The sequence below is a fragment of the Python bivittatus genome, unplaced genomic scaffold (genome assembly GCF_059951505.1).
Source record: "Python bivittatus isolate LINGU-HERP-01145 unplaced genomic scaffold, Pbiv_v1 ctg000790_np1212, whole genome shotgun sequence".
Taxonomy (NCBI): Eukaryota; Metazoa; Chordata; class Lepidosauria; order Squamata; family Pythonidae; genus Python; species Python bivittatus.
The window spans coordinates 3,607,814-3,751,992 of record NW_028277110.1 but is presented as its reverse complement, the minus strand read 5'-3'; the positions used below and the strand labels follow the sequence as shown (position 1 = coordinate 3,751,992).

The 144,179-nt window shown below is 41.2% G+C and overlaps 3 protein-coding genes across 10 annotated transcripts; 1 reads left to right on the top strand and 2 right to left on the bottom strand.

Moving 5' to 3' along the window:
• Window positions 1-36,709: 36,709 nt before the first annotated feature.
• Window positions 36,710-48,411, bottom strand: ZC4H2 (zinc finger C4H2-type containing). 2 transcript variants are annotated; one of them, XR_015793607.1, is made up of 6 exons: window positions 48,201-48,411; window positions 43,780-43,951; window positions 43,114-43,286; window positions 41,841-42,003; window positions 39,394-39,584; window positions 36,710-37,283 (listed from the first exon to the last, which is right to left on the bottom strand). XR_015793607.1 is itself a non-coding variant. In XM_007435094.4 (5 exons), the coding sequence occupies exons 1-5, from the start codon at window positions 48,251-48,253 to the stop codon at window positions 39,471-39,473; spliced, it is 675 nt and encodes a 224-aa protein (XP_007435156.1). In that variant the 5' UTR covers window positions 48,254-48,410; the 3' UTR covers window positions 36,710-39,470. The 2 variants fall into 2 exon arrangements, 1 of the variants encoding a protein (XP_007435156.1); XM_007435094.4 differs by having other exon boundaries at window positions 36,710-39,584; window positions 48,201-48,410.
• A 6,135-nt stretch (window positions 48,412-54,546) lies between these two features.
• On the top strand, window positions 54,547-95,364 carry ZC3H12B (zinc finger CCCH-type containing 12B). 5 transcript variants are annotated; one of them, XM_088129212.1, is made up of 8 exons: window positions 54,547-54,840; window positions 64,003-64,085; window positions 75,664-75,727; window positions 77,401-78,115; window positions 79,495-79,634; window positions 86,928-87,162; window positions 87,886-87,992; window positions 88,962-95,364. In XM_088129212.1, the coding sequence occupies exons 4-8, from the start codon at window positions 77,511-77,513 to the stop codon at window positions 90,386-90,388; spliced, it is 2,514 nt and encodes an 837-aa protein (XP_087985338.1). In that variant the 5' UTR covers window positions 54,547-54,840; window positions 64,003-64,085; window positions 75,664-75,727; window positions 77,401-77,510; the 3' UTR covers window positions 90,389-95,364. The 5 variants fall into 5 exon arrangements, with proteins under 5 accessions (XP_087985338.1, XP_087985339.1, XP_087985341.1 ...); XM_088129213.1 differs by having other exon boundaries at window positions 75,664-75,777; XM_088129215.1 differs by lacking the exon at window positions 64,003-64,085.
• A 234-nt stretch (window positions 95,365-95,598) lies between these two features.
• On the bottom strand, window positions 95,599-130,158 carry LAS1L (LAS1 like ribosome biogenesis factor). Of its 3 annotated transcripts, none has more exons than XM_007435096.4 (14): window positions 130,021-130,158; window positions 128,753-128,995; window positions 127,650-127,775; window positions 126,306-126,375; window positions 126,077-126,158; window positions 123,864-124,049; window positions 123,732-123,778; window positions 122,154-122,263; window positions 115,369-115,454; window positions 114,293-114,499; window positions 110,664-110,805; window positions 109,011-109,384; window positions 105,566-105,710; window positions 95,599-95,947 (listed from the first exon to the last, which is right to left on the bottom strand). In XM_007435096.4, exons 2-14 carry the CDS (start codon window positions 128,941-128,943, stop codon window positions 95,857-95,859), a joined length of 1,857 nt encoding a protein of 618 aa, XP_007435158.1. In that variant the 5' UTR covers window positions 128,944-128,995; window positions 130,021-130,158; the 3' UTR covers window positions 95,599-95,856. The 3 variants fall into 3 exon arrangements, with proteins under 3 accessions (XP_007435158.1, XP_087985290.1, XP_007435159.1); XM_088129164.1 differs by lacking the exon at window positions 130,021-130,158 and adding an exon at window positions 129,794-130,009; XM_007435097.4 differs by lacking the exon at window positions 130,021-130,158 and adding an exon at window positions 129,824-130,009.
• Window positions 130,159-144,179: the final 14,021 nt, after the last annotated feature.

Below are 144,179 nucleotides of genomic sequence, written 5' to 3'. Positions count from 1 at the left end.
GTTAGGAGGAGAAGAGAAATGCCTTCTTGCTCTGTTCCTTAACATTCTTTGTGGCTTTGATTAGTCTGCCCTTTTGAGACAGATCCGACCCACTAGAACTCATATAGCCATTCAACCCTGGCAACTGTTGCAGAATCAGCACTGGTCTGCCTTGAAGGGCTGACAGATTGTTGTCTTCATGGGTTGGACAGCCGCTCTGGTGAGTTTAGAAGAGGGTCTCAGGCAGAGTGTCGTGGAGCAGTGGAGGCTGATTCTGCTCTGGATCTTGCATCTGAGTCTGCTTTTCATTTGGAGAGGACCTGGGGTGATTATTCTCTTTCTTCTCTTTGGAGTCTTCCTCCAATGAGCTCAAGGCAGCCCACCATCAACCCCCCAATCCCTTCGACCTGGAATAAATACCAATTTGATTATGGGACTGCCATATCAATAACATCAAGGCAATACATCTAAAGCAGTGTTGTCCAAACTTGGCCACTTTAAGATGAGTGGATGCTGGCTGGGGAATTCTGGGAGTTGAAGTCCACTCATCTTAAAGTGGCCAAGTTTGGACAACACTGATCTAAAGTATTTGAAATGCTAGCGTCAAAGACTGTTCTGGATCCTATAATTTATGTCTTCCATTCTCTGAACCAAGGGGCACTTATTTAACCAAATTCAAGGTATTGCAAAATGGAGTCTGATTTGCCAGCAACTTTTTCCAAAAGCTCCTTGTTGTAGGAGCACTGAATCTGAATTCTACCCACACAAGGTCATGGATAGCAACTTCACCTGAACATCAAGCACCAAAGACATCCAGGCAGTGCACCAGAAGGTAAGCAAAGAGCTCATTGATACATTGCATAAGGGTTTCATATCAAGGGGGAGAAATGCCACAACAATGGTTGATACTCATCCACACAGGCAGTATCCAACTTCCCAATCTGCATGTTTTATGTACTAGAAATCAATGCTTAACTGTTTTGGAGCTGTTTTGCTTCTCTGAAAATGGAATGATAAAGGGAGGGAGCTATCTTTCCCCCCACAGAGGGAAGAACATGTGAGATGTGTTGATTGTCTTCTCTTTCTGGCAGAGAAAAAAGAAGTTAGGAATGAAAAAGGCTGATGGGGTTCAGCTCCCGGGTCCTGATGCCCCGGTGAAGGCTTCAGGCAGGATATGCCTAACTACGACTACCTTGTCTGTGTTTTGCAACAACTAGTATTAAGAGGAATATTATCCCCAGTGCTTGAGTTAATAGATAGAAGAAGAGTGAAGTATTTCAGGTGGCTTCATGTACAGGTACATGTAATTTTCTTGGCAGTAATGCAGAAGCAATTCGCCATTGGCTTCTTTTGATTTCCCAGTGGTCTTCCATCCAAGCCCTAACTAGGCCTGGCCTGCGTAACCTCTGAATTCAGACAAGCTCTGCCAATAATCAATAACAGACATGGGCAAAGCTTTGAAGAGCTTCGATAAAGGTTTGTGCAAAGCACCTGCCAGGTCCTTTGGCAGCTGTCTAAAGCTTGAAGTGATCCATTTCCAAGTACAATTTTCTTCTCTTAAATCATTTTGCGCCTTCGAGTCAGCCTTGACTCCTGATGACTGCCTGGATAAGTCGGTGCAATTTTCTTGGCAAGTTTTATTTTTTTTGGAGGTGGTTTGCCCTTGCCTCCTTCCTAAAGGTGTGAGACAGTAACTGGCCCAAAGTCGCCCAGCTGGCTTTGTGCCTAAGGCAGGACTAGAACTCAGGTTTCTAGCCTGGTGCCTTTAACAATATTTATCGAGAAAAATGGGGTTACAAGAATTCCAGCAACTAAACCACTTTTAATTTAGAACCAAGATACTTCTGTATACAATAGGGTAAAGGCTTTCTGATTTTCCTTCTAAAAGCTTTCCTATGATCTGATAAGGAGATATTGTAGATCTCTTCAATAGAAGAGAATATGTGTAGCTCAGGGTTGAACTGTGGAGTCCTTGGGGTTCTCTGAGCTTGGTTGTTTTGTTGCAAATGTTTCATTACTTGGCTAGGTAACATCTGAAGATGTTTGCAAGAAAACGAGATGTAACGAAACGTTTGCAAGAAAACAACCAAGCTCAGAGAACCCCAAGGACTCCATAGATCTCTTCACTGATAATTCAGCTGGTTGTATATCTAATGGTCTCCTGAATCATTATCCGCTTGGGAACCATCTGACTATCATCTATGAGAGCTAGTTCTCAGATATCCTCCTATGCAAACAGCCTGAAACCAGGCTAGTTCATCACCAAAAAAAGAGACAAAGGACACATGTACAACAAAAACAACCTAGAAGATTACAAATAACATAAAATACAATTGCAGAATTACTAAGAGATGAGGAAAATCATGTTAACCTGATAATATAGTATGAAGAAATTAATTTGGGCTATATGAGTTTTCTCCTCTGGGCTGTGGACCTCAAATCAGCACATGGTTGGTATCATCATCTTCCTCCTCATCATCATAGGTTTGCAGTAACAGCATAATTAGCAATTTGAACAGTTTTAAATGTTTGGTGGGTTCTCCATTATTTCAGATAGTACCTGAATATGTATGCTCAAAATTTGGCCACAGAACATATATAATTAGTCTGACAATTAGAGAAAGGAATTATATACATTGTCCACTATAAATTGAATTCTTTCATAATGGCTTCATAGCTTTTCTACAATAAATCTCTTTATCAGAGCATGTGTCCCTGGAGGTCTGTTCATGCCAGTTTCATGCCAGTATTTTACCTAATTGGTCAAAAGAAGCCTGACCACATCTCCATGAACCTGCTTTGTAAGCAATCTTGCCTCCCTGTTTTTGAAAGCCAAGTAGGCATGCTCTTTTATTTCACCTTATTTCTAAGGACTTTTGAAGCTGTCCAATAGATGGAAGATGCTTCACCATGCGTGTGGAAGCCTTTTCTGGAATTTCCAGTTGGCCATTGCACACCAGCCTCATAAGTGCCTCTTCTCAGACTGTTGGATGAGCCCTCAAGGTGACACAAAGCAACGTGACACAAAATAATCATTAGATTTCCAAGATAAAACATCTCATCAAGATGAATAGTGGCCAACTCAAACACTCCTAGTCTTAACTATCGTGATTAGGAACCATTGATAGCCATATCTTCTATTAATATGCCTAATCCTGTTGTAACCCAGTCAATTTGGTGGCCATCCCTAACACTTGGAGGATGGATTCAATCATTTTTATCTGCTCCCAATCTCCCACTATTCAGTTTTATTAGAACAGCCCAAGCTGTGAGAAGGACCAGATCAATTTACCTCATAATTGTTGTATTTCCTCACTTACTTGCCTTTTTGTCTATTTATTTATTTATTTAGGAAAGAATTGGGGGGAAAAAGAAAAGTACGTAAAATTTATAAAATACAAATATTGCCTGGAAAAGAATAATGTAAGGTAAGATGGAAAGAAATAGAAAACTATTCCACTGGAAGAAAATCTTACTTTCGTTCTTATACATCAGCTTGGATTAAAACAAAGATGGTTTTGTGGGAGTTTACCACTTTCAAAACTCTTTACTTCTACGCCCTGTTTTCTGTCCTTCAGCCACCATCTCTGTTCCTGATTGCAGGCTCTGGCATCTCTTTTTCAGTTTAAAGAAAGTCAGGAAAATCACATGGATCTTCATATACAGGTTGTCCTCATTTAGTGACCACAATTGGGACCAGCAACTCGGTTGTTAAGCGAAGCAGTCGCTATGTGAAACCATGACTTTGCTTATGATCTTACTTCAGCTTTCCTTTGCTTTACAGACCAGTGAAGGTCATAAATGTGAAGACTGCTTGCAAAGTTATTTTTTCATAATTGTTGTAACTGTGAACGGTCGCTCTATGAGGCAGTCACTAAACAAGGACGACTTGTAATCTGTGAGAGCCCTCACTTGGTTAGAATAAGTGGAAAGAGGTCTTAGGCCCAGAAAAGAAGGGCATGGTTTGACAAGGCCATCTTCACCCCCTCTGTCCAAACACCTGGCTGTATCTCCTAATTTAGTGGCCTGCAGCACCAGCAAGTGATGCTGAAGGTTATCTCTCTCTTCAGCTGCTTCTGATTGGACACATTTGTCTTTCCAATGACAGCCCATCAAACATTAAGCACTTCCTGATGGAAGAAGAGTTGGCTTTGACAACTACCACATTGGAGAAGCAAATAAAATAAATCAATCATGATATCGTTCTCTGTTAGATTTCAGTACGGATGGCCATGAAAGAAGGAGGAAAACAAGACAAAAAAAACCCCTCAACCTTTTCTTTTCTTTTGCAATTCTCAAGAAAAATCTAGTTTTTAAAGATGAATAATTCCAAGAGATGGCCTAACTTTTTCACATTCACTTTCTAGCTTGCCTTAATGAAACCATCATAATTTGGAAACTGGCTTGTTGGCTCGCTTGTCATGCCGAAAAACTTAAGGAAGGACTGAATAAATAAAAATGCAAACCAATCTCTAGCAGATAAATAAAAAGCGGCTGGCTCTTTTCCTTCTGCAAGATGCGTGTGTTGTCTCCTCCAGGCTCAATCAAATAATGCTCCCCCCCAAAATTAATGAGCCCATTTATATATGTATCAGTTTTTCTAAGGCTGTTGACTCCATAACAACTCTGGGTAGCATGCAATAATAAGAACAGTTAAAAACGGTTAGAAACAATATTATTATTATTGTTGTTGTTGTTGTTGTTGTTGTTGTTATATTTCACATTTATATAATATATCTTATATACTTGTGAAATATATTATTTCACAAATATATAATATATATTATATAATATAGCAAACATGATACCATCCGGTAAGAACAATAAAAAAAAAAAACTTAAAAGCCAGGTTTTTAGGGTTCATTGAAATGAAATCGAGGAAGGAGCCATACAAATCTCTGGGGGATGCTGTTCCAGAAGCTTTCTCTTTGCAACTACTGAGATAATTGGCTGGTCACTGATACAAAAGGGGTGGGCATAGAGCCAATGGCTTAATCCAGAGGGGCCAAACAGAAAGGAAGGTGCCTTGCAAATGTTCCTTTGGGGTCTCAGATCCCCCTTGAGTGGGTATGCCCAAAAGTTGGAGCTTGGATTTTTTTAAGAGTGGGCGAGTTAAGCCTTGCAGATACTTATGGCCCTGGTTTATGTTTATGGCTCTCATTTCACCCATTAAAACTTCCCAGACCCCTCCTCAGCCTTTTTCTTAAAGCTGGAGATCTCTTGCCTGTCTGTGTAGATTTCTTAATCTCTAGAGCAGTGTTTCTCATGGCTGGCTGGGGAATTCTGGGAGTTGAAGTCCACTCATCTTAAAGTTGCCAAGGTTGAGAAATACTGCTCTAGACTAACCCTTTTAACCTTGATGTTAGATGTGGATGGTTTGATGTAATCTGGAGACTTGGACCCAGACCAAACATGATGGTAAATTACTTGATTTATGACTACTTGGTTTATGCCCTGCTGGAGGCTGTGAAACATATGAGTACATATGATTATATTTGGTTAGCAATTATACCTTGCTTTTTTGTTGATTGATGTGTAAGCATTTTTAATTCTTAAACACACATACAAACAATACAGTTTAAAAGGTACATAGGGTGATGATAATAATATTATTACCAGATTTATGCAGAAATCCACCAATTCACTGTAAAGGCTGCACTGTTGAGTGCAGCCAAGAACCAGTATGAGAATTAGAATTATGCCAAGAGGTTAACAGGTTAAAGCAGAATATTAGAATGGAAAAAAAATATTGGTTGTATTTTGAAGCCCTTCCAGTTGAGAAGAGTTGATAACCAGTGTGGGTAAGTTAGGCTAAAAATTAGGAATGGTTTGTTGTGACTAACACACGCCCTCTTTGTCCTGGTGTCATCATTGAATCGAAGAGATCTCATAAGTTTCTTATGCTGTAGAAGACATTTGTGTGACCTGGAAACAGACCATATGGGGAGGATTTAGTACTCTAGTAAGTGGCTTGATCATATCATCTTCAGTTCTGTAAGAAAAGCAAACATCTCTCAGCTGCTCCTGGAATCACTCTTAAAAAGCAGTGTAGGAAATGTTCTGTTAATGCTCTGTGAGGTTGTAGGCAACCAAACCTAGATATTGCCTGCATTGCGTTCTTCACTCTCCCTCCACCCCAAAAGAGGTGAAAGCTTCTTCCAGATTGGATTTGCTTCCCTTGAATGGATGACTATATTGCCTACGTTTAAGTACTGTCTTTTATTTCCCCAGGCATCTGTCTGTCTCTCTACCAAGATACAACACTTGAGGCCACTTGATTGGCAGAACTTTAGCTCCAGCTGGAAACAATCTTTTGTGAAGCATTTAATGAGCCTCACTGTGACCCTCATTTGAGCCCAGCACATTTTCCAAACACTTGGACGGTGAAGATAGGAGATCAAAGAACATCGTTGATGAAAAGAGAACTGAGGAAGGAAGGAAGGAAGGAAGGAAGGAAGGAAGGAAGGAAGGAAGGAAGGAAGGAAGGAAGGAAGGAAGAAAGAAAGAAAGAAAGAAAGAAAGAAAGAAAGAAAGAAAGAAAGAAAGAAAGAAAGAAAGAAAGAAAGAAAGAAAGAAAGAAAGAAAGAAAGAACAGCATGTCTCTCTCTGCCAGCAGTCTTGAGCTCCCTGACTTGATTTTTTTTCCCTTCTCTCCCTCCTTTCATCTCTACAAAATGCTCTGGATGGGTTTGGCTCACTCTTGATCATTTCTAGATAATATTCCTGTTTCTTTTGCTCTTTGACACAGGCTTTGCAAGAAGCTTCTCCTACTCCTAGCGAGCTCTGCTTTAAGATCCCTTTCCGTTTGCTACTTAGAGGAAACACAGAGCCTTTTGTGTTGCAATACCGGAGGAAGCTGTAAAACGAAAAGAATCGTGGGGTAGCTTCCATTGCGAAAAGCAACTGTGTAAAAAGCCATCATCATCCTCAGCCCTACCATTGGGTAGGTCCGAACAGCTGATCCTGGATGTCCCGAAAGGAGAACTCATTAATAGGATAAATTATGATGAACATTGCGGTAACACTATTAAGGACATTCTTAAAAAGTTGTTTATCATTCTACCAACACTGGCCACTTACGTATTAAAATTGGGCCCCATAAAGCCATGTATGACCTCCAGCACTCCACCTGCAGTCCCCAGCACTTCCCCGAAGAAAAGCAAAATGTTCAGCCCACAAAGAGACATTTCTAAAATTCTTTGAACTATAACATTTCCATTGCATTACAGCTGCTTAGCTCTGCATGGATGCAGGATCTTTTCTCATCGCTTTGTAAGCTCGGAAATGGAAGATGGTTTCTTTTCTTTTTTTCTTTAAAGAACTGAATTTTAAACCAATTCAAATGGCAATCAAGATCATAATGATTGCAAACAAAACTATACAATTCCATGTTACTTGATCTACTCTCACAAGAAGTATACAGCAAAAACTGAAGAAACAAGACAGTGAAAACTGAAAAGAAAAAACACGAAAGAAAGAGAAAAAAGAGAAATGACTTTTTTCACAGTTTTTTCTTTTTTCTTTATATTTATTAACAATTTTACATACAGTAAAAGTCAAATCTAAAGAGGAAGGAAGGAAGGAAGGAAGGAAGGAAGGAAGGAAGGAAGGAAGGAAGGAAGGAAGGAAGGAAGTTGCAGAAAAAGAAAAAAAGGAAAGAAAGAAACTAAAGTTATGAAATATAATCGCTTTGGACTTTCTCTTCAACAGTTATTAACAAATCCATCATCTCCCCTCCCTCTTAACTATTCCAGAGATCCCTTCAACCCCTTATTTAATTCTCATCTTTTCAATCATTAAATCCGTAAATCGTCGTTTCACTTTTTTCTTCTTTTAGCAAAAAGCCCATAAAAGGTTTCCAGTCCTTTAAAAAAGTACATACAGTATTGTTTTCTCCCTGACCAGACTTTTTTCACAGTTTCAAAGGAATCACAATGTAGTTACACTATTCAGTTTTTAAACCTACACCTTATGGAATCATATTGTCCAATCTCTTTGCTGATACAAAACCATCTCAGATGTTGAGAACTAATTTTACTGAACCAAACATTGGTTCAGTAAAAAATTTCTGGTGCACATAAAGCTTTTCAAGAACATAAAATCATTTTTCCATGTCCACTTAGGCTTGGTATATCCAAAGCTGTTCACACATAGATAAAAAATCCAGATTTGAGAATATAATCTAACATTACATTTTCACCTTTAAACCTTAACTTCCTTCCATGAACTTGGTCCACTACAGTATTAATTTCTAACTAATATGAAACTAGTAGTGGATGTGCCCAAAGTTCTTTCAAATGTATTACATCTTCAGCATAAAAATGGTGACCGCTAACCTTTCTAGAAAATCTGTTGAGGAATCCAATCTACCCCTCAACGTTTTGGATATTGTTGCTGTTGGATTAACCAGTCACAAGACACTTTGGTCACATTTCTGAAAACTTGAAGCCATTGGTTTTCCAACATAAGATACCCAGATTACGTATTCCAAATTGTGATGTTGTCCATTTTAGTAATATTTCCTAGTTTTTGATAGCAATGAATTGTTGATTCAGCCTCTGAAAAACCCTTCTCCAATGCAAATAGAGGTTTTGGAGTTTCAAGGCTCTAATCAGAGCCAAACAAGGAATATAACAGATGTTCCAACTGAATACATTGTCCTTCAGCTGCTTTTAGTAAACTCTATATTCATTTGTAGTGCTTCCCAAGTTTTTCAAATATTATATATTAACTGATTAAGAAGAAGAAGAATTCTCTTTTCAGCCCATAATTCCATCAAATTTAAATAGGAATGATTACAAAATGTCATTTTCTCATGAGGTCTAATAGAGCATCTCAATTTCTTTCCCAAGACAGCCAAAATACATCAAGCTATCTTAAGTGCTGGACTGATTGATTATGTGCTATCAAGTCGGTGTTGACTCCTAGTGACCACACAGATAGATTTTCTCCGTGCTGGTCTGCCCCAACCTGGTCTTTCAGGTCTTCCAACATTGCACCCATTGCCACTGTAACTGAATCCATCCACCTTGCTGCTGGTTGTCCTCTTCTTTTCTTCCAACTTTCTCAGCATTAAAACATTCTTCAGAGAGATGAGTCTTTGCATAATGTGTCCAACATAGGATAATTTGAGCCTGGTCATTTGTACCTTGAGTGAAAACTCTAGTTTGATTTGTTCAAAGATCCATCAGTTTGTTTTCTTGGCTGTCCATGGTCTTCTCCAACATCAAAGTTCAAAAGCATCAATACTCTTCTTATCCTGTTTCTTCAAAGTCCAACTTTCACTTCCATAAGGTGTCTCAGGGAATGCCATGGCTTGCACAATTATCTTTGCAAGTATAAACACATCACAGCATTAACTTAATTCAATTCCTACTATGGTTAGAACCAAGAACTTATCAGGACTTCCAAGGTATCATATAACTCTGCAGTTGAGCCAACAATTAACCTTATTTAATATCAGCTTCACTCTAGCACATCACTGAAGTTAATAAATATACCAAATGATGTGCCCTAAAATTAGGAAAATTAAAAACCATTTTTATATGACTTTCTATTAAAAATTAGTCAAACATTTTAAAAACATAAGAATTACTCTCTAAATATGTACCAGTCTAGAGTCCATATTCATTTTAACTGCATTTACTCTTCCCCTTAAACTCAGGGGTATTTTCACCCAGTTCTCATTATCGATTTTAATCAGGGTAATAAAATTTGAGATACGTATTTCTACTAAAAGGAATTTTCTCCTAGGTGTAATTATCCCCAAATATTTAATAAAGATAGCCAGTTTGGTCTAGCAGATTAACGCAATGGCGCAGGTAAATCTGATTTCTAGTTCTGCCTTATGCACAAAAGCCAAATGAATGTTTTGTTGTTGTTTTTTCCAGTCACTCTGTAAGAAGAAGGCAATGGCAAACCATCATTATTCTGAAAATATTACCTAAAATGCTGCATGGACTTGTCCATGTGGTCACCAGGAGTCAAGACTGATTTGAAGGGAAAAAATAAATAGAGTCAGCACAAACACAAAACCTGCGTTTCTCCATATGTTGGTGGGATGATTAAGAAACCAATCACAACATGATTGCAGCAGCCTGTTGGTTTGCAGAGCTGCGATCTCTACAGATCTTTGAAGCAACATCTTGTTTCAGTGATGGTTTGATGGAGTAGCCGTAGGTTCTCTGCATGCCTGGAAAACCTGGATCTGGCCTTTCACGAGGTTCCCCCTCCCACAACCTGGGCTGAGGGAGCAAAGTGAATATGATCCATACATCTCCCTGAGGCTATCTGCCCATCCTACAGGTTAGACCTGTGCTCCAGGTCCCTTCCCTTAAATGCTACCATTTGGTGGGACTTTGGAGATGCACCTTCTCTGTGGCTGCACCTTTGGAACAGCCTCTCCTTGAGATTCGGAGGACCCCCATCCTATTAGCCTTCTGGAGGGCTGTGAAGAGCTGGCTGTTCACCCAGGCTTTGGGCTAGGAGAGCCCAGCAGATGTAAGTGTATGGAGCTTTTATGTGAAGTTGTAATGCCATGGTTGGGATACATGGTGTTGTCATAGTGTTTGGTCTGTTTTATTTATTCTATTTTTGTTGAGTATTATTGTGGGCCAGCTAGGATTATCTTGTATAGGATAGTCCAGTGCTTCTCAACCTTGGCAACTTTCAGATGAGTGGACTTCAACTCCCAGAATTCCCCAGCCAGCATGGCTGGCTGGGGAATTCTGGAAGTTGAAGTCCACACATCTTAAAGTTGCCAAGGTTGAGAAACACTGGGGTAGACGGCCATATAAATCTCTAAATAAATAAAGATGGATATGGGTAAGTATAAATTGATAGAGAGTATGTGGGTGTAAAAGAGGGGTGACTTTCTTAACTGAGATCATCATCACTTTGCCCTTTAAAAATAACAGAGTATCCCACAGTAAATGGATTTCCCATTTGGATTCTGGGGAAAAGGGAAGGAAGAAAAAAAAACTGAACAGGAAATGTACTGACCTCACTCCAGAAGTGACGACTTGTTCCCTTCATGTCAGAAAATGCCAAGGAAACCTTTCTCCAGTTGTTACTATTTTTTTTTAGTCTTCCATCCCCTGCCAGCAGTATGAAGAAGCCTGGAATTGTAATTTTACTGCCACTGACGTTGAAGCAAAAAATTACATAACTCCCATCAATGTCACCCCTTTGTGGGTCTTCACTGAACACTTTGCTGACACAATGACATTTTTTAAAAAAAAATAAAAATGAGTTGCCAATTTGGTTTGTTATAGCGTAAGTGCCACATATATGTCTCAGGAAATTGAATTGGCAGTATTTTATTCAGAAGCTAGGAAAACAACTTTTGAAGAGTTAGGGGAAAAGAAAAAAAAGACATTCAGCAGCAGGAAGGCTGCCTGAAGCCGTTACTAATAATAATTCTTCTTACTGTTTGTTCAGGAGTTTGCCCTATTGGAAAGCGAGCCACGGTTCAGTGGTGTAGCATATACTCTGTATGTGCAAGTTTTCAGGCTGGCATCTCAAATTAAGATGGTAATGAGGAAGAATGTTCTCTGCCAGGGAGACTGGAATGAGAGTGCCAGAGCAGACAAGAGTGGGCAGATGTAAAAATCATCTGACTGGGTGTAAAAAATATTCAAGAGCCTTCAGATCCATCCCCTGAAGTTTCACTGAGGCTGACCCATCTCCTTCTGGTCTTCCCAAGCAGAAGATGTATGCCCTGTATCTTCTTCTAATTCAAAAGATGGATTGTCCACAATATCTCCATTCCCCACCCATGCAGAACTCAATGCTGGCAAAATCTGACAAAGGCCCTTAAATACCAGATGACATCAGCTCTCTGCTGAGACCGCATCTCTCCAAAGTCCATCCTTGAAGCCCTGTGGGAGCTCTCCTGCTTAGAGAATCCTCTCCTGACATTTTGCATGGGCTGAATCTGGTAAAGTAGACTCTTTGAAAGCTGGTGCCACCATAAACATCTTCAGCTTCTGCAGCTTATGCTGCAGTAGACTAACAGACCCCTCCTCTCAAAACGCCAACAAGATGTTGTTTGAACTACTGTTACTGTATTAATATAAATTAAGAAAGGTATCCAATAATGAAGACAGAGGCTCAGCTGCATCAGACTCTGTTTTCCCTATAAACATTGTCAGTGTCATTAGAGAAGAACTCAAACCTCTCTCTGTTTTACAATTTAAAGGTAGAAATCCCTCTTCCTTTGCTTTCTCTACAATAAGCAGCAAAAATACATATTCACATTCAGATATGGTCCACACCTCTATTTCCTACTGTCCTATTCTCTTCTTGCCCCATTCTCTGTAAGATGCTAGGGAAAACGACTTTTCAGATTCTTCCCTTTTAAGGTTTCACGTACATAATACTGTATTCTCTTCCTCTTGCTGAAATGGAATAAATCACAGCACACCCTCTTTTGCATTTTCAAAGCTTGATGCATTGCCGAAGTCAAGGTCATACAATTTTCATCAGCTCGAGGACCACACCAGACTTTGCACTGCATGTCAAGCATTGAAATCTAACGGTGGGTAGGGCCATACCATTTCCAGAGCGTTTCAGGAGTTTTAACAAGGCTTTTGTTTATTTCCCTCTCCCACCCCCTTGCAAAAAAGAGCAGAACTTTTGGTCCTGCCTACTCTGGAGGAGTAGCTCAGGGGCTAGGAAAGGGACCGTGGTGTGCTGACGTTTTGCACTCCTTTGGAACTGCTAATACAATTTACATGAGAAGTTGATGCTTCCCTCTGCCTGCTGGGACTTCAATTGATGTCATCCTTTCTTCATTAGCCTCCAGTTCACCCAAAACATTTTAAAAAGAAGAGAGATTCCAATATTTATGGCTTGAACAAATTAATTCCTAAAAAAGTCTCTGCTTGCCACTAAACCTAAGCGTTTAGCTAGTGCCAGAAACCCCCATTTAGGGTGCCAACTAATTCAGGTTATGGCTATGCTTTACAGTATTTTCTTCTCTGGAGGAGAATATAATAATATTGAAAGCTGGAAAGAGCTGTCTCCTGGTGCACAAATGCTCTCCTGCGAAGATAATACTAACAATAAGCTGTTCACTGAGTCCATAAACCCTTGCCCTAATTACAATGTTCTGTGTCTGCAGCAGAACAATAGCAACTAGTTCTCCAGGGTGGAGAATCTTTTTTGTGGATGAAGAAGAAAGATACAGGGATAGGGCAAGAGCTATGCCAAAGGACTATCTCTCCAGCAACATCTGCTTTGGAAACCTCACAGGCTTACATTCACAAATACATACTCGCAGATATGGAACTGGCTTTTCTACAGCAAGATCCCACCGGGTTTTGCTGCAGGCATGAATAACAAGCGTGCTTTAATGGAGTTAGTCACTCAGCTCTTTCCCAACCAGCTGCTGTTTGGAACAGCCATGGTTAGATGATGGTGATGGTGATGGTGATGGTGATGGTGATGGTGAAGAAGAAGAAGAAGAAGAAGAAGAAGAAGAAGAAGAAGAAGAAGAAGAAGAAGAAGAAGAAGAAGAAGAAGAAGAAGAAGAATTAAATGTATATGCTACCCAACTCCCAATGACTCTTGGCGGTTTCTCCCTTTAGCCCTGATGTTTGGTTGGCCCTAACCCTGCTGGCCTTTAGAAAGGCCTTAAAAGCATGATGGCCTCCAAGTGTTGGGGGCCAGATCACCTATTACTGCTTATTATTGTTGATTGCTGATCGTTGTTTTCATCTGGGTTGTTTCTTGCAAGCTGCCCAGAGTCACACAGTTTGAGTTGGGCAGCTGTACAAATCCTTCAAGTAAGTAAACAAACCCATAGGACTTCCACATGACACAGAAACATAGAGCCATAGAATTATGGAGCTGGAATGGGCTGCAAGGATCATCAGCCCAACCCTTTACAATGTTCAGGAACACCAATTAAACCCTCTTGAAAGTTGGCTGTCCGGTTTGTTCTTAAAATCTCCCAGAGGTGGAGAATCCACAAACTGTATTGGGAGGCTGTTCCACAGTTGAACAGATCTTACTAGTGAAATCTAGATAGCTGCTCGTTGTGCCCATTATTTCTGAGTGTCCATGTTGGCCAGGATAGCCCATGATGTGGCCAGACATTCAGGATGTCTGGAATCATGGGCTGGGTACCTTCTTCCTTTCCATCACTGGAGCAGCCTTGCCAGGCCTTTCCTATGCTACAGTGCCAACCAGTTCAAAGCCAAGGAGGGGCATAGGATGCTGCTGATGCTTCTCATGCCATACAGTGCATTTATGGCTGCAAACCATGATGACAGCATTGCCTTACCCTTTGTCACAAGGCATTAACTCTTCTGGGGTCTTTTGGACATCCTTGGGTCAACAAATTCTTTCTAATAAGCAGCTGATCCCACAAAGTCTCCAAAGCATTGTTTCTATCTCTAGGTTGGTCAAATCCCTGTGACCCAGAGGAGGTCCTCTCCTCCACCTGCTCCTCCTGCTCCTCCTTCAAGAGTTATAAAACATTGCCCATTCTGCATATGCTGGAGGTAACCTGTCAAACAATGGGTTGGCACCAATTCTCTTCAGTGCTGTCCAGATGAGAGGCTGTGTTTGCCATGTTCATTTTACTTGCATGGATAATTCTGAGAAAGAAAGCAAATTAAATGCAGAACAGCAGAAAAAGCAATCAGCAGGGGGGAAAATCCAGTTTCTGATACAGCCAAGCTTTTCAAACACGTTTGGCAGAGTTGACCATGCTTGCCTCCTCTCAGAAAAATTGGAAATGTGATATTGGCTGTGGTTCTTCTACCTCTTTAGAATGTACAGAAAAGGACTGTTCACATAATCCAGATGCTGGCGTGCCAGCTCCATTGGAACAAAGAGACTAGTAACACCTGAGAAAATCAAATCAAATCAAAAAGCATGCCCTTCAGCATTGATTGGCACCTTTTTCCATTGGGGCACTGGCAGAAAGATGAATGTGACGCATATTGCCATTGGTCTTCCCAGTCTGTGCATGGGAATTCAGCCTCTTGCATTCTTCCGGCTGAAGTGTGGTGTGGAATCAAAACGCAGGACTCAGAGGCAGAATAATCAAGGCTTCCCTGCGGCGTTCAGTAGACAGTGCGCACTGGAGAGGGACCTCACCAAGGGTTACAGGGAGACACTCTCTTACAGGCAAAAGAGATGCTCTGATATTTATGCATTTCGAAAAAGGGGAAGGGAAATGGATGCATGCATGCATATTCATACGATGATGCAGGCATTTATAAGGAAACAATAACTCTCAAGTTTCTTTCTGCACCTCTGTTATCTACTATCTTCAAGGAAAGCCATAGCCTGACTAAGAAGAAGAAACGAATCAGGTCAAGGTGCCAAATGCCAGAGAGAACACATCCTCCTTCAAGACGGACACCTTGGGGGCTATTTACCACCAGCCTGGTTTACACCAGCTGTGACAAGGTTTTTACATCCAGCCTCGTTCCCACCAGCTTCAAGGGTGCTGCACGTTCCTTCATATTTCAGTTTTATTAAGGCGATCTCATTCATCTGAAGTCTCTAACAACTTACTTTCTTCACCCCAAAATGCATTTTCCTCACAGTGCCATACGCACACCACACCCTGGTCTACCCTGTCACGCAAACTCAGATGGGGAGGTGAATCTGTTGCTAGCTTTCTCTCCCAGCCGCTGGAGGAAGGACCGTTGCACAAACGCTGGTTCTTACTGGCACAACTGGAGTGGATTGAAGGGGGAGATACAAGGAGGATGAGAGAAGATCTTCCTTTCGTTCCGTCCACAGCAGCTTCACTTTAATGCAGTGTTGTCCAAACTTGGCCACTTTAAGATGAGTGGACTTCAACTCCCAGAATTCAACTCCCAGACCCTTGAAAGGGAATTGAATAATAAAAGTATTAAATGAATTAAAAGAATTTGGTGCACTAACAGGTTTTAAGATTAAGAAGCAGAAGGCAAAGCTGTTGACAGAAAATATGAAAATACAAGATTAAACAGAATTGATGAATAAAACCAGGTTGTAAGATTGAGAAGACGGTTAAATATTTTATTAAATTTAAAGCATAAATATGTTACTATGACCAACATGAACTGATTGTTATTTCAAAACAATTATGTTACGGCATGGAATGAAGTTACTGGCTGGGGAATTCTGGGAGTTGAAGTCCACACATCTTGAAGTTGCTAAGTTTGAAAAGCGTTGCTGTAATCTCCATCCAGGCCAGGGAAGGCTGAGTGTCTGCCTTTTCTCCAGATTGACAAAATCTGGGCTTTGAGAGTCTGTAACATGCTGGGCACGTACTTGCCCAGCCTGCCTGCCAGATGGTGAGCCGTTCACTAATCATACCCCTCTGCCCTCTGTGTCTGGACCCCATGGAACAGCCACGAGCAGTGAAAAATGAGGCAGTTCCATCCACCAAAATACAGTGAAGGGGGTGGGAGAAATGATTCTTGAATGATGTGTTGCTTTATTCTGGGTAGATATGAAATCAGGAGACCACGATACAGCTTTCCCACCCATTCACAGGGTGAGAGAAAGGGGATTTTTTAAAAAGCTCACTGCTTGTTTGGTTTCATCAATTACCTCTTGTCCTGCACTTCAATACTTGCAGGCTACAGAATAAAAAAAAGGACATCTGCCATATTTTTATTTCTTTATATACCCCATTTATACCTGTCGCGATGGCAAGACTCTCATCAGTAATTACAAGCCATGCCAGCATTTAGATGAAATGTCCATGGCAGGAATGGAAATAGATACAGTCCTTTATCTATAAACCATAAACACCTTTTTGTAAAAACCATAAAGACATGAATGTCATCAACACGATCCATCTGGACATCCTATTGCTCACTGTAAGGACTCTGGAATAGCTTAGTTTCCAGGAGTTTCCAGAGGGGCCAGCCTAATTTCTAAGGCAAGGTTGAACCTTGAAACGGGCTGCTGCTGAGCCAAGGTACCCATGGGTGGGTGTCAAAAAAGGCAACATGGAGTTGTCACTGCATGATGGAAGTCCCACCCCTTTTGTCTATGTATGGAAAAGGGGCAGGACCTTGTGCTGTCACAACTGTCCTCTTGCCTTTTCTGACCCACACAAGCCCTCCCCACTCCCTGGTGGAGGCTGCTCCTCCTGAGAAGATGTACTCTGGAGAGGTAGCCTTGAAAACAAATTCTGCTGATCCAGGATGACAACACTGAAGTTTCATAAGCCAAATTTTAGCTGTTCAAAAAAGCTCACATTGAATCTCTTCATCTTTGTTAAAAGACTCATCAAGAACACTTGGATATTCTTATTTAGTGAGGAAGTAGCCCAGGGTTGTGTGTGAATATCCTTCTTCTCATCGTTCAGTCATCATTCTATAGCTCTGTGGCCTGAAGACATTCAATCTGGGACATGTGTGAAGCTAGAGAGGATACAAAGGGATGGAAAGATGTGCCCCATCCAACAACATCAATAGGAGACCCCTCTACTACTTCATACCACAGAGGATGCTAAATCCACTACCACCAACGAGCAAAATTTGAAATAATTCTCGTGAAAGAATGAAGTAAGAAAGACAGAACCTTCTTTCACAGGGGATGGGTTTGCTCACCACCTCCTGGCCCAGCCTTAATCTGTCAGCAAGTGGTTATCCCAAAGGTTCGGATCTCAGCAAACCATCCATATGTCTACACCAATGTTTCTCAACCTTGGCAACTTTAAGATATGTGGGCTTCAATTCCAAGAATTCCCCAGCCAGGTCTCAACTATCTACTAAGCGAATCCTCCTGTTTATCTCTGGTACACTCTCAGGTTTGGATGTCCAGAATAACTTTGTGTCTTCAAAGAAAGTCTGATACAGACTTTCAGTTCAGTTCAAACTGAAAACCATTCCTCAGTGAAAAGTGAATACATGGATTTGTCCCACATCCAGCGTTTGGATTTCTCTATGCATAGAACCTATATTTCAGTTTTACAGGATGTCTAAAATAGAACAGACTCATAGCAACATGGACTGAATTTATTGGACCACATAATCTTACTTGGTGATTTATAATGTGTTGACCATGGCTTTGGATATTCATGTTTATCTTAGAGCTTAACTGCAATTTTTAATCTTTTAAAATGATGTGATATATTTAGTTATTCATAACTAATTAATAACTAACTGGAAGAATGTAATCTTAGTGACATTTTTAGTGCCTTGTTTATTCTTTTATCTATTTGTTTATATTGCTGCTTTACAATGTCTATTTATAAAAGAAATTCTAAAAAAAATCTATCTGCAAGTGATTACTCCAACTGATCAGGTCCCAGTAGACTGTCTTTATGCCCAGGCTATCTACTCAAACATTCATCTTGCTTATCTCTGGGGCCGTTGACAAATGTATTGGGGAGTGGCTAGTGCCATTTTCATTTCCCATAATGCCCTAAGCAAGCATTCTTCCAAGTGCTGGGTATGTGAATGGGAAATCCAGGGCAGATGAATGTAATGAGCATGACCTTAAGAGGATAGCAGGAACAGCTAAGTGGGATTTGTGTCCTATTCAACAAACTGTTACCCTCATAGCTATCTATAGCAGGGTTCCTCAACCTCAGCAACTTTAAGATGGGTGGACTTCAACTCCCAGAATTCTGGGAGTTGAAGTCCACCCATCTTAAAGTTGCTGAGGTTGAGGAACCCTGATCTATAGTATCTATAGCAGTGTTGTCCAAACTTGGCCACTTTAAGATAAGATGGCTGGCTGGGGAATTCTGGGAGTTGAAGTCCACTCATCTTAAAGTGGCCAAGTTTGGACAACACTGATCTATAATATCAATGTGGTTGCTAAGAGCTGACAATGACCTGATGGCACCTAAGCCATCCATCAATCCAAGGCACTTGGATCACGTATAAACCCCCTAATCTTTAGTGAGGCCTCTAGGCCCCTTCTAAAAGTTGCCACTCCTTCCTTCTCAACCCGGCAGAAGGATTAAAGCAAGCACATTCATGTGGAATAATTATAATTCATTGCTTTTATTTGCATTTAAATCAACAACAATGCAGGTTTTGCCCTAGTTCTGCCCAACCGGTGGGTGAGCTCCCCTCTCTTCACATCACTTCAAAGTCAAGTGGATTTTGAAGCAAGGGACCCCCCTGAAAAGTTTTACGAATCCCTGGTTTATCCATATATATACTCTATAAAATATACATTTTCTGCTGATAATTTATTCCACTTTCAGGGGAAGATAAAAGCAGGTACTGACAACTGAGGGAATCTGGTGAGGGTTCAAATTCCCTTTCGGAGTGAATCTTGAAATCTAATCATTGCTGTCAATTCACTCTGAAGATTCCCTGCTTGTTTATGAAAATGCAAATACTTCTCCTTCTGAACTAAATCGCCTTTTCAGATTGGCTCACCTCAAAGCAACCATCCGAGCCAAGAACCTGAACCCAGTTTCGGTGATCTGTACATTTCCAGAAACTCAGCTTAGCAAAAAATCAAATGAATATGTTGACAAGCAGCACTGCTCTTCTGAAGGGACCATGCATGTAAGATGCATAGTCTTTGAACTCCATCTGCTGCTTGAATGCATGAATTGCATCCCTCTTGCATTGCTTTGTAGCAGTGTTTCTCAACCTCAGCAAGATGTGTGGACTTCAACTTCCAGAATTCCCCAGCCAGCATGCATGCTGGCTGGGGAATTCTGGGAGTTGAAGTCCACACATCTTAAAGTTGCTGAGGTTGAGACATTCTTTGTTAAACTGAATTCTGGAACACTTTTTGTAGTATGGTGACACAATTCAAGTCAAGTTGAAAATCTTGAACGATAACAAGTGTCACTTAAAAACAGACAAAGTAAAAATGGTTTTCATCTGATCAATCTGTGAACCTTTCCCCACCGCTGAATTAAAACATTCTTTACCTTTCCTTGAGGGGCAGAAAACTGGTATGAAATTTTGGATTTATTATTTTTGTTCTCCGTCACTGCAGTCCAATTGCCTCCCCTCCAAGGTAAAGGGTGGCCAAGCCCAAGAAATTGTACAGATCTTATTGTTTTGGTGCCAGTCCAAAGATGACTTAAGGCTGTCTTAAGATTTAAGACTCCTCAACTGTGAAGGCAAAGTCATGAGGATGTGAGAGAAAAAGACGTTGCCAGGATACGTTTGGGCCATGGTTAGAAAGAAGTGTTTTCCTATCCGGTGGCTCAGCAGTTGTGTTGGGTCCTCAAAATGTTCAGGAGGTTGGAAATGCTGGGAATTGGAGTGTCAGTATTGATCAATTCTGCCATGGAAGAGCCCAGTTCAGATCTTAACTCAAAGAGCTGATTACACTCATTGGCAAATTAGTGGCAAATTGGATGTGCAGGAAGAATTCTCTAAAAGGCTGATAACGTGTCTTTTAAGGGCTCTTTAGAGCAGGGTTCCCCAAAGTGGTCAAGATCAACCCCAAGGGTTGATGGGGCTATCCAAGGGGTCATTAAATGTCTGGAGGTCCAAAGGGGGTCAGTAAATGTCTGGGGGTCACTAGGTGGTGGATAAATGATGGAAGGTTGATTGGGATTAATTAATCTGTTCAAGTCTCTGTAAAGCTCCACGCCAGTCCCTAGTTCTGAAGGTGAGGTGGCTAGCAGTGAGATAGGGGGACCCAAGGTTGGATGGCCAGCCGTCCATGAAAGTGGTCTTGAGTTGTCTCTATTATTGTGGTGGTGGTGGTGAATATTCATAGCACTATTGAAGTAATATGTATTAAATTATTTTCATATAATAAATGTTTGGGGTTGATGAACAATCATGAAGGGGTCAAGGAGTGTGGGGACCCTTCTCCAGGGACATCATGTGCATAACCAGATCAGTTAAAATCCTGATCCCTGCATTTGCAGGATTTGCAAAATGTGGTTTATTTTAACGCTGTGTGTGTGTGTGTTATATATACCCAGATCATGTTGCAATAGATTATGTCAACAATGCAGAGGGTGTTAATTCAATAAATGAGTTAACTAGTCCTGGTTACATCAACCCAGCCATTGTTATTCTGGTTGCTGCAAATTTTACAAAAAGACAACACTGGGGTTTGAAGGCCCTGGGACTGTGCAGTGAATGAATTAGCCAGAGAAGTATATTCTTCTCTTTGCTCATTTGCATAAGACTATGAACAGATCTTTATGTGCAGGAAGATGAGTACTTTAATTTATTGCAGAAAGATCCAATTAGATGGGGAGCCTTTTTGCTCACGGCTGTTTCTGATGTCCAATCTTAAATGTTTGAACAAAATAAATCAAATCAGTGGAAAGCACTGATAATATAGGCCATTATTTTAGGGGAACATTTTATTTATGTATTTATTTCATTGAGTGTGATATGGCTGCCCACTCCCTTCGAAAATATAGCGTATACATTTTTATGCAAACAAATTTTCTCCAACACCTTGTTACTGAATAGAGTTTAAGGTTGAATTTATTCTAAGGTGAGTGTATTGTGGTCTGTTTGCCGTGACTAGAAATGCAAATGCTGATCTTGTTATGACTTTTGATATTGATATCAGGTGTAGTTTCCTTTTGTATTTATAGTATTCTTATTCTTATTATCTAAGCAATAACACCAAAACAGACTCAGGTGATTGTGCTTGAATTTAGCTGGATGGTTGATGACATGTGATGTATGATATGTGTTAACTTTTCCTAAAAGGGCATTTTCAAATGTAGGCAGCCAAGGAGTTGTAGAGTAGCCTAAAAATGCCACGGCCGCTGTCCTTTCCACCAACCTGAAAAAGCTTCAGCAGCTCAAAATCTGAGAATATCATGAGAAGAGTATTGATGCTTTTGAACCTTGATGTTGGAGAAGACCATGGACAGCCAAGAAAACAAGCAAATGGATCATCAAACAAATCAACCCAGAGTTCTCACTTGAGGCACAAATGACCAGGCTCAAATTATCCCACTTCAGACACATGATGTGAAGACCCAGCTCTCTGGAGAAGGCTCTAATGCTGGGAAAGGTGGAAGGAAGGAGAAGGAGGACCAGCAGCTAGGCTGATAGGCTGAGGTACAGCAGTGATGAGGGCACTGTTGGAAGAACTGAAGGGCCAGATGAGGGACAGATCTTCATGGAGAAAATCTATCTATGTGGTCACGAAGAGTGGATGACGACTTGATGGCGTATAATCAAACAACAATCAAGCTCAAAACCATCATCCAAAGAAATTCTAAAGCAGTTATAAAGCATCCTGAGGATGAAATAGGAATGAGTGGTCTCACTCTGCAGGGGAGAGCTGGGGGAGAGACTGTGAGCACATCTACTGCCACAAACATGAAGATTCCACATGTTGCTAACTCAACCTGCCGGTATCTGAACCATCATCTTTTGTCGCCTATTGGGACAGTGAAAACAATCAGATTTCAATATTAGAAAAGGATGCAGGGTGGTCCCAGTCTGATGTAAAGATGTTTTGTTTTTTTAAAAAAATCAGATGACCCTATCAGCATCTGTTGATACAAAACCTATACGAGAAAAAATGAATTTTGATACAATAAAATACAATTAAAAAAAAAGCAATGGGCAATATTATTCTTTGTTGGAAAGGGGAAATCCTTGGTCTTTCCAATTTCAACGGATTCTTTTGGCCTCTCATTTTTTCATTATTGCCAATGGTTTTATTCATTCATAAACCTCAGCTTTTTATATGTTCCTATAAGCATGTTTTCTTTACCTTGGGCATTGGAATCTGTGCCTTTTAGGGTTAAAACGGCAGTTAGAAAGCCCTCGTGCTAGAATATTTATAGGAAGCACAGCCTGAGCAGATTAAAATGCTGCTAGGCGAAGGTAGTATGGTAATTCAGAATATTTGTTTCTCTGGTGCTGGCACTAAAAATAATAGAGCAGAAAACTGCCATGCACGATCTGGCTTTCAGGAACATTGCTCATTATTTGAGGACATTTTTCTGCTTTGTAGAGCAAAATGGGATGGCAACCCAAAATGATTAGCCGGCGTTTCGTTGAATCCAAGAAAAGCTTTCTCTTATAACAATGTTGGAGGCTTCTTGAAGACAGGGGGATGATGCAGAGGAAAAAAGGGTCACAGAAAACAGTGGCTGACAGTGGCTGACAGTGGCCAACAGCTTGTGATGTCCTCTAGCTGTCTTGGGTGTAGAAGGAATCGTGAACTTCTTGGTGGGGCTTCAAGGGTTCCAAGGAGAAAGGTCTGGCTTCTTGAAGGAGTCGCTGACCTACATTCTCACCAAATCACCCGGGGCGTCTGCAGGGTATGGTCAAAAAAGTTAAGTTAGTGGCCATGAAGGTGGGATTGAATTGCCTCCTGTTTTTTTCTGTGCATCGTACAGACCCATCAAAAATGGTGACACACATAAAAAATAGGCAGAGCTTCATTTTTACCTAAGATAAACCATCTGCTTCAAATGTCTCCAATTCCAGTCTTGGAAACAACTTTACAAGAATGGCAAGAAACTGTTCACAAATGTATATAGAGTGGAAAAAAACTCAGAGTTAAACGCAACATTTTATATGATTCAAAAGTCAGAGGTGGTCTTGCTCTTCCAAAGTTCAACCTGTATTACAGAGGAAGCTGTTTGTCCTGGTTAACAAGGTGGATTCAATCCTCAAACAGAACAGTGACAGTCCTGGAGGGCTCTGGCCTCGCTAATCTGCTCCCTAGATGCTTATGGTAGAGGGACATAAAGACGAGAAAAGCCATCTTGACTTTTTTGACCATACCCTGAAGACATCTCTGGAATTTTCTTTGCTCCTTTGAATCAGCATTGATGCCCACCGCTAGTGGTATTTTGCAGGGGACAAATCCCAAGCGGAGATACGCAGTGTGGGGTTGGTGTGTGGTAATGTGCTTGCAGACCCCTGCCTTGGTGTGTAACAATGACAACTAGTTAAAAGCAAGGCTTCACAAGCCACAAAGTAAAGCACCAGCCTCCACCATGACTATTATTTCCAAGAATGCTTCTGGTCCTCACTGACCGCATTGATCACCTTTCCTACTCAGTGAAAATGCCTACAAGCTGCAGCCCAGTGTGTGAGCTCGCTTAACTATAACAAGATAGGGAAAGCTTGCAGACAGGGCTTCTGAATTCTTTAAAATAGTTCTACTCAAGGATACATGCCTGGGAAGGAAGGAGGAGAAAGACTTAGAACAGAAGAGTCATCCGTCCCCTGAACTCTGTCCAACTACTTCTCCCTTAGGGATACATTGGGGCATTTTCCAGGGTCTTTCTTCCCCTGCAACCTTGGCCAGATGAAGCCCATTTTTTAACCTTCTTTTGCTGGCTTCTCCACACACACCAAGGGGGTATGTATGTCCCCATTCTGCTCAGGTTTGAGACAGCATGTCAGCCCCTCGAGATAGACCAGACTTGAACACCAAAGTTATGAAGACTAAAACCCTTTATTATAGGGTTACAGTAACAGAATCTTGCAAGCCTCAATTTGCTTCCCCCTCCCTGCCTTAATCCTGAAGAACTAGGGAGAGTCCAGTCTGAGACACTTTCTCACATTACATTTCTGCTTTGGACTCCGATTTCTCTTCTCTGACCATTGCCTTGTCTGCAGCTCTTCCTCCTCTTCCTCAAGGTTATTCTCTCAGCCCATTACACAGCATCATGCTGAAAGACAGAGAGGGTCCCTTGACATAACTTCTTTCCAAACGTCCCTTGGATTGGAAAGAAGAGGAAGGTGCTTTGGAGCCCGGGAGAGTTTGCCTTCAAGTAAATGGAAGCATGGGACTTGCCAGGCCAATGGCAGCAGCCATTTTGTGAAAGCACCTTCAACTCCTTCTCAATATTTCAACAGTATCCCCAACCCTCAATGGGTTTCTTGCAAGGAACATGCAGCCTGGGTCTGTCTTATGTCTGGGTCTCAATTCTGTAGACCAGTGTTTCTCAACCTTGGCCACTTGAAGATGGGTGGACTTCAGCTCACAGAATTCTGTGAGCTCAAGTCCACCCATCTTCAAGTGGCCAAGGTTGAGAAACACTGCTATAGTCAATGTATGCACCATAAAGAAGCTCAGAGGGGCAAGATTTTATAATGTTATAATTATTTCCACCTTATAGGAAAAGATGAGCTATTTTTATGAGCCCAGAGGTAGTCAATTTTGGGGTGTGGGGTGTGGGGAGAAGACGTTTCTTGGGTTTATTTTCTTTTACTTCCTCTGTATTTTCTTTAGCTTCTCTGGAATTCCCTGTATATTACAGGAATAATGATGAGGCTATTTGCAACCTCAAGAAGACGATCCAGGAAGGTCTGGAAGATATGGAGGGTTTCCAAAATAATACATATCCTCATATTATTCATTGTAAAATTGGATTATTATCTGGAGAAAGTGCTCTGCTATTCACTGCAAGTTTGTTTGTGAGTTGGAGATTAGCAGCTTGCTGGGACAAAGGGCTGCTGGTGGATAGGAGATGTACTCATCTAGGAGCCATTTCTGACAAAAGAGCTTCTAGCCACTTGTTTCCCTCCTCCTAGTAATTATAATAAAGGGAATGGATGGGAGACCATAAGGAAATCCAAGAAGTATAGGCTAGATTGGCAAGTTAAAAAAAATCCTGGAGGAAATGAATGGGAACCCACCTTCATGCAGCTGCCAAGGATATCATTTGGACTTGTCTATAAGGTCATCAGGGACTAAGCTTGACTCAAAGATGATTTTGCTTTTTCAATCCCTTGCCAGTGCTACAGATCTTAGGGGGGAGCCAAAGGGCCTTGGGCCACATTTGGCAATAATACTTTCCCAGAAGCTGTCAAACCGATGAAACGTTCCAATTTGTTGATTTGTCCCTAAGGGAATCTGAGCACTCAGGAGAACTGAAGACAACAGAAGGAGGTCATTGTGCTGGGCTTAACTTTGATTTTTCTTTATTATATCAGATGAACAAGAGAAAAAGAATACAAACAATAGTATGAACAAGTCATGTAACCTCAAAATACATCGTCATCAGATATATTTTTAAGTAAGAGTTGGGGGAAGGAAGGCCTGAGTAATTAAGCAGTATAACCCCCCAGAATGTCACCATCTTCTTCCTGGCCCTTTGTCAAAAAACAACTCTAATTAAATGTTGGCAATGTATATCAACAATCCAAATGAAATGCGGATTTCATAATTCTTTTAGTCCATTACCCCTCCCTTCCAATTCCATGACTCTTGATAGTACTCAGTGTACAGTGGAGAAAGTAGTCCATTTCACATGTGTCTAGGCTTCACACGGTCCATCTTCAATTAATATTTTGAACACTTCCAAGAAACTAGTGCATTAGAATGTACATGTTTTCCAATAAAAATCTTAATTCAAAAATTTAATTTAGACCATAATCATTTGATAGACCCCAACGTTTATTTGGGCTCCAAGATCATCGCAGATGGAGACTGCAGCCATGAAATTAAAAGACGCTTGCTCCTTGGGAGGAAAGCTATGGCAAACCTAGATAGCATATTAAAAAGCAGAGACAAAGATCTTTCATCTTGCCGACAAAGATCCACATAGTCAAAGCTATGGTTTTTCCAGTAGTAATGTATGGCTGTGAGAGCTGGACCATGAAGAAGGCTGAACGCCGAAGAATTGATGCCTTTGAACTGTGGTGCTGGAGAAGACTCTTAAGAGTCCCCTGGACTGCTAGGAGGTCAAACCAGTCAGTCTTAAAGGAAATCAACCCTGATTGCTCATTGGAAGGATTGATACTGAAGCTCAAGCTCAGATACTTTGGTCACCTAATGCGAAGAGAGGACTCTTTGGAAAAGACCCTGATGCTGGGAAAGATTGAAGGCCAAAGGAGAAGGGGACGGCAGAGGATGAGATGGTTAGAGAGCATCCCTGAAGCAATGAGCATGAAACTGAGTAAACTCAGGGAGGCATTGAAGGACAGGAAGGTCTGGCGCGATGTGGTTCATGGGGTCATGAAGAGTTGGACACGACTTAATGACTGAACAACAACAACAAAGGTCAAGGCTTTGTGAAGTGCTTGAGAATCTGGCACATTGAGAATCCCAGCTGGTTGTGATTATCTCAGCATGATGCAATTTGGTCATGCATTACCAGCTTTTGACATGCTTCTACCAGAAAGTAAATCCTGGGAGATGTAGTCCCAAGATGGAGACATCCATGGTGGACCTAGAAGAGAATAGGAGAATCTGAAAAGAACAGCTTGAGTCAGGACTTGTGATTTGACTTGGAATTTTCTGAATTCTGGTAAATTGAGGACAACTGACTTTATCCTCTCCAAATTTTAGTGTCATCTTTGCCTTTTAATACCACCTGAGAACTTTCATAGATAATAATTAAGATTCCAGGAACTACATCCCAGGAAGTCTTTTGAACGTTGTTGCTAAGTGATATTTCCTGACATTGCTTATAAAAACAATGAGGATACTAACTATATTTTTGGTGAGACAAGATTCCATAAAAATGCAGGACTGTAGACCAGAATATTATCTTCTACCATCAAGCTTAATTTTAAAAAAAACACTAGTTTGCAATATGTACAGAGTTGTTCCCAGCTTTTAACTCTTTCAACTTGGTAAATTTTTAGCAAATTTTTGTGACAAAAGGCTGTTGCTGTTAATTCAGAAAGTTCATCACACTTATGTTATGCAAATGAAGGTGGGCCTATAATTCAAATCTACCACATCTTGGGGGCTTTTTCTATTGAATATTTTTAATTAATTGTTAGGTGCAAGAAATGGCTTCTCTTGCACTGTCTTGCTCCCCACTGCTTTAATCGCACAATATCAGTTCCAATGTAGGTTGAAATTAGCCTACAACTTGATCTTGGTCCTGCCACATTTTTAAGGGTGGGAAAATGATGAGTTTTAACAACATGCCAAGATGGGTTGCTGTTCACCTTGGTTGGTGTATCTTGTAGAGTAGCGTGCTGCGCAGACCCAAACTGTGGTCTTAGTTCATGATTTAATGTATTATGCAAACTGGAAAATGGTGAATTTGGTAGCCAGGTTAATTATGTTGTGTGGATGTAGCCATTTCTGTGCTTTTCTGCTCCCCCCCAAAAGGAATAGCCTGATTAAACTTGAATTGCATGATTGAAGGAAAGGCTGGTGGGTAATCAGCTGGGCAGTAGAAAAAATAGGCACTTTCCCGGGCAGCTGAAACCAGATGTGGCCGCAGATTGCATTAAACACTTGTTTGTTTTTATATATTTTTTTATTAAACGTTTTACAAAGAACGTAAAAACTAACACAAACTAATAAAGAGTAGAAGCAGGAAAGAAGAAAGGAAAGAAGGGGAAGAAAAAGCAAAAGTACAGAAAAAGAAAAAGAAGAAAGAAAAAATCAAAAGAAGCTTCCAGTTTCCTTTGCAGCAAATATAAGTACAATTGCAAAATTATCTTTTCCTCTATGACTACCAGAAAAAGCTCACTTTATTCTATTACCCCTTTTTTCTGCTCATCAAAACCACAAATCATAAGTGCGTTCTTTTCTCGCTTGCATTAAACACTTGTTTGGAAGATGACGATGACTGGTTGTGGTAGAGGATCAGGGAGACATGGAAGGAGAAAGGAGAACTGGATTTGCTTGGGTGGGACTGAGGGGATGGAATTATTTGTGTTAATTCTGTGATACATTTGTGATAAACCAAATCTTTATTTGTATATTTGTGTTAAAAATGGGAATTTTCCTCTATTCACTGCAAGGAAAGGGAGGGATTTGTTCTCTCCTGGAAGACATCTGGGTTAGGTTCATGCAGTGAGCTTAATCTGGGGAATGGACTACTCAACCATTTTTGGGGTTTACTTGGGGGTTCACCGAACCATAAATTAGCCCACTGGGCTGGGTTCGGAGAACATGGTAACCTACCAAAAGCAAATAAGAAAAGCTCATCAAGGTTAAAACTAACCAAGCTTAGCCTGTGTGAAGTGTGTTATGTCAATAATATGAATACCAGGTTTACATCTGCTGCTTCCATCTCTTTATCACACTATTAGGAGATCCTGTAGGCAAAGGGCCCCTGATTGTGCCAACCAAATTGGCACTGTTACACTTTTCATGATTTTTTATGCCTTAGGGAAATCACTACAAAGGTACAATGGGAAGAACAAAGTCCCAAATGCAGAATATTCAGAATATTCCTTGAAAGATTCTGGTCCTTGGCTAGTATTAGTTATAAAGAACAAACTGATTCTAATCCATTCCTTTGGTCTTCTTTAGATCATCAGTTAATACCAAATGATGGCCATCAGACACTCATTTTGCTGTAACTGCAGGCTGAATCCTTAACAACTTTGAAAATGAAGCCATTGATCGCAGAAATGCCCCTTTCCTACTTTGAATGAAGAAGGTGGCTCTGATCAAGCACGATCCACTCAAAGAACACGCCGTTGGAAACAAATTTCTCTGCTTCCTTTATCTTCAAAGTGAAGGATCAGAGTGAGTATAAATCTGGGGAAAAGGGAATTCAAAGGAACCCTTTCTTCTCCCTTGAAGTATCTGAGCAGCACTAACCTCTCCAGACTGAATAACTGACAAAGAATATTCCTCTCTCTCTTTATGACCTTTGACTGCCATATTTCTTCTTTTTATGGATTTTTTCATCCTTTCCAATTCTGCCATTCTTCCAAAGAATGCATCCTTACCTGGGCAAATGAAAGAGGAATGATGGAAATGGGTAAGCAGAACCAGGACGCTGGTTTGCATAAGATCTGCGTAACCTTCATCTCCTCCTCCTCCTCCTCCTCCATTTAACGAAACAGAACAACAACAACAAAACAATACCAAATAGCAAAGAGAAATATAACAACAAATAGGGGCTTCTTATATAGGTCTATACGTAGATTAAATTTTAAATAACAATTTCAGTAAAGAATAACCATATTTTCTTGAAATCATCCATACACAATCTATTTCTATAGGAACACATTGCACGTAACATCAGGTCTTCAGCCCACTGAGTAACTGGGGCCATAATTTTAGCTTTCCAACCTTGAAGGACTTATGTTTTAGCCATAAGAACCAGACAGAGAATCTATTTTTGTTGTCCAACTATCAATTACCAAGTGATGGCTATGCAGTTCAAAAAACATGCGTGTATGAAAATCATAATGAACATCTCATAAAGCAAATAGCAAAGCTACGCAATTAAAGGGTCTCTGGTATGAAGGATTTGGAGTTTCTTTTGGGTATCATCTGAATTCTGCTATCCTCTGAAGTGGATAAAATAGTGGATGAAAAGGAAAGTTTTTATAAGTCAGTAGGACATTCTTCAACATTGGAAAGACAAAGGTATACTGATGTTAACTGTATCCTACGAACAAGTTACTTATAGATATTTATGTATGTTTCTTTATTTATATATCAAATTCGTCACCGCCCATCTTGTTGAAAAGCAACTCTGGGCAGCTTACAGAAGAGGTAAAATCAATTAAAATACAATATAAAACAATCTTAAATAAGTAATAAATAAATTCCAAGGAATGATAACATTGGCGAACAGCTTGGGGAGTGTCATCAGGGCACTGGCCACCCCCAGGATTGATTACACCTCTTGTCATGCAAGCTGACAGATATAGATTATGCATAATAAAATATGATGATGTTTTATTGAATTCATATATATCAATAGATGCTTTAGAACTCAGAGAGAGAGAGAGAAAGAGAGAGTATTTGTACTGGTTTTTTTTCTTTCTCTTTTGGGGTTATTTTTTCTCTCTTGTTTCCTCTCTGTTCTGTTTTAATAATTAAATAAGGCAAAACCACACACAGACACATAAAATAAAATAAAAGTAGTCAGTGGGAACAAGAAAACTGGCCATTTGCCTATACTCCTTCTCTGCCAAGAACTCTTTGAATATAATAATTGGTGATTCATGGCAGACAAGGCTCCTTTATTATATAATATAAATATAGTAGATGGTGTATAATTTCTGACTGCACAGAGAATTTATTCACACTATAGGGAAGGTAAAAAAGGACCAATTTCTCCTAGAACTGATTAGAAATGCTTTTTAAACGACAACAGAGCATGTTAGCTAAACATCTCCGAGTGATGTTGGGGGTGGAACGGGAAGAGTGATTGAGCACATGCACATTTCATGCTCGACTGGATCGCATGGTCACAGAGGAACAACTAGGGCAGTGTTGTCCAAACTTGGCCACTTTCAGATGTGTGGACTTCAACTCCCAGAATTCCCCAGCCAGCCATGCTGGCTGGGGAATTCTGGGAGTTGAAGTCCACTCATCTGAAAGTGGCCAAGTTTGGACAACACTGAACTAGGGTATCATGAAAATATTGTAGCCCACTTAATTAATTCCAACAACTAATTTGGAGGGAAGTAGTTTTAGCTCAGAACAGCCTTGGGCTGATTTGAGTCCCTCTGTTTCTCCCCATCAATGGTGTTGCACAAACGGCTTTACTAGGTGAGTAATTAATTATTCCTTTTCATTTCCAGCTCAGAGCTGAAAACCTGGAGTGGCTTCATGACAATGGGGCTTCTTTAGGAATACCATCTCAGTCTCTTTTTCATGTTCTACTTAACTCCTCAGCTCCCCCAGCAGCTACCTAGGAGGGAGATTAAAAATAGGGGCAGAAAGAAATAGAGTGGAAAAGGCCCCTCAATTTTAGTCATGGTGGCCCTGACCCCAATGGGGTCAGTACACATTATTTTTTAATGCCCTGATAGTTCTTGGTGTTCACGAACAGCTGGTGTTGGTTCCTGGGCCATGGATGACTTGGTCAACCAGTAGGACTTTCTGCATAGAATTGGCAAATCTTTTGATATGCTGTTCAGTTCAGGCCCATATTATATGGCTGGATTTAAGCACGTTGAGGACTTGAGCCCTGAAATAGGTTGAACCCAATCAACACTTTTCCTAACTTTAGCTTTGGATGTGAACTTTCATATGCTTTCCCTGGGCTGGTTGATACAAGATGTTAGACAACTGTATGGTTTGTTTGCTATGGCTTAGTGCAGGGTTCTTCAACCTTGGCAACTTTAAGATGTGTGGACTTCAACTCCCAGAATTCCCCAGCCAGCATGAAGCATGATCAAAGTCCTTTTTTATTAGCATTGCAGCTCACGTAAAGAGAGGAAAGGGCTTTGATCATGTGGTTGCAGCCACTATCCTGGCTTTCTTGATTGCCTCCCCTTCCACCCCCCCCCCCAAAAAAAAGAGGCCCCTAGACAGGGATCATGCTAAGAGATAAAAAGGTTGGCTTGTTCTTGGCTTATTGTATTGTGTGAGACCATTCATTTTAGTTCACAAGCCAGGGTTGATAACCTGATGGCTCATGTATAATGTTGTTGTGGTTTATTAAAAATGGCTAAAATCAGGGGTTAGAACAGTGTACCATCCAGGTCCCTGTGCCACTACAGTGTTTAGCAGAGGTGACTACGATTTCCTGGCCCCTGTTCTGATTTTTTGTTTGATGGTTGCCTATAAAATACTGTCAGACTATCTAGGTTTGCACAACAGTTACAGCAGGCTACAGTAAGGATGGCTTGTTTGTGGATTAGCATACTGTGGGAACCCAGACATTGCCTTAACAGTTTCTGCCATCCAAGCCATCATGTTAAGACTCCCTTGAATGGAGCTCGATCTCTGGAGACCTATGTTTGTGTATGTATGTCTATGTGTAAGACAAAGGAGTGTATTTGGCAATAGCACAGAAGGGATTTGCCACTGCCTTCTTTCAGTTTTTCCCCCCCTGAAATTCCAGTCTATTTACCATTCCTGGTCTCCCATCCAAGTATCAAACCAGATCTAACCCTGTTTAGCTTTTTTCAGCTGAGCCAAAGTTGGCTTCAGTGCTGCTATCTGTTCTAGATCGTCTCCTTTAGCAATACAGGTAGTCCTTGACTTACGACCATTCGTTTAATGACTGTTCAAAGTCATGACGGTGCTGAAAAAGTGACTTATGACCAGTCCTCGCACTTATAACCGTCCCAGCATCCCTGTGATCACATGATCAAAATTCAGGCACTTGGCAACCAGCATGTATTTACGATGGTTGCAGTGTCCCAGGGTCACATGATCATCATTTGCCACCTTCCCAGGAGGCTTCCAACAAACAAAGTCAATGGGGGAAGCCAGATTCGCTTAATGACCATGTGATTTTCTTAACAGCTGCAGTGATCCACTTAATGACTGCAGCAAAAAGGTTGTAAAATTGGACATGACTCTCTTAATGACTGCATCGCTTAGCAACCCAAGTTCCAGTCCCACTTGTGGTCGTAAGTAGAGGACTATGTGTACAACATTAGAGAACTATTTCTGTGTCTGGTAATATAAAAATAGAAAATCTGACTTGACTACAACAGCCCTCACTCCTTGGCAGCACTGCTGTTGGGGGTAGAGGGGATCTATAGCTCAAGTTATCTGGAAAACACAGCTGGCATTAGACCATGAGCAATTTCTACCTGTATTTTAGGGTGTTTTCCCTTCCTTTTACATCAGGGGTGGGGAAACTGTGCCCCTTCAGATATTGCTGCACTCTGCTTTCCAATGGTCTTGCATACCTGAGAACAGTGAGGGATGCTGGGAGTTGTAGTTCAGCAACATCTGGAAGACCATTGACTCTCCAGCCTGTGCCATGATGCTGCTTTGCGTGGATGGAGGTTTCTTGGTTGCACTTGAGACAGAGACTCAGAACTGTAGACATGAAGCTGATTTTATTTTGACTAGAGAAGGAAAAGGAAAAGCTCCAGTCCCTGGGATCCCTGCTCCCTTCAGCAACAGGGCAGATGCCACATTGATTATTCCACCACATAATTGGCCAGTTTGCCAATGGAGGAGGTTCAAATCAGCCCGTTTTTATAAAATAAAGATCGATTGGTTTCCTAATTGCTCTGCCTTCTAAAGGAGGAAAAGAGTTAGCCGGCAAAGCAAGCAGGCTTTCTCGAAGTGAGCACTGCCAGACCGCTGAACAAAAACCCAAGTTTGGAAAGTAGAAGCTTAAATGCGACTTTTGAAAAGGTTTGATTTGATTACAGAGTAGGATAGAATGTGCTTACGGATGAATATGTGGAAGACTGACACAGACCAAGGTTAGGCGCATCGACAAGTGTGTGCATATATTTGATAATGTATTCCAAGCCAATTTTGACCCTTGCCACATGTGCCCACATGAATACTAATAATCCAGTTGAGAGATTGAGCCCATGTTGATTCTGACAACTGAATCCAGTCCAGTTCCACTTTCCCCATGGATTCGAACCAGACTGGATTACTTTCCCAACACGATTCAAATGTTCTACTGGAAACAGATCTGATTCCCATATTCCTACTGATGGAACAAGAAAATGCATTAGCTGAGATGCTATTGTCTCATGCAAAAAGTGCCCATGGTTTGTACCCTGTTCAGTCCTTGTTACCTCCAGTTAAAATAACCAGGTTTATTTTGCTGTTGGCTATGGAGATGATGGAGGCAGCTGCAGTTCAAGTCATCTGGAAGAAAACTGGTCTTCTAAACCTCAGGTGAACAGTAGACCAGTCTCTTAGGTTTTTAAGGTTTCTGTAGAAGAGCAAAATGATACAATTGCTGAAATTAATGTTGTGTGGAACATTTCCTCTGCATTTTTTCCTACCCATTCATCTTGAATTCCATGAAAGAGCATTTGCTTTTGAAATTTCTTGGCAAGAAGGGTATCTCAGTGAAGCTTTGGGTTGGTGATGTTTTACACTTATTGAGTGATGAGAATGACCAAGGCGTATGCATGCAAATGTTCTGTCTTTCGTTGCATCAGAAAAGAACAATATCGATAGTCGTTTCTCCCTCTATCACCAACCGTTGAGCCAGGTCAAAAACACCGCTAAAATCAACCTGAAATTCTCCAGATCCTGAGAACAAGGCTTAAAGAACAAAACCTGTCTCCTTCATAGGGGAAGAAAACCCTTGAGATTTGCTGCAATTCTATCTTCGCCACAAATATTAGACACGCAGATTCCATTCGGTATCCCATCTGAGCTCCCTAAGAGATACCAAGCAATGAAGCAGAAGGTTTACAACTCACAATGGCACAAGAGTTTACACTCAGTGCAGAGTCACAAACCACACAATGGCTCAATGAATCTTGCACTGGAATTCATGGCTGAACAGGATTTGATATACCCCTTGCATGTGTGTGCGGCTGTACTTTTAAGGTTTTTCTTTCTTTTTTTAATAGAAGCCATTCAAATTTGGTCTGGACTATTAGAAATCTGTAATGAATTGTTCCTTGAGCTGGGAAGTTTGCAGTGGAGAAGTCATTATGCCTGACAGTCTTTTTTTTTTTTTACTATTTATAAACAACATTTCAGCGGACTGAAGGCAATTGTGCTTCACTGAATTAAAATAGTCTGATATCGCCAGGGCTGCTTCTGGATTCACTGTGTTAAGTGTAATTGAGTTAAAGAGGGGAGGAATTCATTTAAGATCTATTTTCTGATGGTCTACAGGAAATCTTGGTTTGGCAGCTGGTGTTAATTCTGTTTCCCTTTTTGTCACGTTCTTATTGATGTCAAGCCTCACGCAACTGGGCAAGATCAAGGAAGTAAGAATTGCAGATTTCAGTAAGGTATTTAATGCTAGTTTTGGGATAAATACTCAAACTTGGAACCTTTAAATTTCCTAACCTTGTTCATAGTGAGTTCATTAAGGTGGAGTAATCTGAAACTGATCTGGAATGCTTCTGCCCAGGTTTCTTTTCACCTGGGCTGAGTTGCCATTTGTGAAATCAACAGACAACTGACTCACCCTCTACCTCATCTTTGCTCCTATCCATTCCTTTCCCAGCCTCCCCACATCCCTTACAATTGCAGTAACACCATATTAATGGCAACTGATTTAAATACATTGTTTTGATGAGATATAGTGATGTGTACGAATCTGAAGAAAAGATCCAAGCCCACCTGCAGTGTTGGACTTGAGGTTTTCTTATTTCATTTGAATCACCTTCCACAAGTCAAGGATCCTGTTCACACGATGGAACTAGTCAGCTTTCTACCACGTTGATGTCTTCTACACATGTGGACTTTCACTCTCAGTGGTGGCCATCTGGTTGAGTGATTCTGAAAGATGGTTCACATCTGGAGAACATCTATTTCAGTTTATTTACTTGATGAAATAATTAGAACTTCATGTCAGCCTTCCTTGACTTGGGGCCTTCCAGATGTGTTAGAAGTACAACTCATGCACTTTTCAGCCAGAGAAATCAGTAATATGGTTCAGTTTGGAACAGGAGTGGGCAACTTGGGGCCGCAGAGCCATGTGCAGTCCTCAAATCCTGTTTTTGCAGCTCTTGAAGCCCTTCTGGACCAAAATAGCAAAACAAACAACCAAACAAAAACCAGCTATATATGGTTTCCTGCCATTTTTAGGAGGGCACCACAAAAATACACCATTATTAAAATAGTGCTGAGGTCTTTTTTTAAAAAATGGGAAGAGCTACCATTTCCCTCCCTGGAACCATCCCCACCCCCCAAAAACCACTGGATTTCAAAATCCAGTCTGACATGAGCTGAACACAAGATTGAGGTTCTACCAAACCACTTTTAGAATTGAACCACGTGGTTTCATCTATGATCAGTTAGAGCAAATTGCATCTATCAATGCCATTTAGAGTTTGGCCATTTATCTGTCGCATTTTCAATTTGCCCTTTTTTCCAGGGATTCAAGTAGCCAATTGTGGGCAACACCCCTTTTTATCTTCTCATTATCCCCATATGTTATTAGCAACTGAAAATCATAGTTCTAACTTCAACATTCTTTTACCAATTATTATATTTTGGGTAGAATCTCATCCTTCTAGAAAAGGGTCTACTTAATGAGCACTTGCAACTGAAATTGGTAAGTAAAAGGTGGGTTTTTAATACACTGCCTTTCGAATAGGTTACACTGACATGAGTAACAAGAGACTTCACTTGTGATTGTATAAAAGATGACATGATCCAAGAAAATTAGTGTCTCACTTGCTCTGCTCCAAATTAATTCCATTCAAGTCTGATGCAAATAAAACAGGAAGTCAAGTAGTAATTCCTTGTTCATTCAAGGAGATGTAAAACCTCTATTCACAGAGTCTGAGTCACATTTTAATAATATTATGGCACACATGGAAAGCAGACAGACACTCATAATCCTACTTTTAGGCTATGCTTAGTTTCTGCAAAATTCATGCTGAACAAACCTTAAGACCATGTCCATCAGGCAGAGTGTATTAACAATCATTGACATGGTCCCCTTTTAGGAATTGTCTTCCGGTTGTTGGAATTAACACCATCAATAAATATTATCTTCTTCCCAAGGTTAAAATAAAAATTCCATCTGGGGCTACTCTTTATGACAATAATCTAATTGGTATTGACTCCATTCTCTTGTTGGCTTGAACTTGCAGGACAGAAAAAAGAGTTGGCAGCATGGCCTACAGGAAAAGGTAAGAAAGGGTTCTCATTGAACAGAAGATAAGGATGCTTGGCTTAAAAAGCAAACAAAAAAAAACAGAATTGTATTTGTTATCTCATAGAATTCCAGAATCTTGGACAGGTGACTGTGTCTAGCCCAGTGTTTCCCAATGTCAGCAACTTTGAGATGTGTAACTTCAACTCCCAGAATTCCACAGCCAGCATAGGTCTAGCCACACCTGAACTTATCCCACACTCTCTCTGGGCATGGGTTTCTCTGTTGGGCTGCTCTTCCAGTTGGGATATTGCTATAATTAAGGACAATCATCAAATGTAATGTAGGCTTTGCAAACATTAAACCCTCAAGTTTACTCTGAGCTTCTCCATCTGAAAAGGTTGAAGTAGTAGGCACGTTCCCCCACCCATCAAACCCTGGAAAGCTGGTGGATGTTACCAGCTATCCTCAACTTGGTGCTTTCCAGATGGGGTGAATCACAACTTGCAAAGTTGATGGGCCTCCAGGCTAGGAATGATGGGAGTGGAGTCCAACATTTATTGAAGAGATCTCACTGGGCATGATTGGAATCGAAAGTTCTGGGTGCTGAAGCACAGAGAAGGAAATCCTGCTACTAAGCAAATTTCTTTAGTTTCTGGAAGAGTATACATACTCTTAGTCTTTCCCAAACTTGGCAACTTTAAGACATGTAGACTTCAACTCCCAGAATTCTGGGCGTTGAAGCCCACATGCCTTAAAGTTGCCAAGTTTGAGAAACACTGCTCTATATCATTTAAAAAAAACCCTTGGTTTTCTTCTCCCTTAAAAAAAAAGTTGTTGCCCCTTCAAGTCACAGGGACACATTTCAGAAGTCTGATCGTGTTTATCAGGGTTAGGGGCATCTTGGGAGGGTCGAATATGTCGAGATGGCAGCTGGACCCTCACCATTAAAACTCCGTTGTCTTGACCTTTTTGACATCTTCTCCCCACAGATGCCCCTAAGCAGTGGGGGATGAAGGCCTGTTTTTTTGTGGCTGGTAAGAAAAGCTGCAAATCAGGAAAACCCCCAAAACAAAACACCATTTTGCACACAGATCCCTGCTTTCCACAGGGCAGCATACATGGAGTGGGGTGAGGGGGGAGGAGGGCATCCCTAAATATAACTATACAAGAAACCTGTGAAACAGGGAAAGTGACTGGCCCAAAATCACTGAGGTCCACATTTAAGTGGAGACCTGAACCTGGACCCCAAGTCCAGTTCTACCACCACTAACCCCCCCTGTGAAAACTGCAGCTTTTCTGTGGCAGCTTTCAAAGGGGAAAAAAATCCAAGCAATCTCTCCCTCACCCATAGACAGAGGAAAACATGGAATATCCTAGCTTTGCCCACATGCAGGATGTAACTCTGCTCAATTCCCCTTCCTGCTTCAGCCCTTGCTGTTAAATCTAGTTCTCTGCCCCTGAAAGCTTGTCCAGGAGGGAAGTCAATTCTCTGCAGAGCTCCCTGGTGCTTCTCCCGTGCTGGTGGACTTGGAGTCCATCTTGCTAAATACTAGAAGAATGTAATTTTGCAGGATTTATGCAGGCCCGAGAATGGGTCCATAAGCACAGGTAAGGCAGAACTCCAATTCCTTTAGCACAGGACTTACCAAGAAAAATAAAGACACCCCCCCCCCACTGGTTATACCTAGGAACGAAACCAAGTAAACATTACACATCCTGACACCTGTATGAAAAGACTCTCGAGCGCTGGAGACTGAATGGAAAAGTAGAGTCTCAGTACAAAAATACCGTCATGATAAAAAAATAAACGGGTCATGGAAACAATGGGACTCTGATCAGTTGAATAAAAAAAGGGCTTTAGGTCCATTTGCTAATGAAGGACATGCTGTTAAATAGGAGACAAGCCACCCGTTGTTTTCTCTGTACCCAGTGTCCTTTGCCGTCAGGCTGGTGTAGCACCTGCTCATGTGCAGAGTCCCAAGGTAGCACCGTCTGCTCTTAAAGCAGCCTATTCCAAGACTAGCTGGAAACCAGCGTCACTCAACCGACCGTACAGTTGCGCTGACACGTTAAATGGAATGAAAGCTTAAGTGACACTCAGGGTGGGGCACACGCCAACAAATTTAGATCACCTTGACAGGTCTACTGCAAAAGGAGGAAAAGGTGTCCGGTTTGGGGAGTGGCGGGGCGAGACGGTTCTGCGGCGTTTTCATTCGTCTTGCTTCCTCTTGGGTTTCTTCGGATTGCGAGAACGGCTTTTGGCTTTGCAAAGGGGACAAATGGGGGCGTTCCGGTGGATCTGTTGGTGGCAGGAGAGGCACGCCTGGAGAGGGACAAAGCAGAGATTGGGACCCTCTTCGCCTGGACTGGCCTTCCCTGACAGAAGTATCTATATACTATTAGAACTCTCATTGTGTTTATCTGTTTGTACCTTCAAGTTAGTCCAAACGGGGCATTATATCACAACGATTTTTGAATCAAGGTACCTATAATCTGCTAATTTAAAGAATGCGTAAAAAATCCAGGACCCATGACTCCTGTGGAATTGAAATTTCCACAATGTTGACACAGAGTTTTATTTGCAAAGTTGTGGCCGTTGCAGCATCCCTGTGGTCACGTGATTGTGATTTCCGACGCTCCCTGCCAGTTTCCCACAAGCAAAGTCAATGGGAAAGCCGGCAGGAAGTCGGACGTCACTCCTGCTCCCACTGCTTTTGAGCCTGCCTGTGGTCATTCTGTTTCTCTGTTTAAGTAAGTAAATATTGACTTATTATTAAAGTTCATTTGCCATTACAATTATTTTTCTATTTATGATATATACTCTTCTTAGATGATCATGGGACTGTCCAGCATTGGGGTAAAAAAAAATATGGTAAGCTGAAAATTTAATGGTCATTCTGGTCACATCCGACTGCATGACCTTCCTCTCAAAGGATGACCCAATGGGTCACAGGATTGTGTAGTAGGAACTACAATTCCCAGAAGACGCACAGCCAACAGAATGGCAAAGAAACTCAGCTTGGGAAGACTAACCCAGATCAGGTTCATACAAAGCACTGGGTCACGTTTTGCTTAACCAGACTAAATGGTTAAATCATAATTTAGGTTAGACTAAATTATAATTGTTTGGGTTCAGACCATATACTCTTTATTTATGAAACCTCTCTCCTGCTGCTTCATCATTAAAAGCTGTCCCAAAGTCTGTGTGAACTAGTCCAAATAGCTACTGGGATCTTCACATATGTTACACCTGGAGACAGGTGTGCAAAGCATTTCAAATTCACTGAAATACCAAACATCCTGTTTTGAATTTGAAATGTTTGTTTTGCATTGGCAACTCTTATTTCATCTGCAAAAGGGCTGTTTTGACCCCTTGGGATGTGGGCTGAGCCCAAAACAGCTATTTCAGGAGGAAAACATTTCCAGAATGTCCTCATTTCAGATGGGAAACAATTGCTCTGAACTCCAAACAGGGTATTCTAAATGTTTGCATCAACCCGGTAAAGGAGAATGGTTGCAAAGGAGAAGGTGGCAGTGGGATGAAAGCAGCATCCTTCAGATTCAATGTGTCAATGAAGGAGGACAGAATTTGCATCTCATATTAAGCCATGGTTTGCTAAACCATGTCTGTTGAATATTCATGATGGAGTTTCATACATAATGCTAACCTACAATGTCTGGGCTCAGCCTGTAGGCTAAGCCAAACACAAACCACATGATGGTCTTCATGGGTCTTTGGGTAAGGAGCCAAAGTCTTAGAACCTGCAAGAGACATTTCCCAGCCTTGTTCAGGTGGAGTCTCTGTGAAGGATCTGAAATGTTTCTTCCCAGATCGCTCACCACTGGGCTGAGTCGCTGTTTATGAGATAAAGTGGCAACTGACTTGCCTTCTGTCTCTTCATTGTTTATGGCTTCCTTTCCTCAATCACTCATGGACCCCTTCTCCCCACCATTAGTCTATGAAAAGTTTTCCTATATCGTGGTTCTAGAATTCAGAGGGTATGAGAGTTAGGAAAAGTATGAACCCGTGAAAAATCCAAGAGGACAGAGAAGAACAGAAAAGAATCAAGAAACATTCACGATTCAAGGGGAAGAAACTCATTCTCAGTTGCTCCAGAGCTTGGGATGAAGTCTAAGGAGCTGAAGTTCAAGGACAATAATAGGCCCTCTGGTTGGAATTGCTGGTTGCAATCTCAGATCTGGGGGGCATGGGAAAAAGGAAACACACTTGTTTTACAACCGAACCATCTACACCAGTGTTTTTCAAACCCAGCAACCTGAAGATGTGTGGACTTGTTTTACAACCAAACCATCTTGTTTTACAACCAAACCATCTACCCCAGTTTTTTCATGCTTGTTTTACAACCGAACCATCTACATCAGTGTTTTTCAAACTTGGCAACTTGAAGATGTGTGGACTTCAGCTCCCAGAATTCCCCAGCCAGCCATGCTGGCTGGGGAATTCTGGGAGCTGAAGTCCACACATCTTCAAGTTGTCCACACATCTTCAAGTTGCCAAGTTTGAAAAACACCGACCTATACGTAGCATCCTCCAACAGCTGAAACTGTGGCTGCTTACCTTCATAGGCGGTGGCTGTTGTCTGAAAGTTGCCGTCTGCCTTGTATCCTGTTTCCGAGCCACCTGCAGCTGTTGGGCGGCTGCTGCAGCTGCAGCCAAGGATTCTGGGATTGGAGGTTCCTGCGGCTCCGTCTGCCATTCGGCTTTCTGCTTTTCAAAGTAACTAGACGGATCACAAAGCAAAAAACAATCAGGGCCGAAGGATTCAGAAACGGACCGACTCTTACGTTTCACTTCTATTTGTAGAGAGCAAAATGGAATAAGCTATCTCCAGGACGTTCTAGTTTTGTCCCTGAAGCGTCCTGTCTCCCTCTGTGAAAAATGGGGGGATTTTTTTTGGGGGGGGTATGTAATTACAGAAGTGGATCACCCAGAATAGAAACAGCCAGATGCACTTCCTGGTCTGGATGATCCATTTCTGGAAAGTCACCGACGCTCTTGGAAGGCTTGGATTGCCTCGTTCCAGAAGAAACTAGGACCTTCTGGGAGAAGAATGCAAAGTCCATTTTGCCCCTCTCTGGTTTACATCAGTCTTCCCTACCAAGGCATTGCTAGATGCTGTTGGAGGGTGGTGGCCCTGACCAGGAGAGAACCGGGTTACAAAGGACGAGTCTAAGCAAATCTGCTTGCTATGTTATTGAAGCCAAAAGACAGATCAAGTGGACTGCCAAGTGGAGGGTAAAACAGCTGGCAAACAGGAATGCCCTCCCAGACTCTTCTCTCGGGACCCACCAGGTTCCCTATCCCGCCTGATGTTAAACAGGAAGGTTGCACACTGCCAAGGAAGGAGCATTCTCTAGCACCATATTTATGTGCACTAATCACTGATGTCTAGTAAAAGGCACAATGACATCCTGTGCACCATGATATCATCATGCACTTGATACAATGATGTACTGGCACACAGAACATCACCTGTCCCCTTACCTACCTTGCAGATGGCCATGGTAGCAACATCTCTGGGGTCCACAGACATTTCATTAGTTAAGAGTAGTATAACTGGGCAAAGGTTTAGAACACCTTCCTGTAAATAGGTGTTTCACGTCTGGTGTGCCCGTCATGGCAAGCATGAATAAGTATACAACTCTTCTACCCGTGGCAATGCTTTTGTGTGCCTACCACAAAATTGCAGTTGTATCCCAACCTCAAAAGCTGAGCCACTCCCAATATAGTTTATCGTGCCTCTATGCACCCCTTTACTTTCCCCTCCTTTCTTCCACCAGACCCAGGGGTGGAATTTAAAACATTCAGACCCGTGGTCTTCTCCTCTTACTCAAGGGAAAGTTTCTCTTCCTCTTCACACAAATCAGGCAACCTCTGCAAACCCAGGGTCATCCTCAAAGCATCCACGTGCTCTTTCAGAGGCTTGTATTCCTCATGGAGGCGGCGTGTGGATTCCAGGAGTTTGTTCAGATCGTTCTCAGACTGTTTGATCGTGTTCTCCATCTGGAAGAGAAGCAGGAGATCCATTCCTTGAGCAGGTCCCTCCCTCACTTCTTATTGGCTGCTCCAACCTGATGTCACGGAGGGCTGAAAAAAAAGCTGGCTGGTGGTCCCCTTCTAACGCCAGGTTTTCTTTTCTCATGCGCAAGGCTCCAGAGAGAGCAGAGAAATAGTTGTGCCAGGATACAGAAAAAGAAGGATATGGCAGAAAGACACACCATTTTTTCCCAGCTTAGTGGGCTTTCTACCTGCAGTCTCCAGAATTTTCAGCCAGCCTGGGTAGATGGCCGGGAATCCTGGAAAACACAGCAGGTTGCAGACGAAGGGATCACCCTGAGAACACTACATGAATTAATAGCAACCATTTTGGAAGACATGGCTCTAGATCCCCAAATCTTTCTCCCTTTGCCCATGGATGAAGACCGTCCTCAAGACCCCTGACTGCATCAGCGCATGGAAGGTTTCAACCAGAATCTCTCCCCATCCCTCCACTTACAACATTGATGTCAGCATGGATGAGTCTCAGTTCCTCCACGTGGGCCATCTTTTCTTGCAGCAGGAGATCCATCTCCTGTTTATACTCCTTCAGGTGCCTTTCTTCAGATTCCAGAGCCTCAAATTCTGCCTTCAGGCGGGCTTTGATCTTTTCCATCTGTAGTGTTTTATTTCTGGGGAGTGGGAGGTGGGGGAGAAATGGGGAAGACAGAGAAGCTGGATGACATTTTGGGGTTGCCAAGAGATATTTCCTCTTTCCTCACTGCAGTCAGGAGGGTCAAGCAATGAGAGATAAAGTTAAGCTTAGCTCCCAACAAGGGGGTCTGCAGGGTGTGGTTGAACAGGTCAAGATGGTGGTCATGATCGTATGATTGAAGCTCCACCTGCTTGCAAGCACCATCTTGACTTTTTTGACTACAACTTGCTCCCAGAGTTAATACGTTTTGCTGGCATTTTGCAGTTTAGATACAGGTAGTCCTTGCTTAATGACTGTTCATTTAATGACAGTTCAAAGTTATGACAGCCTCAGAAAAAGTGCTTTATGACCTGTACTCGCACTTACGACTGTTGCAAACCATCACACCCTCCTGCAGTCACGTAATCATGACTTGTGACCTTTTTATGATGGTCGTTAAGTGAATCACATGGTCGTTAAGTTAATTCTGGCAAAAAACATCCATTGGGAAAGTTGGATTCACTTAACGACCACATGATTCACTTAATAACCATGGTGATTCACTTAATGACCATTGTAAAAATGGTTGTAAAATCGGATCTGGTCATGGGATGACTTGCTTAACAACTCCCCACTTAACGACCAGTTTTCCAGTCCCTATTGTGGTCATTAAGTGAGGACTACCGGTATTGTGCAAATCCAGCAAACTGAGGTTTGTCCATTAAGCTACAGTTAAACCAGCTATGGTTTTGACCAATGTGTGAATCCAGTGCATAGGTCATGCTAAGCTATTCATTTAGTTTGCTTGGTTTTGGCTTACAATATAGTGCAAACCCAACCCCTATTGGTCAATCATGGGTTATAATTTGGTGGGATATGCAGATTCTGCCAACAAACCATGTCTTAATATGATGTGTGAGTTCAGAATTCAGGACAAAGGGTGCCTCTGAGACCATGTTAGTCTGGAAGTCAACATTCTTTACTGAACTGGAATCCCATCACTTGAAAATCCATGCTTGGTTTTCCTCTTAAACTTTTTTGGATCTCAGCAGCCCAGTTTAGAAGAATTTATCTGTTGTATCAGAAATCCGAAAATTAGAAAACTTCCTGATCTACCTCAAACTACACAGACATCAGCCAGTAGATCCTAATCCATCCTCTGCCAGTGCAACGCTTGGCCCCACTGCTAAGACACATAAAGGAGGGCACAGGCCATAATTCAGGAATATTTGGTGAATCCCAGGATTCAACCTGTAGCACCAGCCCTAAGATCTTGCATAGCTACAGTGCCCATACATCCTTCGTTATACAAGACAGTCCTCTATTTCAGAAAGCTGTCCTTTAGATTTATTTAATTATTTATTTTCTTGGTTTCGCTCTTGAATGTTCCTTTGTAAAGCAAAGCTATAAACATAAACAATTATTATTATTATTTTTTAATCCTTATGAACCTCTTTCAGGTTTGCTCCTTTTTCAGGTTTGTCCTTTTATTTTTTTTCAAGAAAATAAGGGCCCTGTATGCATAGCAAATGATGCAATTAACAGGCAAGACTGATGGGATTTATTTATTCATTTCACTTCGATGCTGCAGAATCTGCCCAGGATTCCTGGGAGATTTGCAACAATCTGGTGCCCTGTAGATGTATTGTGACAACTTCCACAATTCCTAGCGAGCCATGGCTTTTCTGATATAATTGGGGGCATGAGAAATCTTGAATAGCTTTAGCTACAAGAAATGAGAAAGCTCTAAGCATTTTAACACCTCTATCGTCCTCCATGGATGAAGGCACTATGCATTCCTCTCTAAACGGTATCTCCAAATCGAGGTCACCGTTATCCACTGTTTACTATAGTTATATACATCCTTCAGGCAGAACTTTCCCTAGATAAATTGATCCATACAAGTGAAAAACAACACAAATAAATGTTTAACCGCAACTGAAACAATAAACAGTCCATGGCAACATTTTTAGAGATATAACAAAAAAGTTGGACGGGTCCATTTGAAAGTTAACCAAGTCAGGTCATGCACACTTGTTTGGGGAGAGTTTGAAATGTAGGGTTTCCCCTGAGAAGACCCCCATCGTCAGCCCAGGGCAAGGAAGATTCTGCCCTCCAGATCAAGACTCCTGGCAAATTGGAAGTGGGAGAATTTGGCAGTTGGTGGGTTTCTTGAGAAAACATGCGTCTTGGTTTTTTCTTTGTTTCTTAACAGTCTCAAAGCACTTCATCACTCTGGTTTGACAGTGCAGAGAAAAAAAGGCCCATTCAGGAATCTGTTGTTGAAGGTGACAGATTCCTCCCCAAAAGGACACTCTAAAAAATTGGTGTGTCTGTAAGAATGACCAATCCAAGCCTTTATTTTGGCTTGAATAGCAACTCTCATCCCCACTGACCATTCAGCCTTCTTTCTTTTCCTGTGAATTTCCAACAGCCCTTTCATTCCTTTATGCTGCTCACAGAAAGGAAAGAAAGGGGGAAAATTCCAGGAGCATCATGATATCATGTGGCTTCTACTGGATGCCAAGCTTCCAGGTTGGCCTATTGTTTGGATCCCTACATTAGCAACCCTCTCGCCCCCTGCAAAAAACAAAACCAAATAAAACAGGGGAAGCTTTGTGCTAGGCTATTATTCTGCCCCATGTCCAGATATATTCAGGCTCAAATGATCCTACTTCAGACCCATTATGCAAAGACCCAGCTCTCTGCAGAAGGCTCTAATGCTGGGAAAGGTGGAAGGAAAGAGAAGAAGGAGACGGCCAGCAGCAAGGTGGAGGGACTCAGTTACAGCAGCGATGGGTGCATCATTGGAAGACCTGAAGGACCAGATTAGGGAAGATCATCATGGAGAAAATCTATTTATATGGTTGCTAGGAGTTGAAAATGACTCGATGGCATGTAATCAATCAAGCAATGCCAAAACCCAGCTCCCTTGAGAAGTCCATAATGCTGGGAAAGGTGGAAGGAAAGAGAAGAAGAGGACGACCAGCAGCAAAGTGGATGGACCCAGTTACGGAGACAATAGGGCACCATTGGAAGAGCTGAAGGACCAGATTGGGGCAGATCATCACAGAGAAAATCTGTCTATATGGTTGCTAAGACTTGGCACTGCCTTGATGGCACGTTATCACCATAATCATCCAAAGATGTTGGACTGAAACCCCCTCATCCCTTACCACTGTGGCTGGGATTATTTCATCTGGAACCCATCACCCCCCCAGAAACTATGTGGATGCTGTATAATCAGGTGGTTTCATTAATACAAACTTGTGATGAAGATTGGTCTGGTAGAGCTTTCGATACGGAATTCTCCCATTTCTTAAACCTCCCTTTTTCCCGTTGAAAAAGAATTCTGAATTGGCACACACTCCTTCTTCCACCCCACACACCCCTCAGCGTACATTCAATTTCAAGGGAATATTTTCAAAGTGCATATTTAACTCAGAAGTCAGCCGGCGCGGCTGACTCCGTTCCAGATTCAGTGAATACCGAACTGCAGCTTCAAGGTCACTGGAGGCATCAATTAGCTTTCTGCGACTGTGATCCTATCCTATCCGTTACCCAGAAGTGCACTGGCTGGACACAGTAGGGGTTTCTCTCGAGTAAACCCACGTCTTGTCCATCAGCGCACTGAGAGGTTTCCTCCCAGACCCTGGTGCAAAAAGGACGCATGAAGGCTTCTCTCTCCCTTTGCAAACAGTTCCCATCGAGATCCACGCCTATAAACTTCAACCACAAAGGTGGGCGGGGGGGGGGGGGCACGGCAACCATGCAACTTCCCGATAAAGCCTCAAAGGACCCGCCGTCCCCTGCCAGAATGCCATGTGTTCCCCAGCAACTTCGGAGCGGCTCTGTTTCTCCGAGCAGCTCCTCGCCACCTTCCCCCGCCGCGTCCCCAAAACAGGTGAGCCCGCACCGCGTCCGCTGCGTGTCTCTTGCAAGCCCACCCGTGGCGGTCCGCTCCGTGGGTTGCGGGTCCCCAGAAAGCGGGGTCCTTGCAAGGGGACGAGAAGGAACCCTAAGCCAGCTCGGCCAAATCGGCCTGCGCGTGAATGCATTCCCGGGATGGGGGACGCAGGTGTTTTGCTGGGGGGGGGGAGGGAGGGAGAAGCGGCCCTGGGCTGGCAGGAAGACCCCCCCCACCCGGTGGCCTTGCTCTTGAATAAACACGCCCCCGCGAAAATGGCACCCAAGCAAGGGGGCAAAGCAAGGCAGCCCCATGCAACCCCTCCCTGCCCCGCTCCTACCTGATCTCCTTGATGCTTTCGAGTTTGCACATGATCTCCTGCTCATCGGCCATGCTTCTGCGCTCACAATGCAAGCCCCCCCGTTGGAAGATGCAAAATCCCGCCGGGGAAAAGGGAGGAAGGAGGGAGGGGGAGCCGCCGAGACAATAGACCCCAACGCACCGCCCGCGCCAGGCTCCTGGGCGCGGACTGCAGCAGCGGAGAGCAAAACCTCTCGGGACTTGCAGTTCCAGCCTCGGCAGCGGAGCGGGCGCCCGCGGGCAGCCGAGACTACAAGTCCCGCCATGCCACGCGCGCGGCGCCTGCCAGCTGTCTTCCGGCCACTTTTTTTTTTTTTTTTTAACACCCGTTTTTCAAGTTGGTTCTGTTTCATGTGGCATCTGGGCAGGTGAGCGTTGCAGGAGGGGAAGAGGCTTTCCCCCAAGCTTTATTAGAGGAGGAGTAGGGAGAAAATGTGGGGGTGAGGACCTCCTCTGTTTTTGCAACTCCAGTGGGCAGTCTCAAGTAAGTATTTTGTAGCTCAGTGTATCTCAATCTTGGCCACTTGAAGATGTGTGGACTTCAACTCCCAGAATTCCCCAGCCAGCACGGCTGGCTGGGGAATTCTGGGAGTTGAAGTCCACACATCTCCAAGTGGCCAAGATTGAGATACACTGATGTAGCTGACAGAATAGTCTTTTCATTTTGCCCCCAAGCACTGGCAACTACAGAATAAGTTCTAGCTGACCTGCTTTCAGCAAGGAAGTATTATCTGCAAACCCATAGAATTGTTTTCTTATTAGATGTGGGGGTTCCTGCAACAGGGTGGTTGTCCTGCTACTAGGAATAAGCTGTTAGCCAATTTGATCATCCCTTGGAAAATATTTATTCATTATCGAAGACTGTTCTGTATTGTACTTTAATGGATTTTATCTCTTCTGTACACCGCCCAGAGTCGCTTTTTAACGAGATGGGTGGTGACAAGTTTGATATATATATATATATATAAAAAAAAAAAAGAGGGGAGATGGACACACGATTGTGGGTCGCAGAATGTGGTCGTTTAGATTTTTCACTTGGGAAAGCTGAACAATTTAAAATGCTTCCTGAGAAAAAATGGTGGGGTCTTTATTTTATGTAATAAAATGAGGGGGGATGTTGTGGTTGAATAGATCACAAAAAAGTCCCATATGAGCTGAGATTGTGCCCCTGTGGACAAGGGGCTATTGAAACTATAGCACGTGTCCTGTTATACAGTATTTTCTATAAGGACTCACGAACCCATTTAATAACTCCTCATCTGATGTAGCTGACAGAATAGTCTTTTCATTTTGCCCCCAAGCACAGGCAACTACAGAATAAGGGAATTCTCCAGGGAATTCTGATCTTTTTTTACGTCCAGTTGTTGCTATCTGATCAGAATGATTTAGTTTCCCTCAACGTAGCTAAATTTTGTTATACTGTCTGCAAAATTAGGCAGATTTTGACTAATGTTCCCACCAATCTGTAAATATATTATCATGTTCTGTTCACTTCATTTAATGTATTTTTAATGTAGTTCATGTATTTTAATGTATTTTTATTTGTAATTCTGGTCTGTGACCATAATAAAGATGATGATAGATCACACAAAGAAATCCATGCAATTCATCAGGGTTGATGTTTGATCCTGGGTTGTAGCTCACCCCTCTTCCCCAGCATGGATACTCAGGCATGGCATTGACTTGTAATGCCCAGTTGGCTTCTCAGTACCAACAGAAAATTGGTACCAATAGCTTCTTAGTCTAATATAACCCTCCTCCAACATATCAGACTACCACTTCCATACTCCCCAGCTAGCATGGTCAAACTGTGCCACTCAAGGATGCTATCACGTACCACCCAGGACACTGCAGAATCTAAGAATAGCCAGATCCCCTGGAAAAAAAAAAGTAAAAAAACTTGTTATTAAGTTCACAGAGCAAAACGTTGATGAAGATTCTCAGTCATCCAGGTGGAATTATCTGGAGGTTGAGCCATGGCAACTGGACTTCTTTTCTTCTGGTTTGATACGTTTCTCTGCTTGTCCAAGCAGCTTCTTCAGTCTAGAAAGTTGGTTGGGGGGACCCCATAAATGTCTTCCAGGGTGGCTGCGTTTCTCACTAACATGATGGGCTGGTTGAAGGGACAATAGGAGATGTGATTAGTAGAGTCTTTGGGATGTGGATGTCTTGCTCCTAATCCCTCACTCATCCCCAAGTGGGTCGTTAAGTGTTGCCTCCCTGGTGAACTTGTGAAGCGGTCTTAATCTTCCTGAGGACTGATTGTCCCTTCAAAGAGCCCATCCTGTTAGTGAGAAACGCAGCCACCCTGGAAGACTTTTATGGGGTCCCCCCAACCAACTTTCTAGACTGAAGAAGCTGCTTGGACAAGCAGAGAAACGTATCAAAACAGAAGAAAAGAAGTCCAGTTGCCATGACTCAACCTCCGGATTCACAGAGCAAACCACTTCAGAACTTGTGACACCGTTGAACAGGCAGAGGACAGCTTTCCCTGTCATCAAATGGTAACTGCTGTGCAAATAAGCATCTGTGGAATGACAGGGAATGTGTCACTTAACTAAGTTAGTGAGGCTGCCTGGTTTCTGGTGTTGGTTAAGCAGAAATTGAGTCAGTTTCAACTGTGTGTTTGGCGGAGGTGTATTCTCTGCAAGGATGATTTAATTAGAGAAAATAAATGCGATGGTTTCAGAGGAACTGAGAATCCGGTTGCTAAGGCTTTGGAAGACCGAAAGAGGCAGATTGGAGAACTGAAAAAGATTAGCCAGAATATTTGCAAGGTACAAGTGGCAGAATGAGATGAATTAGGCTTACTTTCCTCAATAATAGGTTTTTATCATTATTTTTGACCAAGGTAACATTCGGGAATAAGATTTATTAGTTTACTCCATGTTGTGGCCTTCATTTCCTGGTCTCAGTGGTGAATGGATGATGGAGGATCAGCTGTTGTTGGCATAAACCTTCATTAGACACCAACTGGTTTAATTCATCAATTCCAGTAAGGACCCTAACCAGCGCGTCTGTTGCTTTCCTGAAGACCAACAATTTGTGATTTAATAATCCAGATTGTTCCTTACTGGAATACAGCAGTTTTTCCTCGGCTACAGCAACTTTCTCCTTGAAAAATCCCAGGGAGTGGAAAATGTTTTAGACTTAGATCTGGTTTAAGAGACTAGTAATGCAGGCTTACACACAACAATAAGACCTCTTATTTGCAGCTGTGCCCTGCACCTCTTGTATGCGTGAAGGACTGATGTCTCAGTTACTTTTAGCATGTTTTGAATTGATTAATTTGATACTATGCTTTGATAGTAAATGTTCCTGGTGCTTGTTCTAGAGCAGTTTTTCTCAACCTTGGCAACTTTAAGACAAGTGGACTTTAATTCCCAGAATTCCCCAGCCAGCCATGCTGGCTGGGGAATTCTGGGAATTGAAGTCCACATGTCTTAAAGTTGCCAAGGTTGAGAAACACTGTTCTTGAGAATTGCTCAATGTGCTTTGACAGAATGCTTATCCCCCCCCCCCAACCTAACCCTGATGGCGGGAGGCAGGAGAAGCAGTTGAGAATATCACTGTAGTTGGGGAAATAAACTTTGAAGAAGGCTAACTTTGTCTGCTTTATGCAAAATAGGCTCTTGGTATTACAGTATTTGGATAACCTAGAGAGCCAGTTTGGTGTAGCGGTTATGGGATCAAGCTAGTAACTGGGAGAACATGAGTTCTAATCCTGCTTTAGGCATGAAGCCAACTGGGTGACCTTGGGCCAGCCCGTCTCTCCCAGCCCTAGGAAGGAGGCAAGGGCAAGCCACTTCCAAAAACCTTGCCAAGAAAACTGCAAGTCAACACTGACTCAAAAGCACAAAACACAGAGACAGAAATGTTTGGATAGAAGAGCACCTGGGAATCCCAGCATTGTAGCTCAGGACAGGGAGGAGGAGGAGGGGGAGGGGGAGGGGGAGGGGAGGGGCGGAGGAGGAGGAGGAGGAGGTAGGAGGAGAAGAGGAGGAGGGGGAGGGGGAGGGGAGGAGAAGGAGGGGGAGGGGGAGGGGGAGGAGAAGGAGGAGGAGGAGAGGAGGAGGAGGAGAAGGAGGAGGGGGAGGAGAGGAGGAGGAGGAGAAGGAGGAGGGGGAGGAGAGGAGGAGGAGGAGAAGGAGGAGGGGGAGGGGAGAAGGAGAAGGAGAAGGAGAAGGAGAGGAAAATAGCAAACTACTTTTGTACTCTTACCAGGAAAAAATATATGGACAAGTCCATAAAGTGACCAGGAGACAAGTCTAATGTGAAAGAGACTTTACTTTTAAAAAGTGGAGCTTGAACATGGATGCTATTTGCTCATGGGGGCAATCAGAACGGTTTTATTGTTCTGGCCATGGACATCCCCAGGGGAAGCAAGTAATGCCTCGCAAGTGATGCCTCGTATCCCAGAATGCCATCACTCCAACATGCAAAATGTCTTGTGTTCAGTGAAGACACGCCACTTGCAAAGTCCTTGTGGCTTCTACCTCCCCTACCCAACCATGCACATTAAAGAACAATGCAAAGTATTAGAGGAGTGATTCCCATAAAGGTTGAAGAAGGATCGTAAAACAGCTGATTCATTTTCTTGTTTAAAAGGCAAATCAATACAGGCCGAGAGAGAAATAAAATGACTTACCATGATATTCCTTTAATAAACGATACAGTCCTATCGGAGTTTACATCCCACCAATAAATCTATCTTGCTCTTCTAGTAATAGGAATCTTTTCCTCTGCCCTTTTTTATTTTCTTGTTCCTCTGCCTCATCTAATGACAGTATAGGTATTTATTTCCCAGTTTTTCTGCACTGTTCAATAGCTGTCCCTTCTGTGCAGTTTGGAAGATACGACAAGGCATATACAACAAATTTAAAGTAGCTAATGATTAACCCTGAATGGATGGTTTGTGACTCTTGATTGGACTTATTAGAATCTGCTTCCCTGGCAATTTTCAGGCAAATAAAACATTTGAATAGATAATCTTATTGTATAGAAATGGGTAGGATAAGAAATGGATTATTAATCTTCATGTATGGCTGGTTCCTATGTTCTGCTGTATCGCCTCGTGGCGACATTCTCCATTAATGCTGATTTTTTTCTGTTCGCATTTCAGTCCCCAAAGGGCTGGTTCTCCCACTTATCCATACGCGGACCTGCTTTTACAGATTTCCAGTGTATTTTGCATTTCAGAGCATTTGTGCATTTATAGTGACAAACAAAACAAATGTTACAAAAAAAAAAAAAAAGACAGAAGCTAGCATGTGTCGAAACCTTTGTTAGGTTAGTCTCTATAATAAATATATATAACAGTTAAAAGACTTGGAGGAAACCTAAATTCAGTTGTTAACCATAGAGCTCCCAGGGTTTTGGGGTCAGCCACTCTCCCCCAGCTCGAACCAAGAGTGATTTTATCTTAATTTGACCCGAGACAATAACCTTGTGAGAAGGTTTGGGCTGAGAGATAGATAAAAATGCAACGGATCAAGGGTATGGTTGGCTGAAGTTTATGGATTTACTGTCCAATGGTTACAAATACAGCATATAAAATACAAGTTTGTATTCAACAAAAAGTGTCAGACGGGCCTGAAACAATGAGCAATGTGAAGTAACGTCAGATAGCTTCTATAAGCCTTCTATAGATAAACATTTTGTAAAAAAAACGCACGCTCTTTGTCTCTGCAATAGAAAGAAATGTACACTCTGTTTGATGTCTGGACTTCAACTCCCAGAATTCCCCAGCCAGCACAGCTGGCTGGGGAATTCTGGGAGTTGAAGTCCAGACATCTTAAAGTTCCCAAGGTCGAGAAACACTGGGTTAAAGTATTGAGCTGGTTCTATATTAACCCTTTATGGATATATTTTTAGTTTCTTCAAATGTCACTCATTTCATCACGATTCTGTAGAGTGTATTCTCTTCTGATTTTATTAGCGCTGTTATATTTTGGTTTGTACTTCATGGTATCTTCTGGTTGTTATATTTCACCAATATATATATATTTTTAAATAAGACACATAGGAAAACAACAATTACCCCCCAAAAGTCCCTGTAAAATCACAAGCATTAAAAGAGAAATGGAAATCAATCCTATGAAACCAGATAAATCACATCCCACCTATCAAGAGGATCTTTCATAGGCTCTTTCCTTCCTTCCCCCTCCACACGCTAGGCCGGCCTCTCCTGCGCCATCATGACCCGGGTAGCCTCTGCCCGCATTCCCACAACCCGCCGACCCACCCGCTCCAGCTGGAGGGCGGAGGAGGAGCCCAGGCTCTTAGCGCGCATGCGCGGGCGCAGCCAGCCTCCTCCGGCCCGGCAGCCTCAGCAGTCCTGTCGGGGCGGGCGGGGCCGCGCGGTTGCCTAGCGACGGCGCCAGGGCGGCCTAGTCCCGAAGCCGCCTCAGTTGGAGCCCGGCGGCGACGGCGGCGGCTCTTCCCGGACTCAGGAGCTGCTTCGCCTTCCGGCTGATAGGCCCCTCCCGCGGCCGCCCTCATGCTGTGGATGCCGCTGGGCGGGAGCGGCCACCACGGGGCCCCCCAAGCGGAGACGCCGCCGCCGCCGCCGCCGCCGCCGGCAGACCCGGAGCGGGCAGCCGCATCGGCGAGGAGGACGGGTGAGGAGGACGGGGGGGCCCGTGGCGTAGGGTGGGGGTGCTGCTGTCCCCCCGAGCCCCCTCCCCTCGGGCAGGGCCGCAGCGGGGGTGGGCCCCGTGGCCCACGGCTAGGAAAGCTTCCCTCTGCAGGCGCACTCTACCCTGCGGAGGTCCAGGACTTTGAAGAAGGGGGGGCGGCCTTTTCCGCGTCTGGCTGGGAGTACTAGGCGCGGGGTTTCTTTCCCGGAGGATGGCGGAGGTGGCGGGGCTTTTTCCTTTCCTTTCCTTTCCTTTCCTTTCCTTTCCTTTCCTTTCCTTTCCTTTCCTTTCCTTTCCTTTCCTTTCCTTTCCTTTCCTTTCCTTTCCTTTCCTTTCCTTCCCCTTCCCCTTCCCCTTCCCCTTCCTTCCTAGAATTCAGTTGATATCCTGTTTTCCCTTGGTGGGAGGCCCGAGGCGGCCAGCAATTTTATATCAGTACTTTGTGTCTGTGGAAGAAACAAAAAAGTGAAAAGCCAGAGAGGGAGCCTCGCGTCAAAAGAAACCCACGTTGGGTTTGAAGTCCGGGCCGTTTGGAGGCAGCGGAAATGGGGCCAGGAAGTGGGTTTAATCCCCGGTGGGGGAACCGAGCAGGAGGAAGTCCAGCTGCTGCTTTTGGAGGCCCCCAAAAGAGATCTGGCCTTGGGCACTGCTTGATTGCATTCATTCATTCACTGATTCCATTGATTGATTGAGATCTGGCCTTTGGTGTGTCTGCCTTGGGCATTGATCAGTTGCATTAATTTATTCATTGATTGCATTGATTGATTGAGATCTGGCCTTTGGTGTGTCTGCCTTGGGCATTGATCAGTTGTATTAATTTATTCATTGATTGCATTGATTGATTGAGATCTGGCCTTTGGTGTGTCTGCCTTGGGCATTGATCAGTTGCATTAATTTATTCATTGATTGCATTGATTTATTGAGATCTGGCCTTTTGCGTGTCTGCCTTGGGCACTGATCGATTGCATTCATTCATTGATTGATTGCATTGATTGATTGAGATCTGGCCTTTTGCATGTCTGCCTTGGGCATTGATTGATTGATTCCATTCATTCATTAATTCAATGGATTGATTGATTGCATTCATTGATTTGACTTCATTTGTATAGCTGACCATCTCATATAAGCGACCCTGGGTGGCTCACAGCAATTAAAAAAAATCAACAAAATCCAGCACAATACAAGTAGAAAACAAACAAAATATATAAGACCATGTTAAAAACCATAAAGCATATTCAGCCTGTGAGTTACAAAAACATTCACAGCATTCTGCAAAACCGTTTAATGGGATCTACATCCATAGGTGTTGGGCAAGGTATTTTAAGTGTCCTCGTTGGCAAGATACTGTTAATATATCATTGGTTTTTGTCTGCTGATTTTTACAGAAGAAAAAAAAATCATGGAAATCTCTGAAGCTTAAATATTGTACTAAAACTAAGATAAACAATGAATAGAAAAATGCTCATCAATGCAACCACACACCCTATTACTCGTTTAGCTTTAAAATGGCAAGAATAGTTCTGTGTCAAGAATCCTGTGATGTATATGACTTATTTGGTGTACTTATCCAACTCCTTAGACATGGGTGATGCAGAGCTTTGTCGCTAGGACGGCATCCAGGTTAAAAGCAGCTGGTGCTATGGAACCTCCATGATCAAGGGTAGTATACTGCTTTGTGTTGCTGGAAGAGAAATGGTTAGGAAGTGCAGAGTAGTAGCAGCAGCAGGCTGACAAGAGAGTGAAACCCCTGGGGTTGGTGGCAGGGTACCTTTTGCAAGCAGATTTTGCCTGGATCTGTAGTATGATTTCTTGGATTTATTTATTTTTCAGTGTGGGGATTTTATATAATTAGTGGAGCCTTTGCTTAGACGCAGTGAATTCTGAAAGCCAGCAGCTTCTTTGGCTGCAAAATGGTTTGGACAGACCAGCAGCTTCTTTGGCTGCAAAATGGTTTGGACAGACTAATATGAAAATAGGTTTATCAACAGGTTATTAATTATGATGATTACATACATAAAACTTTTTTAAAGGTTGCCTTTTAAATCTTTCTAAAGTGGCCTAACTGCCCAGAGTTGCTGGGAGTCAGGCAGCATATGAATTTAATACATTATTATTATTAACATAAATTAATAACCAGCGGAAAAGGAATAATTCCTAGCTGAGTCTGTTTACAATGAAATATAAACCAGTACAATAATTGGCTAAAGTCCAGTGAGGGAACATTATAATCAATGAAAACATCTCAGCTAATATTCAGATTAAGTAGACAAATCTTTAAAACCATTATTGAAAGCAAAAATCATAGACCTGACTTCTTGAGGAAGAGTTTTACTAAGAAGTCTTGTGTTGAGTGCCCTTCATTTTAATGGATCTTAATGGTTGCCCACAGGTTGGGCTTCTGTGTTTACAGTTTGGACAGGTTTTCATGGATGTGGATGATCATCGGAGAATCACTCACTTTATTTCACAGGGACCATTAAGAGGAGGAGGGAAGCAGATGCCATGGACAGGCAGTTCCATTTATGCCTATGGTCTTCCCCAAAACCTACTTTGTTTTGCTCAGACTTGCTGTAAGATGTGGACTGTGAATTAATGAGCATATAGCTTGGTTCGGCAGAATTGCTTTCTTCTGAAGAAATAATATTCTTGCTTATTTACAGTGTCTTGCTTATTTAAAGAATTCACTGCTGCAAGAAATGATGACTAGCCTAGATAGATAGCAAACAGAGGTGTGCCATCGCCTTTGTGTCCTGCTCATGACCATCCCCCAAGTGATACAGTAGCTTTTGTGAGACTGGGTCCATGCAGTATTTCAGTGCTGGTGAGGCTGTGGGCTGTGCAGTACTTTCCATTTTGTTTTCAGTTCAATCATCATGATCATCATGATCCTTTCCTGGTAATTAATTTTCCCTATGTATTTAGTTTTGAGTAAGCTTTTGCTTACAATTTAAAGATCACTATATTTATGATCACAGTATCATGATAGAACAAGGTTGTATTCTCAGTGGTGTAGCTCAATCATTACATATCTTAGGGTTTTCTCAGTCTAATTACCTAAAGGAATTTCTGTTAGGATAAAGTAGGAAGAAGAAGAAATCACAAATGCAGTCTTCAGCAGAAGGAAGGAAGAAAGGAATTATTGGCTGAGCAGCATTTGATGTCCTAAGGCTGCTTGCTTGAAGCAAATTCCACTAAAATCATAGGATAGCTTAGAGGCACTTGCTCAAACTGAGGGAAGAATGCTCAAGACAGTTCAACATCTGAACATCAGATGATCAAAACTTATTAATTTATTGGAAAATAAGATTCTTTGAATTCATTAGACATTACTCTGTAGTAAGAGCATAATCTTTACTGACTATTAAGAAATAGGTTTTGTTTATGTGCCTATTAGTTTGTAACCTAAGTATTGAATTGTACTGTATAGTGAAGTGTTTTTATGGCATCATGGAAGCTAATCCGTACCTTTAGATGGATGGTATTACTGTACAGTATTTGCGGTTTATATATGTATATATATATATAGAGAGAGAGAGAGAGAGCACGCTAGTCATATACAAACTCTTTCATATGCATTAAAATGTTCATATGACTGAGAACGTAGTAAAATCAAAACCTGTACTATGTTCTCATTATATTTACTTTATTTCCATGTAGCTAGCTTCCTTATGTGGAAGAATCCTTATACTTTATGCATAGAAAGTAAGTTACGGTCACATTTTAAGCAGTGAATACTAAGTTTAACAAGAGTTGTTTCAAGTATATTATGTAATTGCAGTTCAAAGCCATTAAAAGGAATGGGAGATTTATGGTTGTGTTCAATGCGAAGTTCATTGTTGCTGAAAATAATAAGTTGGGGTTCAGGAGAGTGATTTGAAATGATAGAGTAGGCTTTTTATAACAGTTACAACAGTTATGATTTTGGGCATTCCCTCTACTTGAAGGTACTCTTCCTTTGTCAGTATTAACCATGGTGATCAGAGTTAGCATTAGCTAAAGTCTGCAGTTGACGTGTTGATATGCAAGCAAAGGTTGAAGATAACCTTGGCTACTGTAGTTAAAATGTAACACTATATCATATTAAGAACAGCAAAAGAAAGATGAGAATTTATATGATAAACTTATGATAAGGCAGTGCATTTATCTATGGCTGCTCCTAATCTCTTTATCAGAGTAGGACATTTGTTCCAGCCAGGTATAGTTAATAAAATCCTTGTCCTGCTGTATTTTAACTTCATTCCAATTAGTTTTATATTAGCATGGAAAATCTGCTCCATATTACAGTACAGGTGTGTACTCTGAAAGATGTCCAGTTGATTTCACTTCTTAGTAAACAAGTTAGGTATACAGCTTTATTCATTTTTAAAATGTAGCAATTATACTTTTGTTTGTTATTTATAATTTTCATCTTGCTTTTCTATTTCAGAGAATACCCCATGCAGCTGTCAGAAAATATGTAAAACAAAGTACAAACTTATAATTAAAGCTTTAAAGCAAATCAATTAAAATGTATCACTTAAAAAAAAAGAAATCAATAGATTAGCACCTACTTTAATAGATTACTTAAAAGCCCAAAGTGTAGCTCCATAGAATGTAGTTGTCTGCCAGTGGAAGGACAAAAAAGCTGGAATTATTTGGGCAACATTGGCAGCAAGTTACCCTTAAGGAAGCTAGGATCAAAATTATGTCTTTAATGGCAGCAGACAGAAAGAATGTTCCCCCAAAGTCTTAAACTTGGCTGGTTCATATGGGAAAACCTGATCTTTGAGATAAGAAGAAATCCAATGATATAATATCGCCCTGTGAGAGCCAGTTGGTGTAGTGGTTAAAGTGCTGGACTAGGAGCAGGGAACACGAGTTCTGGTCCTACCTTGAAGGCAAAGCCAGTTGAGTGACTTTCGGCCAGTCCCTATTTCTCAGGCCTAGGAAGAAGGTAGTGACAAACCATTTCCGAAAACATTGCCAAGAAAATTGCAGGGACTTGTCCATGTAGCTGGCAGGAGTCAAGACTGACTTGAAGGCACAATAAAGAAATAAATCAATAAATCCCTGTATTGTCAGATGCTGCAGACAGCAGTCAGGGAGAGCTTTTGCTTTTGTTCGCTGGTTGTCAAACTCCCTGACACATGAGAATGTGCTGTTGTACTTCATGGACCTTTGGTCAGGTTTTCTGCTGTGTGCATTGTTGTAGAAATTAAAATGTGTGCATTGTGGGAAATTAAAATGGTAACTCTGGTGTGTGTTGCAGGGCTGGGTGCTGCTGAAAAACCCTGCAGATGTATAAACTAATGATGATAAACTTGGAGGGGAAAGAAGCACCTACTCTTTGCCTAACTCAACACTTGATCTAATTACTTTATTTATAGGAGTTTATAATACAGAGCTAACACATTTTCTTTATAAGGTTCATCAGTTGGAATTCTGCATGTTGTGAACTATTTATGGATTGTTTGTTATAAGCAGAAATTGTAATTCTAAACTGCTGAGCCCACATTCAGCAGATTTAGAGTAGCCTCGCTATTATAATTTGTACATGTGATGAAAATTTCATCAACTTGTTCACTGTGTGAATAGCACAGTAGGTTTGATTGTCTTTCTCTTTTGTCCGTTTTCTTTCTTTTATTTAGCCTGGTTGCGTTGTATCTATCTCCTTTGCTCCTCATATTATCAATTATTCCAGAAGCTTGGAATTGTTTATCATTAGGGCTGGCCCAGCCTAAAAATTTGGTAATTGAATTTGATCCTTGGATTTTAGTATATATGAGTAATTACATATTCTGGAGAAGTTTCTGCAAAAGTGAATTCAGAAGCTTCAAGGGAAACTGAAAATTTTAATGGAACATTGATACATTTCATCAAAATTATTTGCCAGTGAGTTTTCAAAGCAGTAACAAATTTTCAATTCTGAACTTCTGCCCCACTTTTTCATCTTTTAGAGACTGCAGTGTTGAGCTGATTCCCTAATAATTCAGTGGACTGAATCTGCTCTATAATATACTTGTAACAATTTTCCATCCTCTGGCTACCAGTTTAATCTTTTAATTGTATATACAGCCTGAGTTGGTGAAGTGTTTCACTGGAACTGTCTTTCATGTGTGGCTTCACTTAGTCCATTAAAAATGTGCATGCATGTATGTTCCTGTATGACAGAATTCCTTGAGAAATATAAATGACAGCTTACAGCAGTCAATAAGCTGTTAGCTGTCATTTATATATGGGTGAATAACACCCGCATAATTAGCGTACATCCAGTGTGGCAGGACCATAGAGTGCTTTGTCTTGGCATTTTGATCGCTGCAGAACTGGCAATGATGGGGCAATGCTAAATACCTAATAATCAGTGGTGATCTCACAAGTAGCATAGCAGGTGCCCTTGCAAGTTATAGATATTGGGGAAGCACAAGGTGATTTCTAAGTTAAGGCAGTTATTAGATAAAATTACTTAATTTTATGATTACATAAAATCATAGAGTATTAATTCTGAAGTCTAACCCTATATGGCTTAGAACCAATTTCCGGTAAATTTAATTGAACTTACTTTTCAGTTTTGCATTGGACTGCGGTCTTAGGAGAAGGTGTAAAAGAAACAGCATACAGTATTTCTAAATAACTGCCTTGAGACTTAATCCTGAATTCATTAAACAACATATTACTCCCTGATAGATTGATCAGTTTTTCCAAGTATTAGATTGTACTTACAAGTGTGTGCTGGGTTATTTTGAAAAATGCAGTTTAGTTGAACTGTCCAGATACCCTGATGAACCTAAGCCCTGTAGGGTTGCAGAAGTCTTTTGTTTTTCAGCAGAGATGTCTCTTATTACATAAGGAAGACTAAAGATACGGTCTCTCTGACAAGAACATTTCTCTCTCTCTGTAATTTGAACAAAATTGCTTCCATTTAACAAGTGACCTATTTAAGACTGCACGGTGTATTTGTCTTCTCCTGCATATCCCTCTTTAAACTTTAAAACATTTTATTTTAGAATGTTTGGGTGCAATTCAATATGAAATTTTAATATACCACCCATATTGGGATGAAGAAGAGTTGTGCAAAAGAATAATCATATGGTTCTTATTTATTTCAGTGAGGCCTATACTAAAAAGTATGCTGGTGCTTTGTTTCCTATTTGTTAAAGAAGAACGTGAAGACAGTCCTTAGACACTGCCGTCTTCTAAGGATGCTGATCAGTTTTCATATAGAAATTGTGAGCAGTGTCATGGTGAAAAAAATGAGTAATATGGCTAGCAGATTGTGGGAAAGTTTATGTTCAGCACGGAATTTTTATTCCAATATTACAGTATTGTGACCTAGCAAAACATAGCAATTGCAATTTAAATTTTAACTGTCAAGTCTACCAGAAGAATTGAATCTAGCCAGTTCTGTAGGGATCAGGGATTGGAAGATCGTCTGAAAGTGTGCTCAGCTTCTCTGTATATGAAATGCTTTTTTCCTTTGCTAAGTTTAAGTATAAGTTTCACAATATAATTAATTTATGTGAGTTAGTGAAGTATTAGCTTACTGAAGCAACAGGCCTAGTGCTGTGAGGGCATGAAATAAATACCCTTTTCTTGCTTGCAGTAGAAAGATAACTGTTGAAAGGCACCTATGTGGAGATCACTCACGTGACAAGTTTTGCATGAGATTGTAATGACTTTAAGCCATGTCATAGCAGTCATTCTAATAAGCAGACTTTCTACATGGAACTGCTTCTGTGCAATTGACTCCATCTCTTGATGCATTTTATGTAACCCTCTAACAACACCTGAGTCATTCTCTATGCTGAAGTTCTAGCCAGCATTAAGTTACATATTTTTATTGTTCTGCTGTGGAGGTGGAGGTAGGAGAGTAAGAAGCAGCAGCTGAGGGAGAAATCAATTAAAGCCATGCATCTTAATAACTTCTTGAAGCTGAGTCCCACAGAAGAAAATATGTCTCTTAGTTAAAGCTGTATAAAAATTGCTAAGAGGAGACATTACCTGAGGGATTTGACCTCTTTTACAATTGATGCATGTAATCTAAATGTTTTGTGTACTTCACAGAACTCATAATAGCACAAAATCTGAGTGAATAACAGATGCCTTTTTTTTTTTGAAGCAAACACAATGTTTCATATTCTTCCTTACTGATATGGCAAGCTTGGGGGGGGGGGGGCAGGATTTGTAGGTTGATTTTTCTCTTGAAAGGAAAAAGGCCTGAACATAGGATAGCTTCAACATATTTTTATGATATGCCAGTACAAAAAACTCCAAATTATCCTGGAGTTGATATGGAAATGTTAATTTCCACTAGCCAGCTGTGGAAGCTAATTCTGTCCTGGTAGCACGGAATATGATACGAATTCCACTAATAATTCAGAGTTCCCAAAAATGAAACAGCCTAGAAGTTGGAGGAATAAATCAATAAATAATCTGGCCAATCTTGGATCTGCAGGAAGTGCATCCCATAATTTGGGCTGTGAGTAGTAGGCGCTTTTCTGCATGCCGTGTAAGTGGTGCCCATGTGAGCAGGCTTGATCCATACTCACATTGAGCTTGGAAAGAATTTGGAAATCAGTAGGGATTTTTAAATATGGAAGTGATATGATCAAGTAACTATTAGCTACTTAACAATTGTGTTTTGCCTCAGTTGAAGCTGCTGAATGCGCTCTGTAGAAAATGCTGCACTAATGTAAGCCATATGAAATCAAAGTATTGAGAACTGCTGCCAGATCAAACCGACTGGTGCATCTGAGGCATGAAACATAGATGTACAAATGCGTCTTGGCCCTGAAGATCCAGGGAACAGCATAGAACCAGGAAGCTACAAACCTTCAAGGAGAAATATGGCAAATTTATGGATCATTTCAGAGGGTCCTGGGCTGAAATCTGAAATGAACTTCTGGGAAAGGAAGGCTAAAATCAGATACCAACTTCTCCCTCTCTTTGATCCATCATTAAATAAGATGGTTTATTAATTCCTTTCATCTAATAAAATGGTTTGTTAAATCCTTGTCACGTTTATCAGCAATAGAAAACAATTCTAGTGTATGACGATATTTCGTTTAACAGTTTCAGTCTCCGTGGACTGAAATAGTTTTGTACATAAATTAGTAAAATATTAATGTAATCTCTGCAACATGTGCTTTTGTGAATTTATTTTACTAGGAATTCCTGTACCTACCATGTGAGGCTGAAACAGAGATACAAGAAATTATTTGGGCATTTTAGAGAAGAAAATAGTTTTAATGGTAAGTTAAAGTTCTTCCATTTCTTTTTCTTCAAAACCACAGTTTTCTCAGGCTAGTATGAAACACGGAGTAATATAATATGGTTTGATGCTGCTGTGTTCTTAACTTGAAAATGTGTTCTAATTGCTGAAGAAACAGTCATCTCCAGGTTTCGTTGTGTCATTTAAAAAATATATTTGAATGTGTTTGGAGCCATCTTAATTAGCTGACATTCCGTTGATCATTATCCACATTCTGAATTATTCATAATCAAAATAATTGCTTATTTTATTTTAAAAAGCAGAGTTTAATATCTTAACACAGAGGTTAATCAGTTAGAGTTTTTGGTTACGTTGCCTCAATATATTTCCCTTCACCCAAAGTATATTGCTAGAACATCAATGTGAGTTTTTAATTTAAAATACATTGCTGTTCAACTAGGATAAGGGAGGAATCCAATTTGATTGATTTGGAAAAAACTGGGGAGATGAAATTATGGAAGTATTATCATGGGAAGGAACAGTTTCTAAAAATAAGTAATTCATATTATTAATGCAAGAGGGGCCATAAGTTGGAATGGCATTCAGGGTGAGATGTTGACCGTGCCATTTGTTCTTTGCATGGAACAAGAGGTTCATTGGTTCACACGTCAATTAAATCTTGTGTGTTCTGTGGTTCCTACATTGGAGATTTTCTCCCTGCTGACCACCAGGTGGCAGGTTGGAGATTTTCTCCCTGCTGACCACCAGGTGGCAGGTTCTGTCTGAATTAATGCATTAAATGCCGGCTTGGTTTCCACCAAGGGAAGTCAGCGTCCCTTTATTTTCCTTGGGGATGCTGGGAATTGAAACTACAATCTGGTACTGATCCTTGTTCTTGAGGAAGCAGGTTCTGGGTTGCTTTTCTTCCGTTGTTGAGGATGGGAGGAACATTCTGATTGCAGTTTCCTTCCTTGGATTAACAAAATTTAATAGGAGTCCGTAGGTAGCTCGTATTTTAGGATCCGTTTGTGTTCTGCTGCTGTGGCTGTGGTATCTCATATTACTGACCTTTTGAATTACTAATGGAGAATCTGTAAGATTAGATGCTGTAATAGAACTGTTAAAACTACATGCCAAGCCTTTGCCTAAATTTGATGGAATGGATGATGATTAATAAACTAAAGCAGAATCACTACAAGACAGAGGCACTCTAAATATTTTCTGGGCCTGAGAACCCCTCCCTGCCTGGGTGGATTGTGTTAAGGAAGAGCGTACAGGCCCTGAGGAAGAAGGCACGGCCTACCAAGAAAAGGGTCCTTGACAGTGGCTTTCGGCTACCTACCCTTACTGTAAGACAGTGGCGGGCAACCTTTTACTGGCTGTACTCCCAGTGTAATAGTTGGAGGCCAGAGACTAGTGCCTGGGGAAATGATACGCCATGGGGTGGCGTCATACTATTGGGGTGGTATTTCACAGGATGGGGGAATTTGGCTTTTCTTTTTTTAGTATGTCCCTGTTTTAGCTCTTTTGCAAGGGTTGCCATGCCTTTTCTAACTCAGGAAAGATGTGCTGCAAATTATTAGCAGTTGTGGCTAGAGGAGCTTTGATAACAGAGAAAAGGGGTTTGGGATGGTATCTGGCCCAAGAACTCAAGTTTCCCATGCTTGTAATGATTGCTTCACTTATATGCAAAAAAGAAAGTTCCTATTAATATATTTCTTTGATTAGTTATGTAAATTATACCCAAGCTTTTGTGTGATTTTTCTTGTATGATTTTTTTCCTTGAATATCAAGCTGATTAATTTTATAAAGGAGAACATGCATATGCTGCACACACCAAACAGCATGCAAGATTATAATGAAGGTTACAGTTAATAGAGTGACATTGTTGTTTTGACAATGCTTATAAATTTCAGGGATGTCAAACAGAGCTTTAAATATCTGACATACTTTTGGAAGTTCTGGTGCAGGCAACTGATACAAGGTTCTTTTTTAATGACCCTGCAGTTTAGAAATATTGTTTTGTGCCCTCAAAGAAATGATTAGTTCAGTGTTTAAATTTCATGTAATCCCCAAAACATCTTGAAAGGTGGATTCATGTTCCTCTATTACTATTATCCTCATGCACATTGTGACTCTAATACAGATAATGCCCTATTGATCTGCATGTGTTTGATGCTTCACGTGCCACTAGAGGAGTAATGTGAGATCTACCCATTCCAGTGGCATATGTGATTCTTGTCTTCATCCCTGCAGGAAGCTAAATGAAATTCCTTGCTTTTGAAGAACTTTGGATAATTTTCTTGTAATTGCTGTTGTTTGGGGATCAAATCCTGGCTTTTAGAACACATCATGAGAAAACGCTTGTCCTTGTCTCTGAATGAACAAGAGGGTTTTGAAGCACCCTTTAATATGTGTCGTCTGTAATGTAATGGATGTGTGTAATGTATCAGTTGGATTCATAGAAGAATTTCCTGATACAACTGCCTGAACCAGAGCAAAAGAGTGTGTAAATCATGATGATCTGCTGTTATACCTTCATATTTTTAAAAACTGGAGCGAAAAACATACTGGTTTTTATTTTTCATATTATTCTTTTGCGGTTTATAATTGCAGGGAAGAGAGGCGGTTTGGTGGTTAAGGCACCAGGCTAGAAACGTAGAAGACAGTTTTAGTCCTGCTTTAGGCATGAAAGCCAGTGGGGTGACTTTGGGCCTCTCCTTTAACCCTAGGAAGATGGCAGGGGCAAATGACTTCTGCAAATGTTGTCGAGAAAACTGCAGGGACTAGTCCAGGCAGTTGTTGGGAGTCAACCCTGACTCAAAGGTGCAAGGAATAAATAAATCAGGGAAAACCTTTTTAAAAGGCTTGTGTAGCAACTACATTAAGCACCATACTATGTGAACAGAACTCAAGCCATTCTAAAATACATGTTTTCTCTGAATTGCATTATCAGCCCCACTAGTCAGTCGTGACTCTGCTGAAAAGCAATGTTTAGGTAAGGATGCCCGGTTACTAAGCAACGGGCAGCAGAGGCTTAAACACTTAAAGCTGTAGTGCAAAGTTTTCACTTCAGATGATGACATATTTGCATATTACAAATGGGAAGGTTGTAGTCCTGGATGTTTTTCTCCTTAAATTGCTGAACAGATCTCTCTCTCTCTCTCATTCTGTACTGCTCTACTATAATGAGGTTTAAAATTCTGAAATTTTATGTGGATAGAAATTGTCTTACTCCACGTGACAAGTTGATATTACTTACAGTGAAGAAAATATCCAAAGCTTAATTTTTCTGCTGAGAAAGCACAGGAATCTGATCATTGTCTTCCATTGTTTCAGACATCTTTTCTTTTAATAGTTTTGTTTCTAAAGAACTTAATTTTCTCATTATTTTCTTTTTGTTCAGAACAGAAATGAGTTTTACAGAACTTTTAGTAAGTGGAAAGTTACTGTTTTCAGCAAACAGACACAATGTTAATCCAGTTGATAATCTTCTCTGTGTGGAGATAACGGTCTTTAATTTTTAATATTTGGACGTCAGCACTGTTGACTGTGTAGCCAAAATATTATGATGCACAAAAGAGAGGTATTAGCAAGTATGGGAAAACTCTATGGTTAACAGAAAAGCAAAAAAGCAATCTTTAAGGGGGGAAAGTTACTAATATGGGAACTCCCCAGCCAGTCCAGTGATTATGGAAGACTGCCCAAAATGCTATCCAAAAGTTCATTGTGATTTCTCTCAAACTTCCAGAAAGATTGATGGAAACATAAATCATATAGGACTACTTCCTCAGTAGTGATTCTCACATGAAAGTACCCCTCGGTCCTGGTGCTTTTTAAAGGAAAAATGACACAGCTGAATTTTCTTAATAGCTTTCAGAGTTGACAACCACTTTAAAAAAAGAAAGAAAAAAAAGGGAGACAGAAACTCCTGTGAGTCATGGAAGTGGGTGTGTTTCTGCAGAGAACAGCTTTCATAACACATCCAGTCCCTTAGCAGAGTCCAAAGAGTAGAAAACTGCTGTACACACTATTTTTGCAGAGAACTATCATCTGTATTATCGGTGTGGATGACAGGTAGCCTGCTTCCTCTAAAGACAGTTGTGAGTATCTAGCCGCAGCGGCAGTGCATTTGGAGATCCATTTTTTATTTCCTTTGTTGGCTTTTGAAGTCTTCTTTGGGATTTGTGACAGGTCTTTTAGGTACCTCTTATTTATACTGTTCAAAAGAGGCCACTTTCAATAAGGATATGCATGATTTTTTTCCACGATCTCATGAGACGTTAGGTCCATAAATGATAGAAATAGGACAGAGGTCTGAATGAACCAGAAAAAAGGAATTTGGAAAAATGTGTATATTTTAATATTTTAAGGTTGATTTTGAAGGAACAGATATTTCTGAAAATAAAAAAAAATGTGTGTGTATACATTTGGCTCTGCTATCCCCCTTAGAAGCATTTAAGTTATAGCCTTGAAAGAGTAGTTTGCAATAAAGGAAAGGTGGGAGGGGAGAATATTTAACCCTTCATCTTTCAAAGATGTGCTCCTCTGATCCTGCCAATTGCTTTTATTCCAGTTAGTACACTGGATTGTTGTTTATTTATAGAGGAAAAAAAACTATCAGAAAAGATATTCATGGAAAAAGAACTGGCCAGTAACAGAATTAAGTGCCTCTTGTTAAGGTTGCTTTGCATTAAAGAAACAATCTTTTCATTTTGTTAAGTTTTAAGGAATTGCTTGTTGTGCAACCCTTTATCCTTATAACAAATAAGGGCACTGCAGAGTTCACCAATAAAAACTTATAACTTTGACTATGATTGCTTATTTAAGAAACTGTTGGAGAGGTAATATGATCATGCATATTCAGTAGATTCAAGGTTTTCATCACTGTGATATTTCACAGTAACATTAAATTGCAAAGTAATCTACACAAGTTCTTTTTTATTGCTTTTAGTCTAGTTTCTATTTTATTTGCTATTGTATGTTTTCTATATTTGCAGAGCTTAGAATTGTGAGTGTTGATTTTAATATTTTTATATGTATCCCAGATGCATACAATGCTGATTGTTTTCTGAAGTTTGTGCTGGTTTTAACTTAAGTTTTTGATTTATTTCCTTTTGTATTTCACATTTTATTTGTAATTAGCTGCCTTGAATGTTCACGTAAAGGTTAGAAGCACTGCTAATAATATAGGGTCACAAATATTAGGGGAGTTTTATCTATCTATCTATCTATCTATCTATCTATCTATCTATCTATCTATCTATCTATCTATCTATCTATCTTCCTGTTCAAAATAGACTTTCAGAGGATACTGAATGGGTAGACTTGCACAAATAGGTTTTTGGTTTTTTTTAAATGGGGGGGCAGGGAATCCAGTAACAATAAAAAAGGACAATAACTGGGACAGACTTTTTGCAGTCCTTCTGCACTAAATGTAGAAGAAAAGTTCCAGTCTAATTGCATACACTAGATGCTTTTGCTGGAGCTGGGAGAAACTATTGTACACCCCAATCTATGTGTATGTGCAGTGATGTTATAGTTTGTATATGAAAATGTTGTCATAGTCCATCTAAGAATGTGTTAGTTTTAGTTCACAGGAAGAATCCAAGAATTGGAGCACTAACCAGGTCTAATTGGATATGGTCTTCCAGTGAAAAGTTTGTCTGTGTAACCCCTCCAAGCCCCCCTACCCCCCAATATATGTAAATATGTTGTTGAAAAGCTTCATTGGTAGTCAGTTATTTTTCCCTCTCCTAGTAGAGATTTGGAAGTGGTTTGGAACTACACAAGTGCAGCTCCTATCTGCTGTTCTTTAAAACAGACACATCTTTTTTTAAAGATCTTAGAAAAGATGTGGCTGCTTCAACAAATAGAAAAGCAGTGCTATGCTTGTGAGTTCTGAAAAAAATTCTGAAACATTTTTTACTGCGTACAATCCTTTTGTCCATGTATAAGGTCCAGAGCACATTTTTCTCAAACCAATCTTGTCCTGTGCTTCAAAGACTTGTTTCTCCATTTTCAAATAGCATTTGAATTTATTTTATGTTAAGTCCGTTTTTCAGCAAGTCAGAAATAGAGGAACTTCTTTGAAAGAAGACACAGGAATATCCTTCAAAAATGAATGGCAACGAATTGGGACACTTAGTATCAGAGCACCCTCAAGTGGGTACTTGTCCAGTTATTTAACGAAAAGACTTTCAAGAAGCAAGGGTGATTAGTCTTTGTGGGACCCATTGGGAAACAACTCTTAATGCTGCCTCTCTGTAATTTAGAACCTCAGGCCCAAATAGTTATGTTTTAGTTTTATTAACCTCATTAGGAATAGTGAGCATCTGCTAAATTATGTCCCATTAACTTCAATGAAATTTTAGCATGATTGGTTTTCTTTGGATTTGGGACAGTGTTCCATCTATTTTAGATAGTTCTTGAATATCTGGCATACTTCACTGTTGCTTTACAAAAACTAGGATTTCAAATCTGTAGGTTGTGGACAAGTTATAATAATTGCTGTTAGTTGATTCTCTCCCCACCCTTGTAACTCCTGTTTAGGAACTTCATGACTCTAGGCAAGGAAGCATTTAGAGATGGTAGGATGGAATGATGGAAATAATGATGGAAATGATGGAAATAAAAAGTCTTCTCTCTAATCTTTTAATTTTATTATACCTTCTTGAGATCTGTTGGGTGGCTCTGGGATATTCTCTTCCTTTTTCTAGTTGCTTGTCCTTAAGTAGGTAGATTTTGATGACATATGAATTGAAAGATCCCAAAGGTGGCTGAGCGTTCACCTCAGCCAGTCAAATTGTATTAATGAGTGAATGAAGAGGTATATTTGATAGCCTTCTTCATGAACATTTTCTTAAGTATTTCTACAGTGAAACCAGGGCATTGTCTTGTATGTTTCACACTCATTTCAGAGGCAGGACTAGAAGATTTTGTTGGTGTTTCCTGTGGGAGGGGAAAGCATCACCACCAGTTCTGGTTCTACTTTTGCCTTGCTCTGGACAACATATGTGCCCACTGGTTTTACTGAGGACACCTTCTATCTTCAGCCTGATTTCCCTTCAGGATCAGTGAGATAGGAATGAGGGGAACAGTCCCTGATGAGGAAGAAAACCAACAGCCAGTTCCTGAATCTATCAGTCTCTTTCAAACATCAGACTTCCTCTACTTTTCAAGAAAGTCTGCAAACCTAGTCTCAAGGAACTAGAATGCCCCATCCCCAAGGAACTCTTAATGGCCCTGCAGAGTTCAGAGATATTCCCAGTGGCTCTCAGGCTGCCCTCGATTTGCCGAACTCCTCCGTACTAGATACTTCAGTGGCAGCACATAGTTAGTAAAGACAACCCCTAAAAACAAGAAGACAAGAGAAAAATGGAGATGCTGCAGCACAATGCACACAAGGTTACATCCCCAGCCTCAAAGTCAACTCTTGTTCTTCTGTCTTTGCCAAGATTTCTCTCCTTTGGGCTAACTGCTAGCTTGGCCCATCCTCCCAGAGTGTAGGAAACTCAGGCAGGGGAGCAACAATAAGCCAAAGCCATTGCCTTCCCGGCAGAGTGTGCCTCGATGGTCAACAAAATAGCAGTGGCCTGACTCAGCCTGAAAGACCTGGACTGGTAAACATGGTAAGTCTTCTGCGAAGAAGGAACTTTACCAATGGCAACCTTCAACTTCCAACTTCAGGCCTTCTTACCAATGGGCCTAAACAAGGGACCAAGCACACAACTTTGAGCCCTCTCTTCATCTCTCATTGTGAAGCAATAATCATTCTCTGTGGCCATCCTTATATCAAGAAGTTCCTCAGGGGGTGCAGTATCCACCAGTATCCCTCATGGGATAACGCCCTAACACAACCCCCCATTCAAAACATTGCATGAGTTAGCCTTAAAGCATCTGACATGGAAAGTGGTGTTCCTGATAGCCATAACCTCTGCCGGGCAGTTATCCCAAATAGGGGTGCTCTCTACCAAGCGTTTTGCATCATATGGTAGATGCTATTACAGAGCGAACCTTTGCATCTAAGCTGAACTGGTCTCCCACCAGAGTCAGGAAACGATCCTCCCCTCCTACCGTAATCCTAAAACCCAGTTAGAATGTTTGAGATATTGAATGCTACTCCCAGTCTCCTAGGTTCCTTCCAGCAGCCCCATCATAGAGATGTAAGGCCTCATTGTTCATGATCTCCAGGTGAGTCAAGGCCTGCATCAAGCTAGCCTGTGAGGCCAAAAACAAGCCTGCTTCACAAGGAAATGGGTGCATTCCATTACAAAGGTACACCGTCCCCACCCCCAGGAGTCATGCAACCGATACAAATCTTTCCAGAACGCACTGTGTTTTCCGGACCTCATAGAAGGATGGGTTAAATCACAAGAATTAAGGCACATACAGCAGCTTTTGGCCGTGTCATCTGAGAATTCTGGAGGTTTCAGAATTTTGGAAAATGAAGATTGCTATGCAGAATGCAGAAGTCAAAATTCTAATGTTCTGTCTTGAATAAAAAAGGTAGAGTTGTAGTTGGGCTGCTAATGCAATAATGGACAATCTAAGCTTGGTTTGGTAACGTGTCGAGTGAGCAAGCTTTGTTTTATAAGTTCAAAAACAGACATTAGCAACTTTCCAAATATTTTCAGCAGATTCTCCTCTGTTTTTCAAAACTAAGAGATTGTTTTCAGTGATTAGCAGGAGAATTATGCTTTTCTATTTACAAAATACAACACTCTGTACCTTCAGTTTTAGGTCATATTTAAGTGATTTTTCTTGGGCTCAGTCATAGTTCATGCTGTTTCCAGACCCGTGGCAATTCAGGTTGTTTCATGAGCACATGTTCTAGAACTGTCTGGGAATGAGAAGCATTTTTCCTCACCTTATTTTCAACTCCCCCCCCCCATTCGTTTGTCCCATTTTTTTTTGTCCTAGAGTTGTTCCTCTGTTTTCTGCTGCTGAAGATCTGAGCTCAGAAACCCATTTCCTTGAATCAAGGAATTCCTGGCAGTGACTTCCACAGCTAGGTGTTTATGTTAATGTGCAGCAAATACAGGCCTTTATCCTTGGGAAAAACAAAGGAACCCCAAATTTCTCAAATTGCTTTAAGAAAATAAGAGTTGATTTATGCTTTGAACTGGTTTGTACTTACATGTCTTCAAATCGGTTTTGATTTTTTATTGTTAATAAAGCACTTGTGGTTACTATTTACTTTTTAATATTGGATTTCAGTGCTGAAAATTTAAGTTTTTTTGTTGATATGTGTTAGTCTTTTGAGGATTTCCAGTAGTGCTGTCTTTCCCCTCCACCCCTTGAAGTAAAAAGGGTGGGACAGGCCATTCCTTTCTGTATGGAAATTCTAAGCTCAGAATTCCCCTTGATTTGCATAGCTGGGCTAGAGTGCAAGACAAAGGCCGGACGCATTTGCTTTAAGCTTAGTTTTCAGTTTCAGAGAGCACGTGGGATACCATAACTTCAGATGAAAACGAACAGACTAACCTTGCAAAATAATTCCCAGGTTGCAAAACATATGTCAGTAAGCATACCAGTTTCCCTATTTTTCTTGAGGGGGGAAAAATAGATAAATAGTTGCAATAGTAGTTCCTTTGTAATAAAGTTTCCGAAGAAGCTGGCTTTAGGTTATATATGGGGATTGTAGGGAAGCATTCTTTATTTCTTCCTAGCATTTCAACCTTCCAGGAGACTGTTTAGCAGACCTCAGAGTTACTGTTTTGGAAAAACTAGACTTTTTAACTCCACTGTTGAGTGAGAGGTTGCTGAGCTCACATCATAAGGTTTCAGGCAATTTCAGAAGGCCTCAGCAAATACTGTGAGTTTTTACACATTACAGTTCTTGATGAGGGACTTCATTTGTAATCTGTCTCACATGTAACCTGCATTTGCACAGCCAAACTACCTTTCTCTCTCTTTCTGCCTCATTCCATTCTGAATCCTAGATGAGTTTAGCCACTCTATGCCTCTGATGAAGTGAGTTGCAGCTCACTAAAGCTGATGCCTTTCAGCAACGTTTATGAGTCAGAAAAGGTGCTACCAGACTCCTCCTGAAGAATTCTGTATCTTTCTTGCTTCTTGTCCTGCATTGGAGAAGGAAAGTAAAGAAGGCGTGAAACAGAAACAAAGAAAGAAGGAAGAGGAGGCCACAAGTGATAATATTAAGTCCTAGCTTTTGATGCTTGCTGACTGGACTGTGGTCCTATATTCACTGTAGGAATAATTGCCATTGAATTCAGTGGAATTTACCTCTGAGTCTGTGTGTAACATATGTATAACATAGGTTTGTTGCTTTCATGTATGAGTGGGCAACCGTGACTTCCTGCTCCTGGGCTTATTGGTTAGCCACCTGATGGGCAGGCTGCTTGAGAGCAGTCTTATGCTAGGGAAGATGTTTCCTCAGTGCAGTGGAGTATACCCCTGGCCATTCATGGGTGAACTGGTGGTGTGGTCAGCATGTGAAAGCTGCTTCCAGCTATGACAGCATATCCAAAGGAAAAGAGGGACATGGGCCTAGGTGTGTAGCCCCAAACCCATCTGCTGCCCACCAAAGGTTGCCCGCTCATGCAAGAGATTTGATGCCCTTTAGGTATTTTGGACTATAGCTTCCAGAATCTATCACCATCAACTGTGCTGGCCTAGGTTGGTGGGAATTGTATTCCAGAACGCTGGGAAGGCATGATATTGCTTAGTTCTCTGAGGATGGTGGTAGGTACTAGGCCTTTCAAATGGTGGATGAATTTAAAAGAAGCTTTATGTCAGTTAATGTGACATGCTGGAGATTTAGTAGAGCTCATTTCCCATTTTTGCTGAAAGCTTTGTGAAACTGCCATTGAAGGTTTAACCAGTCTGTGGTCAGCTCTCTCTCTGAAGACAACAACCAAAATAACAATTCAGCACCACTTTTTTGCTCATGTTTTTTTGGAGCTGGTGATTTAAAACATACTGAAATTTTAATCATACATTGGTATCTCAGGTTTCCTCCAGGAACTCAGGGCAAAGCTCATAACACTCCCCCTTCTCCTATTTTTTCCCCATAAGAACAACATTCCTAGTGTGTTTCCACGTGCAGAGACTTGAATCTGAGTCTCTTGATCCAATTTCCAACCACAATGCCATGCTAGTGTAATGGCATGATGATTAGTTCTCATTGATAGTTTTAGATGAACTTGTCTAGTAAACTTTCAAAAAAGTTTAAATTGGTGATTATGGTCATTCTGCTGTTTAGCTTTGTGCTAGTTACCTTAACTCTTCTAGCAGTCAGTATCATTTGATGGTCCCACTGATTAATATTACAGAGGATGGAGAAAAGTCTCTGCTTTTTCCACATTGTGTACTGTTTTCCACATCTCTACTGTATTGTGTCTTCCCTTATTAATGTGTTTTCTGAAATCAAAATATATTTCTTTGTAGGAGTTTCTTCAATTCCTGATAATACTGGTTAAACCTTTCTAGCTCTACAATATGCTTGAATTGCAGCAAAGCCATATGTAATATTTCATGTGGTCATACCATATATTTGCATAAAGGTATTGCAGTATTAACAGTTTTATTTTTTTTAATCCCTTTTCTAATGATCTCTAACATGTAATTTCCTTTTTATTTTTATTTTTTTGCAGTTGCCTGAATACCGGCTGGACAGTTTCTTGGAGCTATCCAACACAACATTGATCCATTTCTCCAGTAAGTTTCAGGTTGGACACCATCAGCTGATATGTGAAGTGTGGGTCCCAGTAAGTGATTGATAACATTAAAGAATTAACCAGTTATTAAGAAGGGGAGGGAGAATGTGCTAACTGATACTTTGCTACTGATTGAATCGCCGCTTCATTAGATCACCTGCTAGTATCTGCCCTGGCAATGACGCTCCAAGATCTTCCCCAGTCCGTTTAACTGAAGATGCGAGTGACTGAAGTTGGAACCATTTATATGCAGGAGTTACGCTCAGTAAATTACGGTTCTTCTTTGTGGCCATGTATATCATGTTTCCTACATTTTAGAGATGAAAATACGGGATGCATGTATGTTTGGAACAGTTTACCTGTCAGATGCTCTTCTCTACCTATTATATCCTGTAGTCACTAGGTTGGATCCACACTTTAATACAGAACTCTTGAAGTTGATACCCCTGTGTCAGCCTTAATGTCTTCAACTCTTTTCCATCCTACTGATTTCAGTGCATGAACTTTAAGATGGGTCACACTGAACTATAATGTGATTTGTTTTATTTCAATTTAGCATGTTACATGAATTCAAACATTATAGTTTTACAACATTGTTGTAAAGTTTGGTGTTGCATGTGAACTGTGCCGATAACGGTTTATTCAGTAAAGGATGACTAATGAAGTTATGATTTAGTGCCTAGATTTGCACAATGGTTTGGAGAGTGTGTGTGGTTCACCACAAGGTCAAGTGCAACTCCTTACATCGATTTTGTTGTCCCCCAGTAACAAGTCCCACCTTGCTCCTGTGTCTGTAAGCTTCATCATGTTGCCTCTTTTGAATCTGTGAATATCAGTCCTGTGTCTGTGTGGGTGTGTCTGTGTGTGTATGAGAGAGAAAAAATACGTATGAGAGTTGTGTTCGTTTATTATTTGAGGGAATGGCGACAACCATGTATCTTAAAATTAAGTTAAAAATTAAATTCTATCAAAAGTAACAAGGTTACTGTGTTTGTTATCCCGACTATTTTAAAAATCTTTTAGTGCTGCCTCTTTTGTAGCATGGCCTCTTAATACGCTGTTCATAAACTAGTATGGCATTTGCGCCCACTGAAGTTATGCACTTCTGGCTTAACATACTATGGTGTGTGAATCTGGCCTACATATAACCAATTCTGGATCCTTTTGTCTGATCTGTGACAGTATTGTCCCAAGCAGTATTGGTTTCTGAAGCAGATGTACTCATAAACAGGGTTATAACTCTGCATCTGTCAGGTTTAGCCCAAAGAACTCCAAGAGACAATGCAAATTCAGTTCTGCTGTGTTTATTAGCTACAACCTCTAGAAAGAATCTCCCCAGACTGAACCCTAGCTCCCAAGCCAGCCAGCCACAACACCGTAAATTCCTCAGGGAGGTGCCAGCCTCATTCTCTTGAACTTCCCACGCTCTTGTGGTGAACTAAGAACACGCTTATCTCCCTGAGCCTGGCCTTCATAATTCCATTCCATCACAGCATCCCTCACAGATCCTTTCTGCGTGAGAGGTTCCTGCAGTTTATCTGGATTTGAGACCTAGTTTCTAATTTACTTTTCTAATTATGGCAGATGGCTACTTGCCACTAATTTCAACATTTTCTTTGTACTTTTCTCCCATCCCTCCAAAAGATTCTGTAATTGTTTTTGTGACTCTCACAGATCAAGACCGGTTTAAGAAGTAAGTGACAAGATGATGCGGTGGAGCACACATTCTGGGCGCTTCTGGTATTGAGAGCCGCTTGGGGGTATCCAACCAGAAGGTCAACGTGATGACGGCCTGGTCTATGGTGGAAAGGCTGAAAATGGAGAAGAGGCACTCCCAAGAAGAGAGGACTGTTGAGCAAGATGGTGGAGATTGCAGCACTGAATCTGAAGAATGGACAAGCTCCGAGAGTGAACCTGAGCAGCCTTGCCTCAAGAGTAGCTCCAGCAGCACCCTGTGGAGGGAGAAGGACCTTCCGCACAAGCCGCACCGGCAGCTTTGCCGTTCTCCTTGCTTGGATCATCCGAGTTTCTCCCAAAACAGTCTTCTTCAGGATTTAAAACTGGAAGATGGTAAAGCAAACTCAGACAAAGAATATCAAGCTAAAATTGATTTTGCTTTAAAACTGGGCTATGCAGGGGATCAGATTCAAGCTGTGTTGAACAAGTTGGGGGCAGATGCTCTCATCAATGATATTTTGGCTGAACTTGTGAGACTTGGAAGCAAGGCTGAGAATGAAGGACCGACTAGTCTTGGAAGTACCACTGCTCCTGCGGGTGGAACGGCTACAAAAGAGGTTGCCAGTCCTGAGCTGTCCTTGGAGGAAGAAGTCGTGGACAGTTCTGATAACTTGAGACCAATTGTAATTGATGGAAGTAATGTGGCAATGAGGTAGTTCATACTTTTGTACCATTTTTATTCCACTTAAACCCCTCCTTTCTCTTGCATAAAAACCCTTCAAAGAAATCAGCATCCAGATAAATGTTTATTTCAAACATGGATAAGAATATACCACATGGATTCAAATGGCAAATTGTTCAGAGTATTCCTTACATTCAAACAACCAGGTACATCAGATATCACCTTGACAGGTGTGAATCTGCCTATCCAGTGAGAACATCCTGAGAAGGCTCTCAAAGAGTCCCTCCTCATTGGAAGTTAGAGTGATGTGGACCAGATCGGAGGCCTTTTCTGTTTTGTCCCCCTCACTTTGAACTCTTTATCCCTGGAGGTCTATGCAGCCCCCTCCTTCCTACGGCCCTATTCCATTGAGCTTTTACCCCTAGTTGATTGCTGGAGGTGTCCATTTTGGGAGAGATGTTTAGAGTTCATGTCTCTTGAACTGTTCTACATTCTTGCACCATTGCAATCTGCTCAGAGTCTTCTGATTTCAGGCATGTTGTAAAAACAAATTTATTTTATTCTATTTGGATGCTGCTCAACTCCAGCTGACTCTGGGTGACTCACAACAATAAAATAACAAAAACAAGATGCAGACAACAGATAAAAATAAGCAACTACCAAATAATCACAAAGTGGCAACTCAGCAACACAGAAGACATAAAACCTCAAAGGGGGTGGTGGTGGTGATATCCCATCTACCCTACCCCAGGGCCTGGGTAAGAAGCCAGGTCTCTAGACTTTCCAGAATGTCATCAGGATGGGAACCGTATGGGTCTCGGGGATCTCATTCTAGAGGAGAGATGCTGCCAATAAATAAATAAATCTCAGAAGGCCTTCTGGAATATGTGAATCTTAAGTGCACATGTGGGTAAAAATTCAAACATTGATGTCATCAGTAAACAGTATAATCAGATCTTAAGCTGCTTCTACAACTCTTGGAGCTAGGTCTCATTATTTCTTAGTAGACCTGTACTACATCATGGAATGAAAATTACACATCTTTGATTTTCATGATTTATTTATGCTAATAAAAATGAAATTTACAGCAGTAAATTGTCACTATAGTGTCTACATATTATGGAGATTTGCTTTTCTCTTCAGCATAATTGTATGAGCATTTTAAGATTTGATGACGTTTTGTTAAACACCAGAGTTACAAGCAGGCCTTGTTAAAATCCATTGACATCAAATTATTCCCCCTCCCCAAAACATTAGAAAACAGAGTGAAGTTTGTTTTTTCTAGATCATTTTAACATTGTCTACTAAATTTTAATAAATATCTTCCCCTTTTTATGTATTACATTTTTATCTCATTCATCTTAACTCAGGATATATCTCAGAATTCTCCAAATTATTTTTGTTTTCAGCCATGGAAATAAAGAAGGATTTTCTTGTCGAGGGATTCAGTTAGCTGTTGACTGGTTTCTGGAAAAGGGTCACAAAGATATAACAGTATTTGTGCCAGCCTGGAGGAAAGAACAGAGTCGACCAGATGCTCCAATTTCAGGTAATCACTTCAGGAATTGGCATAAGTGTTTTCATACCAAAGATGAGGATCTTTTCAATAAGATGACTCAGTTACTCTGTCTGCTATAATGGAGAGTATTTGCATACTGTGTTTGCATACTATAATGGAAGGAATTTGCATGCCCAGCTAAATCTTGTTGGCTACATTAAAGCTTACACTGAGGAATGTTTTGAACCAAATAAGTTGACTGAGTATTCAGTGAGATAGAATACAAAAGTACCAATTTGCTTAAGATTGTTGGGTAATGAGATTAAGAGAAAACAAGGTATATAAATTATCAACCTTTATATCAAAAGAAAAACTTAAACATAAAATATATCTTCAACAATACAAAAGTGACAACAAAGAATATAAATATAATATAAATATACCAGACAGCAGGGAATAAGCAGTAAGCCTAAAAAGGTAAAATCAGGAAAGCAGCAGAACAAATAAGAGGAAGGATGCTTCTCTTATCCAGAGTTTGCCACCTGATTCTAATAGTTCAGCCAAAAACAATCTCTATAGTTAATACTGTTAAAGGTATAGATCTTGCAAATGTCCAACACCCCTTCTCAAGATCTTATCAGCATAATCATTATTAACCAGAATTAAACATATTCAACATTTCACGAAAATGTACAAATTTTTCTCTTGTTAATGGTTTGGTTAAAATGTTAGCAACCATTTCATCTGTAGGGCAATATATAATATCTATTAGTCCTTTCTGGTATAAATCCTTTACAAATTGACACCTTAATCCAATTGCTCTACTTTTTGCCTTAATACTTTCTCCTTTACAACACAAATACAATGCAAAATACTTTAATGACCAAGTATAAAATATATACAAGGAATTTGTCTTCGGTGATGAACAGCAAGATCAACAGTGCATTTGGATAGCAACAGAAAAATAATAAACAATAACACTACACAGTAAAATAACTTTTTCAAAGGGAGAAGCCACTGTCCAGCACATATAGTAATACAAGCTTGGTTGTCTTCAAACATCACAACTGGTGTAGGTTCATTAATACCAAAGTCCTTTAATAAGTGAAGAATCCATTCCAAATCATTGCATGCATTCGCTGCTGATATACATTCTGCTTCTGCTGAGGATTGAGTCATGACAGTCTATTTCCTACTAGTCCAATCAACAAGATTATTTCCAAAATAAAACAGATACCCGCTAGTTGACTTGTATTCCATTCTCCCCAGCTAGCATCCATGTATGCAACTAATCTAGGATTTTCACAAGATGATATCTTTAATGTTAAGTCCTCTGTTCCTTTCAAGTATCTCGGCACTCTCTACAGCATTCCAATCATGATGGTTTGGTGAACTCACTTTTCTACTTAAAATATTAACAGCTGCTGCAATATCAGGTCTCGTGGTTTTACTCAAATAAAGGAGTTTACCTATAGCTTCTTGGTATTTACCATGATTTGTAAATAACTGTCCATCCTTCAATTTTAAATAAATTCTAATGGAGTACTTACAGGTTTACAATTTTTCATGCCAACAGATTCTATAAGTCCATGATCTTCTGCTTTTGACTTAAGAGAAAACTTCCATCATTAAGTTTTTCAATTTCCATTCCTAGATAATATTTTACTCCCCCAAGCTGTTTAATTTCTATTTCAGTCTTTTATTCATTAGCTATTTCATTAACATCCTCCTTGTGTTGACAACATATTAATAAATCATCTACATAGGTCAGGATATATTGATATTGTCCATTCTTGAGTCTCATATATAAGCAGGGATCAGCCTTTCCTTGCTTAATCCTTGATGATATAAAAGGTCTGTTAACTTATCATACCAGCTTTTGGCTAATGGTTTAAGCCCATAAATACTCAAGTTTACAAACAAGATTTTCTTGTCCAATTTTTTGAAATCCTTCAGGCTGCACCATATAAATTTCTTCTGACAGATCTCCATTAAGAAAAGCTGTTTTAACGTCTAGATGTTATACAAACGTATTTCTTGAACAAGCAACATTAAGAAATGTCCTAAATGTTGTATAATTAACCACTGGTGCAAATGTATCAAAATAGTCAACTCCACATCTCTGGGAAAAACCTTTCGCAACCAAACATGCCTTATATTTATCTATACTTCCATCTGAATTATATTTGATTTTATATACCCATTTATTTCCAATGGCCTGTCTGTTAGGAGGTAATTCAGTAAGAGTCCAAACATGATTTTGTTGTAGACTGGTATTCCTCCTCCATAGCTTCTATCCATTTTTCTCTTTCTAAAATAGGTAACTTACTAATTTCTTCCCAATTTGCTGGTTCTTGCAAGTTCTCACAAAATCCATATCTTTCTGGAGGTTTACCTTTATTACTTCTATCTGATCATCTTACATTAGCTGTTTGTTCTATTTCTGTTTCACATGGTTTAATTCTTACTTCCCCTTCTGTTATAACAGCATCTCCCAAAGATGGACCTACTACTTGATTAATGATCTCTATAGGTACCCTAGTGACCAATTTTTGTGGAACAGTATCTATGCTCTGTAAATCAGTTGTTAATATAGCCTCAACTGTCTTTTGCATTATATTTCTCTCATCCACATATACAACATTGCAGCATTTCACTTCAAGAGTTTTAGGATCAAAGACTCTATACCCTTTCCTCCCAGGAGGATATCCAACAATGATTTCAATTTCAGCTCGTGGATCAAGCTTCCCCCTTTTTTCTTTTGGAACATAAGAATATGCTTTAGCACCAAAGGTTTTTATATGCTTTAAACTTGGTTTCTTTCCAAACCATAGTTCAAAAGGTGTTTTACCTGTCACTTTACTAGGAATTGTGTTATGCAAATAAGCTGCTGTAACTACCGCTTCACCCCATAAAGAGTCAGGTAGTCCAGCTTGCATGAACAGAGATCTAGACATCTCCTGTAACATTCGATTCAACTTCTCAGAACATCCATTCTGTTGTGGAGAGTAAGGAGGTTCTATGCCCTCCTGTTCCATAAACCTCTTAAAATCTGCATTACAATATTCTCCACCTCCATCAGTACATAGTGTTAAAGGTGCCTTACCAAATTGGTTCTTAATTGCAGCTACATAGCACTTAAACCTTTCAAGGGTCTCATCCTTGTTTTTAAGTATATATACATAACTATATTTGCTCTTAAATTCAGTGAAGGTAAGAAAATATCTGTTCTTGCCTGCAGATAATGGCATAGGACCCACTAGGTCTGAATAGACCTCTTCCAAAAAATTGGATTGTCCTGAATAACTAGGAGCCGTTCCCTTTGCTTTTACAGATTTCACAGCTTTCTTTTGCTTTATCACATTTAACAGCATTAATTCCATTTTCTGTCAATTTTTCAATACTTTGCATGTTCCTATGAGCTAACTTCACATGCCATGAATAAAGACAAGTTTTATGATCACAGATATCTTTGCCTAGTTTGACATATAGGTCTCCCCTCATTTGTTATATTATCATTAACATCAATGATATAATGAAATCCATCCTTTTCATCAACTTTAAGCACCAGACCAGTTCTATCATTAATAATTTTTCCTGTATTAGATTTAAGTATTACAGTGTAATCATTCTTCACGATCCTTTTAGTACCGAGCAAATTATTTGAGGCTTCAGGAACAAAAGCAACATTTGTTAATGTAAGGTTTACTACCACCTGTAGAAGTAAAAACTCTTAAAGGTACAGTTCCAATTCTAAGAACATTTAGCCTTTGTTGATTTGCTTGCAATATCTCTGGTCTATTTTCTGTATCAAGTTCACTGAAACTTTCTCTAAAACGGCAAATATGGATAAAACTACCACTATCAAGGAGAAAATGCCTTCTATCATTTACACCTTGATAATCAGATATTTGAAACACTTTATCATTGCAAGCATTCATAACATTATTAAACCTTTGTTTATATCTCTTGTTTGGTCTACCATTTAATGGTTTAAAGTCTCTGTGGTTATTAAAATGTCCTTGTTTACTAAAAGACATTCTTTCTGTAGGAACATTTACTCTTCTGGACTTTTGACCTTCTACCCCTTTAAATCTACAATACTTAACAATATGCCCAGTCTTCGAGCACACATAACATCTCCTTTCCTTAAGATCAGGTCTTGTTCTTAATACTGACATTTCTCCAGGTATGTTATCTGTTACCCTTTTAAGGCCAGAGACTCTCAAATAAGCAATTGTATAATATAAGTCCACTTTTACAATAGACTCAAGCATAGCCTTTTGGTTTGCAAAGGATTGTGGTAGACTAAGTAATATACAGGTGTGAAACTCAGAGTCAGACATCTCTGCTCCTGCAGACTGAAGCTCTGAAACAAGCTTTAACATTTCATCTAAGTGCTTATCAATACTAGTTCCTTCTTTCATCCTCATACTATACAATCTTTCTTTCAAAAATATCACATTATTTGATCTAATAAAATATTTTCCCTTAAGAGCATTATATAAACCTTTAGCTGATCTATATTTAGTTACTAATGGACTTTCATGATCTTCTATATAGGCATATTAATATCATTAGGACTTTTGCTTCTTTCATTTTATACTCCTTTTGCTCTAATTGGCTTTCAGGCATATCTTTATCTATGATGTCTAAACAGTCCTGTACTTGAAGGGAAACTCTAAACCGTGCATCCCACATTTGAAAGTTATTCCTATTTAACTTTGGAGTTACAAATATGCTGTTATTACTTACACTCTGTTGGAAACCTTGAGTAGATGTAATAGCTCCATCTGTTAAAGTGCCTAAGGTTACAGACATTTTAAAATTACTCTGTGCAAACTCCTCTGCTAAATTCTCCTTTAGTTTAAAATATTTACTATCAATAATTCATTTACATAAATCACCTTATTTCTTTAAAAAAAATTACCATTAAAAAGGAAAAAAAGGAAAAAGGGCTCTTTGCTTTGCTGTCTGGATCAAAAGGAAAAAACACCAAACTCAATAATAACTTTGTCTTCTCTTTAAAAAGTTTATCAGCTTCTCAAACCGATCGACCTCTGCTACCAATTTGTTGGGTAATGAGATTAAGAAAAGACAAGGTATATAAATTATCAACCTTTATATCAAAAGAAAAACTTAAACATAAAATATATCTTCAACAATACAAAAGTAACAACAAAGAATATAAACAATATAATATAAATATACCAGATAGCAGGGAATAAGCAGTGAGCTAAAAAGGTAAAATCAGGAAAGCAGCAGAACAAATAAGAGGAAGGATGCTTCTCTTATACAGAGTTTGCCACCTGATTCTAATAGTTCACAGCCAAAAACAATCTCTATAGTTAATACTGTTAAAGGTGTAGATCTTGCAAATGTCCAACAAAGATCATTTCGATTTTATATTGATTTTTAATATATTGTGAGCCCTCTCAAAAGTGGGATATAAATGAACGCAAGTATAGCAACTGTGGCTTGTTTTCTCTTTCCTTGTACTGATTTTTCTGGAAAGAAAAATGGAACTAAGGAAGGGCACAAATTCAGATCAAGTGCCCAAAGAATATTCTGCAAATTTGAATTGTGCTGGAAGAATTTATTAATCATTTTGAGAAGTAGCTTTAATATTTAAAACTTTAGTAATAGCTTCAACCAGCTGCATCTGACAAGTCCTCTTAAAGAAAATAAATTATGGGAGTATTGGTGGCTTCCTAGTGGAAAGGAGGAGATGCTGAGAGAGGATGTAGTCCCATTCTGTCTCCTGCTTACAGACTGAAGTAGGGGGTTTTGAGGCCAAGCCAGAAGAATCATGGGCCCCATCACAGGAACACCGTATAAATGTCATTGGTTGCTACAAGTCGCCCTGAAGAGCCCTGCTGTAAAGATGATAATGCTGACTCTTGACTCTAAATGTGACAGAGAAACTTTATCTTCTGCGCTTGTGAAAGGTGTATTCTAGTTCCTTTTTCTGCTGTTCTTTGGAATTCCTCATTTATACATTTCTTTAGATGGAAAGGTTGCTGTTCACTTGACAGAGGAAATAATTTTGCAAACAGGCACCATCTAATGAAAGAAGATGACACCAAATGTCCATGAACTCTTTGGAATTTTAAGGATTTTGTTGAATAGAAGTCCCACTGATTTGGAGAAAGTCATGTGCATTCCCCCCCCCCCCATATGGTTTCCCTTCATTTCAGTAATTCTAATCTAAGCTTATTAAATCTGTCTTGTTATTAAAGGCACAACTAATATGTTGGCTATAAGCAGCGTATTAGTTTTGCATCTGTCCCTGTTTGCAAACAAGTTTGTGCCTACCTAAAGCAAGAATGGGTAAAGAACTTTTTTAAAACAGTTTTTTTTATGATGATGATGATGATGATGATCATCATCATCATCATCATCATCCCCAGAAGACTGCTGGGGATATAAGGACATTGGAGAGGGCACAGCTGCTTTTTTTTTTTGGTCAGGAGAATGGTTTAAGGGAAAAATCAAGTGCATTTATCCTACTGGAGATGTAAACACTTATTTTGGAATGAATGAATGTAGGAACTTGGCAATGGTCACACTGTTAAAAATAGATGATTTGCACTGAATTTCACTGGTGTGGTCCCAGTGAGCTCCAGGAAGCCGGAGTCATATGTGAACTACAGATTATTTAATCTGCCTTAAGTAATAACTTTTGTTCATAGCTTTCCATGTTCTGATTTTACTCTCTACCTTCTCAAAACCCCTTAAATATTTGCAAAAGCAATGTAGACAAAGTTGTTGGGTAAAGGCCAGAGGAAACCAAATTACATGTTTAAATCACCCAAAAGTAGTTGGTTTCATGAGGGATTCACAGTAGGCAAGATACCACTTTATCACCCTTAATATCTGCTTAAAAACGATCCTGTAGATTATGAAGAAAACTCTGTAGCATGGGGAAATGATGGTTGTGGCATACTTTGTGATGTGAACAGGAAATGTTATCATGTTGTAGGTATAATGGATAGTGATAGGTTCTGTAAAATTCTTCTGGGATCGTTAGATGTAGCTTAGATTTTATAGCATCTAAGCCAGTGGAACACAACCTGAGATCTTCTGCTGCATGTGGCCCCAAAACCTTAAACCCCAGAAATAGAGGTTCTTGTCAAAAGGCACTTTTTGGATGTGAGAAACTGAAACATGATTGCATACATGATTTAGAAGATAATAATTAAGTTTAAATATAAACTCAATGAGCCAGATGGGTCATATTAATCCTTACAGTTATAGAACTGCGAACAGTGACAAATCATAATAAATGCTCTTTATCCAGGTACCTTGATCTTAACAGATTCTTACGTAAACCCAATTTTGCAGACCAAGAAATCTTGCACAAATTGGAGAAGGAAAAAATTCTTGTTTTCACCCCATCTCGGAGAGTGCAAGGGAGACGAGTTGTCTGCTACGATGACCGCTTTATAGTGAAATTGGCTTATGATTCTGATGGCATCATTGTGTCAAATGACAATTATCGTGACCTTCAAAATGAAAAGCCAGAATGGAAGAAATTCATAGAGGAACGGCTGCTTATGTATTCTTTTGTAAATGACAAGTATGTTTTTTTTCTTTTACAATTTATTTTATGCAATCTTCCTTAAAGAGATTTCCTCTCTTTTCTGGTGGGCCCAATTCTCATGATTCCAAATAGCATGGCCAAGAGTTGATGTCTGTGGATAATGGAAATAGTGGTTAACTGATTTAAGCATTCGGTCTGAATGTTTTCCTACATTCTTAGACTATTCTTCTTCTCCCCAGTAGGCTTTGTTCTAAACCAGAATAACACTTTTCCTCCTTGGTGGGGAACTGCTCCAACCCTTTTACCTTTTTGATTGGCACTTTTTGCTTCTGCTCTTCGGTATCTTTACTTTCACACGGAAGAGGGTTGATTGCCTGAAGCTGCTCTCTGAATTTACTATTGCTAAAATACAAGAGCTGTTAGGATCTTGGCTTAGGATAGGAAAGGTTCCTGGTTTGAGACTCAGCAGCAATATTTTAAATCATCATCAGTCTGTATTCTGTATGCAGTATATAAGTACAGTAAATAAATCTGTGCCATGGCGAGATTTGATTTAAGAATATTGTGTGGCCTTTTTACTCAATAGATCAGTGTTTCTCAACCTTGGGAACTTTAAGATGTGTGGACTTCAACTCCCAGAAGTTTGGGAATTGAAGTCCACACATCTTAAAGTTCTCAAGGTTGAGAAACACTGCACTAGATGCTTGCCCCTTTATAGATTGATGCTAGCCAGTTAAATTTCACTGTTTATTTTTCTAGGTTTATGCCACCTGACGATCCATTAGGACGCCACGGCCCTAGTCTTGAAAACTTCTTAAGGAAAAAGCCAGTTGTTCCAGAGCACAAAAAGCAGCCATGTCCTTATGGTGAGTAGGTAACTGGAGGGATTTGGAGAAAGTCAGTCTCATGTTCTCCAAAGGTTTGGGGAGCACTTTCAGGGTGCATGGCCAACAGTTATTTCATTGGGAATCTGTAGTCCCCCGAACCTCTGGAAGACTCATTGGAGAAGATTAAAATAAGAAATCCATATATTTAATAATTATTATTTTTACACACCATAATGGTGTTAAAGCAATACGCCTGTGGAGAAAATACATTTTAAAGCTACTTGGCTAATCAAGAATTTGCTCTGGATTTTTTTTTAATTGGGAGTCAGCATAGAAATATTATTTTTCTAGGTTTCTGCCACCTATAATAATAACACTAGTTGATCTTTGATAGCAAAGCCTTACTTTTCCTGCTCTCCCTTGCCTTTGGGGTTTCACTGATATCTACAGCCAAGAAACTCATTCTGTTTAGATAGGAATAGATCCTGATGATTCTCTTCAATCATTATGAACAATACTATAACAACAAAACTGTATTCTAATTTACACTGAGAGTTTGTGATCCCAAAGTATTTAGCTGACATCTGGTGACATGTATGTGGGAGATCTTTATTTAAGATCACACAATTCAAAGTGGACATTAAGGGACTGAGTGAGATGCTTTCCAGCATTATTATGAGCGAATATTTAAATAAAGTCATCTATTAGGCAAACCCAGCCCTTGCTGGAGCCTGTTCTTGCTGCCTTCAAGGAGCATTGTCAGCTGGATTGAAACCTTGACATGAATTTGGATCTGTTAACAAGGAAAACCGTGGACCTTTTATTCATGATGTAAGAAAGTACCTGTGTCTGTTATGTTTTTTCAGTAAGAGCAAAAGATTTCATGAGGGTTATCCCCCAGTTTAGATATATATATATCTATATATGCTATAGCTGGCAAATATATATCTATATTTGCTATAGCTGGCAAAGAACATGCCTAATCAGAGAGGACTTTTTTTTTTCCAGGAAAAAAATGCACCTACGGACACAAATGTAAATATTACCACCCAGAACGGACAAACCAGCCCCTGAGATCCGTTGCAGATGAGCTTCGCATTAGTGCAAAATTATCTGCTGTGAAAACGATGAGCGAAGGTGCGCTGGCCAAATGTGGCTCAGGGACAGCCCTTTGCAAGGGGGAGAACCCTTCAGAAGTGAAGCGCAATCCTCCGAAACGTCAGTCGGATCCAAGCATTCGGTCTGTCGCTGTGGACCCTGAGGACCGGCTGTCGATGATGCGGAAGCCTGAGGCAAGCTCCGTCCCGTCCCTTGTTTCGGCGCTAAGTGTCCCAACCCTTCCGCCTGCTAAAAGCCATGCAGTTGGAGCCTTAAATGCTCGGTCAGCGAGTAGCCCTGTGCCCGGTTCTTCTTCTCAGTTCACACATCAGAAATCCTCCCTAGAACACATGGCCAGCATGCAGTACCCTCCAATCCTGGTCACCAACAGCCATGGGGCTTCAATCAACTACACAGATCCATACCCCAAATATGAATCTTTGGGAGACCATGGCTATTATTCTATGCTCAACGACTTTTCCAGTTTGAGCATTAGCAACATACACAATGCGGATTATTATGGAGTTGATATAGACCAAGGTATCTACTCAAGAAATTCAAGCCCATGTCCTGACAGTTGCTTAAGCCATGCAAGTAATGATTCTTATTCTTCATATAGTGACCTGTACCTGGGCGTAGGGGATGTGAGTTCAGAGGATCACACGAAAGTTCCTCGGATTCCACCGCAAAGCCGACTTCAGCCTTCTTCTCATGGCTATCATGAGAGTTTAACTAGGGTACACAGCTACAGCACTGAAAGGTCTAAACATACTCCACGCAAACATTCAGCTTCTCATTTAGCACTACACGTCCAACACCCTCTTGTTGGAGCACGGTCCAGTTGCCCAGGGGACTACCCTGTGCCTCCAAACATGCACCCATCAGCCACTGCCCAGCCAAGCCGTGCACTGGTAATGACGAGGATGGATAGTGTTTCTGACTCAAGACTTTACGAAAGCAACCCGACTCGGCAGAAAAGGCCACCCCTCTGTCGAGAGCAACATGCCAGCTGGGACCCATTGCCATGTGCAACAGATGCCTACTCTTACCATTCCTACCCCTTGAGCAACAGTCTTATGCAACCATGTTATGAGCCCGTCATGGTGAGGAGCATGCCTGAGAAGATGGAACAGCTTTGGCGGAACCCTTGGATTGGCATCTGTGGGGAGCCCCAAGAGCCACGCGTTATCCCAGAGCACCAGTACCAGACCTATAAGAACCTCTGTAATATTTTTCCTGCTAGTGTCGTCCTTTCTGTAATGGAGAAGAATCCCCACATGACAGACGCGCAGCAGTTGGCGGCTATGATCGTTGCCAAGTTGAGAACAGGGCGCTAGAATGCGTTTCGCTTTGAATTCCTGGAGAGAAATATTGACTGCCCCAGACAAGCGTTCTGCAGGAGGTACCTGTGAACATATAGAGATATTCTCTGTTTGGGAATAGTTTCCAGCTGTGGTATACAACTCTGTACATTGTTTTGGCAATTACATTTATTATGTGTTTGAAGCATTCTGTAAAGGCAGATTGTACTATAAGTATTAAATAATTTTTTAAAGCTGGGATTTTTAAAAAGGTATTTTACAGGAAGTGCATACTTTTTGCATGGATGTATATTGTTTCTTGAATCCGAAAGGTCATATGTTGGTATGTCTGAAATGAGTCCCTCAAACGTGTTAGCAATTATATTGCATGAGTGAGTTTTATAGTTTGCAGCATCAGCTGGCAGGCTGCTCCAAGAAAATGCGCTGTGTGCATTCGAATATCCTCACAAACTGAAGGTTGGCCCGGTCTCCTTGTCCATCTCTTTCGAAGAGCTCATCTGAAGCCCAGTCAGCCGACGCGTCTTAGTGGTACATAGCGAGCACTTCTGACCTGAAGGAGTCTTGGGAGACGACTCAGTTCTCTGGGAAATTCATTTTGTGCACATAGGAGAAATCTGTTTGCTGTCCAAGTGAGGAAAACGGTATGACGGATCGGGGGGCAGGAGAATCATTGCATGGATGAAGCACAACTAAGGTGTGCTTTGTATTTTGGGGGGTAGCTAGTGCCCTTTGGGGACAAGGCCATCAGTGACAAATGGATTACATGAAAGCAAGTATAACAATTCTCAGCTAAATGTTGCTGTATCATTTGCACATAAATCTTGTTGAAATTGGCATGCATGGGTTTTAAAATACGATTAATTGTACAATTCAATTCGCTACAGTCCAAAGGCGGTAAAATTGTAGCATCCCAAATCAAATTCCACTTTTCAGTTTGGCCCAAATACCACTAAATAAGAAATAAGTTTTTAAAAATGATTAAACATTGATGATAGAAGGTAGAGTAGTTTTCAAAGGGATGCTACAGAATTGATGAGCTCGTTTTGGTTTTTCACTTTCAGATCCATGCAAAAGTATGCATTTGCTTCTTGGAGCTCTTTGGCTCAAATCATCTTTCTGTGGGTGGCAAATGTTTGGGTATTTTTGCTCAGGAGCAGGCAACTTTGTAGCTAAATGCCTCCCATAAGAGACATTTACACAGGTGTGGTGGCTTTTCCATTTTCTTTTTTTAAAGCTGCACTGAGTGGACACCCTTTTTAAATCCAAATGTGTATTTGAACATTTTGAACCATTACTAACTCGATATGTCTCGAGCTAGGACTTGTTGACTTCTACTGTAGTTTTTTTTCATGAAAGTCGAGAAGGCCAAGTTTCTGGCCTTTTGTTTCTTCATGAGAAGGTGTGACACTGCCTAAATGTTTCTGACTAGGAAACACATGGAATGTGAGGCTGCCGTCAGGGTTGTTTCTGGTGTTTTGAGAATGGCTTCCAAGCTGCTTTCTGATTATTTTTTTTGACCCAGGGGATTGGGGTTGCGGGGAACCGTCCCAATGGTGTTTCATGTTGCTGGAATAATTTCCAGTGATGTCAAGAATGGGTGCATAATTCTAGTCAGGGCCAGGTAGGATTCTTGAGGTGGCTCCAGACAGGGAGGATGCCACTAACTGGCGGGGTGCTGATTCCATCCCAGTGTCGTAACAAGCATAATTGTGCAAGGATACTAACAAGAGAGGAGACCTTGTTTAGTTTTTTGAGATTCTGCTGAACATGCAGAAAAAGGCTATCTGATGGCAGGGTCTCTCTGCAGAGAAGAAGGACATCAGTTCACCTGACAGCTTCTTTCTCAACCTCAGGAGATGTCACCTGCCTGTAGCTGTTCCACAGAGCCGTCTTCTGATTTTAAAGGCAGGCTTTATTTCCTGATAGGAAGATAGTTGTGGATCACCTGCCACAACCACTGCATTTGTCACGGTATAGCTTTTTTCCAGATTGCTACTTGGGACACACCAGTAGCCCATCTGTTGTGGCCGCTGATTGGATTGCCTTTGGAAAGGTTTGGGTGGTGCACTGTGCTGAGTGACTGTGTTGTGGGCCCTGAACATGACCAGTTTTATCCACCGTTTTAGAAGTGCTGAAGAGAAATGCAGATTAGCTTTTTGGTTTAATGTGCGCCCCGAACATTCTTACCATATTTGGCCTTTTTGTTGTAAAAAAAAATATCCAGTTATCCAAACCCTTTTATCAATTAGAACAAAATCCCATTTTTTGAGATGTCTTCTCTTTTAAAAGTAGCTGACAGCAACGCCTCAAATAACCAGAAACGACTTTTTGTTTGTTGATACAAATTGTATCTTTCTTGATTGTATAAAAAAAAATGTATAAAAGCCATCTCTAGATTAGCTCAATATTGTACTTTCATCACTATGTTTGTGACACTGTGTGTCAAAGGGGAGTAGCCCATGGAGGATTATAAATCTTTTTATTTAAAATGGGCACTTAACAGTTTATAGAAAAAAACAAAGGCAAATTTTGAAATCCATTTTATTACTATAACGTGCACCGCTAACGTGTGTGCATTTAAGAGCATTATGCTGCATAAGTTATATATTGTCTATTTATTAATACATGGCAAAGAATTTTTTTGTAAAATACTGGTGTTAATAAGGCTGATGTTCATATTTATACATGGCTATTGACAGTAAAACTGCTCTACATCCTGCTTTTGTTCTGAAAAGGATAACTACAGAAGTACGACTTAGGTTCAGTGTGAAATTTTGTGTGCTCACAATCTTTTGCATGGAATCCAATTTCTATATGTATAAAATAGGTGTTTTCCATTTTACCCCTATCATAAGGCAATCCTGTAGTCAATTCTAGCAGAATCTTTCAGCACACTGAATGCTGAACAAAAGCTACTGCATGAGTTTTTTTAAAAATTGGGGATGAAAATATTTTACTGTCAGTAAAAGCTATATACTTAGTTCTATATATTGTTAGCAATATATTAAAAATGTTACAAGTCTCTTGTGTGCTTTCTTGGGAAGAAATAAATATTGCTATGGAGAGGAAGTTGTATACTATCTGTAGCACCTCTTTTCCTCAAGGAAGGAATTCCCTTTTTCTAAAATGGTTTCAAAATATAATCTGTACAAGCAAAGAGAGAATGACAATTTTAAAATAGCGTCTGATTTTTTGCTGCTAATTATTTTTCACTGACTCTTATTACATTTGCTGATTTACTTATTTCTGTCTCCCTCCCTTGACTTTTTCAATACCAGTTCAAAACACTGACATTTCACTGCCTTCATCTCTCAGTGTTGAATTTCTTCTTATGTAGAAGGGATGGTATAAAAAATCACAACTGCCTGTATTGTAAATACAACATTTTGCTTTTAAATGCTCTTTTTGAGAGCACAGTATTTATTTATTTATTATTTTGTGTATCAAACAGCTGTAGCTTATCTATCTTGAAAAGGCCAGAAAACTTCATCCTATAAAGTATTTATTTGCATTTGAATTTTCTGTAATGTACTGTTGTATAATGCTTAATACTCAGTTTGCTTAGCTACTGAGATCTGGGGTAGGTGAAATAATTTTGAAATGCAAGCTTCAGTTAAGTGATTTTTGTAAATATTTAGTAGTGCTTTTTTGCTTGTACAGCTTCTGACTACTGTTAGTCCTGTTGTAGTATTTACAGTGGTTTACTTTTTTTCATTTGTAGAATTAAACATTACTCTAATTGTTCAAAAAAAAAATATATATATAAAAAAAAAATCTTTGGGTTTTTTCTGTGGACCCAAATATAAGGTAAGTCTCAATGACAAAGAATGAAGATATACTTTAAAATTAATTGCCCTGGTCCAGTAAGAGGTGTGACAATGACTTTACTAAGTGCGAGGAGCAGATTGGACATCACAGGTGGTAGCCCAGGCCTCACCAACCTGTTTGGACCGTAGGTGGAGGCGAAAGAAAATGTGCATTCCCCTTCAGGTCACTAGCTCTGGGTCAGGGCTGGCACGCATGCAAATGTAAATAATATAACCTGCAGTGCTTTTATCTGTAGCTGCATGTTTAAGGCGTTCGTGGGCAAGGGCATATGTGCTGCCTTTCTTTTTAAGAAAGCATGTTTATAACTGAAATGGCCAAGATAAGTACCAAAGCATCAGCTTCTGGGAGAAAGCCGAGTTTTTCCCTTTATGAGATAATTCATGCCTTTGCACTTTGCACTGATACAGATCTGCAGGCAGCTGATTGTAGATACCTCCTTATCAAACCAGTGATGTACCCAAGCAACGTTTGCTTGGTCTAGAGTTATCTTGGTTGCTTTCTGGTGTCACTGATCACGGAGTGAGTACACTCGATGTCACTGTGGGAATGTTTGTCCCCTATACCAGTAGCACACATCTTTGTACATGCCTGCTTGTGAGAGGAACAGTGTTCATGGCACTGTTGATGGACTACCAACTTGGCATAATGCTGTAGTCTGAACTACCAGATAAGGGCACAAAAGCAGCACAACTCTTTACTATTGAATGCTTAGCGCATTGGGGACATGGTTAGAAGACTTGCCCAATGGTACACTCCTGTGAGAGTTAGTAAGTAACTGTATTGTGTGGCTTTGCAAGAACCATAACTAAAGTCTTAGAATGCTCAATGGCACTTGTTGGATAGAACCTCAGGCGGCTTATATCTTGGCCATTTTAAACTTTCTCCCTCTTTCATGGGCTGCTACTTCTCCATGCACGTGCTTGTTTGTTCCTGCAGTTTCTTTGAGGATGCTAACGATCACTTAACCTGCTTACCATGACCCCAGCCTGCTTGATCCTTTGGTTTCTAGGGACCAGTCTGGGTAAGAATGTTTATTCAATCATTATCTTAGGACTTTCCCCCACCTTTGTTCGAATAGCTCCAATTTCTGTGTAACCCTTTGTAGAGATGCTTTATATCCAGGTATTAATGTGTACTCAATAAATGATCCACCAGCTCAGTCTCTGAAACAGCTTGTGTGTTTCCTCTTTGTTAAAAAACAAACAAAAAAAACAGTTGCAGTTTCATAGATGGCTTCACAATAAGCTTAAATCTGTTCTGAAGTTCAGATCTGGGACATAAACAGCAGGTGTATGCATTTTAAAATGCTTTTTAAAGCCTTAAGAGAACCTTACATAGCAACAACGATGTGCTATCCAAATCTATGAATTACATATGCTTTTTTTTTTTTTATAAAAAAGGGACACACATTATCTGCCAAAAAATATTAAATGTTTTATTAAAGTACAAGAATGAGCTTAAACAGTGGGCAGTTCTGTTGTGTGGATTAACTGTGCCCGCCTCTCCACAACCCTTAAATGTCCAGGAGGAACTGTCTAGTGTGGAGAATTAACTCCACTGCACCAAAACAACTTGCAAAGAGCAGGCACGGCACTCCTCCTCAAGTGGCAAGAAAAGCCTCCCTTTATGTTGTATCGCTGGCACAGAATCTCCCCTCAGAAAAGCTGAATCCCACTCTTTAACTTGTGAAGCTCGCTCTGGGTCCATAAGAGTCCTGCCGCAAGAAAGCCAGACCATTCTGACGAGCTGTAGAAAAAAGAAACGGACAACAGTGAGCTGAAAGAACCACGGCACTTAATCACCTCACCAAGTGTGTTCTGGTTACATCATGTGGCAAAAACTGGAGGAAAGGAACCCTGTCTTCTCCACAGACACACGTGGAATATACTTATGGGGCGTAGAAGGGAGGCAAGTTAACGACTGAATCTGACTGGACACAAGAAAGAGCAGAAAGGATTTATTTCTCTGCCCTTACTGTGTCCTCTGTGCCCTGTCCCTTCTAGGTCAGAAGGGATCGATGGAGTACCTGCACGGTTGCTGGGAGGTCTCCCCTCAACACCTGGTAAATAAAGTTGGACTCCAGCTGACCAGGTTCTGTAGAGGTGACTGAGGCATGGTCTTGAAATGTTATCTGGGAAGAGTTCAGGTCTCCTGGTCCTGAAGTGAACAGGGTCCTTGGTGTGGTGGGTGTGGCCACCTATATTTTAGATCCACGCCCCTCCTGGTTGGGTCCAAGTGGTGGTTAATGCCTCTTTGCAGGAGGGGGTTGTACTGCCAGCATTGAAGGAGGCGGTGGTGTACCCCCTTTTCAAGAAGCCATACTTGGACTCAACAGTATTAGACAACTTTAGTCCAGTCTTCAACCTTCCCTTTTTAGAGAAGGTGGTTGAGAGGGTGGTTGGCGGTCAGCTACAAAGGGCTCTGAATGAAATGGATTATCTGAATCCTTTTCAGTCTGGGGTACCGCACTGAAACAGCATTAGCCTTGCTTGTAGATGACCTTTAGAGCGCTCAGGATGGGGTAGCGCAACCATTTTGGCCCTCCGGGAATCTGCCAGCAGCTTTCAATGCCATCAACCACAGCATCCTTCTGGACTGGCTTCAGGGGATGAGAGCGGGAGGCACTATTGCGCAGTGGATCTCCTCCTTCCTGCAGGGCCAGTTCCAGCCAGTCCCTGCAGTGTGAGGGGCCCTAGGGCTCAGGTCTTTTGCCTCTCCTCTTTAACATCTACATTAAACCGTTGGGGGAGGTCATCTGCTGGCATAGGGTGCAGAATCATCACTATGCTGATGATACCCAGCTATACATCTACACCCCTAACCAGGCAGGTGATACAGTGTTGGCCGAGTGCCTGGAGGCTGTAAGGGTCTGGATGGAGAGAAAATGGCTTTGACTCAACCCTGGCAAGATGGAGTGGTTTTGAGTCTTTGTCCCCCACCCCTGGGTGATATGTCACCTTTGACTGGATGGGGTGGCACTTCCCTGGACTGAGCTGGTATGCAATTTGGGGGTCCTCCTAGACCTGGACCGGGAGGCCTTTGCTCATGGTCATTCATGCCTTGGCCATTTCCTGCTTGGATTACTGCAATGCACTCTACATGGGGCTGCCTTGAAGGCCACCTGAAAGTTACAACTGGTCCAGAATGCGGCAGCGTGTGTGGTGATGAGTGCCCCTAGGTCTGCTCATGTTACACCCCTGTTGCACGAGCTGCACTGGCTCCGTTTCCTTCCAAGTACAATTCAATTCATTACCTTTAAAGCCTTCCATAGCACAGGACCAGGTTATTTGTGGGACTGTCTCTCCCTAAGGGCATCTGCACATCCTACCAGATTGGATAGGGTGGGCATGATCCTAGTCCCTTCCCTTAAAGGTTGCCATCTTACGGGACCTAGGAAGTGTGCCTTTTCCCTGCCCTATGGAATGTCCATCCCCCTGAGGTTCAGCAGGTCCCCACCCTTTTAATCTTCTGAAAAGCACTTCAGACCTGGTTTGCCCCCCAAGTACTGGGATAAGGTAAGATTGGTGGGATGAACTTCTTGTGGGCTGCACTGGAAAGTTCAGCTGTGCTGCTGATCTTTTGGTTTTAATGTTTTCTATTGTGGAGAGAGATTGTTTTACTTTGGGTTTGTGAGCTGTCCAGAGTTTGGTTCAAGATGGTTGGCTATATAAAAATAAAGTATCTATTTTATCAGCTTGTCGTTTTACACACTGGTGTTATGGTTATTGATTATGGTTTTGTTTTCCTGTTTATTTTTGTTGTATGCTGCCAGAGTCGTGTTTGAGTTGGACAGCCATATAAATATTTGTAATCAATCGATCAATCAAAACACTGGAATCCAGAGAAATTCAACCACAGAAATTAAGCAATTTGTGGCTTAGTGCGCTGGGAGACAGTTTGGCAACCTACTCATGAGATAGAGCAAGAACAATACAGTGAGCAATGTAATTACAGAAGCTCTTTCTTCCAACTACTAGGATCACCTCCCCCAATTATTCCTTCCAGATTCTGAGATTTTAGCAGCTGGTCAAAGCTTTTGAGTATATTGGTGTACATGTAAGTGCTACAAACTTGATTTTTTAAAAAGAAGAGGGGTAATATCTGTGGTTTTCTTGTCCCATAAAACAGTGGTATAAATTAACTTGGTAATGCCCCGATCTACTAATCTTGACTCAGAAATTACAGAGTTCTCAGTATAATGTTCCTAAGCTACTTTTCATACTGGCCACCCACCTACTTGCTATCCTTCAAAATTTAATTTTCATGATGAAACAGTAATACTGCTATACTTTGTGCTCCTCTGAAGAATTCTAATTGTCTAAGATCTGACCTTAAGAGTTCAAGCCTTTTTACCCACTGATGTTCTGCATCCAACATTGCCCCACATAACTGGTACTCTATGAAATCCAAACCAACACTCAGTAACAGTCTAGCCAGATTTGATGTCAAGATGGAATATAGACATAGATTTTTTGATATAACCAACATTGAATGTTATATAAAATGGACTTCACACTCTTGAGAAGAAGTGGTGCAGAGGAAGAATGTAACTTCAGTGGCACTGCTTCAGTGGCACTGCTCTGAACTTAGAATGGCGAAAGCTTTCTGAAAGAAATGTTTATGCCTGTTCTGAAAGCATTGCTGTCCAACCTCAATTTCTCCCGGAAAGCAGATGCATCCTGTGCGTCAGTCAAGTTCTTCCTCTTTGGCTTGCAAAAGCAGACGGGGAAAACAGACGCTAACCCCATTCAGCATCTCTCTACCCTTCAGCAACAGGTGCAAACTCCAGGACTAACAGCTGACAGGATATCACCCTGCCTGCTCGCAAGGAAATCTGCTTCCTGAGCATGATTTCAAAGTGAGAATAACCTCCTTTTCTTACTCTAAAGACTATAAACCACACCTTGTTATTTAAATGTTTCTTCAAACTCCTCGTCATGGGGCGAGCGCCCTTCTGCTTGTTTGCAAGAGCAGATGCTGTTAAGGATTTGATTGAAACCTCAAGGCAGATGACAGCAAAGGGAGGGAGAGAACCGCAAACAGATAGACAGAATCAATGGGGTGCTGCAACTGGTTGTGTGAACTGGTTGCCAAGCACCCAGATTGCGATCATGTGACTGCAGAGGTGCTGGGATGACCAGAATTCCAAGGACTAGTCGTAACCATTCATTCAGTGCCGTCGTAACTTCAAATTATCACTGAATATATGGTTGTAGGTCAAGGACTACTTGTAGTAACACTGGTCTGGATTTAAGCCTTCTTAGTCTATCAGCTACTTTAAAGAAGGAAAAAAGTTTCTTTTGGATTTCTGGAAATCAGTGCATTATCTCTCCCAAATTCTCTGTGTCCAAAGAACTACCCACTTGAGTCTCCGTGTCTGAAAAGTTACAGACCCAAGGTGCCATCAAAAGCAAAATCTGGGAAGTGCAACAAAGGCTCCATCTTATTAAAAGTGGGTCCTTGTACATCAATCAAATACCTGCAAATCTGACAGATTTACAGTAAATGCCCTAAAATGGCTGATAAGGGCTTCCCCATTTTCAGATGGATACAAGTTCTGAACATGCTAATGATAGTCAACGTTCGCAGATGCATGTCTGCTCCAAACTTATCAAAGTGACATTCATTGTAACATACACACAGATAGTCCTTGCTTAACAACCATTCATTTAATGAAGGTTTGAAATTATCATGGCCTCGGAAAGGGTCTTTAAGGCCCATAAAGCACTTCTGGCTGTTGTAAAACATCACGCTGTGTCCCCCGCCCCCCGCAGTCACATGGCCCCATTTCAGGCGCTTGGCAAGCGGCTCCCATTTACGACCAGTTGCCAAGCGCCCTGCGAACATGTGATCACCATTTGCCATCTTCTCTGCCAGCTTCCCCACTGGAAGCTGGCAGGGAAGGTTGCAAGTGGAGGGGATGTGGCAGTGGAGAGTTTCGGAGCTCAGATCTTCAGGATTTGAGATCCCTACCTTCTCACTGCTGCGAGGTTTCCCCTTCCCTTTTAGCGGTGTGAAGGCACGGACCTCAAATCTTCAGGTGCAGAACAGGTGCTCTGTCCACCGCTGAGAGAGGGGAGGGGAAAGAGGATGGAGTGAGAGCTGTCTGCTGAAATCCTTCAGCAGACAGCTGTTTTGCTCCATCCACTTAATGACCTGAGAGATTGCTTAACAACTGCAACTGGGAGTGCCCGGATTACAGTCATTAAGCGAAGCAGTCACTGGGTGTCTCGCTTAATGACAGCTTCGCTCAGTGACCAAGTTTCTAGTCTCAGTTGTGGTTGTTAGGCAAGGACTACCTGTACTTCAGGCACTTGGAGAGGCACAAAGAAAAGGAACTTCAACCCTTAGCACAACTGTGACTCATCCATCACACTTCTGCCTCTCCATGAAGCAAATAATTGTGTATGGCCACTGAGGAAGCAAAGAGGCCATTCTTTAAGTTTTTAGTAATTTCTGGTTCTATTTTTTCCTCCCTTGGGTGTCCTTTCTAGAGCTGTTGGGTTGAGCCTGGCCATTCTGTACCATCTTCAACCTGTGCTAAAATAATCCCAAAGAGGCAGGCCATCCTCTTCAGCACCCTTTAGCCCACAGGGCTATGGCGGTTGTTAAAAGGCATTAAGTACTCTTTACTACCATGATTAAATGGCCTGAAGTAAGGTCAAGGGAAAATTTTCACATTATCACATTAGATGACATTCAGAAGAAGTAGTCCTTGGTCTTTTACAGCAAGCAAAGAGCAAACAGGCTCTAAAAACTGAGAAAGGGCCAGTATGTTCCATATTGGTGAACATCAGCTACCAGGAAACTGTGCTGACACTGCAACAACTTAGACATGACTCATAGTCCTTGACAGTCCTCTATTATTGCACAATTCTTTTAAATTTGATTAACAAGTAATGAGATGGCATCAGGATTTGCAACTGTGAGAAAAATTCCCAAGCCACTTTCTCCCTCTACTGTATCAGATTCCTTCTTTTTGCTTGTTTTTCAGATGATACTTAGCTGCAACTAGGCCTCTTTCATTAGATTCCTATAGTTCTGTAGGAATTGAGCTATAAAATGAATATATTATGAAATGTCTGACTTGCTCTGCTCTGCTCTGATGTAAGCAGTAGAGGCACACAGAATGGCAAAACTTGGCTGGCATTTGCATCATTTATTGGGATCTACAGTGGGGCAAAAAAGTATTTAGTCAGCCACCAATTGTGCAAGTTCTCCCACTTAAAAAGATGAGAGAGGCCTGTAATTTTCATCATAGGTATACCACAACTATGAGAGACAAAATGAGAAAAAAAATCCAGAAAATCACATTGTCTGATTTTTAAAGAATTTATTTGCAAATCATGGTGGAAAATAAGTATTTGGTCACCTACAAACAAGCAAGATGTCTGGCTCTCACAGACCTGTAACGACTTCTTTAAGAGGCTCCTCTGTCCTCCACTCGTTACCTGTAGTAATGGCACCTGTTTGACCTTGTTATCAGTATAAAAGACACCTGTCCACAACCTCAAACAGTCACACTCCAAACTCCACTATGGCCAAGGCCAAAGAGCTGTCGCAGGACACCAGAAACAAAATTATAGACCTGCACCAGGCTGGGAAGACTGAATCTGCAATAGGCAAGCAGCTTGGTGTGAAGAAATCAACTGTGGGAGCAATAATTAGAAAATGGAAGACATACAAGATCACTGATAATCTCCCTGGATCTGGGGCTCCACGCAAGATCTCACCCCGTGAGGTCAAAATGATCACAAGAACGGTGAGCAAGAATCCCAGAACCACACGGGGGGACCTAGTGAATGACCTGCAGAGAGCTGGGACCAAAGTAACAAAGGCTACCATCAGTAACACACTACGCCGCCAGGGACTCAAATCCTGCAGTGCCAGACGTGTCCCCCTGCTTAAGCCAGTCCATGTCCGGGCCCGTTTGAAGTTTGCTAGAGAGCATTTGGATGATCCAGAAGAGGATTGGGAGAATGTCATATGGTCAGATGAAACCAAAGTAGAACGTTTTGGTCTAAACTCAACTCGTCGTGTTTGGAGGAGAGAGAATGCTGAGTTGCATCCAAAGAACACCATCCCTACTGTGAAGCATGGGGGTGGAAACATCATGCTTTGGGGCTGTTTTTCTGCAAAGGGACCAGGACGACTGATCCGTGTAAAGGAAAGAATGAATGGGGCCATGTATCGTGAGATTTTGAATGAACACCTCCTTCCATCAGCAAGGGCATTGAAGATGAAACGTGGCTGGGTCTTTCAGCATGACAATGATCCCAAACACACCGCCCAGGCAACGGAGGAGTGGCTTCGTAAGAAGCATTTCAAGGTCCTGGAGTGGCCTAGCCAGTCTCCAGATCTCAACCCCATGGAAAACCTTTGGAGGGAGTTGAAAGTCCGTGTTGCCCAGCGACAGCCCCAAAACATCACTGCTCTAGAGGAGATCTGCATGGAGGAATGGGCCAAAATACCAGCAGCAGTGTGTGAAAACCTTGTGAAGACTTCCAGAAAACGTTTGACCTCTGTCATTGCCAACAAAGGATATATAACAAAGTATTGAGATGAACTTTTGATATTGACCAAATACTTATTCTCCACCATGATTTGCAAATAAATTCTTTACAAATCAGACAATGTGATTTTCTGGATTTTTTTCCCCATTTTGTCTCTCATAGTTGAGGTATACCTACTGTATGATGAAAATTACAGGCCTCTCTCGTCTTTTTAAGTGGGAGAACCTGCACAATTGGTGGCTGACTAAATACTTTTTTGCCCCACTGTATTAAAACCCTGTAAAATAGGTTACAGTTATCAGACAGGAGACACTTCACAGCTTCTTTCAGCCACAAAGCAAACTGATCAACCAGGTGAGTTCTGAATCAGAGATCTGACAATCCAGAATTAGGGTTCTAGCTCTATTGTTGCCACAGCACCTGCAGCAAATATAATATGTCCCAAAATAATAATACCAGTGATTCATGACAACGTGCACTCTGCTGACTGAATATTATGCCTGTGGCGGACAGGCGGGCAGCCAGCAGCTTTAAAATAACATGTATACCCACAACTTTGATCTAACGGATGTGCAAAGTGTCCCTTCTCCATAAATCCTTGATAGAAGATTCCCTACGTCTACCCTACAAGGAATGGGTTCATCCTGATTAATTATACAGATACAATACATCAAACGGCACAATCCAATCTTGAGTTGCCATCCAAAATTCATTTGGGACAACCACAACTACATGAGAAAAATACCGTGTGACTGCATGGGAAACTTTCTACATCTCCCTCCTATACTTAACCACAACTAATGAGTTTTAACAGTTGCACAAGAAAAGCAGGAGTGGATATAACTGGTCACAGTTGTCATAGTTGTGACAGCCAATATTAGTTTCTGATGACGGAATTATGCAAGTCTGCAACTACTGCTGAAATGGACAACTGGAAGCCACCCTGCTAAAGTATTCACTACAAACTGCAAAAATAAAAAATTATAGTCTTCTACTCCAGACCCCAACATTCTCCAAAGAGCTGGCTGGACTCTATGCAAGGAAATGACAGGTTGCGGACTAAGATCAAGGCCAGGGATTCAACTTTTTCTTAGCAATAGACTCACTTGGGTTGCGGGAAGCGCACCAAGAATCGCTCCCCAAAAAGTAGTGCTTAAAGACAGGACACAACCCAAATCTGATCTACATTTGTATTTAGATTATATATTTCACCATATTAAAACCTAATTGTCTAATAGTTGCTCTATAGTTCTATGCATACCGGTGTAATTTTCCCCTTTAGTCACATTAAAGATGACAGTCTAAGAAAATATTTTTGGGGATCTCAGGAATTGTTCGTGGTTTTGGGTCAAGGCCATAATATCTGGGGCAGGCAAAAACATCAGAACAAAGGCTGCTACCAAGTACGAAAATCTTATTGATCAAACATCCTGTAGTGGTGCAAGGCTGGAGGTTTCAAACCTTCCCCAGACACCCACTGGGTCAACACACCCTGTCCCTGCCCCTGCCCTGGTGTAGCTGCCTGATTATTATTACACTAGGAATCCTCCAGTCTGAGAGACAGGGCTTCCATTACGTTGCTTCCTTCTGACAAATAAAATGGGAAAAGGGGGAAAATGAAATAATGTCAACAATGCAATCTGTTAGCTTTTTAGCATAAAGGTATGTGTCTAGTGACTAGCCTTCACAAGAGAAACAAAATCAAACTTTATTAAAGAACAACCCTCAAAAATTGACATATGAAGCCCAATTTATAAAAATGCATGCCGTGCTCTTGGGCAGACCAGAGGATGGTGCTTGGCTGCTAAAATTAATGATCTAAGGAGAAATCCTGCTTTCAGATTAGGCATCAACTATCAGTATATTAATAAAGAGAAGATACATCTTGAACTCAGACTAAAGTTACACAGAAGGCACTATTTGTGCAGAGATACAGGAGTCAGAGAAAATAAGGCTTCTAACACAAATAGGCAAAAAGAAACCAGAGGGACTTAAGGAACCTCCTGAGCACATGTGATTAAGTCAATACTTGATAGAAGATGAGTGTTTAAACTCAGACATGGTCTGGCACTTGGTCTGGCATTTAGAGTGGCAGGGAAGCTGCAGTACTGTGAATGATGGCTGGCTCTTAACACATCTAATCAAACAGGAGGACTGAGTATGAATACGGAGAACAGGGTTGAGTGAATTGGGTCTGATCTGATTGTTTCATCATATCCAACTGGAACATCCAAATCAATTCAAAAAAACAACCCAATCCAATTTAGATGTCCAAACTGATTCAAATCCATTCAGACCATTAAAACATAAGTATCCATTCAGATGTTTGAATTGATGTATCAAACTGAATTGATCTGAATTGATGGAGAGTATCAAATTTTTGCAAAAACCTAGCAAATAAGGCTTTTGGGTAAAAAAAAAAAAAAAGAATTAACTACAAATGTCTTTGTAGATGGTACAGAATAAAGCTGAAGCAGATACAACCCTAACAGAGGCCCTCCCTCCTAATTGCCAAAGATGAAAACAGGTTGATTTTAAGATTAGTTTTGCACCTACTGCCTTGAGAACTGGTTTTGATCTTTAAGCTAACTGCAGCACAGGACCTCATGTTTGAAGTACAGAAGTGGTGAATCTGTTGAGGTCAAGCCTGAGAAGCTAGGGAGGGCCCCTTCTGAGCCTCTTGCCCCACCCACTATCCAGCTGTGGGCTATGCTGTCTCTTATCTGACTGTTCACTTCGCCCCATCTCCCAAGGTTTTTCCCACATATCATTACACTCTTCCTTGTCCAAGAGGTAACTTTAAGCATTCACTGACAATGGAAATTCCCCCAATCTCTAGTGCAATACTCACCCACTGTTGGGGGTACTTTTCCTGTCTCCGTTCTCCAGCTGGTCAAGAGCCGACATCATAGTATAGTTATCCACTAGCAGGGTATCAGGATCATCTGTTTGGCCAGGCAGTTTTCCCAGGGGAAAATTTCTCCATTTCAGTTCATCTGTAGGAAAAAAAATTAAATGGATAGACCTTAGATCAAGTATTTCACAGCATAGCCAGTGATGGAGAGAGAACATACTTTGATACCTCTGGAAGTTGGGGAAGAGTGCTTTAGGGCACCTTAGTTTTCAGCTCTTTCAGAAATGGTTCCACCTTGAAACCAAACATTATGAATTTTTATTAAAGATGTGTATGGTTGCAGTGTTGCTCTAGCCACACTTCTTGAGATTGGCTGTGACCCAGCTGCTGATCCTGATGCATCAAAGGAAACCCTTCAGAATTGGCTAAAGACACATTCAGATGGTGAGTGGTCTACATTCCCCTCCACTAGTAGGACTTCTGGGGAAGAAATGGTGAACTGAAGATGGCTCCATGAAAAACAGAGTCAACAATCACAGCAGAATGAAGAGCATGCAAGTAGACTAGCTCTTCATAATTTCTCTCTGGACAAGGAGAGAATTTGAGATCACCCACAAGTGCTCCAGACAGTTGCTCCTCGCAAGGAGACCACAAGACAGCAGTCTCCGACAGGTTTAGAGCTCTGGGAGATGAGGGAATAGCCATCTTGCTCAAACCATGGTTGGTGCCTTTAAGGACACTGAGTTCACATACTTCCTTTTCTAATGACTTTCGCAAATTGCTTGTTAACTGCCATTCAGCTATTAGGAACCTTTGGATCAACAAGTTTTACAGCACTGGGTGAGTTTTCTTCAATCCTTGGCAGAAAAAGTTTTAAATACAAGTTTAAGGACTTAAAATTGGGGGGGGGAATAAATAGCTAAAGGGTGATTTGAACTTTGATTTTGGAAAGTTACAAATGGACTAAAGGTCCAGATGGATTTGAAATGCGATTTTGGAATTAATTATAAGAATCCTTCCTTTGGGAAAATGCTTTTGTTTTGAATTCTTAAAAAAAAATGATAGGATGGGAGACACTAGAAGGGAAGTAGAAGGCACTAAAGATTACAATTAAAGGAGAAGAACACTTAAATTTGACTTACTAATACAGAATGAAGCAAAATATTGTAACATTGGACATACTGATATTTTTGAACAATGGACCCAGAAGTTAATATTAAGAATGCCTGCCTCTATAGATAGTCTATGTTTAAAAGATGCTATGGAAGAGGAACAAGTTTTACTGAACAAGACTGAGACTGACTTGAAAGTGGATTTACAAATGACAGGTTACAAGAATGATATGGAAAAAGATGCTACGCTGGGTAATCAAAAGAAACCAGCTGATGTCTTAATAATTAAAAGGGATATACAAATAACAAACCAAAACAGTGACCTGGATAATCTTCCTATACTGGATTTACAAAAGAGGCCTGTTAAAGCTTTGAAGAACTTTGTGAGAAGGGACAAATTTTTTTTTTAAAAGAAATCAAGTTCTAGAACATTATTTGAAGGGACTACAGATCAATATTGTTAAAAGTAAAAGGAAGGAATATAAAGTTGGTTTATCTGATCAAGGTTAGAATAAATATATTGTTATCTCTTGGCCTCTTGGATTTTTTCTCCTCCTTCCATTTTGGGTAAATTTGTTTTTCTCTTTTTATTCATTTTAATTATGTATTTATTTTTTTAATTGTTGTAAACCGCCCAGAATCCCCCATTGGGGGGAGATGGCCAGGGACAAGTCTGCTAAATAAATAAATAAAAATATCTGGTAATCCATAATGGACTTTTGCTGATCAAGACTGAATGACAAGGCTTTAAGGATTTGTTTATAGATAAGAGATGAGATATGGGAAGAAGAGATAATTTCTTGTATTTTAAGAGAAGGTGGTAAATTACTAAAATTGTTTATACTTATTGTGATGATCACTTCTTTATATATTTCTTTTTTTTCCTTTACTATATTCTTACTTTTTTCTTTTTCTATTTTTTCCTCCGCCTTCTATTTTTTTCTTTTTTTTCTTTTAGTTTGTATTAGTTTTTATTGTATTTGTAATTTTTAATAAAATTACTATTAAAAAAATACATTCCCTTCCACTACTGTGACTACAGTAATTACTTAAAGCATAGCCATACATAAGAATTTTTTTTGTGGTGGGGGTGAAGAGAGGGAGAGAGAAGATGATTGTCATGGCCACCCAATTTGCAAGAGTGACTCCAGATGACTTACAATTTGAAAAAAACTTGAAAATAATTAATTAAAAAATAGAATAGATCACTGGAACATAAAAAACAGCAGGATAGCAGACTAACAGGAATAACAATAACAACAACTGAAGCAACTGAGGCCAACCAACACACATCTCATTTAAGGGTCTTATATCCTACATAGGCTTATCCCACGGTCTGGCTCAGCGTGGAAGGACAGAAGAGTCATGGCCATCCGAACGTGTCGTTCCACATAGCAGGCGCTGCAACAGAGAAGCCATGCCCCTTGGATCCCACTAGATGACTATTTTGTGAGAGGGATCCAAAGCATGCCAACTCTGCTGGATCATATGGAACAAGAAGAGACAAGTGGAGACAGGAGGTCCTACAAGGTACAAGTAACCTGGTTGGGGGTGGGCTGAACTGAGAGCAGATTTTTAGAAGCATGATATGTGTGATCATCAGAAAACAACAGGCTGTTCAATCACCCAGGAAACTTAAATGTCTAATTGCCTAAGAGATATTATGGCAATGGGAAATCATCAGTGGCCTATCTCCAAACTCCCTTTGTCCAATAGCAGCTTGGATATCTTAGATGATGGGAAGGGTCTCATTCCTTGTTATAGCTAGCCCATCCTAACTGGGAAGAAGGAAAGGAGATTATAACTTAATCACCCATGTTACTTTACCTTCTGAGAATGCACATGGGAAACTGAAGGACAGAGTAGAAACACTTCTCCCATTTACTTCACACTGGTTATGATCTACCCCCGGCTTCGGTCATCTCAACTAATAATGGTGACTTATGGTGTGAGTTGAGCAATATTCAAAGGCCTCCTCCTTCATTTTTCTTGAGCAGCAGATCTCCAAGGTTTTAGGGAGGTTCCAAGCCCCACTTGGAGATTCCAGGGATCAAGCCTAAAAGACATGTGGTCTATTCCTCTAGACTATACAAAGGTGCTATTAAAGGGGTACTTCCAAGCATCCCCATTAAGCAAAGGCAATGATTATGGGGCTTAGTCTATCTAAGCTCTATGTTCTATCCCTCTCTGCCCTTTTCTTCCTCCAGTTCCACTCACTCGAACCATAGAGTCAGAGACCTTCAGAGATAAAGTGTGCAAGGCTCAGGCCTACTTCTTGCTTTGAATGTGCCAAATTTGCCAGCTCCAACCAATTAGAAGCTAGGTTTTACCTGAGCTGACCTGCCAGACTACACCCTGAAGAGCTTTCCGTTTTTCAGCCAAAGCCACTGGGTCCTCCAGGAAGAGAGGTTCTTGCTGTGACGGGGACTGAATGTCCATCTCTTCTTCCTCCTCCTCCTCAGCCAAACCTTCCCCTTTAACCCTTCCTGGCAACATCTCTTGCCTCCCTGCTCTCTTCAAGAATCTGTGGGCAGCAGTGTTGAGCTTCAGTAAGCTCTCCACAGTGTAAATGGGCTGCTTGCAAAAGTCCAGAGTTGTGCCAGAACTGGGAAGGGAGCCATCTTCTTGGGTGTAAATAGAAGTGAGGAAGAGAAGTTTCTCTTGAGCCTCATCCGGCAATGGGGGCTCCATGCTTAACAGAATCCTGGCAAGGAAAAAGAAAGACAGGAATAAAAGCAGAGAAACGGCTTTCGGACGGATGGGGAAAATGAAGCTGCCTTAAACCCAATACATTGCCGATGTCAAGAAGTTGTGCATAGAAATGAACACCAGTAAAGAGGCTGAACAAAATGGGACAAACCTGTTTTCATCATTCGCCAGCTTTCTGCACTTCTAGCGAGAAAAGAAAATCTAGTGGCCAATCCAGAAATGGACTAGATGGGGACAAACGGCTTCATCTTTCCCATAGCTACGTGGAAGAACATAATTCTGTTCTTTTTTGCAAGCTCCCAAAGAGGTTAGTAGACAGATTTTTCCCATGCTGTCCACAGAAGCAGCATAGCTCACCCAGGAAGTCACAGTAGCTGGGTTCAAACACTGCACTGAGCCAAAAGGGAACAATATAGAGTGAGGATGCAGGTATCTCCAAGCCCTTTTTTTGTGCTCAAGAGTCCACCAAATTGTGCTGTTGAAGGTCAATGGTAAACTGTTGAATTACAGAGGCTGATTTCCTGCCAAATTTCATAGTACTAAAATTCATAAAACGGACAATAATGAACAGGCCTCAAATGCAGTTTTGGATTGTGAATTCATGGGTGTCGTGCTAAAGTGGAACTGTACAGTGGACCTCACATAAGCAGCTCCAAAAGAAAAGCATGAGTAGGAAATTCAATGATTACTATCTAAAAGGGGATTTTCTTGCACTGGTCATCTGCTGCCCCAACCCTTTACTGGTCAGAAATCTATATTTAAGAACATTCTCGCACAATGAATATGTCCTAAGAATTGTTATTATGGCATAGGGTACATAAAATAATTCAAATGGTAAATAGGTGCCTTTAAAAATGAGGGAGACTGGAGAAGACCTAAGTGCAACTATAACCATTCCCTTATTCGCTGAAAAACACGAACTTCTGTGTTCTTAACGATGAAAGCACAGGGAGGTGATATTTGCATTGACTGATGGTTCTGGCACTTTCTGAACATTTCTTTAGTGGCCCAATGACCAAAAAAAGATTGAGAAATACTGATCCAAGTGAAACTCTGATGGTGGACTCTCAGAAATGAGCCTCCAGAGAATATGGAGCTACCAATCTCTTTAAGACCTTCCAGCTCTGCAGATCTGGGCCCTGAGACAATGAAAGCCAACTGAGGTGCCAAAACAATGTTATCAGAATGCCTTGCTGTCACTTTCCCCTGCATCAGAATGACGAAGTCCATTTTGTGGCCCCAGATCCATTTCACTGAACGATTGATGTACTTACAGATGCAAGAGATGGGGACTTGCCCAGCAAGGTGCTTCTAGGCAATCACTGAGGAGCTTCAGCCACTGCAATGAAATATGGTGGTGAAACAACCTCAGGCAGCTTTGTTTCTTCTTCGCTCTGGAAGACTTTAACTTCTTCTCTTAATCCAGAATCATGGAAGAAAAAGAAAGAAAGGAAGGCTCTCACTGCCAAGCTCAGAGAAGACTGGATTTGGAAAAGTTCAGATGTCACAAACATAGCTGCACTCTAGTGTTGCACAGGGTCACTTCCCACTTTTGAACCTCAGTTCTGCCTATAAAATGGAAGCATGGGAAGGAGACAGGAGCATGTCACTTGACCAAAGCCATGCCCAGTCTGGCCTTCATATCGTGCACTTGAATTCACTTCCATGTTTCAGTAAGCATTTGATCAGTTAATCATGGGTTATTTATTTATCAAACTTGTCACCGTCCATCTTGCTGAAAAGCGACTCTGGGTGGGTTACAAAGGGGAGAAAATCAATTAAAATACAATATAGAAACAATCTTAAAAATAATAAATTCCAAGAATGATGGAATTGGTGAATAACTCAGGAATGACATCAGGGCACCAACCACCCCCAGGATTGATTAAATCTCTTATCGCCCCACACAAGCTGGCAGAGCCAGGCCTTAAGTCCTTCTTAGAAAACTGGGAGGATAGGGGGTCCACTGCACCTCTGGGGGAAAAATATTCCAAAGGGTGGGGGCAAAGACAGAGAATGCTCTCCTCTTGGGCCCCACCAGCCAACATTGCTTAGTGTTGCTTAGGGTCCACACAGGACAACCACACTGGGTGATTGCAGGCAACACATGAACAAGAAATTAGGCCTCGACACTTCAGTCTAGCGTTATGAACATCCAACCTTTCAATTTGGTACTGACAGATGATCCCAATTTTATGGATTGACAGCTTAGGCTGAACAATAGTGGATACTTTCCAAAGCCCAAACAACATTCAACCTGTTCTCTTTTGGTGCATATTCTACATTACCAAAGCAGCAATTAGGAAGCTGCTGGGCTGGAGCATTTTAACTAATACAATTGCAGTTGAAGCGTTAATGCCAGATTTTTACTTTTAAAAGCACGGCAGTTAATCTGGAAAAGATCGTTTGCAGAAAAACAGGTTGCGTTGATGCTCCAGGGAAGGCTTCTTTGTTCTGCAGTTGTCTAAAACTCAAACAACGAAAATGATACATTGCAAAGCACATCACTGCAGCATGGCTGGCCATAAGCCTCACCCGTTTCTTTGCTTTCTTAACATGTTTAATCTGCAGCCAAAGGACAGAGTGGTTGTTGGGCACAGTGGGATCTGGAAAGCTGCTGTTGGCTTGTTTTGCCTTTTCAGATAAGCTCACATGCGATTCAGAACGCAGCCCTCTTCACAAATGTGATAAAAATACCACAAACACATTCACAAAATGTACTGGTGTTTAATCCACCCTTGCTTGATTCCTCTCCTGGCAGGGATAGGGGCAGAGAATTACATCTTACTTTGCTGCATTACATCTTACCTTCACTTTTAGTACTTTCATGCATTTTATAAGTGAGCATAAGTAGTTGTCATTCTGAACTTTTCACATATTTTTTTTTCCTGGAGATACCATCGAAGGCCTGCTTAAAGTCAATCCATGCAGCATGTAGGGCAGATCTTGGTTTTGCTATTTATCCAATAAGTGACTCAACATTTGTTCCTGTTTTGCTAAATTTTGGCCTTCTCTTGAATACCTTATGCTTAATAAACTAATGGGGCAAAAATTTCCAGTTAGTTAAAAAAATTAGTATTATGGCCAAATCCCAGTCTTTGGGAACACTGGTTGCTTGATTTATGTAGGTGAACAGAGGGGCCAGGGTTGACACCTACCATGCCCAATAGTTTTTAAGTCAGTTCTGGATGAATCAAAGCTACTCCTGCTGCCTTTCCGGATTTTAGCTGGTTAATCAAATTGGCCACTTCTGAAACTGAGACCTGCAGCCAGCATGGAAGAGGTCCACAATCCTCTCCTGAGCAGGGTGGCTTTCATCAGCCTCTTCTGCATACAGCTCACAAAACAATTCCGTCCACCTTTTCACAGGAGCTTGAGAATCCAAGTGGCCAGGCTCAGAGCACCTGGAGGCAGAAGCTGTTGCCCAGTAGCCCTCGTTACTCAATTTTATATAAATTGCACTGCCGGTTGTCTGACGAAAGTGGACCACCACCTACAGAACATTGCAAGCCGGCAGATCACTGTGCAACTCTACACAGGTGGCTCACTGAGCCTAAGAGGATGAAAGAGGGCCTTTATTCTTTACTTCCCTTCTGTTTGGATCGCCACTTACAAATGAACTGCAAGAAAACCAAGACTGTGGTGTTCTCAAAAAGACCCCAACACCTGAAATTTCGCTACATTGTCAAGGCACAGAAATTTGGCCAGGCCGCTTGTTTTAACCCCCTCAGTTTGATTTTTCAGCCAAGGTCACTTCTTATAGGTCTCCTTGAGGGCTGAAAGCAGCAGCACAGCCATTCTGTCATTCTTCTACATACGAGCACAATTTATTCCAGCCGCCACTAGTCTTCTTGGGGCAAAACCTCTAGCCCAACTTATTTATGGAGTTTAACTGGGGCTAAAGAGGCAGACATCTCGGCTTGAATCTACCCAGTCCCACATTTTAAGAAAAGTCTTCCAAGTGGAAGACTGTTGCTGTACTTAATGCAGCATCACATCTTGAAGGTGGCTTGACCAAGCTGACACGAGGGCCTGGATGAGGATATGTAAAGTCTGGCTAAAGTTGAATCTCCTACAAGGCTTGGACAATGTTGGCAGACTCCTTCTGTGCAGCAGAGCAGAAGATGGTACAATACGGCCTTTCTCCCCAGATGCTTTATTGCTATACCTTCATTTACTATCTTTTTATACGAACTCTTTCTGCATTTTTTATTTGGGAACTATACTTTTAGTTGTAAAACTGTATATTGTACTGGTCAGTGGCTGCAAAAATGGTTCTTTTGGTATTCATACTGGCATTTAGATTAATCACCTTTGCCGAGTCACCTGGAGGGGATCAAAGCCAGCTAAATCTATGGGTACATTAACAAGTCCATTGGAAATCTTTGCATGTTGAATGATTTTACTGAGAATGTTTTTTAAAGGACAGTTTTATGAAAGCGATGAAGGTGACTTGGCAATGAAAGATCAGTGTCTGTAAAGAACTTTGAACTTATTCTCAGTTGCAGAAGGTATGCATGTTGGGTTGGATGGATTTATTTCTCTATAGATACTCAGAAACAGTCAACAAGCCAAGATTAAGGAGATGCCATCTTTCTAGAAGAAGAAAGATTGGATGGCGACACTCTTTTCATACAACACACTAAACCACTACTTTTTTAGTTTAGAATGTTGTGCAAATCCAGCTCGTATGATTAGTTTATGCTTCAGTGTGATGTGAAACCAGAAAACTGGTTAAACCATGAATACATATGTTCAGTACAGTTAAACTTGCCATGCAAATAAAACCGATGGGAAAACTTTACTAGTCCCCTATTGTTTTTCATCAGCCCACACACTGATGAAGAATAATGCCAAGTGAAAATCTTAATCTTGTCTGGTCTGAAGACCTCACAATACTTACTAACTTGCAAGTTGGCCTTCAGAATTTTTGTGATCCAGTTGATGAGGTACTGAGACCGAAGAGATGAGATCCTTGTGTGTGCCTTCAACTCATTAAACATTTTCTCCAGCAGAGTCTGAGTGAAATTTCTGGAATGCAAACCTTTCAGCAGGGGCTGCCAGAAACGAAGAAATACTCGAGGGATCTTAAAATCCCATTTGTGAGTTTCTACACTCCAACCAACAAGGCAGAAGAGGGGCAGGGAAGAAAAGTAATTTTAGAAATTGATTATTATGAACACCAATATCCACTCATCAGTGCTCTTAAGGTTAGAAAATTAAATTTTGATATTAATTCTCTGGGGGCCAGGAAAACACAACTGTAATAAGTATTGCCAATTTTAAAGAGAAAGAAAGAAGTATAAGAACAAAGACCAACAAATTACGTGGCAACTATTTTTAAAAAGGCAAGAAAAATAAAATAGATGACATGCTTGGGCAAACATTTTCTTAGAAGAAAAAGAAATCATTTAAAAGAGTTATATCTGTCAATAATAATTCAAGATGACTGGGGGTCAGGGGGGCACAGGCCATAAACTGATCTGAGTGAAGTTAATCTTTCCTTGCATTTCTGAATTCTCTCCTAGTATGAACCAATTTCTCACTATGCAGATTATTTCTTTTTATTATTTGAGATGTTATCCAAGGGACCATCCTTCTCTCTTCCAACCTGTCTGAAAGTGAAAACCTGCAGGAGAAACTTTTCTGAACATGTCCCCACTATCAGAGTCCTGCTGATCTGGTATCTGGGAAAGGCCTTTCCTCATTTCAGGTGACAGAATTAAAACCCACACCTTTAGGAAATCAGCTAGCCCTTGAAACACTACCCATTTTATGTTTCATAGGTTTGGTTTTTATCTTAAACAAACTGGTCCTACTAACCGCTTTGAGTGTTTCAGTGGAATGGCAACACTGCACAGACAACTGAACAGACTGCCGGGATCCAGCACAGCTAATCCGCCTGCATTTTGAACAGCCCATGGCTGAAGAACTGTTTGCCTGTCCACCGAAGGAAAGAAAGCAGCCCAGGATACCAACCTTGAGGGCGAATACTCAAGATCTGCAATGCGTCTGCGGTTGGAATGAGAAAGCCGTCTTCAAGTAACGTCTCAGCCACAACTTCCCTATAGCAATTGTAAAACCCATTGAGTATTCTCTGTGGTCTTCCAGCTACAAGCCCCTTTTACTCCCCCGCCATATTATTATCATTATAATTATCATTATTATTTGCCCAATTCTCTTATGAGCTCAGAAGGCACGTTGATTTTGGCCAACAACAAAAATAGCTTGTTCCTAATTCATCGGGGCCAGCCAGCTGGTAGCAGCTAACAGATCACGACTGATTTCAGAAAAGCAAAGCAGAGAAGGGTCTGATTAATGCATCCATCACCTCTTATCTCCCCACCCAACCTAGAGCTCCAAACTCTTCCCACTGCCCCGTGACTCTTTTGCCAATAACGGCCTCTTTCTTTCTGTTCTCTTCCCTCAGCACTATCCGCCATACAACCCAGTATGTACAAGGGACAGTACAAGGACGACAGTAACTCCCAGAATCATTCCTGCAGGATGGAAGCAGCAGGCGGTGGCTGAGATATTGTAGGGAATTCCACATTGAATTCCACCCACAGCTAAGAGTGAAGGACTGACTTTAGCCCGCTACTCTCCTGCAGCCCAGATTCTCTCACAGGACTATTACCACAGAGAAAGAAACGGGAACATTACACATACGACTTCACATCCCTGGAGGAAAGGCTGCATATAAACCCAGTAATGAGTACAGAAAAGCATCCCACCCACCCTCATTTTGTTATCTGGTAATCAGGTATAAGTTGCTGCTGTCAAGCCTGTCACTTGCTCTTCCCCTCCTCCATTTTAAAAGGGATTTTCTTCATACATTAAGCCAATATAACTTAGGCACAGTTACTCTTTACTTTTGTACTGAAAAACAATGGGAATCACATTACTTGGTACTTTTCCTTTGTTAGCATATTTTGGGGGGGGGCTGCAAAAAAAAGATTAATGGGACACATATGTCCTATAAATTACACTTCTCTGGTCTATATAACAATAGCCAGCAAGAAACCCCCCATGCTGTGATTTTTTTTCCACATTAACGATTTAAAAAATGTTAGCTTCCAAGAATATTCTTAGATAGTAACAGAACTGAATGCTTCCCTTACACTTCCAGGACTTGAGGAAATTCACAGCTTGCCACAATTCCTCAATCAGGAAATGCGGAGATGTATTGCAAAATCACAGGGTGATGTGAGAAGTTTTAAAAACCTTAAGGCCTCCTTCCTCCTTCCTTTGCATGTAAACACTGGAAACTACTGATCTTGAAGTAGCTATAAAGCTGAGCTAGATTGACTAAACCATGTTTGGCCTTTCTGCGCTTGTCAGCAAACCTGCTGTGAAAGTTGTAGAAACCACTTTGTGCACAAATTGCAGCCCTGCTCTCTTAACCAAACTAAAAGAAGGGGTTAGTTCTTCCAAGGCCATTTCTGTCTGAAGTGGAGTCAAATGTTGGTTTATGCAGGCCAGAAAATCAGGGAGACAATATGCAAGTCCAAAGTTTGTTTTCTTTTCTTTTTTTTTTCATCCTAGCATTTTTCCCATGTGGGCAGGGTCTGCTCCCCCCCCCCCCAGAATGCCTTTTCAGAATGTTGATCCGCTGGTTGCAACAGGAATTGACCAGCCAGCTTGTTGCCCGAGTCTGCTGTTGGGGCTGAGAGAGAGTGACTGGCCCAAGGTCCCCCAGCCAGCTTTCACCTCACAGTCTCCTGGTTTCTAGCCTGGAGCCTTAACCAGGAGACCAGGAATGCAAGCTGAGATCCCTGCTCTGCCACAGAAGCTTAATGGATGACTCTGAGCCAACCTCTCTTTCTCAGCCCAATTTACTCCCCAATGGTTGGGGAAACAAGAGGAGGTACAAATGTTATGTACACTGCCCTGAGCTACTGATTGGATGGAGGGATATAAATGTAAGAAATAAAGTTCATCAAACCAGCTTTTAAAAAAAAAATGAAAAAGGTGGGATTTCAAAAGGAAAAAAAACCTTCCAAAGCAATAATACACTGCAGCTAATTTAATAAACCATAACAGATGAGACTCTTTTCTGGAAGCCTCACGTAACAGCCCCGCTTTCAAAAAGACAACCTCTGGAGGGAAACACAATGCATCACTGTAGTTGTAATATCAAATCCAGCTGCTGGAAAGAGACAAAGCCTCACACCCACACTGTATAAATCACAGCTGGTACTATAATTCAAGAGACATGCTCCCCCAGAAACTGGGAAGGCAAGGCAAAAGGAATCGGGAGGAAGGACCATGGTCAAGTTTACAGGGAGAGAAAGGAAGGAATTCTGAAATTTTATAAACTTTCCATTCTCCCTATCTCACCCCCTCCAATGCAATTCCCCATTCACCCATCTTGCTTTTTGCTTTAACCAGATCCATTCAATCTTATCACTGTAAGTTTAAGGAAGAGCAAGGCTGGTTCTTACTTCTCTTAGCAAACTATTTCCTGAACAATCCTGTGTGTGGGTGTGCAACCACTGCTTTCTCCCCCACCTCCATGACCAGCATACTCTTCAGAAACCCAGTATGTGGAGAAACAAACAAGAGAAAGGGGCAGGTGGGAGTTACAAGAAACAGCAGGCAGAAAAAGAGCTAGGGTTCCTCCCTTCTTGCTCTGTGTGTGTGTGTGTGTGTGTGATTTTTTTTTTTTTGCAAAATGCCCTCTTCCAATTCTCTTCTCCATCAGGGAGCCCCTGGAGTGAGGAGAGCAAGAAGCGCCAGGTAGCATCATTGGGCCCTGGACAAAAACTACACTGGGAAGCATTAAAAATGTTGGGGAGGGGGAACACGAAAGGGGGATCCAGAGCAGCTAAAAGCACCTAACCAAGAAGGCCATGCAATAATGCTGAGCCTATATCCTCTGAGGACACCAATTTAAGCATCCTTTCAAGGAAGATGTTGCATCAGGTGTCCCTTTGGAACATGGTTGACATGGAAAGAGAGCCACCTCTTTGTCAAAATACTTTTTAAAAACCATTTTACTTTAAGAATAAATAACCTAGTTCGACAGATTACTCCCTTCCAAAGAACTCTTGTTACCAGGCAGCACTGAATATAATAAATGATAAATCAATTAATATGCCCTTTTCTCTGCAAGGAGAGACCTGGATCATGTTAGGTCATGCTTAATGCTACCTCCATATTCTTCACATGTGATTTGTAGCTGGAGTTATGCACACAAAACTATCCACAGAAAAATGGACATGCTTCCTGGAAAGCTTCTTCAGAATCCCCTTCCCCTAAAACAAGAGCCTTGTAAGATTTCACAACAGGAAAAAAAAAATCCATCCACCTCCTGGGGCTGCTTTTGCAAAAGAGGTTTCAAGGATGTAGAAGTCAAGTGGCACTGCTCTGAGTCACAGCTGGTGAGTTAGAGAGCCCAAACTACTTTCTTAACCACAAGTCTCTGGTCAAATTCACTTATCTCAGGTGACTTACTCAGAAAGCCCCTTCTGCAAATCCTAGAGCTATTTCCCCAAAGTGCCAACCTTTTTCTCCAGAGTTTTTTTTTTTTAAACTTCAGTTTGTTAAAACTTTATCTCAGTTTCTATATGAATAAGGAATTCTTGAAATGGCAAAGTGTCACCTTATACCAATCGTGGGTGGTCAAACAGCTTCACCTACATGATTCTCCCAGCTATAGTTTAGTTTTCCTATAGCTAATGTGGTACAGTGGTTAAGACATCACAATGGGAAACCCAGATTTGAGCCCACTTGACCACGACTCACTGAGTAACTCTGGACCAGTCATTATCACTCAGCCCAATTTTCTTCCAGCTGAAACTTTTCTACCATATTTGGGGATAAGGCATAAAGAGAAAATAATCTGAACCAGACATCACTAGGACATTGGCCCCACACAACACCAGCAAATCATGAAGAAAAAAAAAGTCGAGGAAAAGAAAAGAGGCACTTTCATTTCATTTTCCAATACAGAGGTGAGGCTTTTGGAGGGCGAAGAAGACTCGGGATCTTAAAATTTTTGTGTAATTCACTTAGCTGACATATTTTTCCCCATATAAGCAAGGCTATTGTAGCTGATTCACATCATAGCCTTCCCATGCTCATTTAAAGCAACTTGATATCCTCTAGAGATGAATTATTTAGGAAAAGAAATCACTGGTTTTTATTTTGTTTCTATAATTTAGAGGCTGTCCAAGCAACTCTTGGATGGCTTACACTTTAAAAAACAGGAAACAATAAAAAATTATGCAAAAGACTATACACGTTCAGAAGTGAAATTCATACATAACAAAGAACAACCTTCACATCCTATCCCAAAGCCTGGGAGAACAGCCAGGTTTTTATCAGGTGGGAGCCATACGGATCTCAGGGGGCTATTATTCTCTCAGGCTCAGTTGGGGACAAATACTTATAAAATGGACTGGGATTCCATCACTGAGTCTCTATATTTAACAAGGCCTCTGCTTAGGTTCTCCAAAGAGATATAATCTCAGATGAGCAATCTTGGACCCTGGAAAATGAACGACCTCAGGCTGTGCATTGAGGAGGACAGATATGTTTCATATAGTTTAAACCAGGGTTTCTCAACCTTAGCAACATTAAGATGTGCTTGCTGGCTGGGGAATTCTGGGAGTTGAAGTCCACACATCTTAAAGTTGCTAAGGTTGAGAAACCCTGGTTTAGACAGTTTAAGTTCATCTTTCTTACAGCCAGAGACCAACCGTAATAACTGTATGCATCTTAAGTATGCATACATATGTGTGTGTGCATACACTGAAACACACATACCATTAATCCAAACCGTCCTTCTAAGAAATTATGGTCATTCAGAGTGGATATCATTTGAAGTGAAGATTGGGGTACAACCTGGATTGCTTATTTCCATGCCTTTGTTTGCATTCAAATTAATATATGGAAAGGGATACAATTATGCACCCTGAAAAATGGAAGACAGCTAAGACTGTTAGCACAAGTCTTATCAGGGAGAAAGGAAGAGATGCTGTAAGTGAAGGGACAGAGCCAAGAAGTTCTGTTTTTACCCGACTTCTCTAAAGTGCTTCCCCACGCTTAGAATAATGGAAATTCCGCAGATGTTATAGCGACTGCAGACACAGCCCTGTGCTGAATTCCTTAAAACATACGCACAGGAAGAAACCAAAATCCAATTCTCTTGTCTCGATACCCACACAGCTATGGAGACTTGATTTAAGTTTCTCACTCCACAATACCTATTCCCTTGTACTAACCCAGAAACACACAAGTTAAGCCATGGTTTGACCATGGTTTATTGAACAAACCATAAATCCCTAGGTCCACGCTAAGTCATAAACCACAGTTGGTAAGCCACAATGACTAGATTCCAACCAAACCACTTAGCACGTTATCTGAACCACTCGCTGAAAATTATTTTGTGACTCTGCACTGCAATTATGATTGACAATCTTGTTATCTTAGATCTTTGTAATAAAAGAGTATTTAACTTAATTCAGGTGCAGGCTAACTTGGTGTGCCCTAGCTGTTTTGGAATTCAACTCCCATCAGTCCTAGTTGGGAGCTTCTCTTTAGCCCAAAGTAACCGAAATGTTCTGTCCCAAATGCCTGATTTCTACTGTCTTCCATTTCATTGAGGCAACACTGCATGTGGTTTGACTGCATTTCTACTAGACTGAGAAATGTTCCTAAGTACATCCTAAATGATCATAAAATCTGAACATTTGTATTTATAAGGCAAAACTACAAAACAAAATGAACTTCTAAAAACCCACCCTTAAGTATGAATCTACCTCTTCCTTATAGGGACATCCAGCCTTGTTAATAAAACAGCCTCTGTCGCTCAGTCGGCACTCTCTGAATCTCACCATATTTTTTAAAAAGGAGGAAAGCAGCAGAAAAGGAGTAGAAACAAGACAAGACACTTTCCTCTTACTTTGGTAGATTTTTACTTGCAGGGATGTTAAAAGACCACAAGGGAGGTTGTTTTTTAACCATGCACTTCTGCATGTGTATGCCAGGCCGTTTGCTATTTGTGGTGGATCAATGAATGGGCGGGAACAATGGACCAAATGATCCCTCGCAGTAACTCTGACCCTAACCAGCCATTTTCTCACCTGCAAAAAACTTACTGCATCGCTCTACTACTGATCCAGAGAACTATTATCACTGCTTGAAAACTGCACGAGAGAACCTCAGGCCTGCAAAAACTATACTGATTGCCAGCAGATGCTCTGACTTCCATTCAAGTGGACTGGAAGAGGTGGGGGAGTCGGAAGAAGGTCCAGCATCCAATCGCACCATCCATTCCCTCTAGCAGCTGTAGGGATTCTGTCTTGGCAAAGTTTGGACATACAGAGTTCTGCCGCTGAGAGCTGTGAAGCTCGGCTTAGTCCTTTCAGAAGCTTAGGAAGACCAGCAAGCAGGCCTGTCACCCAAGAACCTGCAGATGCCCCAGATCAGCTTTGGGCACATCCAGAAGTCACCAAGACCCCAGTAAAAATCAGCATTCCCCAGCTGTTCTGTATGGACTTAACAGGTCTCTTTTTAGGCCCAACTGTGGTTGCTAAAATTCTGCCAGACTAACTTGCCATTTGTGTATTTCCACATCCCTCTGAGCCAGCAGAAAGACACCCAGTCTACACTTGTACAGCTGTTCTCTTCACGCATACCTCTCCTCGTCTGTCTAGACAGAAGGGAACATGGCTAATCACGCTGTGTACTGAACAGCAAAGGCACAGCCAAGGCCAGCCACTGCATGCTCTGGCTTGGCTAGAAGTCACAGACCGTACCTGTTTTCTTGTAACAAATCTTTCACCTGGGCCGTAACCCACTCCACCTCTGAAGTAGCTGTGCTCCACACTTTGCAAGCTTGGCTGATATTTGGCTGCCGCCTGAGAACCTAAGCCAAGAATGAAGAAGCAGCACATCAACTAATGAAAGGGATTGACTAGATTCACACATTGGGTTAAGGCATAATAAAATGCAGTAAGTTTGTTTCGGGCTTAGCGTTTGTACGTGAACTGAACCAACTGGCTTATTGAGCTAAGTCATTGTAACAGCCAACGTGGAAAAGCTGTTGATTCCAACAATCAACCAGGAATAGAACTAGGAACAGAAAAGACAATGGAAAGAGCAGAAGAAATCAGAAGGGATCCACCATCCATGCCGATAGACAGACTACTGAAAGTAAATATAAAACTGATGCAAAGTGAATAAAAATGGAACATACAAATTAGGTGTGTATATTTGTAACACAACTATTCATTTAAAATTCAAACACCAGTTTAATTCCCTACATTATTATTGTTGTCACTTCTCTTTGTGATCCACAAAACTTAATTACCAGGACTGTCAGTCACTTTGAGTTTTTGCAAACTCCGGTTTATGTTCTCAGTGATGGCACCTCTCCATCTTGTCTTCTGATTGCCTTCCATTTTTATAAGCATCAGGACGTCTGCCAGGGACTCGTTCCTTCACATCATGTGAGCAAAATTGTTAAGCTTTAGTTCTATAATCAGTGGGTTAGCATTTCATGTTCTTTGGGTCCAAGATATTCTCAACAATTTAGCCAGCACCATGCTCCAAGAGCAACAGTTTTTTTCATATTGTCTTCCTGGTGGCCCAGCTTTCACAGCCATATTTACAGCTGGGGAAAACCCTATATACGTGTGCTTTTGGTATGATGTCTGTGCACTTTAATATTTTGTCTAGATCTGTTGTAGCCTTTCTCTCAAGGAAGGATACCCCTTTATTTCATGGCTATAGTCACCATTCCTGAGAATTTCTGAACTTATTATTTCAACTCCTTCTTTGATTCTTTGCGTTGGTTGGCACTGCCTACTGACACAATCTTAAGGTTTTTAAAAAAACGGCTGAGCAGCAGGTTGATGTCTGCACTCTCTTCTTTCACCTTCAAGAGATTCCTTCTCCTTGTGTCCAGCCTTTAAAATTGTATTAGCAGCATATCTGAGGTTGTTGATGTTTCTCCTAGCAATTTTAATTCCAATTTCTTTTAGTCCAGCATCTCTCATGATATATTCTGCATATGTTAAATAGACAGTGTGACAATATGCACACTCCTGTCCCAGTTTTGAACCTTACAGCTCCTCTGTATTTCATTCTAGCTGTGCTTCCTGGTCAGCACATACATTCCCTGAACTCACTTTTTCCAACTCCCAGTTCACCTGGAAGACAGTGAATGGAGAGACCCTGCTTTGCCCTTGCATCAGAAAGCCCAAACAATAATGTTTTAATCAAAGCAACATATCTTGAATGTATACTTTATTTTTTTTTTTACTTATAATCATTTTAAGAATTTTCAAAGGAAACAAGAATTGCTAGCCTCATTAAGAATCTATGGAGCTTACCTCAAGTTGCTGATTTTTATAGGAAGTCAAAACATCTCTGACTTTCCCTGGGGGAGAGAAATTAGAGAAAAGGAAGCCTTTAGAAGAGTAGGAAGTGCAGAAAGAAGAAACAATAGTTGTGAATGCACCTACCACAGAGTTCCTGGCGTTTCTGCTCATCTAGCATCTTCTCTAGATCTTCTTGACTGCTGTCCATCTCCTCTTCACCATCTGTTTCTGATGATTCTTCGGTTTCCTCTTCACCTTCTTCAACTAAACTATTGCCCAACTGGCAGCTCCAATATGAGCGCCGAAGCCAGTCCAGCACAGTATCACAACCTGGAGAGAAGGACGGATTGCACCATTAAAAAAACCACACAGTAATACTAACAAGCCGTCTCATACTTTGGAAGAACGAAGGGTCAGTAAGTATACTAAGCATCAACAAAATTATTGCACAAAGAGCGGACAGGGTGGATCTCCCACCCTCCCCAGCCATTCATTAGTTATCAGCTGCTCATAAACTGAATGTACGTGTGAGCCCTGGCCAAAGAACAGGTTCAAGTGTCAGGATGTTATAAAACTCCCTGGTTGTTGTGTTCCCTTAGTGTTCATGGAACTGGATTGTCCTCAGGGCCATATCAAGCTCATTCCGATAATCTAAACACAAAGTAACTCAAACTAATTGTGGGGAAGCTGTTCAGGACCACTTAGTCTTCACTCCTACCCATCCGAACAAAGGCATTGCATCTGCTCAGAGAACCTGAATGCCAATAGCAAAACGGAACCACAAAGCACCCGGGGTTATTTACCCGCTTTTCTACCCACCCTGTCATCTACTGTAGACTCTCTGCTCAGCTCCCTGATCTAAGCACCACACCTGAGAGGGGAGAAAATAGAAAAAGAAACCAGCAAGTGTTTGGAGGACCCCATTTTTGGAAATATAAGAAAAAACCGCAGACCCTTCTTCCCATGGTCAACAAGGCAACTGCAGCCTTTAAAGAAAATCAACAGGAGCCCTGCAAACTATCTAGAACAGCCTTCCCCAGCTCTGTGCTCTCCAGAGACATGCTGAAAGTTACAATTCCACACCTCTAGAGAGTATAATGTTGGAGAAATCTTATCTGAAGCAGAGAGAAGCCTTCTGCATTCTTCCTCCCACCCTGAAGAGCAAGACATTTCTATTCCCCCTCTCATGCTATACAGATTAAATCCTGCTCCAAACAGACCATGGCTTATATTATCTGTTTAAGGTAGGAGGAAGGCTATCTGTACTCTTGGGGAGTGGTAATATTTGCTCCATCCAATGCAACAGCGCCACCTGGGGGACGCACCAAGGATAGCATCTAACAGCAAAGATGTATGCAACTGAGATTGTGATGCATTAGTTCTCCCCCCACCCCACTTTATTTCAGAAAACCTACTGATTACATGCTTTTTTACTCAGGTAGCTGTACAGGAAATTACTCTAGGACTAGGCTGCCTTTAGACTGCCTGTTTAGTTCTTTTTCCCATTAGTATGTGAACTTTGGTTTCTATTTCTGTATTTATGGTTTTTAAGCACTGTGAATATACTAAGAGGGAAGGAGGCCAGTAGAAGTGTTAAAGCATTAATTACAGCGGCTTCAGATTTGAAACAGCCTGCTTTAAGAACAGAAAGTGCTGTTTTAATTGTTTTTGGACGTGTGTCAGGCTCAGAACAAATGAAGAATGATCAGAGCAGGGACTTTCAAACTCAAAAATATTTGTTTTGAATTTGAAACATTTCGTATACCATCAAGAGCACAGAAATTAAGTAATTCGTTTTATTGAGACTGCTCATACTTGAGCTCTCCCCAAGCCCCCATCATCCATTTATTTATTGATTCATTCATTTTATATGGCCATCTATCTCACGACTGTAACTCTGGGGAGCTAACAACAAAACCAGCAGCCAAGTATAAACTAATCAAGCAACGATTAAAAGAACCATCTCATGGGCTCTAACTGACAATCTGACCCCCACGCCTGGGAATACAACCACGTCTTCAAGTATACTAGCCACATACCCTTCTTAAAACCCACTTGTTCCACAAAAAGGTGGGCAGAATCCCAATGCCTCACTGCAACCCACCTTAAATAAGCAAAATTAAAATAAACACAAATTGTATCTGGTTTATCTCCCCTTCCTCTCACTTCCATCCCCTCATTCCAAAAACATGGAAAGCACAGCGGGTGCCTTAATGAAGAAAGAATCCAATGGAAGAGAATGTCTGTGGCTCAGGGTTGAACTGGGGAGTCCTTAGTTCTCTCTGAGCTTGGTGGTTGGCTTTCAGGCATTGCATTACCCAACTAGGTAACATCATCAGAATAAAGAATGCTCTTACCTTTTCGGCAAGTAACCAGCTGGGGAAGGGTGCCATGGGTCAGATCGTGACGGAGATCCACAATCCAGGTTGGGATGTTTAGCTTTGAGCAAGAACCAAACGATTATTAAAATCAGGGAAGAAAGCGAGGCATCCTACCGACTGATGTTTGAAATGCACCCTCAGTACCACTGCTGGGGGTAATGTTTTTATAGCCTCCCAGAGCTGAATGCACTCAGCCACCTTTTACCTCTTTTGCTAGCTGCCTTAGTGGAATGGTAACCATCTTCTGCTTCCGCTCGGTGATAAGATTCACAAACCTGTACATGACAGAAAGACGTAAGGGATCCATGATCTTAGGGAAACAACTTTTGTTTGGGATTATTTCTAAGGAGGGCAAATAAGCCTGAAGCAAACCCAGAAAGAGGAATTCTCCCAGCCTTCAGCCACTATCTTGAAACTGACTGTTGAATATGACCATGGCATAAGGCCTGGTTACTTGAGGGACGGCCCGTCTTCCTTGGCCTATTTGATCTGGCAGGGTTGGCGCACTCCGGGTTTCTTCAATTAAACAGTTCAAATTTTGGGACCCCAGAAGCATGCCTGCCCTCTGGAATGAGGCTCCCCCCAAGATCTGGATGGCCCCCATCCTGCTTTGTTTTGAAGGGACTTGAAGACCAGGCTCTTCACCCAGGCCTTTGGCCAGGGTGAGCGAAGCCCTTTGGATTGCATGGGTTTGTTTCTTTTTCATTCAGTTCTTGTCATCTTTGCCACCTTTTATTCTTTCTTTTTCTGTTTTTTTGTAAATGTTATTTGTGAGACACCCAGAGTCGATCAATATACAAATATAATAAATAATAATATCCAGAACAATGCAGAATAACAATTCAGCTACAACCTGAGGTATGGTACGCTCACTTGTTTGTTCTAAATCACAGTGAGCTCATAAAGCAAAACTTTCAGTTATAGAATTTAACAATATACATAAACTATTTAACATTTATTAATTCAAATATGTGTTTAGAGCATGCATTGTAACTATAACCAGTTCAGACTAGAGAACAATTTCATTGCAGCTAAGTAACTAGTAACACTTAATGGTTTGCTGGAATCTCTTAAACGGCCCACTGCTCCTTCTAATCCTTGGTGATCAGACCTCTGTTTTACAGAACTGACTCAGGACATCTATGGAGAAGAGTTTGTTAGCACTTCAGTAGGGCAAAACTATTTGTGAAGAAAACCTTCAATGTCTGAACAAGAGAGAACTAAGTAAACATTGTGCTGGATGCAGAAGGCATTGACAATGAATAGGTTCATTGAACATCAAAGAACATAGGTTCACTGTCAATGTCTTCTACTAGACATTGTCTTCTAGTTGCTAGTAGAAAAAAGATTGTGTTTGAAGAACCTTCATAGATTCCTGATATTTTTTCTTTGCTCAACATTTTTAAGAGTCTTTAAAGAGATAAGGTGCTTTCATTAGTGGTAAAAATAGCTTTCTGTAAAAATCCAACTCTCTTTCCTAGGCTCTCATCTCCAGTAAGCCTTGGAAAACAGCTTAAGAAGCTTCTTCCCTCTTTCTCACAACTCTTACCTCACTAGTGCTAGGCCATATGTAAGGATCAATTCATGGGATTTCAGAACTCCAGAGGCATCTAGGAGTTTACAGCGGATCAGATCTGCAGTGCATTCCACAGCTAAAGGCATCTTGTGCCCGAACCTAGTTTCAAAAAGTTAAACATAGTGACATAACAATCTTCTCTATTCAGTGATTAATCTACCGTCTACTGCAGACCTAGAACACCTTTCAAGATTACAAGCTTCTTCAAGGAGAACATCAACTGCAGAAGGTAAGTTATCTGAAAGACAGCTTACCTAAGATGCCTAATCTTTCTCTGCAACATAGATGAAAGGCATTCTAAGACACACTCAACTCACTTTGGGAGACATTGGTTCACAATAGTGCTAAAAAGGAGCCAGTGAACCCCAAAGTTCTCTGCAATGATCAGGAGTTCATTGGATTTCTCTGTACACAAAATTAATATGTAAAGAGCCCTCTATGGGGAAAAATGTTTACAGAGTTGCATACGTCTGTCAGATAAATGACCTAGGGATAGAACCCCTGAACACCTATTACCTAGAAATGGGGTAAGAGCGACATTGATACAGCTGGGACAAAAATAATGTATTAGAGCAGTGTTTTTCAAACTTAGCACCTTTCAGATGTGTGGATTTCAGCTCCCAGAATCCCCCAGCCAGCATGTTGCCAAGGTAGAAAAACACTGTACTAGAGGGGGTTTGGAGCAAGAACTACACTAATGTCGGGGGGGGGGTCTAATTCAAAATTCAAGCTGCTGTTATCTCAAAGACTTCTCCCCGTAAAAATTTGCATTCAATTGACTTCTTGTAAAGGCAATATATGTACTGATCCTCTCCACCTCTCCTCTCTAGTTTTTTCTTCTCCCTTGCTCCTCAAATACACCAGCTGTATTCATACAAATCACTTAACTTAGTTATGGAACTAACCCATGTTCTATGTTCATACAAAATGCTAAGCACAAAACCTTATCCCAACCATTTTTTTTCAAGTTTAATATGTATGCAAATGGAACTACCGGGGCACTAACTGATCTCCGAGTGCTGAGAAAACACAGCCCTCCAGTGGTTGCAGCCTGTTTTCTTCCATGTCCTTCTCACCTGCTCTTCCAGACAGACACTCTGTCCAGTGCATCTTGCTGCGTCTGGCAGTCCTCACAATACAGCCCCACCATCACTTGGTCCCATTCAGCCTTGCTCTGCCAAGGAACGACATTCCGTGGTCTCTTCAACCGAGATGCCATGGCTACCTGTTTCCATCCTGGCTTTCGATTTCTGGAACCGCTAGCCATGATGTCGAAGCTCAACTCTTCTTCACCCTCCTAGGATCCAGCGCTATCTGATCTAAAGAAAGCAAACCAGCCACAAATAAACCTCCCCCAAACAACAGCTTCACAAACCCCATTCCTCCTCTCAAATGAAATACATCTTTCTAGACCAGTGTTTCTCAACCTTGGCCGCTTTAAGCTGTGTGGACTTCAACTTCCAGAATTCCCCAGCCAGCACGGCTGGTTGGGGAATTCTGGGAGTTGAAGTCCACACAGCTTAAAGCGGCCAAGGTTGAGAAACACTGGTCAAGACATACTGCACTTAAACTCCCAAGCTCTATTTAAGTCCTGAACACACCCCAAGATCAAACTTTAATGCCCACCAAGGCTGTGCCTTACTGAAGATCAGTGCCCTCACCTTTCCCAACAATGCGTTCTCATATGGCTTCCCCCTACGACCCTCTCTCCTGCCCCAGCCATACCAGTTTTGCCCTTCCCTCCCTGCAGGGGCCTTCAGGAGCTGTATTGCAAAGCTCCTTTAAACCCAATCGCAGAGGAGGCAGACAAAAACTCTGTCGGCGGCCATGAAGGGAGAGGAACTGCAGCCCACTCAATCCGAATAACCACGTTGCAGAATAACCAAAGAGGCAGGTTAAATATGTATCCGTGTTTTTCAACCTCGGCCCCTTTAAGATGTGTGGACTTCAACTCCCAGAATTCCTCAGCCAGCCATGCCGGCTGAGGAATTCTGGGAGTTGAAGTCCACACATCTTAAAGGGGCCGAGGTTATTCTATGCGTGCACATCAGACGCAAAGGCGTCGAAAATGCAGAGGGACGAATACCACACGTGCACCCAGAGACCCAACACGCAACTCCTTAAAGAAAGCCTCCCTCGCCACATACACCGATCTGCCCATTCCCGCGTGCTTGTTTCCACCGGTCGCCTTCCGTCCGCCGCAAAACGCGGGCCCGAGGCAGAGAAGGCCCGCTCCGACCTCGTCCGCCGCGCTAAACGCTTCTGCCCCCGCCTGTGGGAGCTACGGATGAGGGGAGCAGTAGTCCCGCGCAGGCGGTAGCGCAAACCGCGCGCAGACACACACCGGGGTCTCACGCGTCCGCCGCCCGCCTTCCCCGGAGAAAGCGCGCCCGGCGGGGTCCCAGCCGCGGCCGGCGGCGGGCAGACGCGCGACGATAGCCTCCTGAGGGAAAACGGCGGCGCTGAGGAGGAGGGGCGGAGGAACGGGAAAGCAGCCAATCCCGATAGGGGGCGGAGGAAAGGAACCAATCGGAAAGGAGTCCGAGGAGCGTGTCCAGGAGCGGAAGCGGAAGGCGGTGGCCGTGCGCGCCGTGCCTAGACCGTCTTCGGCACCCGGGCTTCCGGTTGTTTCAGGCCGGGCTAGCGCCCCCTCTGGCGCACAAGTGAGCCGTCTTCTGCGACGTGGTGCCCTCCCTCCTTCAGGCGGCTGGGAACACGCTCCCCGCGTCCCTCCAGAGTACGGCGGAGTAGAATATTGTCTCACTGTGTCTGCATTATAATACATTGGGTGGTATCTTATATTACATATTGCATATATTCTATTACGTACTACATATTATATAACGCACAGATACACCCCCCCCCCATATATGTATATATACACACACACAGATACACAGACACAGAGACAATAACATAATATGCACACAAACACACATCAGTGCATATAAAACACACACCCAGAGCGTGTGCTTTATATTAGAGGGATTTGCAACCTCTGGAAAATATGATGTAATAAATATTAGATGTCATTTATGTATTATACTTATAAATATATGCATGTGTATATATAATAGTCATATATTACATACTACATATACCACTAATGAGTTCATTGATTGATTTGATTTGTATGGCTGCCCTTCTCATCTAAGGGACTCTGGACAGCTCAGAACAGTTTAAAAAAAGCAATCCAATAAAAACTTCTTAAAAAAACAATATACAAAGATATAAAAACCATCCGTAATCATTTTAGGACATTTTAAAACCAAAATAATCATGATCAGTGGCAGAATCCATCCTTACATCAGCTCAACACAGCTGCTGTAAAATAGAGAAGATACGATAATTATATATGTGTACATACACACATACACACAGAAACATAATATACATATAGACATATCAATGCATATAAAACACATGCCACGAGTGAATTTATTAATGGAATGTGCAAATTCTGGAGGATACTATGTAATAACTGTTATACTGTATGTTATCTATATGTTACATATTATATTACACACACACACATACTTTTCTTCCTAGCATTTTCCCACAGGTGCAGGGTCCACTTTTTCGGATTAACTGAACGTTGATTCATTAGTTGCAACAGGACTCGACTGACCAGCTTGTTGCCCGAGCCTGACGTCTGGCTGGGGAATTCTGGGAGTTGAAGTCCACACATCTTAAAGTCGATAAGGTTGCGAAACCCTGGTCTAGATTGTTGGATACACCCCTGCAGGCCCCTCACCCTCTTTTTCTACAAAGGGAGTCCTCCAGCTGATCTTCGAACGACTTGACTTGCCCGTGATGCGTGTGTCTGAAACAGCAGCTGGAGAAGAGATGGAAAGCATTTTCATGTCATTAAACTGCTGAGACAGACGAAGCTCACGCTGAGGGAGTTCACACTTAGAATCTTAGAAGTGTTGGGAGGAACTATATTTATTAAGCTTCCCTGGAGTCTCACACCCTTCAGTTGTGTCTCGGAAACATCTCATCTTGCTTATCGGTCTGGACTTCAGTCAAGGAAGAAGGGTAGGGTGGACAAGAAGTCAGTTAAGTTGGGAACGTGCATTTCATTTCCCATGCTGTTGTAAGGTTTTAATTATATGTTGGCTTTGTGCTGAAGGCATTTCTTTTTCCCATCTATCTCCCCCCAAATATTCTAACATTCAGTCAATTAAAGATTATCATTACTGTAGCTTGGGGCCATTTTTGCTATTCTTTCTTCTCCTCCTTCTGCTCCAGTGTGATAAAGCCACAGGAAGAATTGGGAAAATGTGCGGGTCTCCAGGGGTTGCTGGATTCCGAATCCCATCACCCTCATTCAGTAGTCAGGCAGAATTTTTCTGAGTCCAGGGAAACAGGACCACAGATTTCTCCCTTCTGGCTTCCGATCTAAAATTCACAATCAGATATCAGTTCTCTTTTATATATGCTCAGATTATGTCCAAGAGAGTGATATTGCTTTAAGCCTTTTTGTTGGAGTGAATACTGGGATATAAATCCTACAGATATAAAATAAAACAAAACTATGCCACTACCTGAATTAAGGAGGATCGCTCTAAGATGCCCTCTGGACATCTTCCCTTCCCTTCCCTTCCTTCCCTTCCCTTCCCCTTCTTTTCTCCTTCCTTCCCCTTCTTTTCTCCTTCCCTTCCCTTCCCCTTCCTTCTCTCTCTCTCTCCCCCCTTCCTCCCTGCCTGCCTGCAAATTGTATTTATGCCCAAATCTTCCCAGGATATCTGTTTAGAGGCATCTAGTTCTTTGGAGAAAGAAAAAGGGTGGTCAGCCAGGGATGGCTACAGAGTATGGTCAAAAAAGTCAAGATGGTGGTCCCAATGTTGCAATCAAAACTACACCTGCTCTTTATGTGTGTGGCTGTTAGCAAAGGAGGAGTTCTACAGGCCAAAAATGCAAAATGAATCATAACTTCTGCTTTTTAGGTCTTTGGATATATGAGAGTGAAACTCACTTCTTGTGCTTCATACTTTATGTGAGGACAGCCTAAGTCCTAAAACTATGCAAATCAAGGCAAGTCACATCAACAGATCATTTGCTCCTTTTTCAAGGCAATGGGAATGGTGCAAGGAAGGACAACAATAAGGGAGATATTCATTTATGCAACACTTCCTCTGGGCTGGCCTGAAGGTTCAGCCACAGCTACATGGATGGCTCTCTTGTTAAAAGGGTAACTTTGCCCCAAACATATTTTGGCAATTCTGAGGGAGCTATTCCAAGCTGCCGATGTGGCTGGCTTCATGCATCGCAGTAAGCTACGATTTGCCTAACTGTGATTTATTGAATAAATTACTATTGGTGGAACTTGCAAATGCTTGCTAAAGCCGTAAGACCCAGTTACAAACCTCAGCACTAAATCAAAACCATGCAAACCATGTTAGAACATACAGGTAGTCCCCAGTTTAAGAAGGAGTTCCGTTCCCAAGGTCCGTTCTTAAACTGAATTTGTACGTAAGACTGAAAAGCATTATTGTGTAATACTATATAAGTAGTATTGTGTAATGAACTCGAACCATTATGGATTTAACTCGAATCATTGCGTATTTAACTCAAATTTTGCTACAACAGGCTCTGTTCGTAACTATGGGTCGTCCGTAAACCGGGCGTTCTTAACCCGGGGACTAATTGTAGTTCTAAACCATAAGATAGTGTGTTTGGCTTTGGCTTAGCACATTGTATGAACTCACCCATTGTGGTTGGTAAGCTGTGGGCTGTGTTTAGCATCTATCTAATTTTGGCTTAATCAACCAACCCATGATTAAAATATACTGTGATTTGCTGCAATGGGTGAACCATGCCACAAAATGCTCTGTGGCCGAGAACTGAAATACCAAAAGGATTGCCCTCCTATTTTTTTGAACCAGCCTGGCTACCAAGATAGAGTATGAACTTGCTCTCGGGCAATTTTTGATAGGAGTGCTCTGCGTCATTCCTTCCCTGATCAGCTACAGACCTTGCAAGTTGTCGGGAAGAGCTGGAGATTCCCATGTTCCCCTAAACTTTCTGTTGAGTTTGTGTGGGATTTTGTGTGGGATCTGAGCATCCTTCAGTTAGTTGTCGCTGTTGCTGACTTTGTTTCCCATAAAGCTGTTTTAGCCAGCCCTAACTTTATAAGGTTTGGGTGTTTTTAATCTTGAAGTATTCTCAGCTTTGGAATTCTTTCTTTAATAGTGAAAAGCAGGTCACAAATATTGTCAAGAAAGAAGTCATGGAGGAGACCGTTACAGAGCATCCTGAGGTACGTAGCTCAGCAGAGCACCTTATTGTGCCCTGGTGAACCACATTCACAGCAATGTGGAGATCAGACAGCAGAGGGCCCGCGTGGCCTGCAGACACATCACACGTGGGACTGGCGCAGCAATTTCTGGAGCGGAATGTCATTCAATTTGCTATGATTGCTGATTGGATCAGTATATAAGCTTTGCAAGGGAACAGCTGGTGGTGCACCCTTAAATCAATGTCTGATCTGCAGCAGAAGCCCACAGCCCTTTGCTGTGCTTAAAACTGATTTTCTCTCCCCCCCTTCCCTCCTGACATACCCACACACACATGCACACACACACACGCATGGAAAGATGCCATCTCTGTGCGTACGCTGCATTGTTCCCGCACGAGGCTACTTCAGATTTAAGAAAAGTCCGTTCTTCTTGACACAGTATTAATCAGATTTACTACGGATTCTTTCTATTTAGAATTCATTGGTTTAAACGTGCTCATGAATCTGGCCGGGGCAAAATGGTATTTTCCCTATCTGGATGGCCACGATGGCCAGATTTGGGATGGGGCCGAATTGCTCTGGTTCACTTCAAAGCATAGCAATAAGTTAGCTTGATTCAGCCAGCCTCTTCAGCTCAGTGAAAAGGGGTTCCTGTGCAGATATCGGCAGGGGGGCTGTCTTATTCCAGTGTTTTGAAGGGGAGCATTGCTTCAATCGAAGGTTTGTTGACTCGTTAAGCTTCTTTGGAGTACAGAACACCCCTCTTGTTAATAACATCTCTTCCTATGAAATCCAAGAACAAACTCACACTGAGGTACAGCTCCAGCACAAATTCCCCCTTTACTTGTCCCTCCCCTAAAAAAAAATCATTAGCAGCCACAGCTGCCTATGGCCATGAACCTGCCCTGGGCCCTTGTGGCCCCGTCAGAAAAACTGCAGATATAATAGCAGTTTTGAAGATCTAGAGATAGGTAGCCATTCTCTTCTTCTACATGGCAAGTCAGTCCCATTATCCCTCGACTAGGTTAGGAGAGTCATGGAAAGGAGATCAATTGATAGCTTGTTGCATCAACGGCAACTTAGTCCAGGCGACAAGAAATCTGTGAAGAAACATTTCAGAGACTCTGCTTTAACGAACTCACGGATATATGAAGGTTAGACATTCCTCTTCAAGTTCCCAAGATTCTGTATTCACTCCACAAGTAGATGTTACTAAAACGCTGATTCTTGGTCCCTTGATCTTCCCCAGCTAAGTGGGGCTTGACCCTATGGCTTGTATCACCATGATTGTTGTGAATCCAACATAATTATCTGGATTGGCACAGGTGATATTACCCCAGAGTCAACTAAGGACCACCTCCAAAAATCGCCCTCAACTTGTAGTAGTAGAATGTGAGCAAAGGAGGATTAAAAACAAAAACAAAAAAACCCAGGTTTGTGCATAATCTACTTTGGTCAGCCAAGGTCAAAGCCAGGCAGAACTATTTGGTAAATGGTGTAAGTAAATAAATAAATAAATAAAAAGCTATCCAGCAAGTACCTCAATTCAGCACAGCTTTTTGACTCCTGACAAAACTATTAGTAAACTAGATGTGCATGTAAATGTTATGCTTAAATTCCTTCCTTCCATCCTTCCTTCCTTCCTTCCTTCCTTCCTTCCTTCCTTCCTTCCTTCCTTCCTTCCTTCCTTCCTTCCTTCCTTCCTTCCTTCCTTCCTTCCTTCCTTCTCTCTCTCTCTCTCTCTCTCAAAAGAAAGAAAGAAAGAGTAGCAGGAACAGCAGAATTTCACGTTTTACTGAACAGGCACCCATAGGAATTAAAGCCTGCTTATGAAAATTGTTCATGTGCTGAAGGCTGACGAGAGAAAGGAAGACACATCTGCAAGTCCGCCCAGGCATACAGCCGGCAGCTAGAAAGCACTCATCCTTTGCATCTGCCTGAAGGAGCTGGTGAGTAGAACTGGGCACTAATGCAAAGCAGACCGGTTGGGTTCACACAACATCCTTGATGTCCTTCTGGAAGTCCCTCAGAACCTGGTTGTGTCAAGAGGCTTGGAAGTCTCACGGAAATGGGGATTTCATGAGGTGGCTACACTGCGTGTAACATCTATTGCTCTCCCTTAGCCCTTCAGTCTTTCATAATCACAATATCAATGTTTTAATTGCAGAGGGCTTTTTGTAATGACTGGGTTTTATGGTTTTATTGTACGCCGCCCAGAGTCCTGTTTTGTGAGATGGGAGGCAAAGAAATAAGATAAATAAATAAATAAATAAAACTTAATAATCCCTCCAGCTGGTTTAACCAAACACCTTTGCTGAATTCCCATAGGATGCTTTGGTCAAAGGAATAAAGCCATTTTATGCAACATACCCAGGCAACAGCTGGGCTTCTGCAACTCATGAACCACCAGCTGCTCGACCTCATTCTAACCCCATGTTGTTGGTTGTGGGAATGTAGCACTGAGGAATGTCTTCTCTGAGTTCAATTTTACCTTGGCACGGTCTTCTAAACTGGGATGAGCAAAGGGTTAAATGAGACCTACAGGTTCATCTGCAGATTCCTGTGGCATTCAGACTCCAAAGGCCATCTGCCTACTTTTAAGGCAAAATGAAGTACCCACTTGAAAGAGCTGATTGGTCCTGTCATGGAAGAACATTTGCCAGTATAAGAGTATATTTACTATTTAGTTTATTTTCTGTTACAGATGCATTTTATTCTCTGAGGTGGTAGGATCTTTCTGCAGCAACCATCAAGTATTTTAGCCAGCCTCAGTTGCTATGCATGTTGCTTTTAGGGGAATGGGTAAAGCATCATTTCCTACTCCACTTTAGACAGCAAAGCGTTTCAGAGAAACACCGCTAAAAATAACCACTCATCTCTCATCTCATTATAAAGTTGCCGAAAAAGAAAATCAGGGTTGGATTTGTATGTGAAAAGACCCATAAATTTGGTTTTGGTACGGATCGCAGCTTCCAAGATATGTCATCTCTTGATTTTTAGCATGTATCCATCTTCTTCCTTCCTTTTGCTAACTCTGCATCAGTGAACATCATGACTGTAGTAAAAAAAGGCACAAAGAAAAAGCCTAAACAGGATTAAATAATAGATTGCTTTCCTGATACACCTCTGTCACTGTCCAACAGCTGCTTTCATCATTGCAACAACAACACATATAACTGTAAAACAACTACAGTGGTACCTCAGGATACGAACGCCTCTACTAACGAACTTTTCGGGTTACGACCAGCTCCGGCCGCAAAAATTTACCTCGATGTGCGAACTCCGCCTCGGGGTACAGCCATTTTTCCGCCCCTGACACATGGTCCGTGGCCATTTTCCCGCCCCTGATGCGTGGTCCCCGGACGCCAGAACGGATTAACGGTAATTACATTGAACCTTATGGGAAAATTTGCTTCGGGGTGTGACCAAATTCGGAGGGCGGAACGGATTAACCGGATTTACATTGAACCCTATGGGGAAATTTCCTTCGGGTTACGACCAACTCGGGATACGCCCAGAGTCACGGAACGGATTAAGTTCGTATCCCGAGGTACCACTGTATATACCTACTTGTGCTCCTGTGCATAAGTTCACAGTTTGCACACGCTTAGCTAATGTGGAAGTGTTGCTGGGGGCTAAACTAATTGTGCGTGCCACAAAACATGTTTGGCCTGCCAGTCCAAAGCAGTCCTTTCTACATTTGGTCTGTTCTGTACTAAAGAAGGAGCAGTAACAGTGTTTATTGGGGTAACCATGCAATGGAATTCATTCCTGATGTTAAGAGAGCTCACTCTGTCCCCAAAGCAACTGTTCATATATAAACCATCTGAACGCTACATTAATTGTTTCACTCTGGAGGATAAGACATAAATTATAACCCATTGGGAACTAATTGTATGTTCTTACCTGCTTGCTCATTATCCCTTATTCATGAAAAGAGAGAACATTAGAATGTTTAATTTTGTATTCCCCAAAAATATTGAAAGAGTAATTCTGATGAAGACCTTACTTTAATCAAATGTGCCTCGTATAATGTGTCTTGTCTTCTGGGGGAATTTCAGTATGGCTTCAGATCTGGATTCAAGGTTTTCAATGCTTAATTTGAAGACATTCAGATCCAGCAGTGTGGTAAATAGCAGATGATATTGATAGAAATCCCTTTTCCACAGTCCTAGGGATCTGATTGTAAAGGGAGGGATACAGTTCTTGCAGAAGTCTGTAGATGCTTGAAAATAATCTGCATGTTGTGCAAGCAGAAATTTAATTCCTGAGTGGGCAAAATAGTTTCCCTAAGAAAAACCTAAGAAAAGTAAAAATATTAACTTCTCATTTCCATCCTTCTTTCTTTGTTCTTCTATGGCCTATTTCTGAACTTCAGTGGACTTACTCTTGGCCAGCTCCAACAGAAGACTTAGACCAGTGATGGCGAACCTTTTGGGCTCCTTGTGTCAAAAATTCAGGAAATGCCTAACCTGACTCTGCTGGTTTGTCACAACCCCCCGAACAAAAGAGAAACAATCCTTTACATATTCATTTATTTAAAAGAAATACAGTCCAGTCATGTGTGGTGCTATGTATTATGTAAAGAAACGTCAAATAATTACAAAACTGAAGTACGAGTAAAACAAACTCAGTTTCTTTGGTAACTCAAACAGAGAGAATAGTTGTTGTTGGGTGTTGGTGAACACTGGCGTGTCACCCAAAAAGTGGCATGTCACCTTTGACACGAGTGTCATAGGTTCGCCATCATTGACTTAGACCAATGTTTTTCCAACTTGGCAACTTTAAGATGTGTGGACTTCAACTCCCAGAATTCTCCAGCCAGCATGCTGGACATCTTAAAGTTGCCAGGTTTGAAAAACACTGACTTACACCATTCCAGTGCACCAGGTCATTTCTGGTCTGGGGCTCTATGGGGATCCCCTTTTTGTCCCACCGATGATTTTGACATGTATATAAAGCCACTGATATCCACAGAAGGGCACATCACACACGCTTTGATATCATTGTTCAGATTCCATGAACTGCTTCCTACACATTATTCAAGTTACAATATGAATGACATAATTTGCATCATTTACATGCTGGCTGGGGAATTCTGGGAGTTGAAGTCCACAGGTCTTAAACTTGCTAAGGTTGAGAAACACTCCTTTACTGATATATCTGCAACTACGTCTTCCTGAAAGAAAGGTGGTCTTTTTTCTTAGGATTAGTCTTTTTAAAGCATTAAAAGGATCTTATTAATTCAGACAAAAGGCCCACCTTGGCCCATACCTAGTTCTTAGGGTGGTTGACAAAATGTCAGTGCCTTCAGCAGGACAAACAAATTCCGTGCTCGTGTTTCCCAGGAAATGATATTGGCTGTATTATTTTTATTGAATTATTTTTGAATTAGCCATTTTTTTCAATTTATAAAGCACACTGAACAATAAATGAACCAAGCATGTGGGTTTGTACAACTTGCTAAACCATCTCTCCACCACCCTGCAAAAGTTCTACCCAGCTCAGCATGTGGTATGAATGTAGTCACTGAAGCCTTTGCTGTCTGCAATGTTAACGGTTAAGCCTTGGCTAGTGGGATCAGGAGCTTAAGGCGGGCGCAAATGACCACTTGAAACCCTCCACCACATTCACAGAGAAATTGGGGGGGACAATTTCCATAAATTTCTCAAAGTAAAGGGGAAATTCTCCAACAATTTTTCAAAAGCAATTTGTCCTCTTGCCAGTCAAAACAAACTTACTAATCTATGGTTGTTCTCTTTTCTTTACTATTAAACATGTAAAATATGCGTTCTTTTTAAATGTACGTGCCAGTGATATGGATTCACAGTGGCTTACAATATACATATATAGTGGCGTAACGGAATCAGATGGTATAACTATTGTAGAAGACTATATACAGAGACAACTTTGACCAAGAAACGCAAGAACCGTTAAGTAAAAGGCATCTCAGTCCCGGGAAAGAAGAAGGTGTGAGAAAGAAATGAAAAGCAACTCCATCTTGATTCTGTTTGGTATAAGAAGGGGCAGAGGGAAATTCTGGTAGGCTTTCAAGATTCTGCTATTATACCCTAATTATACCCTATTATTATTGTAAGAGATTAACTTGTATTGTTCATACTGTAGTAGTGAATTTATTAGTAAACCAGTGAATATTGATAAGTATAAAATATGATGGATTTTTTTCTTGTCCTTCTTAGTTTGTATTTTTAGTTGGTACCATTTTTTAACTTTCTTTTTCTTTAAGATTAAAGATCGTTTTGTTAAAAAATAAAGATACAAAAAAGAAAGTCCAAAAAAAAAAAAAGCTTGGGAAGATGGTGTTATATTTTAGAAGACCCTTTGTTATGAGCAACCTATCTCAATGTATTGCCTGAGACCAGCCTTCATTATGAGAATCTTGCATTCTTTCCATTTTCTCACAACTTGCTGAGACCATTCCTTGTTGACATTCCATATTTTGCTCACTTTTGTCTTTCCCCATTGATCCAGTCTTGATCTTGTGATGCATATCTGCACACTAGATATGGACAACTCAGTTTCTTCCCATGTCAGCTAGAGCATGCATAAACCCTAAATTCATAACACTCTGAAAATACTGATGGGAGAAATTTCCTCCTGATTTTTTCTTCAGGGACATCATGGAAGAGTGAAACGTCAGGATGGCTGGAGACCACTGGAGAGAACCAGTGAATGCTAACGTGGACATCTTTCTAAAGCCACACTGAAGTCCTTCTTTCCTGGAGAAGTACCAGGGCCTGAAAGAGGAACTAGAGAGGATGTGGAAAGTCAAGGCCAAAGTGGTCCCAGTGGTGGTAGGAGCACTCGGGGCCGTGACTCCTAAGCTGGGAGAGGGGCTCCAGCAGATCCCAGGAACAACATCAGAGCTCTCTGTCCAGAAGAGTGCAGGGCTAGGAGCAGCTCAGATCCTGCGCAGAACCCTCAGACTTCCAGGCCTCTGGTAGAGGATCTGAGATTGAGGAAGACACAGACCACCTTACAGGGGTGAGAGGGGATTTTTATATCTCTCTATCTCTCTCCTCTCTATTTTTGTAATCAGAAATCCAATTGCAGCAAAATATGATTTTCCTATTATCTGGATAATTCTGTTTATACTGATCTCAGGAAATTGTTATGGGGAATATGCTTTGGGTATTGCAACAGTAATTTGCTTTATTAATATCTTAATATGTTAATATACACTAATGGGTTAGAAGAGAAATAGCTGTAGCTTCAGTTAGGTAACCCAAACCTGGATTTGAGGCTTACCTCAAATTTCAAATGCCTTGCAATTTCAAGCCCATTCCTTGCATCTTGTAGCTAAAAGTGGAAATCTTTAGAATAGCAGAAGTTTAGATTTATTAATTTAATGTTCAATAACTTTTAAAAGAGTACAGAATAATTTTTAAAAAGAGGACTAGTTGTTTTTACATAAACTGTCAACAAAACTTTATCTAAATGGCTGGAGACCACTGGAGACCACTGGAGTGTGTTAGCCCTTCAAGGTAGTCTAGACAAGAAGCACGACCAGGAGTACTAGCTCCGTCTTTATTGTAAGGTTACATTAACAGAATCTTGCGAGTCTGAAAGTATTTCTCCCCTTTTTTCCCTTTACTCCCCAGAAAAGGAGTGTCCTTTCTGAAATACTTCTCTTGACTCCTCTCCTTCCGTGGGCCGAGATATCTTTTGCCTGATGATTGTCTAGGCTGCAGCAGTTCCTCCTGTCTCCCAAGGTCATTCCCACATCCCATTACAGAATGATAAATCTTGGCAAAGCTTGGATCAGCTTTCTTTGCTTTGAAGTCCCTTCTCTAAGCTTTGTAGTCCTCTGCTTCTGGATGGAGTTTTATGGTCCTCTTCTGTTTTGAGGAGGTGGGATTTTTTTTCAAATGATGTGAAATCTGTTTTATAGTTGCACAGCATCCTTTGTGTTTCCCATCCAAAAATAGCAAAAAGGCATTCCATGGATATTTAATCCAGGAAGATCTGGGGGACACCTAATGGGGTCTTGGTGGTACTTGGGAACTTCATCTCACCCTGAGTCCACAGGATGCCCACACTGCTTTGGGTAAACTCATGTTCCCATGTTTTCTGTAAATCTTTCAATGCCTGTTTACTTTGGGAGAATAAAGACTGTATTGAAAGAGTTAAGGCATCAGCAACTCTGTGAGTGGCACCAACGTATGTTACCATCTTGCAGTAATCAGAAACACTAATTCCTGAATGTTTGAAGAAGTTATTGATAAAGAGGCTCATCAGAGACATCTTTCAAGAATGGCCACCTGCCAGAACTCTGGGCCTGAAATTTAGAAATGAGAGACTATAACTGGCATGGAATGAAAATTAAAAGATTCAGCTGGCCTGTTCTTTGGAGCTTTGTTATCAATCCTAGTTTGCTGTAGCCCTGAATTATAAAAACTTCTGCTTCTCCTCAGTTGACTAGGGATAGGTGTCACTGAGAGTAAGAGATCACAAGCCTTGTCAAAGTACTCTGAAGAGCAAAGGTAGAATTGCAGCTGATGGATATTATTTGGTGGGAAAGAAAAAAAAAAGATGAAATTGCCTTTAAATGCTTCTTTTCTAGGTATAAGAACATTTGAATCTGCTAATACACACATCAAGCCTGTCTTTAATCAAGCCTCCAGACAATGCAGAGTAGATTTAATCATTCTACACTTCTGAAGTCTTTAAAAAAAAGTAGCATGAATGCACTATTTCTATATTGGTTGTGTTCATGCAACAGGCTTAACCAGATCGTTGAAAAGCCCAGTGGCTGTGTTCACACAATATATGAATCTTGTTAACCTTAACTTGGGGACGAGGGTGAAGGTTGTTTATTTGTTTTTCTGTGGTTAGTATGTTGTGCAAAACTACTTCATTTGGTAAGATAATGGTTCAGTGCATTGTGTGAACCCAGAAAATGGGTTTAGTCAGTACCCAGGTTAAGAATTTCATGATAGCAGCCACTGAAAGCATGTTGGTTTTCTCCTGCTGAGAAACAAAAATTCAAATTCCTTCCTTCCTTCCTTCCTTCCTTCCTTCCTTCCTTCCTTCCTTCCTTCCTTCCTTCCTTCCTTCCTTCCTTCCTTCCTTCCTTCCTTCCTTCCTTCCTTCCGGCACCTGTAGCAAACCAAGATTATGTAAAAAATGATGATCCACACGTAAGTCCAAAGTATTATTTCCTGATGAATAAGTTGTAAGTCTTACTGAGGGGTTGAAATTTTTAATAGAGGTGTTAAGACAGTCTCCCACTATTTAGGCAAAATGGGAATCTCCAATCCCTTATCCCATTTACCCTTTAATATTTGCATGTTGAATTGATTTATCATCAAGTATTTCTAAAGACATATTGTGGTTTCTTAGTCTCCTAAGATGTGGCAAACACATTTAATAATTTAAGTGTCTAAATTATTTAATTTAAATTAAAATGCCACCGGTCCAAAATGAGATATTAGTCAGAATAGCAGTTGTAAATATAGCTGGTGGGTAGGAAGAGACATATGATACTTATCTCCATTGCATTTATATAGAAAAGGAATGAGGAAATCATCCTGTTGTTGGAGATGCCGTGAAAATAATGCATTCATTATTGCGGAATAATGGTTCTATGGCCAATGAATAGAGGAAGATAACTAATAAAGCAAAAAAAAAAAAGTATTAGCTGCAATATCACAGGATCTGCCCTGCCAGGAAGGAAGGAAGGGAGGGAGGGAGGGAGCAAAAGAGGGAGAGAGGGCGGGAGGGAGGAAGGAAGGAAAAGAGGGAAGGAGGGAGGAAAAGAGGGAGGAAGGAAACGAGGGAGGGAGGTGGAGGGAGGGAGGAAGGAAAAGGGGAAGGGAGAAAGGAACGAAGGAAGAAAGGAAGGAAGAAAAGAGGGAGGGAGGGAAGAATGAAAAGGGGAAGGGAGAAAGGAAGGAAGGAAGGAAAAGAAGGAGGGAGGAAGGGAGGGAGGAAAAGAGGGAGGGAGGGAGGGAGGGAGGGAGGGAGAAAGGATATGTGTGTTTGTGTGTATTCATGTTTGTGTATGTGTTCTTTTTCTCTCTCTTTTTGCTTAATTAAAGGCAACCCCCCCCAACAATGATCTGTACATGTTGTACAAAGGTACAACCTACATTTAGTTACTTGCATCCTAACATATCATATTATACATAGGTTGCTCCAGCCCATTTCCTTTTTTCCTTCCTCGCAGCAGTGTAATGTTAGCTAATGAAACTCAGAGACCAAAACCAGCAACTAAAAGATAATACTAAGGAAATGAGGAT

Bases quoted from the DNA above. Each gene is read 5' to 3' on its own strand.
- ZC4H2 (XM_007435094.4), bottom strand. From the start codon at position 48,253: ATGGCCGATGAGCAGGAGATCATGTGCAAACTCGAAAGCATCAAGGAG. The intron at 43,287-43,779 runs GTAAGTGGAGGG...CTTCTCTTCCAG, and splicing joins TCCATGCTGACATCAATGTT to ATGGAGAACACGATCAAACA. The intron at 39,585-41,840 runs GTAAGCAGCCAC...GTCCCTCTCCAG, and splicing joins AACAGCCACCGCCTATGAAG to GCGTGCCTCTCCTGCCACCA.
- ZC3H12B (XM_088129215.1), top strand. From the start codon at position 77,511: ATGACGGCCTGGTCTATGGTGGAAAGGCTGAAAATGGAGAAGAGGCAC. The intron at 87,163-87,885 runs GTATGTTTTTTT...TTATTTTTCTAG, and splicing joins TATTCTTTTGTAAATGACAA to GTTTATGCCACCTGACGATC. The intron at 87,993-88,961 runs GTGAGTAGGTAA...TTTTTTTTCCAG, and splicing joins AAAGCAGCCATGTCCTTATG to GAAAAAAATGCACCTACGGA.
- LAS1L (XM_007435096.4), bottom strand. From the start codon at position 128,943: ATGGCTAGCGGTTCCAGAAATCGAAAGCCAGGATGGAAACAGGTAGCC. The intron at 105,711-109,010 runs GTAAAACCTAGC...TTTTTCCTACAG, and splicing joins AGTCTGGCAGGTCAGCTCAG to ATGAACTGAAATGGAGAAAT. The intron at 95,948-105,565 runs GTGAGTATTGCA...TTTTTTCTACAG, and splicing joins AAAAGTACCCCCAACAGTGG to CTCGTCAGAATGGTCTGGCT.